We start from the raw sequence: 111,369 nt of genomic DNA, 5'->3' as shown, positions 1-111,369 counted from the left end.
TAGGGGTGCTGGCATACTCTAGCTGGAACCTACTCAGGGGAGATAGGCTGATATCCCCATTGCAGCATCATCGGGAGGTGGAATTTCTGAAGCCTGGAAGACAGAAACTTTACTCAAAGTTTAAATATATAAGATCGGAATACAAGTAACAGAATGACCATGACCAAGGGTCCTAGAAGGGGAAGAAACCATGTTAGGCTCCGATTTGCTGCCTTTACTATATTCCAGACATCTTGTGAAAATGGGCTTTATTTGAATTTGTGTAGCCACTGAGCTTTCTCGTAAATCTTTTTGCAAGACGTGACGGTCATCTCAGACTCATCTCGTGGTTTCTTTAAAAGTCCCATACTCCTGGGTTTCCTGCCCTACTTAACGGTGAGATAGATGGAATTCCCTTTCCTCTGTTATTCTGTAAATATATTGGTGTGCACAGGTTCCTTTCTTAGCTCTGTTACTATACTTCTCCTGGATAATCTCTACTACCTTGACTATAATTACCAATTTTGCTTATTATTCTTAAATCCACATTTCTAGAAATATCTCTCTCCTGAATTTCAGACAAAAAAAATCCTACTGTCTACTCTTTACCTCTTCCTATATATCCTAAGGGCTACTCAATATTAAAATGTCTAATATTGAGCTAATCGTATTTTCACTCCTTAGCCCCATAACCGTTTTTGCTTCTCCATCTAGCACCCCACTTCAGTGACAAAAATCCAAGTTTCACTTTTCCTGGTTCTCTCTCACCTGTTGGTCCAATCAATCACCAAAGCCTGACAATTCTGTATCCGAAAAGCCTCTGGCATCTATGTTTTTCAAAATTTATTGTCACTGTTTAGCACAGTAGTTAATAGTACCAGTTCAGTAGCTAGGCTTACTTCTTCCACTGTACATTAGCCAGCTGTGTGATCTTGGACAAGAAACCTCTCCAGTGCCTCAGTCCTCATTACACAAAATACGTCATTGTGCCTCCAACGTTGTCTTCAGTTCTGGCCGGAGGGGCGAAGCAGGCCCCATGATCTCTTAAGAGGAGAGAGTTTGATGTGTTTATGAGATAATTATCCTGCCATTATGGGGCCCTGCCTCTCCCCTAGAGAGACATAGGAAATAAAAAAAGCAGGATATAAGGTCGCGCTTAGGTGGTAAACGTGAACAGAGCCATCAACAGAGCTAGTCTATCGTTAGTCAGTGAGCTCGGCGGGAAACAAGTACCAGATCTTACAGAGCCAGAAAACTTAATCAATGAGACTAAAACAACCTGCACAATCACCAGGGGATGACAATCGACTGGCACAATTGTCTATCACTTTAAATCCTCTGAAACCTGAGCTTCTCAGTTATTACTGTCCTGCCAATTACTGTTCTGCAGGGCTTGTTGGGTCAGTATCATGACTAGGAGTGGTTCGATGGGAGAGTAGTGGATCCACGCTCCCTTTCTGCCAATCTCGATTGCAGCGCTGGGGGTTGTTGTCCTGCCAAGTCTGTAGCGCTCCAGGTCTTGACACGGAGAAGGACTTCAGGTTGTGGAAGAGTCCGCCACGTAGTGCACCTGTAAAGACAGTCAAGCACCCATGCCACAGAATACAAATATTGTTTAACAGCGGGATATCTCTGTGCATGCCTCAAGCCTCCAAGGTGTTATCAGGACCCAAAGTAATCAAGCCCTCCCACAAGTTATGGACGAGGGGACATCCATACATAAGCTCAAAAAGGCTTACCTTAAGCTTGGTTTGAAGTGCAATCTTAGCCCTGAACAGAGCCAAGGGAAGGGTCTTGGTCCATGTTAATTAGGTCTTCTTGCAAGGTTTGGCCAGGTGGGCTTCAATACTCTGATTCACCTTTTTCCTGCAATCTTCTCTCGGAACCTATTCCTGGTACTTGGTCCCCTCTGACACTGCCAAGAAGATCTTGTTGCCTCTTTTTTTGCAAGTGGTGGTCTTTAATACTGAGAAAGACCATACAGAGTGACAACAGGTGCAGAGTCAGCTGCTCACAAGACTCTAATAAATCAATATATTTACATTTAGGTTTTTTCTAGAAACCCAGGACAGTCCAGTCTGGGGCCATTCTTTCCTTTCTTCCTATTTCCTGCTTCCTTCTCTAGCTATTCTACTTCTTTTCTTCTCTGCCTTTTCCTTTTCTCCCTTTCCATTTTCTCTTCATTCTTTTTGCTTTCCACCCTTTTACTCTTCTAAGCCTCATCAGCTGTTTCTTCCCTGCCCGGCCTCTATTTTTGCAACTGTAATGAATGGGCCACATAAAGGTCTTCTGTAGCTTGCGGCAAGCTAGAATCAGTCACTACTACCGCGGTCACAGTTTTCGCCACCCGCTTGGCCTCTTAAGTCAGCCCTTTGGTGGCCTTGAGCCACTACTGTATCTTCTTCTCAGTGTCCTTTGCAGTGTACCACAGCCAGAGCAGTGCGGAATGACACCTCCTCAAGGAGTTATAAAATCTCTTGGCCATGTTTGATTTCTATACTACTCCAATTCGAAAGCTCCCTTTGCTTACAAAGTCTTGTGTATATGTAAAACTGACAACATTTACTCCGGATCTATATAAATGGTTACTCGCTTGGACTTGGCCGGCCACAAGGCCTGGATCACTGCCACCAACTTGTTTTTTGGGACCGAGGTTCCATTTGGAGAGCGTTTGCCTCGAGGACCTCAGTGTGGCTGACAACAGTGTAGCCCGCTCTCCATTGACCACCCTCGACGAATCTATTCCCACCTATGAAGACTCCTAAACCAGCAGCCACTAAAGGTTGATTATGTGGGTCTGGACAGCTGGCATGGACCAGGCCCGCCGTTCGAACACAGTCACAGTGGATGGAATCTCTCGAGGACAGAGTGGGGAGAGGGGTGGCCAGTTCTGGAGCGGCAACAGATTGGACCAATGCGCTGGGATTATCTACCAGAGAGGTCTGGTATTGATTTAGTTGGTGCTTGCTCTTTCTCTTGCGACACTTTTGTTGCCAGTGGCCCTGCTGCTCACAATATACACACTGGTTCTCTCAGCAGGGCCTGGGGCTGGGCCTCACTAGGGTCCACAGGTCTTTTCCTCCTAGAGGGCCTATACCATTTCCGTACTGTTGCTGTTGTTGCTCGTAGGGCAACCCAGCTCTCCCTGCCTTTGTCTTTCCTGTGGTTATAGACCTTGAATGCCAACTCGAGTAGGTGTTTGATACTCATAGTTACTCCCCCCTCTATTTTTCGAAGTTTGTTCCCAATGTCCGGGGCACACTGTCTTATAAAAATACTATTGACCATGTGAGCATTTGCTGGGTCCTCTGGATCTTGCTCAATATATTGTCTAAAGGCTCTATAAACTCTTTCGAGGAAAGCTGCAGGATCCTCATCTTTATCCTGGTTAATTTCATATACCTTTTTCCAATCTAAGATCTTCGGCACTCCACATCTAAGGTCCACTAAAAGACAGCTCACGTATCGGGTGAGCCTACTGTACTCCACTGTGCGATTATGGTCCCAGCAGAGGTCTTGAAGGGGAGAGATGTCATTGACTCCATCTTTGGCCAGCCGAGCATCAGGTTGCCTCTGGGCTTCCTCTTGGGCCCTGTCTAGAACCATATGCCTTTCTCCTGGGGGGAGGAAGGTGCTTAAGAGAGATTGACGGTTTGCCCAGGTGGGATCAAAAGAGTTAAAAATGGCAGTAAACGGTTCATACAATTTCCTTGGTTTCTCTTGACATCCTAAGGTGTTATTCTTCTAGTTAATCAGTTCCACTGTACTAAAGGGAACCTGGTCCCTATTCGCCTCTGGAGTTGTTTGGCAGAGGGGATACTGTCCAGGGGCTGGCCCTCCCTGTTGGCTCTGTTCTTGTTTTTTCACACCCAGGGCTACATTTTTCTTTCAATAGGCTGTCCCCTCCCTCATATGGAGAGATAGCCAGTGAAAATTCCGAGGACATTTGAATTGCCTTCCTCGGTTAATTTTCCACCCTTCCACCCCAGCACTGGTCTGGGAGGAGAGCCACATGCTCTGCTGGAGTTGTAAGGGCCGTTCATCACTAACCCTGGTGGCAGAGCAGTGGACTTTCTCTTTTTCCCATGATCACAACCGAATTTATCCCGGTCCTTTAACGTACGTCTTAAGGGTGAACACCTTGGAATGCTTATAGTATTATCCCTGTTTTTACACATACGCACTCTGGTGAAGAAGACACACGGACGGACAAAGAACACCAGTTCCAAATGCATTCAGACAGAAGGATGCCCCCCCCCAACCTAGAGGAGCGCCCACCAGACAAATAACACCAATGCAAAAACGACAAAACCTAAATCAAAACCAGAGCCAAAACCAAAACCCAAATCAGGACTTAACCAAAATCAATGACCATAAACTAAATTACCTGTTTTCTGCTGTCAGAGAGCAGTTATAGAGAGAAAGAAAGGGAAAGAAAAAGGAATGTTCCAAAAGAAAGATCATCGCTGATGGTGGGTAACTCCAGCGGGGCTTAAATACCCTCTGTCAACTACTAACTAACCTTGGGTGATCACAGATGGACAAACATCATTGCCGATGGCAGGGTGACCTCTGGAGTAATGAGGACAATCTTAGCAGGGCTTCAATCCCTCTTTATGGCTCAGACCTGGATATGTCTTCAACCTCCCCGATCATCACTGATGGTGGGTGACCTTGTTACCGCAAAACACGGATTCAAGCCACCTCCCACAAAGCCCATACTGAGACAGGGGTGAGTAAGTAGCAAGAGGGCTTTATTGTATACTACCATACAAGAGACAGAGGGGAATGGGCTCCTCCAAAATCTGTCTGTCAGAGACCGATCGGAGGGTTTTATAGGGTTAGGGCTTAGGCTTGAAGAATCTGGAGAGTGGCAGTTCTCCTTTGAGGGGGCATGTTGACCACATTTCAGACATGTTGACCTTCTGTGGGTATTCTTAGAAGTTCTCTGATGCCATCCAGGATTCGGTCACAAGATGGGCCCCCATTGTCTAGTTGTCTCATCCCAGATCTTACTGATCGTTGTTCTGGTTCTCCAAGAGGAACATAGGTTAATTTCAAACTTCATAGAAGCATGGAGAATGGGAAAGGAAAAGGAGGAAACAAACAACGAATCACAGAATCGCTGGGGTATGTAAAAGCTAACTATGCAAGCCATGCAGAAACAATGCTACAATACCCAGGATACTAGGTCCCTACAGTCTCTTTCTCACACTGCCTATTTCAGTCCCCCTTTTATTGGAAGTTTCTCAATCTCGGGAAACAGGGCGCCATTCTTTTCTGACTACTTCCTGCTGATTAGGGGTGTAGAATGGGGTGAGACACTTCTAATACCCATTAAGGGTGATACCTGGGGGGTATATTAGAGTGGAAGGCAGCTGCATCTTGGCAGATTAAATGATGGGCATCTCCACGATCTGATAAAGGGCTGCCTCAACTTACCAGAGCAAAGATTTTTCCAGCTTTAAGAGTGTTTGTAGTCCCTTTTGTTAAGATTTTTACAAAACAAGGAACACAGATGCATATTAAAATAATTACCATCCCTACAGTGGCTAAGGGAACCAACCAAGACCCCAGGGAGGGAAACAGGCTAGGAAATTAGCTCCACACAACCTCTGGCCTTGATGTAGGGTCTGTCTGTTTGGTAACTTTATGCATTGCTTCTAAACCTACCTCAAGCTCCCCTGAAATATTTATCCATGCACAGCAGGTTTTTTTTTTTATGACAGCCCAGACCCCTCCTGATTTTGCTAACAAAAAGTCCAGAACGATTTTATCATCTAAGACCACCTCCACCAGTGAGTTTAAGGAGGTCTGCTGGGCCTTCAGTGCGTTTTCAGTGCCCAAAGCCAATAAATGAATAGTGACAAATAAATTTTTAATAGCCATTTCCATATGGTACATCCCCAGACCTGGTACTGTTGTCTGTAGAAATCACCACCCAAGCCTGCTTTCTTCTAGAACAGGGTTATACCCTTCACCCCCTGTTTCTAGAGTCTAGGGGTTTACCGTGAATATTTCTCTCTTACTTCAGGCATGTTTGGAAACTGAATGGAGTGGTGGTTGGATGAATTTGCATCGGGAAAACCAAACACCCTAGGGTGCATTGTCCCACAAAATGGATTCCAGTGAGACATTGAACGGCCCAGGTCCAAGGCGAGTTCTCAGATGCAGGGATTTCACTGGTGGGGTACGGTTTTCCACCACATAGAAAGGTATACCCTGATGGGGCAAACAAGGATAGATCTTCATTTGGGGTATCAGGAATACTAGCATAAGATAGATCAAGTGTGGTGTAGTCGAAAATCCATTACAAGAAGAGAGAAGCTGGAAATCTCGATAAACCTGTTGGTCTATTTCTACTTGAGGGAGATACGATTTTAACTCTTATTTAGTCCCTGAAGTATGATTATAAAGTCCTGATAGTAGATAGCAGGGTACAGTAAAAGGATATTGTACGAGGCGAGCTCTAATCGGGGCCTTTGGGGCCCAATCTGTTAAAGTACAGTCAGGGATATCTCTACTATAATCAAAGACGGGGGCCACCATAGGGCTTAAAGGAGCCCCTGATTGAGGTAGGTGGTGACATACCCAACAGTTACTAAGATTTCCTCCCGTAGCTGCAGCATGAGATGTGGTAACCAAGCTGTTGGACGACTAATCCCACCCATTTGGAAGATGGGCTGGCTGTTTGTGTCCTGTGACAACTCTTTGAGTAACTCCTCCCCTAATAACTTCAACATCTTTTGGGAATCCCTTTTTAAACTTAACACAATAATAAGTCCCTATATCAGAGTCACATTTAAGACAATTATAGAGAAATCTCAGTTTCTTTGTTTCTTTGTGTCAGCCATTGGGAGAACTCTGGAAGACTCACTTTTGGGCTCCCAAACCACTGACTGCCCTCTTTCTGCAAATTCTTGGATCCACTTAATGGGACCTACCAGGGTCAAGGGGAGGTTACACATGGGAAGGTCTCCTACTTGTAAAGTTAAGGTTCCTCTGGACTGGAGAATCATAGCAGCTTGACCCGGTTTCTTGGAGGCAGTGTGATACCTCACCTGAAATAAAAGAAGAATGAAAGTTAAAATCATTTTGGAGTTTTTGTGAACTTATATTTTAAGCCTTGAGTAGGAGTGCAAGTATATGATGCTCCTGCACTTTGTTCCTCTTTTTCCAGAGCGGCTGTCTTCACTCTTATTTGATGTACCCAAGCCACCACTCCCGCCAAATTCAAGGATGAGTGAGTGGTCAGGAGAACTTCAAATGGTCCTTCCCACTTGGTGGACAGCTGGTCCTTTGGATGTTAGTTTTTCCAAACCTTCAACAGGACCTGATATCCTGGTTGAAACCTGTGGAGGGGCACATCAGAGGGGAAGTGTAGACGAGAAGAGGCATATTGATTAATGGTGTTTATGACAACTCCCAGAGAGCAGACCCAGTCTCTCTTTTCTACCTCAGACATCACAGAAGTGGGGAAAGTTGACCTTTTTAGGAATGACCTCCCATATATTAATTCATAATTTTTTTTTTTTTAACTTAAGCCCACTTCGAGGGGTCACCCGGATTCTAAGCAGGGCAATGGGTAAAACTTGTATCCAAGTGGAGCTTGTTTCTTGGCAAAGTTTTGCCAAGGTCCTTTTTAGGGTGTGGTTCATCCTCTCAGTCTTTCCTGTTGACTGTGGCCTCCAGGCAGAATGTAACTTTCAACTTATATCTAGGGCTTTACTGATCTCTTGAGTAATTTGTGCCAAACAAAGTCTCCCCCATTGTCAGTTTGAATTGAAAGTGGCAGGCCGAACAGAGGAATGATTTCTTTAAACAATATCTTGGTCACCTCTTCAGCTTGCTCAATCTGACAAGGAAAAGCCTCTACCCGTCCCGAATAAGTGTCTAACACTGTGAAATCTACTTGCCAATCTTTTCCCATGTTTGTTCCCCGGTGTTGGACTTCTGGTTCTGTCGGGTGTTGCACAGTCTTCTGATTATTCTTTGCACATAAATGACATCTTCTGGTGACTTCTCATACAGCTTTGAGGAGATTTGGCCCCGCAACCACTTGTTGAATCCATTCGAAACTAGTATGTCTCCCATGATGGGTTCCCTCATGTAAGGCTGATACCATACCACATACTTGGGCTTCTGGCAATAGCACTTTCCCTTTGGGGCTTATTAACCAGTCAGAATGTGAAACTGGGTGAAAACCCCACTCTTCACTTCTCTCTAAGTCTTGGGTGGTGGAGGTTGGTGCAGGAAGGTCAGCAGGGTCTAGATAAGGGATTAGGGTCATTTCCTTTCATATCTTACCTCTTTGCATTGCAGCCCTTTTAGCCTGTGTCAGCTTTCTGATTTCCCACAGCTTCAGGCAATTGCCCTTTATGGTGTCCAGGACAGTACACCACTGCCACTTGAAGGGGATCGTTGACTGCTTCCAGGAGTTCAAGAATCTCCAGCACATGTTTTATCTCTTTGTTGGCAGCAGTCAGAAGCCCCCTTTCCTTCCACAAGGCCCTGTGCAAGTGGAGAACCAGATGAACACATTTACTGTCAGTATACACAGTTATCTGCCTCCCTGCTCCCAGTCACAGAGCTCACCCAAGAGCTATAAGCTCAGTCTTCTGAGAAGAAGTCCCAGCAGGAAGTGGAGCTCCCTCTAAGACCTCAGTTTGGGTCACCACTGCGTATCCTGCCCTGTGATGCCCTTCATGTAGAAAGCTACAGCCATCTGTATACATTTCAATCTCTGAGTCAGGGGGACATCTGAGAGATCTGGTCTGCTAGGATAAACTTCTTCAATTATTTCCAGGCATTCATGTATGGGGTGTCTTCTGAAATGGGCAACAAAGTGGCAGGGTTCAGAGAGAAGCCTTCAGAACCGCATTTGGGTTATCTAACAAGATTGCCTGATATCGGCCTGCCGTGAGCCAGAAACACTTTTTGCTCCAAAAGGGGCAAAACCCTGTGTGGTGTGTTCACTGTAACTTTTTGTGCAAGAGTGAACTTCTCAGCTTCTTGTAACAGGTCACGGGTTGCAGCCACAGCTTGAAAACAAGGAGCCCATCCTCGAGCCACATTGTCCATCTGTTAGAAGAAATAAGCTACCGGACACCTGGCTAGTCCCAGAGTCTGAGTTAATATTCCCACAGCAATTCCCTGCATTTCATGTACAACTAGTTGGAAAGGCTATTGGAGGTCAGGCAGCCCCAGTGCTGGAGCCGTCATCAGTTTATACTTAATCTTTTCAAAGGTCTGTTGATGCTCTTTTGTCCATAACAAGGTCTCTTTTACTTCTCCTTTAAGAACCTCACATAAGGGTTCTGCCATAAGATGAAATCCCAGTATCCAGATTTGGCAAAATCCAGCCGTCCCAAGGAAACCTCAGCTGTCACTTAGAGGTTGGCCTCCCTCCGATCTTGAAGAAGGTCCCTGGGAGATTTAAAATCCCAGATATTTTACCTGTTGTTGTGAAATCTGGGCCTTTTTCTTGGACACCTGGTAACTGCACTTAGCCACGTGATTTAGGACAGAAATAGTGTTTTGATCAGAGCCTTCCTCAGTCTCACTTGCCACTAGGCTATCGTCCACGTATTGCAAGGCAAGACCCTTTTTTAATTTCAGTGCTCTTAGGTCCTTGGCCAGTACTTCTCCAAAAATGGTGGAGGAATTCCTGAATACCATGTAAGGTGTTTCTTAGTCCCCGTTTTAATGTCAGTCCATTCAAAAGCAAACAGAGGCTGAGACTCAGGGTGCAGGGGAATGCAAAAGAAAGCATCCTTTAAATCCTGTACTGAAAACCAGGCACATTGACTGGTACGGCAACCAGGAGAGTATACGGGCTTGGCACTACTGGGTAGATGTCTTCTAGTATTTGGTTGATTTTTCACAAGTCTTAAACAAACCCATATTCTTTTGTCCCTGGCTTCAACACCGTCAGGATAGGGATATATGGCGACCAGCAAAACTTTAAAAAAGTCCAATTTCTGAATACCAGTGCACCAACGGTGCAATTCCCTCCAAGCCTTCCTTAGGGAGGGGATACTGCCTCCAGTTTACGCTGAGTGCCGCAGGCTTCAGAGCGATTTTAACTGGGGCAGCTAATTTAGCTCCCCTGGGACTTCCTGGTGACCAGACCTCTGGATCGACTTTCTGTTGAATGTGGGGAGGGATGCCACTAGGTGTCACTGTTTCCTCACACAGTAGTGCTGCTTGTAGCGCACACGCAGCCCCGGGCGGAATCTGGACCAGTATGCAAGAGGGTCCGTAAGTGACCTAGGACCAAGCTTTTGACAGGAGGTCCCTCTCTAAGAGAGAAACCGAGCACTCTGGCATGTAAAGAAACTCATGATCTAATAATTCTTTCCAATTTCACAATTTATTGGTTGGAGGAAAGGACAGGTGGACAGCTTCCCAGAGATTCCTACCGCTGGTGCAGCGCGTGGACTGAAGGGAGACTCTGCCGTGTTTAAAACCGAGAAGGTTGCTCCCGTGTCTAAAATGAAGTCAATAGGATGCCCTCCCACCTTTAGGGTTACCTGAGGCTCAGGGTGGGAGATAGTCAGTGAGGGCTTAACTCCAGCCCCATCACTTCGAATCGTCCCCGGGTGAGGGCCTCTCCTGGTATGCTTGTAAGGTGGCTGACTGCGGCCAGTCCTTTCTAGCCTCGGGACATTCTCGTTTCCAGTGTCCACACTTTTTGCAGTAAGCACATTGATCTGATCCCAGGGGTGGCCTTGTCCTGTGTGCTGGGTCTCTCTCCCTTTTCACTCCCTGCCTCTTTTCTGAGCCTGAAGGGGATAAGGCAGTAGCCCTCAGGGCCGCCTTTTGCTTCATTTTTTGTTTCTGCTGCTTGGTCTCTGTTGTTATAGACCTTGAAGGCAATTTCAAGCAGCTGACCTATAGGCATACCCAGCCCACCCTCCAGCTTCTGCAGCTTTTTCCAAATGTCAGGGGCACTCTGGGAGATGAAGGTCATATTCAAAAGCCTGGAGTTATTGGGGTGCTTGGGTCCATGTCAGTATACTGGCGAAATGCATCTGTCACCCTCTCAAGGAAGGTGAAGAGGTCTTCTTTCTCTCCCTGAATGACTTCTCTGACTTTTTGTTAGCTTTTAGGCTTAGGGGCCCCATCCCTCGAATCCAACAATTAGGCAATCTCCTTACAGGTGAAGCCTGTTTTTCCCTACCTCACTGTTGTGGTCCCAGCCTGGATTCCAAGCAGGAATCACTTCTATTCCTGGGGGCTGGGTCTCACTGGTGGAATCTAGGTCATGTAACCTATCTGTTTCTTTCTGAGCTTGTTCTAACACCATACGGCATTCTTTTGATGTTAGCAAGGTGGTAAGGAGTCTGCCCAGGTAGGGCGGTGAGTAGAGAAAACAGGAAGAGTTCAGCCATTCAGTTTGGATCACTCCAGTAAGGAGGAGTACGACTCTGCCAGTTATATAAATCGGAAGTTGAGAACGGAGTATACACTAACATTGGTCTACGTGGCTGTCCTGGCGCAGCTACTGTGGCTGGAACTTCTCTTAGGGGGTATTGCCCTGCCTGGATTTCTGGGGTACCCTCACCAAAAACAGTACCCTGACTGGTACGAGAAGGGAAGACCATACCTGAAGTTGAATCTACACCATCTGCTCCCTCTGCTTCTTTTCCCTTTTCAACTCCTGGTGGGCTGGCTGCACTAGAATCAGGCTTGGCTACGCCAAGTGGGAGAAGGGGAGGCAGTGGGGGGGGGGGGCTTACTGCTCTCCTTTGGCCTGATCCTCTGGCTGAAGTGGTGCCGCCTCTGTATGGAGGAGGAGGATCCCAAGCAGTGACCGGGATATATCCTTCGGAAAGAGGGTCTTCAGTTGAGGAATCAGGAAGCACCTTGGATTTTTGCTTCCCCTGCAAAAGAACCCGGTTAGAGGGGTTTAGAGTTTGGTAAAGAGACATGAAAGCCTGGATGTAGGGGACTTCATCCCACTTCTTTTCTCTTTTACAGACCAGATCAAGTTGCAGAATCATGTTAAAGCCCAGAGACCCAAATTGCACCCATGGTTCCTGGTCTCCTAATTGACATTGAGGCCACACATTATTACATACAAATACCATCTTCTTCTTAGTTATGGATTCATAGCTATACCTTTTCCAATTTGCTAGAATACACCCTAAGGGGGACTTAGCAGGGGTGGATGAGCCTCCCCCCATATAGGCTGTTCTTTGTAAACACTTAGTGGTTACTGACAGCCAAATTCTTTCCTTCTTGGCCTGATGATGGTTAATTATATGGTCTACCTGGAAGTCCACATCTTCTCTAACTAAACTTAATTCAGCCAGAACCCCCCAATTCCTACCCTGGGTCCCCAACCTCCCCCCCAACACAGATATTTCTCTAAGACAACCTGGGCATGGTAGTCTGCTGGTGACCTATGGAACCAATTGTCACAATTAAAGAACTGGGACCAAAAATATTCATGAATCTGATCACAAGTTTTTTACAAATAAGGATTAACACGATGATGAAAACAATGCGAGATCTCCTAGTGTCACATGGATAATCACACTGATACGCACACAGATCACACATACACACACAGATAACACATATGCACACTCAGCTCCTTGGCCAGCCTCAAACTCACTCCTGGCAATCTCAACCTCCCAGACAATCCCTAGATGACAGAGGTAATCTTGACAGCCTTGGCAGTCTCATCCTCCCAGACATCTGTAGAATGACAGAGGTAATCTTGACATCCTTAAGCTCATTCACACAAAACCAAGACTGTAGAGTTACCACGAACCCCTTTTTGCAACCCTGTTCACGGGGTCAGTAATCTGAAGCACCACTCGCTCCAGAAACCAAGGGTTCAGGCTCCCTCTAAGCCTGCCATATCTGCCCGGGCCCTGCGTGCAACAGGGAGAAAAATCACAGACTCACCCCTTGGAGATTTTACCTAAGCCAATCTGGCTTTTACTCACCTCGTTCAGTGTGGTGCAGGACTGGCCAGTGGCCTCCCTGGAGGTGATGGGACCTCCTGCAGCTACTTTCCTGGGAGGGCTGTCAGCCAATCCCAGGCCCCACCCCAGGGCCGCCATGTCTCAAGTGGTGGGCCCCATGTTAGGCACCAAAATTTGTTATAGCAAAACACAGATTCGAGCCGCCTGCAGCAAAGCCAATACTGAGACAGGTGAGGTAAGCAGCAGGAGGGCTTTGTTGTATACCGGCATACAAGAGACAGAGGGGAATGGGCTCCTTCAAAATCTGTCTGTCTGTCAGAGACGGACGGGAGGTTTTATAGGGTTAGGGCTTAGGCTTGAAGAATCTGGAAAGTGGCATTTCTCCACTGAGGGGGCATGATGACCACATTTCAGACACGTTGACCTTCTGTGCATATTCTTAGAGGTCCTCTGATGCCATCCTGGTTTCAGTCACAAGATGGGCCCCCATTGTCTAGTTGTCTCATTCCAGATCTTATTGTTGTTCTGCTTCTCCAAGAGGAACATAGGTTAATTTTAAACTTCATAGAATCATGCAGAGTGGGAGAGGGAAAGGAGGAGACAAATGACAAATCACAAAATCACCAGCGTATGTAAAAGTTAACTCTGCAAGCCATGCAGAAACAATGCTACAACAACCAGGACGCTAGGCCCCTGCAATCTCTTTCTCACGCTGCCACCTTCAACCTGTTACTCTTGGTTTCAGATGGGGCGAGGACCCCCAGTTAGGCTGAGGACAGGTCCCAGGGGCCACGACCTCCACTTCCCTCGTTTTATAACTTTTGGGGTCAGGTCTTAGGACTGTGTTGTTGCCACCCTCTTTGTTGCCTTGCCTGAGGGGGGAATTTTACCTCCCCTCAGATGTGGAACAACCTGGTCCAGAGTGCTGTGCTTAAGCAATTTCTGAATTTCCTTGTGTGAACAGATTTCCGAATTTCCAATGACCAATTTACCTGAATTTAGAGGCCTTTTTCATCCAGTTTCCAGTTTCTGTTTCTGAGCTGAGGTGGGGACCTGGTGGACCTTGTCCTGGGGCAGGGATCACAGTGCCACCTGAAACTCCTTATGACCAAACGGGATCAGGACACAACTTAAGGGGTTGTAGGGGTTTGGGTACTCACAGCTCAGGTTTTGGAGTCCACGGGTCCTGGCGGAGTCACCAAAATCTGTAACCAAACGAGGGTTATTGCCTGTCTTATCTGCTGATTGAAATAAGATGGACGCCACACCACCAGCTGCAAGGGAAAACAGAAAGTGGACATTTACTGTTTGTGCAAACAAGGAACAATCTGGGGCCTAGCAGCCAAAAGACCATGCGCTCCCAGACCCAGAGGAGCTTGAAGCTTTTATGCTTTCTGGTCCCCAGGAGGTGGGATTGGTGTCCCATATCTGACACCACATCCCTCCCATGTGCATATTTGGAGATCCAGGTGCCGAGTCATTTGCAAAGGAAGGGAGCTTTCACTTTGCAAATGGGCTGGAGTGCAGCCATGTGCTGAAGAACATATTCCTCTCTGGCAAAGTTCAGGTCCGGGGTCAAGTTCGGGGCCACAGCTCTTCAGGTCCTGCATGTGCTTGGAGATCTTGGTTGGCACAAGCACGGGCTTTCAGCGCCAAATTCAAACCGCGGTTAGAGCCGCAGGACACTCAGGCCAAGCGCAGTTAGAAACCGTGGCTTGGCAGGCTGCAGGGGATGGGGGAAGCTGCAATGGAGCAGGGGAAGCCTTGAAAGTGGCTTCAATTCCCTGTCTAAGAGGCTCCTTTTAATCTTAAAAGGCATTTGGGGCTGAAGGTTTGGTCTTCTGTCTGGCCTAGAACTGGGCTCTAGCTGGAACATGCTTGGGGGAGATGGGGTGATATCCCTGTTATAGCATCATCTGTGGGTGGAATTTCTGAAGCCTGGAAGACACAAACTTTACTAAAATATTAAACAAACAGGGGCCAACCAAGAGCTGGAGAGAACCGCCATGAGGGGCTTTGTTATTAACTCAGAAATTATTACTTTTGACAGCTTGCCCAGCACCCCCTTACCCCCTCTCCCAAAAGGATGTATAGGAAGGGAGAAGGAGCTTTTCCTTTTTTCTTGTTTCTCAACAGTCACCAGTGGATTGCAATTTGGAGCGAGAGAGAGAGGTTACAGAAAGGTGGGAAATGAGTGTTGTTGCTTTCACTTACCTTTTGGTGAGGTCTTGATCACTGCGCAGTGGGGTTTTCTTAAACAGGTACTACAAGCTGTCCATTGGAGAGCATTCCCACTGATCAGTCTGTGGCCTGTGAGGCTCTTTTTCTTCAGGTTCTGGAGGCGGGGCTGCTTTAATCCTGGAGTAGTGGATCCAAGTTTTAACACTTGCTAGTTTAACAGAGGAATGAAGAATTCATTAGAAAAATTTCATAAGGGCCAACCCAGGTCTCTTGCAGGCTGCAGTTAGCCTCCCAGTGTTTTAGGAGGACTTGGTCACTCTGCTGGAAAGAACGGAGCTGAGTGTCAGAAGGGAAGGACAGGGCTTCCTAGCATATTGTGTCATCGATGATCAGACTGCCTGCAAAGCCTGTAGATAACCATGAATTGAGACTGCTGTAAATGGGGCTCCCAACCTGCATGCCTAAGGAAGGCTCTCACATGTAACATTTCAAAAGGGCTTAATTTAAGCCCATTTCTAGGGGCTATCCTTACCCTGAAGAGAGCTAGTAGCCGAGCCTTTACCCAGGGCAGGTGGGTTTCTTGGCATAGTTTAACGATGGCCATCTTTAAGGTATGGTTCATTTTTTCTACCTTTCCTGAAGATTGAGGCCTCCAAACTGCATGTAACTTCAACTTGATTTTCAGTGACGAGGAGATGGACTGAGTTATTTTGGCCACAAAAGCCGGCCCATTATCTGATTGTATGGAGGTAGGAAGTCCGAACTGTGGGATGATCTGTTCCAGCAAGGCTTTTGCCATCTCGCCAGCTTTCTCTGTCTTGCAGGAGAATGCCTCTGACCAATTAGTGAAAGTGTCTACTAAGTAAATACCTTAAACCCCCAGGGGCGGGGAGCATGATTGTAAAGACCATTTGTCAATCTTCTCCCGGATATTGCCCTCTATATTGTGTTCCCTGTAAGTGGGCAGCCGTAAGTGTCGTGGGTTGTTTCATGCACAAATCTCACACTGGCGGGCTATTTCCTGGATGACACGGGTCATTCAGGGTTCTGCCATGAAGGGTCCCACCCAGTCCAGAGTGGCTTCCACTCCCCAGTGGGTGCCCTCATGGAGGGCTTTAAAGATCACCCATAGTTGACCTTTGGGTACACAGGGTTTTAAAAACCTCAGGATTTTTATACCAGTGTCTTTCTAGAGTGAACCCCCATTCTTTTCTCATCCTCCAGAGTGTAAACGGGCTGGAGGTCTTTTAAGGGGCTCTTGGAAATAAGGGGACACATCTGGGTTTGTCTGTTTGAAGGCGAGCCCACCTGTCGTGTTGCCTGTTTAGTGGTCTGGTCAGCAAGGTTGTTATCCTGACCCTCTAGAGAGAGGTCCCTTTTTGATGTCCAGGACAGTGCAAAACTGCTACCTCCGCAGGCAGAAGTACTGCCCCTAAGAGTTCTTTTATTTGTTCCCCAGATTTGATTTCTTTGTTGTTAGCTGTTAACAGCCCTCTTTCTCACTAAATGGCGCCGTGTGCATGCACTACAGAAAAGACATAACCCGAATCAGTCCAAATCATGACCCTCTTACCTGTGGCAATAGTGCTATTATTTCTCCCTTTTGAGCCAGCATCCTGATGGGCTGGGGCTTGGCCTTGATTACTCCCAGAGTGGGTTTGGTTGTGATGCTCTATGAAGCTGCTGCCATCAGTAAATAATTCTAGGTCTGGAACCTCTAAGAGTTGGTCCTGTAGGTTGGGATGACTTGAGAAAACTTCTTTGGTGGTTTTGATGCATTTATGTTGTATGTCCCCATCTTGGAAACCCTGGTGGGGTAGTGGTTAAGTGCTACGGCTGCTAACCAAAGGGCCGGCAGTTCAAATCTGCCAGGTGCTCTTTGGAAACTCCATGGGGCAGTTCTACTCTGTCCTATAGAGTAGCTATGAGTCTGAATTGACTTGAGGGCACTGGGTTTGGTTTTTTGGTTTTGGTCCCCATGTAGTAACGGTGTGGGGAGAAGGGTGGCTGGATTTAAGGTGGTACATACCTTCAATGTGATCAAAGGTTGTCTAACAAGACAGCCTGATATCTGTCCATCTGGTTGGTAGTCAGCCAGCATCCTCCCTTTTGCTCCAGCAAGGCCAAGACAGCAAGAGGAGTGTACACCACCATCAGATGCTGCATAGTCAGCTTTTCTGTTTCTAAAATTAGATCACAAGTGGCTGCAACTGCCCTAAGGCAGGCAGGCAAGCCTTGGGCTAGTGTCTAATTGCCTTGGAAAATACCCTGTGGGTCTCTTCAGGGGTCCCAACATTTGTGTGAGGACCCCGGGAGGAACTTCTTGCCTTTCATGTACATAAAGCTCAAAGGGTTTAGTTAAGTTTGGAAGGCCAAGGGCTGGGGCCCATAGAAGGTGGGCTTTCAGTTCTCAGAGAGTCTGTTGGCACTGAGTCATCCATACAGAGGGATTGCTGTCAGCTCTCTTGTGGCCTCATACAGGGGCTTTGCAATTAGCCCAAAGTTAGGGATCCAAATCCAGCAGAAACCTGCCATTCCCCAAAACCCACAGCGTTGCCTCTTAGTTGAGGGGACCTGGGTTTGGCAAATGCCCTTTTTATGAGCTGGGAGTAGAGTTTTCTGCCCTTTTGAAAGGGAGAGGCCTAGGTACTGGACCTCTCAGCTCGAGACTTTCGGCCTTTTTCCTTGAGACCTCATATCCTGAGGCAGTTGGGTGATTCAAAGTCTCAACTGTATTTCTATCCACAGCCTCTTTACTGGTGCTGGCAATCAACAAGTCATCAACATATTGCAGCAGCACCCACTCCTCTAACGGAAACTGAGGTGGCATAGTGGTTAAGTGCTACGGGTGCTAATCAAAGGGTCGGCAGTTCAAATCCACCAGGCACTCCTTGGAAACTCTATGGGGCATTTCTACTCTGTTCTGTAGGGTCGCTATGAGTTGGAATCAACTCGATGGCACTGGGTTTGGTTTTTTTGGTTTGCAGATCTCTCCCCAGGATTTCCCCCAAGATGATGGGGTTATTCTTGAATGCTTGGGGAAGCACAGTCTAGGAATACTTGGATTTTTGCCCCATTTTATCTTCCCATTCAAATGCAAATATCTCTTGTGAGTCTTTTTTCAAGGGGAATGCAGTAAAAGGCATCTTTTAAGTCCAAAACATTGAACCATTTGCTGTTCCAAGGGAGGATGAACAGCAAAGTGTATGGGTTGGGGACCACTGGGTGGATGTCACTTATGATTTGGTTGATGGCTCTCAGATCCTGTACGAACTGGTATTCTCCAGTCGACTTCTTCACCAGGAGGATGGGAGTGTTGTAGGGAGATTACCACGATCAGATCAATCTGTGCTGTAGAAACTTGTTTACCATCCCTTGGAGCTCATCCTTAGCTTCTTGTCTGATTGGATACTGATGTAGACAAGGGGTGGGGCACCCTTTTTGAGCAGAATTCTAACTGGCTGGGCTGAGACTGCTTGTCCTTGTAGTCCATCTGCCCATACTTGGGAATCTACTAGTCTTTCCCAGTTTCTTCTGGAAGGGGGTTTCCTGTCTTAGGACTCTGGGGCATTAGCAAGAAGCACCTGTAAGGCCCATACCTATTCCAGGGGTATGCTCACCTCTACCATTGCAGAAGCAAATATCACCTGGGCCTGTAACTTAGGATATCTCACCTGAGCAAGGGGACAGGGCATTTCGGGCTATAGAGAAGCTCTAAACTAGATGGTGAGCCCCTACTTTGCAGATGAGGGGTTTCAGAAAATCCCTTTTTTCTGGTTGCCCTGTGACCCCTGCAACCTGAGTTGTTTCTTTAGATAAAGGAGCAGGAGCTTGGTTCAGGACTAAGTGGGTGGCTCCAGTGTCCAGCAAGAATTCAATTTTTCTCCCCCCCCCCACTTGTAGGGTTACCCGGGGTTCTTTGGGGAAATTTTACTGGCCCCTGGAGGGGGTCAGCTATGTTCCTCAGGCCCCGTCACTGTTGTCTTGGGTCTTGGCTCGCCATGTGACACTCCTTGTTTCATTGCCCCATACCTTTTTTGCTGGGGGCATTCTTGTTGCCAGTGGCCCCCTTGCTTACACCATGCACACTGGTTTGGGCCCAAAGGAGGTGGCCATCTGGCCCTCTGGGCCTCCTTGGCTGAGCTCTTGGTTTTCTTCCCCAGCATTGGGAGCCTTGGGGCTGCTCTACAAGTACAGGCCAGGTGAAGGCCGCTGCTGGGAATGCAGCTTGCCGTCTCATTTTCCAGTCTTCTTTCTGCTCCTGGTGATCCCTGTAGTTAAAAACCCGAAACACAATTTCTACCACCTGGGATATTGACATGCCTGGCCCCTCTTCTACCTTTTAGAGCTTCTTCCTGATGTCTGGAACACTCTGCCCAATGAAAACCACATTTATGATTCGCTGGTTCTCCTGTGGTTCTGGGTTCATATCCAAGTGCTGCTGGAAAGCCTGAAAAACTCTTTCAAGAAACTCAGAAGGACTTTCCTTAGGTTTTCGTACCACTTCATATATTTTAGAGAGATTTTTCTGTTTCAGAGACTCTTCTTTTAAACCTGTTAGCAGACTGTGTCAGTAGTGTCTTAGCCTGTTCTGTCCTAATTCTTGGTTGGGGTCCCAGTTGGGGTTTTGCCCTGGTACAGCTAAAAAGGCCTCTTGTTTAACAGGGTCCTGGAGATTTTTAGCATATTCTAGTCTTCTCAATACCATCATTCTCTCCTCAGCAGTCAGGAGAACCCCCATTAGGGCCTGACAGTCTGCCCCGGTGGGCTGATGAGTGTTAAAAATAGAGGAGAACATGTCATGCACCTTTTGAGGGTCATCTCTATAGGTAGGCAAATTGTTTTTCCAATTGAACAGGCTGAAGGTGGTGAAGGACACATGAATAAGATTGTACCCTCACAGCTGCCCCTCCTGTGTGCCTCCAACTGGCACCTGTCTCAATGAAACTGGCCTCCACTAGTTGAAGCTATGGTGGCTCCTGCCTGAAAGGTGCTCCACTCCTAGTGTGGGAAGGGGACAACATTCCCTTGGCTTGGACTTTACACTCTGACTCTCTGATCCCTGTTCCTAAATCGGCAGGGGATGTCTGGGGAACTGGGGAGTGGGGTATATGGGTTGATATGCAGGAGGGACTGAGGGTCCAAGATGAGATCCTCTCCTGGCTGTGTTAAGACGTGGGGGCTCTTCCTTTCTTCACGTTTTTGCTTTCCTCCCTTCTGGACCATAATCTTACGGCACTCCTGTAGACCCTTGTAATTACAGACAGTCGTGAAGGCTTGCACATAGGGCATCTCTTTCCACTTTTCTTTCCTTTTACAAAATAGGTCCAGCTGTAAAATAGTACTGTAAGCTATAGATCCAAAGCTGGGCCAAACCTCTTGGTTTAATCCTCTCAGATTAAAAAAAATTGCAATTCTTTAAAATACACCCCAAGGGTGAACACTCTGGAATGCTTTCTGTATTACCCATGTTCTTATACCTACACACTCGCGCAAAGACAAACGGACAAACAGTGCCAATATGAGAAGGACGTCCCCTAAACCAAAACCAAGACATTAAACAGAACCAAACCTTAAACGAAACCAAAACCTGAGCCAAAACCAAAATCGACAGCCCTAAACTAAATTACTCTTTTTCTAATGTTGGAGAGCAGAGATAGAAAGAAAGAAAGGGAAAAAGAAAAGGAGATGTTCCAAAAGAAAGACCATCGCCGATGGCAGGGCGAGCCCTGAGGGACTTAAATGCCCTTTTCCAAATTTACTAACAATCAATAACCAATTTCCAACCAACAATTACCAGTTTGCCAATAACCAATTCACTAATAGGGTGACCATACAGAAAGAAAGATTGTCATCAAAGGCAGGATGACCGCTGAGGGACTTAAATACCATTTCCCAATACTACAACCCTTGGTCACCGATGGGGCAAGGGACCCAAAGTAGGCTAAGGGTGGGTCCCAGGGGCTATCCCCCCCCACTCCCCTCATTTTGCAATACCTTCAGAGCCTGGTCTTAGGACTGCACTGTCACCATCCTCTTTGTTGCCTAGTTCCCCAGGGAGGACTGCACCTCCCTCCTCCTCCACGACCAGTGGAACAACCTGGTCCCGTGTGCTTACCTTACCTTAATTTAGGGGAGGGACTTGTACCCATTCTCCACCCAGTTTCCAGTTTCTGTTTCCAAGCAGAGGTGTGGACCCGGCAGACCTTGTTCTGGGGTAGGGATTACGGTGGCCACCTGAAACTCCTTACCAAACAAATGGGGTCGGCACATGCCTTGAAGAGTTGTGGGGGTCCTGATATTCATCTCCCAGGTTTCAGGGTCTGCGGGTCTCAGCGGAGTCACTGGAATTTTTAACTGAATGTGGGTTATTGTCATGTCCTATTAACTGATCGAAATAAACTGGACGCCACACCACCAGTTGCAAGGGAAACAGAAAGTGGAAATTTATTGTTTGTGCAAACATGTGTCTGTCAGTTTGTCGTACTGCGGGGGCATGTATGTTGCTGTGATGCTGGAAGCTATGCCACCAGTATTCAGATACCAGCAAGGTCATCCATGGAGGACAGGTTTCAGCTGAGCTTCCAGACTAAGGCAGAGTAGGAAGAAGGACCTGGCAATCTACTTCTGAAAAGAATTAGCCAGTGAAAACCTTATGAATAGCAGTGGAACATTGTCTGATATAGCACTGGAAGATGACCCCCAAGGTTGGAAGGCACTCAAAAGATGACTGGGGAAGAGCTGCTTCCTCAAAGTAGAGTTGACCTTAATGACATGGATGGAGTAAAGCTTTTGGGACCTTCATTTGCTGATGTGGCACGACTCAAAGTGAGAGAAACAGCCACAAACATCCATTAATAATTGGAACCTGGAATGTATGAAGTATGAATCTAGAAAAATTGGAAATTATCCAAAATGAAATGAAACACATAAACATCGATATCCTAGGCATTAGTGAGCTGAAATGGACTGGTATCGGCCATTTTGAATTGGACAATCATATAGTTTTATTTTATAGTCTACTATGCTAGGAATGACAACTCAAAGAGGAATGGTGTTGCATTCATCGTCAAAAACAATGTTTCAAGATCTATACTGAAGTACAATGCTGTCAGTGATAGGATAATATCCATAGGCCTACAAGGAAGACCAGTTAATACTACTATTATTCAAATTTACGCACCAACCAGTAGGGCCAAAGATGAAGAAATAGAAGATTTTTATCAGCTGCTGCAGTCTAAAATTGGTCGAACATGCAATCAAGATGCATTGATAATTACTAGTGATTTTAATGAGAAAGTTGGAAACAAAGAAGAAGGATCAGTAGTTGGAAAATGTGGCCTTTGTGATAGAAACAATGCCAGAGATCGAATGATAGAATTTTGCAAGACCAAGACTTCTTCATTGCAAATACCTTCTTTCACCAACATAAATGGCGACTGTGCACATGGACCTCGCCAGATGGAACACACAGAAATCAAATTGACTACATCTGTGGAAAGAAGCGATGTAAAAGCTCAATATCATCAGTCAGAACAAGCCCAGGGGCCGACTGTGGAACAGACCGCCAATTGCTCACATGCAAGTTCAAGCTGAAACTGAAGAAAATCAGAGCAAGTCCACGAGAGCCAAAATATGACCTTGAGTATATCCCATATGAATTTAGAGACCACCTGAAGAGTAGATTTGACGTATTGAACACTAGTGATGCAGACCAGAAGAGTTGTGGAGTGATGTCAAGGACATCATCCATGAAGAAAGCAAGAGGTCACCGAAAAGACAGGAAAGAAAGAAAAGACCAAGATGGATGTCAGAGGAGACTCTGAAACTTGCTCTCGAATGTCGAGCAGCTAAAGCAAAAGGAAGAATTGATGAAGTAAAAGAACTGAACAGAAGACTTCAAAGGGCGGCTCGAGAAGACAAAGTAAAGTACTATAATGACATGTGCAAAGAGCTGGAGATGGAAGACCAAAAGGGAAGAACATGCTCGGCGTTTCTCAAGCTGAAAGAACGGAAGAAAAAATTCAAGACTCGAGTTGCAATAGTGAAGGATTCTATGGGGAAAATATTAAACGACACAGGAAACATCAAAAGAAGACTTAAGGAATACACAGAGTCATTATACCAAAAAGAATTAGTTGATGTTCAACCATTTCAAGAGGTGGCATACGATCAGAAACTGATGGTACTGAAGGAAGAAGTCCAAGCTGCTCTGAAGACATTGGCGAAAAACAAGGCTCCAGGAATTGATGGAATATCAATTGAGAAGTTTCAACAAACAGAAGCAGCGCTGGAGGTGCTCACTCTTCTATGCCAAGAAATATGGAAGAGAGTTTCCTGGCCAACTGACTGGAAGAGATCCATATTTATGCCTATTCCCAAGAAAGGTGATCTAACTGAATGAGGGAATTATCAAAGAATGTCATTAATATCACACACACAAGTAAAATTTTGCTGAAGATCATTCAAAAGTGGTTGCAGCCATACAAGAACAAAGAACTGTTAGAAATTCAAGCTGGATTCAGAAGAGGGCATGGAATGAGGGATATCATTGCTGATGTTAGATGGATCCTGGCTGAAAGCAGAGAATATGAGACAAATGTTTACTGTGTTTTATTGACTATGCAAAGGCATTCAACTGTGTGGATCATAACAAGTTACGGATAACATTGGAAACAATGGGAATCCAGAATACTTACTTGTGCTCATGAGAAACCTGTACATAGATAAAGAGGCAGTTGTTTGAACAGAACGAGGGAATACTGCATGGTTTAATGTCAGGAAAGGTGTGTGTCAGGGTTGTATCCTTTCACCATACTTATTCAACCTGTATGCCGAGCACGTAATCAGAGAAGGTGGACTATGTAAAGAAGAACGTGGCATCAGATTGGAGGAAGACTCATTAATAACCTGCTATATGCACATGACACAACCTTATCTGCTGAAAGTGAAGAGGACTTGAAGCACTTACTGTTAAAAATCAAAGAATACAGACTTCAGTATGGATCACCTCAACATAAAGAAAACAAAAATCCTCACAACTGGATCAATAGACAACATCATGATATATCAAAAAATGATTGAAGTTGTCAAGTGTTTCATTTTACTTGGATCCACAATCAACACCCATAGAAGCAGCAGTCAAGAAATCAAATGATGCTTTGCATTGGGCAAAACTGCTGCAAAAGACCTCTTTAAAGTGTTCAAAAGCAAAGATGTCAATTTAAAGACTAAGGTGCACCTGACCCAAGCCATGGTGTTTTCAGTCACCTAATATGCATATGAAAGCTGGACAATGAATAAGGGAGACCAAAGAAGAATTGACACTTTTGAATTGTGATGTTGGCAAATAATATTGAATATACCATGGATTGCCAAAAGAATGAAATCTGTCTTGGAGGAAGTACAACCAGAATGCTTCTTAGAAGTAAGGATGTGAGACTATGTCTCACGTACTTTGGACATGTTATCAGGAGGAATCAGTCCCTGGAGAAGGACATCATGTTTCATAAAGTAGAGGGTCAGCGAAAAAGAGGAAGACCCTCAATGAGATGGGTTGACACAGTTACTGCAACAATGAGTTCAAACATACAATGATCATGAGGATGGCGCAGGACCAAACAGAGTTTTGTTCCATTTGTACATGGGTCACTGTGAGTCAGAGCTGACTGGATGGCACCTAATAACAACATATATATGTGTTGTCTTAGGCTGGGTTCTCTAGAGAAGAAAAACCAGTAAAGTGTATAAATATATACATAAAAAAACCAAGAAACCCGTTGCCGTCGAGTCGATTCTGACTCATAGCGACCCTATACGATAGAGTAGAACCCCCCCATGTGGTTTCCAAGGAGCCCCTGGTGGATTCAAACTGATGACCTTTTGGTTAGCAGCCATAGCTCTTAACCACTATGCTACCAGAGTTTCCAAATATATGCACAGAGAGATTTATATCAAGGAAATGGCTCGTGAGATTGTAGAGGCTGGAACGTCCCAATTCCCTCGTGGATCAGGATAGAAGCTTCTCTTGATTCATGTAGCCCCAGGGCCTGGCGAACCCAAGATTGGCAGTTTGAGGAGAGCAGAGCTCTTGGCCACAGGCTGTGAAGATCAACAGATTCAAAGACTGGCAGGCAAGACCGCAAGATACTCAAGTAGCTAACAGATACATGAGGAAATGCCTATGATCATTAGCCATTAGAGAAATGCAAATCAAAACTACAATGAGATTCCATCTCACTCCAACAAGGCTGGCATTAATCCAAAAAATACAAAATAATAAATGTTGGAGAGGTTGTGGAGAGATTGGAACACTTCTACACTGCTGAGGGGAATGTAAAATGGTACAACCACTTTGGAAATCGATTTGGCACTTCCTTAAAAAGCTAGAAATAGGGGGCGGAGCCAAGATGGCGGACTAGGCAGACGCTACCTCGGATCCCTCTTACAACAAAGACACGGAAAAACAAGTGAATCGATCACATACATAACAATCTATGAACCCTGAACAACAAACACAGATTTAGAGATGGAGAACGAACTAATACGGGGAAGCAGTGATTGTTTCCAGAGCCTGGAGCCAGCGTACCAGTGAGGTACGGCACAAGCACAGAGAGCTGCTCCACCCCCCTGAACTAACCCCAGGAGGGGGACCAGCCGGTTCTGCTGGCGGCGTGGGACGCAGCCGGTAAGAGAAGTCCCGGGAGGCAGTGACAGGTCTTGGAGCAGGAAGAACAGCGTCCCAGCCGGGGAACCATCCCGCCGGGATTTGGACTGGACTCAGCGGATTTTCTGGAAAAACTAGTTTCCCAGTGATGGCTCGGAGACAACAATCCATATCAAACCACTTAAAGAAGCAGACCATGACAGCTTCTCCAACCCCCCAAACAAAAGAATCAAAATCTTTCCCAAATGAAGATACAATCCTGGAATTATCAGATACAGAATATAAAAAACTAATTTACAGAATGCTTAAAGATATCACAAATGAAATTAGGATAACTGCAGAAAAAGCCAAGGAACACACTGATAAAACTGTTGAAGAACTCAAAAAGATTATTCAAGAACATACTGGAAAAATTAATAAGTTGCAAGAATCCATAGAGAGACAACATGTAGAAATCCAAAAGATTAACAATAAAATTACAGAATTAGACAACACACTAGGAAGTCAGAGGAGCAGACTCGAGCAATTAGAATGCAGACTGGGACATCTGGAGGACCAGGGAATCAACACCAACATAGCTGGAAAAAAATCAGATAAAAGAATTTAAAAAAATGAAGAAACCCTAAGAATTAGGTGGGACTCTATCAAGAAGGATAACCTGTGGGTGATTGGAGTCCCAGAACAGGGAGGGGGGACAGAAAACACAGAGAAAATAGTTGAAGAACTCCTGACACAAAACTTCCCTGACATCATGAAAGACGAAAGGATATCTATCCAAGATGCTCATCGAACCCCATTTAAGATTGATCCAAAAAGAAAAACACCAAGACATATTATCATCAAACTCACCAAAACCAAAGATAAAGAGAAAATTTTAAAAGCAGCCAGGGAGAAAAGAAAGGTTTCCTTCAAGGGAGAATCAATAAGAATAAGTTCAGACTACTCAGCAGAAACCATGCAGGCAAGAAGGGAATGGGATGACATATACAGAACACTGAAGGAGAAAAACTGCCAGCCAAGGATCATATATCCAGCAAAACTCTCTCTGAAATATGAAGGCGAAATTAAGATATTTACAGACAAACACAAGTTTAGAGAATTTGCAAAAACCAAACCAAAGCTTCAAGAAATACTAAAGGATATTGTTTGGTCAGAGAACCAATAATATCAGATATCAGCACAACACAAGGTCACAAAACAGAACATCCTGATATCAACTCAAATAGGGAAATCACAAAAACAAACAAATTAAGATTAATGAAAAAAAAAATACACATAACAGGGAATCATGGAAGTCAATAGGTAAAAGATCACAATAATCAAAAAGAGGGACTAAATACAGGAGGCATTGAACTGCCATATGGAGAGTGATACAAGGCGATATAGAACAATACAAGTTAGATTTTTACTTAGAAAAATAGGGGTAAATAATAAGGTAACCACAAAAAGGTATAACAACTCTATAACTCAAGATAAAAGCCAAGAAAAACGTAACGACTCAACTAACATAAAGTCAAACACTATGAAAATGAGGATCTCACAATTTACTAAGAAAAACGCCTCAGCACAAAAAAGTATGTGGAAAAATGAAATTGTCAACAACACACATAAAAAGGCATCAAAATGACAGCACTAAAAACTTATTTATCTATAATTACCCTGAATGTAAATGGACTAAATGCACCAATAAAGAGACAGAGAGTCACAGACTGGATAAAGAAACACGATCCGTCTATATGCTGCCTACAAGAGACACACCTTAGACTTAGAGACACAAACAAACTAAAACTCAAAGGATGGAAAAAAGTATATCAAGCAAACAATAAGCAAAAAAGAAGAGGAGTAGCAATATTAATTTCTGACAAAATAGACTTTAGACTTAAATCCACCACAAAGGATAAAGAAGGACACTATATAATGATAAAAGGGACAATTGATCAGGAAGACATAACCATATTAAATATATATGCACCCAATGACAGGGCTCCAAGATACATAAATCAAATTTTAACAGAACTGAAAAGTGAGATAGATACCTCCACAATTGTAGTAGGAGACGTCAACACACCACTTCCGGAGAAGGACAGGACATCCAGTAAGAAGCTCAATAGAGACACGGAAGATCTAATTACAACAATCAACCAACTTGACCTCATTGACTTATACAGAACTCTCCACCCAACTGCTGCAAAATATACTTTTTTTCTAGCGCACATGGAACATTCTCTAGAATAGACCACATATTAGGTCATAAAACAAACCTTTGCAGAGTCCAAAACATCGAAATATTACAAAGCATCTTCTCAGACCACAAGGCAATAAAACTAGAGATCAATAACAGAAAAACTTGGGAAAAGAAATCAAATACTTGGAAAATGAACAATACCCTCCTGAAAAAAGACTGGGTTATAGAAGACATCAAGGAGGGAATAAGGAAATTCATAGAAAGCAACGAGAATGAAAACACTTCCTATCAAAACCTCTGGGACACAGCAAAAGCAGTCCTCAGAGGCCAATTTATATCAATAAATGCACACATACAAAAAGAAGAAAGAACCAAAATCAGAGAACTGTTCCTACAATTTGAACAAATAGAAACTGAGCAACAAAAGAATCCATCAGGCACCAGAAGAAAACAAATAATAAAAATTAGAGCTGAACTAAATGAATTAGAGAACAGAAAAACAATTGAAAGAATTAACAAAGCTAAAAGCTGGTTCTTTGAAAAAATTAACAAAATTGATAAACCATTGGCTAGACTGACTAAAGAAGTACAGGAAAGGAAACAAATAACCCGAATAAGAAACGAGAAGGACCACATCACAACAGAACCAAATGAAATTAAAAGAATCATTTCAGATTATTATGAAAAATTGTACTCTAACAAATTTTCAAACCTAGAAGAAATGGATGAATTCCTGGAAAAACACTACCTACCTAAACTAACACATTCAGAAGTAGAACAACTAAATAGACCCATAACAAAAAAAGAGATTGAAATGGTAATCAAAAAACTCCCAACAAAAAAAAGCCCTGGCCCGGACGGCTTCACTGCAGAGTTCTACCAAACCTTCAGAGAAGAGTTAACACCACTACTTCTGAAGGTATTCCAAAGCATAGAAAATGACGGAATACTACCTAATTCATTCTATGAAGCCACCATCTCCCTGATACCAAAACCAGGTAAAGACATTACAAAAAAAGAAAATTATAGACCTATATCCCTCATGAACATAGATGCAAAAATCCTCAACAAAATTCTAGCCAATAGAATCCAACAACACATCAAAAAAGTAATTCACCCTGATCAAGTGGGATTTATACCAGGTATGCAAGGCTGGTTTAATATCAGAAAAACCATTAATGTAATCCATCACATAAATAAAACAAAAGACAAAAACCACATGATCTTATCAATTGATGCAGAAAAGGCATTTGGCAAAGTTCAACACCCATTCATGATTAAAACTCTCAGCAAAATAGGAATTGAAGGAAAATTCCTCAACATAATAAAGGGCATCTATGCAAAGCCAACAGCCAATATCACTCTAAATGGAGAGAACCTGAAAGCATTTCCCTTGAGAACGGGAACCAGACAAGGATGCCCTTTATCACTGCTCTTATTCAACATCGTGCTGGAAGTCCTAGCCAGGGCAATTAGGCTAGACAAAGAAATAAAAGGTATCGGATTGGCAAGGAAGAAGTAAAGTTATCACTATTTGCAGATGACATGATTATATACACAGAAAACCCTAAGGAATCCTCCAGAAAACTACTGAAACTAATAGAAGAGTTTGGCAGAGTCTCAGGTTATAAAATAAACATACAAAAATCACTTGGATTCCTCTACATCAACAAAAAGAACACCGAAGAGAAAATAATCAAATCAATACCATTCACAGTAGCCCCCAAGAAGATAAGATACTTAGGAATAAATCTTACGAAGGATGTAAAAGACCTATACAAAGAAAACTACAAAGCTCTACTACAAGAAATTCAAAAGGACATACTTAAGTGGAAAAACATACCTTGCTCATGGATAGGAAGACTTAACATAGTAAAAATGTCTATTCTACCAAAAGCCTTCTATACATTTAACGCACTTCTGATCCAAATTCCAATGTCATATTTTAAGGGGATAGAGAAACAAATCACCAATTTCATATGGAAGGGAAAGAAGCCCCGGATAAGCAAAGCACTACTGAAAGAGAAGAAGAAAGTGGGAGGCCTCACTTTACCTGACTTCAGAATCTATTATACAGCCACAGTAGTCAAAACAGCCTGGTACTGGTACAACAACAGGCACATAGACCAATGGAACAGAATTGAGAACCCAGACATAGATCCATCCACGTATGAGCAGCTGATATTTGACAAAGGACCAGTGTCAATTACTTGGGGAAAAGATAGTCTTTTTAACAAATGGTGCTGGCATAACTGGATATCCATTTGCAAAAAAATGAAACAGGACCCATACCTCACACCATGCACAAAAACTAACTCCAAGTGGATCAAAGACCTAAACATAAAGACTAAAACGATAAAGATCATGCAAGAAAAAATTGGGACAACCCTAGGAGCCCTAATACAAGGTATAAACAGAATACAAAACATTACCAAAAATGATGAAGAGAAACCCGATAACTGGGAGCTCCTAAAAATCAAACACCTATGCTCATCTAAAGACTTCACCAAAAGAATAAAAAGACCACCTACAGCCTGGGAAAGAATTTTCAGCTATGACATCTCCGACCAGCGCCTGATCTCTAAAATCTACATGATTCTGTCAAAACTCAACCACAAAAAGACAAACAACCCAATCAAGAAGTGGGCAAAGGATATGAACACACATTTCACTAAAGAAGATATTCAGGCAGCCAACAGATACATGAGAAAATGCTCTCGATCATTAGCCATTAGAGAAATGCAAATTAAAACTGCGATGAGATTCCATCTCACACCAGCAAGCCTGGCACTAATCCAAAAAACACAAAATAATAAATGCTGGAGAGGCTGTGGAGAGATTGGAACTCTCATACACTGCTGGTGGGAATGTAAAATGGTACAACCACTTTGGAAATCTATCTGGCGTTATCTTAAACAGTTAGAAATAGAACTACCATGCAACCCAGAAATCCCACTCCTCGGAATATACCCTAGAGATACAAGAGCCTTCATACAAACAGATATATGCACACCCATGTTTATTGCAGCTCTGTTTACAATAGCAAAAAGTTGGAAGCAACCAAGGTGTCCATCAACGGATGAATGGGTAAATAAATTGTGGTATATTCACACAATGGAATACTACGCATCGATAAAGAACAGTGACGAATCTCTGAAACATTTCATAACATGGAGGAACCTGGAAGGCATTATGCTGAGCGAAATGAGTCAGAGGCAAAAGGACAAGTATTGTATAAGACCACTATTATAAATCTTGAGAAATAGTAAACCTGAGAAGAACACATACTTTTGTGGTTATGAGGGGGGGAGGGAGGGAGGGTGGGAGAGGGTTTTTTATTGATTAATCAGTAGATAAGAACTGCTTTAGGTGAAGGGAAAGACAACACTCAATACATGGAAGGTCAGCTCAATTGGACTGGACCAAAAGCAAAGAAGTTTCCGGGATAAAATGAATGCATCAAAGGTCAGCGGAGCAAGCGCGGGGGTCTGGGGAACATGGTTTGCGGGGACTTCTAAGTCAATTGGCAAAATAATTCTATTATGAAATCATTCTGCATCCCACTTTGAAATGTGGCGTTGGGGTCTTAAATGCTAACAAGCGGCCATCTAAGATGCATCAATTGGTCTCAACCCACCTGGAGCAAAGGAAAATGAAGAACACCAAGGCCACAGGACAACTAAGAGCCCGAGAGACAGAAAGGGCCACATGAACCAGAGACCTACATCATCCTGAGACCAGAAGAACTAGTTGGTGCCCGGCCACAATCGATGACTGCCCTGACAGGGAGCACAGCAGAGGACCCCTGAGGGAGCAGGAGATCAGTGGGATACAGACCCCAAATTCTCATAAAAAGACCAAACTTAATGGTCTGACTGAGACTAGAGGAATCCCGGCGGCCATGGTCCCCAGACCTTCTGTTGGCATAGGACAGGAACCATCCCCGAAGACAACTCATCAGACATGAAAAGGACTGGTCAGTGGGTGGGAGAGAGAGGCTGATTAAGAGTGAGCTAATTATATCAGGTGGACACTTGAGATTGTATTGGCAACTCTTGTCTGGAGGGCGGATGGGAGGATAGAGAGAGAGGGAAGCCGGCAAAATTGTCAAGAAAGGAGAGCCTGAAAGGGCTGACTCAAGAGGGGGAGAGCAAGTGGGAGTAGGGAGTGAGATGTATGTAAACTTATATGTGACAGACTGATTGGATTTGTAAACGTTCACTTGAAGCTTAATAAATGGTATATATAAAAAAAAAAAGCTAGAAATAGAACTACCATATGATACAGCAATCCCACTCCTTGGAATATACCCTAGAGAAATAAGAGCCTTTACATGTACAGATATATGCACACCCATGTTCGTTGCAGCACTGTTTAGCAACCAAGGTGCCCATCATGGATGAAAGGATAAATAAAGTATGGTATATTCACACAATGAAATACTATGCATCAATTAAGAACAATGATGAATTCATGAAACATTTCATAACGTGGAGGAATCAGGAAGGCATTATGCTGAGTGAAATTAGTCATTTGCAAAAGGACAAATACTGTATGAGACAACTATTATAAGAACTCAAGAAATAGTTTAAACGGAGAAGAAAATATTCTTTGATGGTTACGAGAGTGGGGAGGGAGGAGGGAGAGGGGTATCCACTAATTAGATAGTAGACAAGAACTAGTTTAGGTGATGGGCAAGACAACACACAATACAGGGGAGGTCAGCAAAACTGGACTAAGACAAAAGCAAAGAAGTTTCCTGAATAAACTGATCACTTTGAAGCCCAGTGTAGCAGGGACAGGGGTTTGGGGACTGTGGCTTCAGGGGACATCTAGGTCAACTGGCATAATAAAATCTCTCAAGAAAATATTCTTCAGCCCACTTTGGAGAGTGGTGTCTGGAGTCTTAAATGCTAGCAAGCAGCCATCTAAGGCACATCAATTGGTCTCAACACACCTGGAGCAAAAGAGAACAAAGAACACCAAAGACACAAGGTAATTTTGAGCCCAAGAGACAGAAAGGGCCACATAAATCAGAGACTACATCAGCCTGAGACCAGAAGAACTAGATGGCGCCCAACTACAACTGATGACTGCCCTGAGAGGGAACACAACAGAGAATCCCTGAAGGAGCAGGAGCGCAGTGGGATGCAGACCTCAAATTCTCGTAAAAAGGCCAGACTTAATGGTCTGACTGAGACTAGAAGGACCCCAGAGGTCATGGTCCCCAGACCTCTGTTTGCCCAAGACAAGAACCATTCCCAAAGCCAACTCTTCAGACAGGGATTGGACTGGACTATAAGATAGAAAACGATACTGGCGAGTAGTAAGCTTCTTGGGTCAAGTAGACACATGAGGCTATGTGGGCAGCTCCTGTCTGGAGGAGAGATGAGAAGGCAGAGGGGGAGGCTGAATGGACACGGAAATACAAGGTGGAGAGAAGGAGTGTACGGTATCATTAGGGGGTGAGCAACTAGGAGTATATAGCAAAGTGTATATAAATCTTTTTATGAGAGATTGACTTGATTTGTAAACTTTCACTTAAAGCACAATAAAAATTAAAAAAAAAAAGAAAGACCAAACTTGCTGACCTGACAGAGACTGGAGAAACTCTGCGAGTATGGCCCCCAGCCACCCTTTCAGCTCAGTAATGAAGTTACTCCTGAGGTTTACCCTTCAGCCAAAGATTGGACAGGCCCATAAAACAAAACAAGACTAAAGAGGCACACCAGACCTGAGGCAAAGACTGGAAGGCAGGAGGGGACAGGAAAGCTGGTAATAGGGAACCCAAAGTTGAGAAGGGAGAGTGTTGACATGTCGTGGCATTGTTAACTAAAGTCATAAAACAATATGTGTAGTGTTTAATGAGAAACTAGTTTGTTCTGTAAACCTTCATTTAAAGTACAATAAAATAAATAAGTTCTCAAAATGGGGAAGTATTAACTTTTTTTTTTAATCTGGTAAAAGAATTACATGAGTTTTAAATATTTTTATTGTGTATATTTAAAACATTTAATAATATTTAGAGGCACATTCATAAAGGTAATAAGTTGTTTTCAATTATTAAATATGTCATTACAGTGTAGGCTTAAATTCTCCAGGATACAATGATACAAGTTATGCTTCATAAAAGCAATCCCATGCAGAAGTATATAGAGGAAGTCAGTATTCAAGCCAGATTTGTAAATATTAGGCCATTATTACCATGGGAAAAGCCCTTGAGGAAGTACCCCCATCTTCTCTTGGTATATTTTATCAAAGGCTTCACTCTGAGCCACCGTGAAATGGTTTTTCCAATCTCCAGTGATTCCTGTCAAGTATCACAAATAAGTTCAGGTCAGATTTGTAACTAGCATCTCAAGACCTCATTTGAACTTCTCCAACTGCCAGAGCCTACTAACATCTAGTACCTGCCTCACAATATTGTAAGGACTGAATAGACGTGACAAGAAATAACAACAGTAATAATAACAGGCATTTAGTAATACTTTCATGTTTTATGTCAGAATTTTTTTTTTTTTTTTTTTAAGGATATTACATGTATACCTCATTTGACACGCCCAACATCTTTTCAAGAAAGAGGCTGGTTTTTCTCCACATCACAAGCACACCTGGCTTGATCATACAGGTACAAATTGTGTTCTTGATCCTCAGTGTTGCCTCCAGACCAGCCTCTTTGCTTTTTACTCTCCACCTTTGAATCTCATAGCACCAACTACCAGGCTAATCCATTGTTGTGGTTTTCCACCATGCCTAGCTCAAATCCCCTCATTCAGTGAAGACTTTAGTTCATAACTCCCTGGAACACTCTTCATAGCAATTGTAATAAAAATTCTTGGTGATTTCAATTTCCAATTTACGATTCTTCTAATACTTTCATCTCTCTTCCTTGATTGTTACTCTTCTAATGACCATATACCCCACTCAACCAAAAGTTACATGCTTTATGTACTCATTACTCATTCTTCCTCCATGATCTGACATTCACATATTCCTTTCTCAGAATATTGGCTTCTATGCTTCCTGATCATTCACATCAGCACCTCAGTTTTTCCAATACTTCAATTCCACTGAGACTCCCAATCTATTGGTTCCACCTTTTGTCACTATCCTGCAGTCTCCTTGTGAATTTACTTCATTATCCAGATCAAAAGTCGGGATTGATTATTGTAATTACTCTCTTTCACTTTCAGCTCTCTTGCACCTTCTCACTGTGTAGAATGTATTTCATATTCTCCTGATTCAAGATAAATCCCACTTGAAACATGACAAGACATAATACAGACAAACCTGCTGACTAATCTTTCTTTAAAATTATGACCACTGACACTCAGTCATGATGCCATAAAGAGTATACCCACTTTTCTTGCTTTACCTTCAATAACTTCTCCCCATTTTATTTCTCAGCTGTTAACCTTGACTCAATTATATTGATACAATGGAATCAATTTGAGGATAAATTCCATAATTTCCTAGCAGTGTAGCCACCCATGTATCTGTACCTAAAGATTCAAATACTTCCCTTGTGCCATGTCTTCAGGGTATCAATAGAAGCAGGAGAGTTGTCTATTTCCCTCATGTCCTGAAATCAGAAAACTCTGTCTTACCTTTTCTCAATAATTTCCCTTTGCTGTGATCCATTATCTCATCTGGTACTAGGGAGAAATTGCTCATTTTATTATCTTTCATGACCTCGAAGGATACGTTCTTCAGGACCGAGTTGAGTTCATCTGAGCTCAGCTTCTTGCCCAAGAACTGGCTGATCCTCTCTATACTGGCCCTTATATCCTAGAATAAGAAACACAAGGGAGAGACAGGAAAAAAAAAAATACAACAGGAAAAAAAGAAAAACAAGCAGAGGAAGTGCAGGACAATGATGAGGTAGAGAAAAAATGGAAATGAAGCAGAAAGAGGATGAATTGTTTAGGCTGCTCTGAAAGGTGATAAACACTGTATAATCAAACGTTGGACAAAAAAGAAAACAGAGGTTAGTTGAAAGTAATGTAGAGGAAGAAATGAGATGACAATGTAATAATGATACCAAGATCAATATTGAACTCCTCTGTGCCTAAGTCCAAGTCTCTGTGGAAATAAGAGGGAATAGTCTCAAATTTTCAAGGACACAAGCTTATTAGAGATAAGAAATAAGAAATGCACCCCATGCAGATGGAACTCAATTCTCTGTATGATACTTGTGTTTAAGTCATGGCTGTACTATGTAGTACAACAGCACATCAAGTTTTACACAGCATGCTTATATATCGTCAGAAGCATTTACACATGTGCTGTCTGAGAATGAGAGAGGGGAGGGCATTTATAAGAGAAAGATCTTTAATGAAGTCCTTGTAATGTTACTGGACCAACACTCCAATTTGTTATTTAAACAAAATTTACTGAAGGAATCAACGGAGAGAGAGTACGCTGTTTAGTTTAGCTGTAATGGTACGCTCTGCCTTACAGGCAAATTAAAGAGATATTTAACAAGTAGAGTGAGTACAGACAAAAATTTCACATCAAAGCAATGGCAAGAAAAGAAGTGAGATTTACAAGGGTAGCAATTAACTGCGAAACCTTCTTGACATTAGTTTGTGGTCTAACACAAACCTCTTATACTTGATACAGTTTAACTAAGGCAATATCTCTAAAATGAAATGTATCAACAATTTTGACGTGAAAGTTTTGTGATATGCAAGTCAGTGATACATTTGCAGCTGAGCCAACTTAATTACAATCTTTGACTACAGAACTGATTGTTAGTTAGAAAAGTGTAAATAAACTCTGCTTTTATTTAGCTGAGAGAGAAGAGATAATGCCTGCGCTTGGTGGGAAATTTCTTAAGGTAGTTAAAACAACATGCTTATCTATCGGCTCTAACTTACTTGAACAATTCAATGAAGTTTTTTTTTTTAAGTCCAGTTGTGGAAACACTCTTAACCATAACAAGCAAAACGGAGCTTTGTTTTTCAAATGACAGCTTTAACAGAAGACCACTGATTATCAGGGCTGTAGAAGTAAAACCCTCAGTTTAATTTATGGATGGAGTACTTAATTTTAGTTCTGAAATTCCCCCAATGATACCTGCCAGCACCTCAGCACAGAGGCCAATGTAGGAGAGCTGTTGCTAAGAGAGCAGCAGCTGAGAGGGTTTAGTGAGCTGCTGTGTTGGCTATGAACTGGGCCAGTTACTGGCAGAGGGGCCCTTGGAACAAATTATTGAACCCTGTAAAGAAATAGAGTGCCCTGGGGGGAAAGGCTGGTGTTGGAAATTAGATTTTTGTGATATTGGATGGGGGAGAGTAAATTTTTTTCAAGAATGGGTACCTGATGCAGCTCCTCATATGAAATTACCAGGAAATTCTCTTTTCCTCTCATTGACATCCAGCCGTGAATATGGTCAAACCAAGATCCATATGGCACTGCAAGTGAAGTGGGGAAGAAAAGGTGATTGTATATGGTTTACTCTTGCATGCTCACTTTCTTGTATAATCTGACTCATTTTGTGTGTGTCTAAATATTTGAAGAATAAACAAGTGAGTTGTGCAGATTCTTTTCTTTTTATTTTATTTCCATGAATAATAATAAAGTTGCCATCGAGTTCATTGTGAGTAAGGGAAAACCCATGTGTGTCAGAGTAGAACTGTCCTCAATAGGGTTTTCTTTTTCATTTTTTCTGATTGTGTTGAAAATATACACATCCAAACATTTGCCAATACAACAATGTTGACGTGTATAATTCCGTGACACTGATTACATTCTTCAAGTTCTCAACCATTCTCACTATCCTTTTCCAAATTATTTCACCATCATTAATATAATCTAAGTGCTCCCTGGCAAAGACTCCCCTTTCCTTCTCCCTCCCACCCTTGGTAACCACCACAAATCTTTGGTTTCTATGTATTTACTTATTTCATATAAGTGAGATCATACAGTTTTTGTCTTTTTGCAACATAGTTATTTTACTCAACATTATGTTTCAAGGCTTATCTATGTTGTGGCAATCCATATGATTTTCAATGGCTGATCTTTTTCATTGTTGTTTGTTTCATTTTGTTTTTGGGAGTAGTTCACTAGGCTTTTCTTCTGAAGCCCTCAGAGTAGACCCAAACTTTTTGGTTAGCCACCAAGCGTGTTAATCATTTGCACAATCTAGGGATTCCAAAGGCAGTTAGTGTGGTGTTGATTCCTACTCACAGCACCTCATGTGTATCAGAGTAGAACTGTGCTCCACTGGGTTTTCTATGGGTAATTTTTTTTTTTTTTGGTACTTTTTAGATGAAGGTTTACAGAACAAACTAGTTTCTCATTAAACAGTACATATATTGTTTTATGACATTGGTTGACATGTCAACACTCTCCCTTCTCAACTTTTGGTTCCCTATTACCAGCTTTCCTGTCCCCTCCTGCCTTCTAGTCCTTGCCCCAGGGCTGGTGTGCCCCTTTAGTCTTGTTTTGTTTTATGGGCCTGTCCAATCTTTGGGTGAAGCGTGAACCTCAGGGGTGACTTAATTACTGAGCTGAAAGGGTGTCTGGGGACCATGCTCTCAGGGTTTCTCCAGTCTTGGTCAGGCTAGCAAATCCAGTCTTTCTTTCTTTTCTTTTTAATAATTTTTATTGTGCTTTAAATGAAAGTTTACAAATCAAGTAAGTCTCTCACATATAAACTTATGTACACCTTACTACATACTCCCACTTACTCTCCCCCTAATGAGTCAGCCCGCTCCCTCCTTCCAGTCTCTCCTTTCGTGACTGTTTTGCCAGTTTCTAACCCCCTCTAACCTCCCATCTCCCCTCTAGACAGGAGATGCCAACATAGTCTCAAGTGTCCACCTGATACAAGTACCTCACTCCTCATCAGAATCTCTCTCCAACCCATTGTCCAGTTCAATCCATATCTGATGAGTTGTCTTCGGGAATGGTTCCCGTCCTGGGCAAACAGAAGGTTTGGGGAACATGACCACTGGGATTCTTCTAGTCTCAGTCAGACCATTAAGTCTGGTCTTTTTGTGAGAATTTGGAGTCTGCATCCCACTGTTCTCCTGCTCCCTTAGGGATTCCCTGTTCTGTTCCCTGTCAGGGCAGTCATCGGTTGTGGCCGGGCACCATCTAGTTCTTCTGGTCTCAGGATGATGTAAGACTCTGGTTCATGTGGCCCTTTCTGTCTCTTGGGCTCATAGTTATCGTGTGACCTTGGTATTCTTCATTCTCCTTTGATCCAGGTGGGTTGAGACCAATTGGTGCATCTTAGATAGCTGCTTGTTAGCATTTAAGACCCCAGACGCCACATTTCAAAGTGGGATGCAGAATGTTTTCGTAATAGAATTATTTTGCCAATTGACTTAGAAGTCCCCTTAAACCATGGTCCCCAAACCCCCGCCCTTGCTCCGCTGACCTTTGAAGCATTCCGTTTATCCCGGAAACTTCTTTGCTTTTGGTCCAGTACAGTTGAGCCGACCTTCCCTGTATTGAGTATTGTCCTTCCCTTCACCTAAAGCAGTTCTTATCTACTAACTAATCAGTACATAACCCTCTCCCACCTTCCCTCCCTCCCCCCCTCATAACCACAAAAGTATGTGTTCTTCTCAGTTTATACTATTTCTCAAGATCTTATAATAGTGGTCTTATACAATATTTGTCCTTTTGCCTCTGACTCATTTCACTCAGCATAATGCCTTCCAGGTTCCTCCATGTTATGAAATGTTTCACAGATTTGTTACTGTTCTTTATCGATGCGTAGTATTCCATTGTGTGAATATACCACAATTTATTTAACCATTCATCCGTTGATGGACCCCTTGGTTGCTTCCAGCTTTTTGCTATTGTAAACAGAGCTGCAATAAACATGGGTGTGCATATATCTGTTCCTGTAAAGGCTCTTATTTCTCTAGGGTATATTCTGAGGAGTGGGATTTCTGGGTTGTATGGTAGTTCTATTTCTAACTTTTTAAGAAAACGCCAGATAGATTTCCAAAGTGGTTGTACCATTTTACATTCCCACCAGCAGTGTATAAGAGTTCTAGTCTCTCCGCAGCCTCTCCAACGTTTATTATTTTGTGTTTTTTGGATTAATGCCAGCCTTGTTGGAGTGTGATGGAGTCTCATCGTAGTTTTAATTTGCATTTCTCTAATGGCTAATGATCGAGAGCATTTTCTCATGTATCTGTTAGCTGCCTGAATATCTTCTTTAGTGAAGTGCGGGTTCATATGCTTTGCCCACTTTTTGTTTGGGTTGTTTGTCTTTTTGTGGTTGAGTTTTAACAGCATCACATAGATTTTAGAGACCAGGTGCTAGTCGGAGATGTCATAGCTGAAAATTCTTTCCTAATCTGTAGGTGGTCTTTTTACTCTTTTGGTGAAGTCTTTAGATGAGCATAGGTGTTTGATTTTTAGGAGCTCCCAGTTATCGGGTTTCTCTTCGTCATTTTTGGTAATGTTTTGTATTCTGTTTATGCCTTGTATTAGGGCTCCTAAGGTTGTCCCAATTTTTTCTTCCATGATCTTTATCGTTTTAGTCTTTATGTTTAGGTCTTTGATCCACTTGGAGTTAGTTTTTGTGCATGGTGTGAGGTATGGGTCCTGTTTCATTTTTTTGCAAATGGATATCCAGTTATGCCAGCACCATTTGTTAAAAAGACTGTCTTTTCCCCAATTAACTGACACTGGGCCTTTGTCAAATATCAGCTGCTCATATGTGGATGGATTTATATCTGGGTTCTCAATTCTGTTCCATTGGTCTATGTGCCTGTTGTTGTACCAGTACCAGGCTGTTTTGATTACTGTGGCTGTAAAATACGTTCTGAAATCAGGTAGAGTGAGGCCTCCCACTTTCTTCTTCTTTTTCAGTAATGCTTTACTTATGCAAGGCTTCTTTCTCTTCCATATGAAGTTGGTGATTTGTTTCTCCATCACATTAAAAAAAAGTCATTGGAATTTGGGTCGGAAGTGCATTGTATGTATAGATGGCTTTTGGTAGAATAGACATTTTTACTATGTTAAGTCTTCCTATCCATGAGCAAGGTGTTTTTCCACTTAAGTAGGTCCTTTTTAGTTTCTTGCACTAGCACTTTGTAGTTTTCTTTGTATAGGTCTTTCACATCTTTGGTAAGATTTATTCCTAAGTATTTTATCTTCTTGGGGGCTACTGTGAATGGTATTGATTTGGTGATTTCCTCTTCGATGTTCTTTTTGTTGATGTAGAGGAATCCAAGTGATTTTTGTATGTTTATCTTATACCCTGAGACTCTGCCAAACTCTTCTATCAGTTTCAGTAGTTTTCTGGAGGATTCCTTAGGGTTTTCTGTGTATAAGATCATGTCATCTGCAAATAGAGATAATTTTACTTCCTCCTTGCCAATCCGGATGCCCTTTATTTCTTTGTCTAGCCTAATTGCTCTGGCTAGGACCTCTAGCACAATGTTGAATAAGAGCGGTGATAAAGGGCATCCTTGTCTGGTTCCCGTTCTCAAGGGAAATGCTTTCAGGCTCTCTCCATTTAGAGTGATATTGGCTGTTGGCTTTGTATAGATGCCCTCTATTATGTTGAGGAATTTTCCTTCAATTCCTATTTTGCTGAGAGTTTTTATCATAAATGGGTATTGGACTTTGTCAAATGCCTTTTCTGCATCAATTGATAAGATCATGTGGTTTTTGTCTTTTGTTTCATTTATATGGTGGATTACGTTAATGGTTTTTCTAATATTGAACTAACCTTGCATACCTGGTATAAATCCCACTTGGTAGTGGTGGATTATTTTTTTGATATGTTGCTGAATTCTATTGGCTAGAATTTTGTTGAGGATTTTTGCATCTATGTTCATGAGGGATATAGGTCTGTAATTTTCTTTTTTTATGGTGTCTTTACCTGGTTTTGGATCAGGGATATGGTGGCTTCATAGAATGAGTTAAGTAGTATTCCATCATTTTCTATGCTTTGAAATACCTTTAGTAGTAGTGGTGTTAACTCTTCTCTGAAAGTTTGGTAGAACTCTGCAGTGAAGCTGTCTGGGCCAGGGCTTTTTTTGTTGGGAGTTTTTTGATTACCTTTTCAATATCCTTTTTTGTTGTGGGTCTATTTAGTTGTTCTACTTCTGATTGTGTTAGTTTAGGTAGGTAGTTTTTTTCTAGGAATTCATCCATTTCTTCTAGGTTTGCAAATTTGTTAGAGTACAATTTTTCATAATAATCTGATATGATTCTTTTAATTTCAGTTAGGTCTGTTGTGATATGGCCCATCTCATTTCTTATTCGGGTTATTTGTTTCCTTTCCTGTATTTCTTTAGTCAGTCTAGCCAATGGTTTATCAATTTTGTTAATTTTTTCAAAGAACCAGCTTTTGGCTTTGTTAATTCTTTCAATTGTTTTTCTGTTCTCTAATTCATTTAGTTCAGGTCTAATTTTTATTATTTGTTTTCTTCTGGTGCCTGATGGATTCTTTTGTTGCTCGCTTTCTATTTGTTCTAGTTGTAGGGACAGTTCTCTGATTTTGGCTTTTTCTTCTTTATGTGTGCATTTATCGATATACATTCACCTCTGAACACTGCTTTTGCTGTGTCCCAGAGGTTTTGATTGGAAGTGTTTTCATTCTCGTTGCGTTCTATGAATTTCTTTATTCCCTCCTTAATGTCTTCTACAACCCAGTCTTTTTTCAGCAGGGTATTGTTCAGTTTCCAAATATTTGATTTCTTTTCCCTGATTTTTCTGTTATTGATTTCTACTTTTATGGCCTTGTGGTCTGAGAAGATGCTTTGTAATATTGTGATGTTTTGGATTCTCCAAAGGTTTGTTTTATGACCTAATATGTGATCTATTCTAGAGAATGTTCCATGTACGCTAGAAAAAAAAGTATACTTTGCAGCTGTTGGGTGGAGTGCTCTGTGTAAGTCTATGAGGTCAAGTTGGTTGATCGTAGCAATTAGATCTTTCGTGTCTCTATTGAGCTTCTTACTGGAAGTCCTATCCTTCTCTGAAAGTGGTGTGTTGAAGTGTTCTACTATAATTTTGGAGGTGTCTATCTCGCTTTTCAATTCTGTTAAAATTTGTTTTATGTATCTTGCAGCCCTATCATTGGGTGCATAAATATTTAATATGGTTATATCTTCCTGGTCAATTGTCCATTTAATCATTATGTAGAGTCCTTCTTTATTCTTTGTCGTGGGTTTAATTTTAAAGTCTATTTTGTCAGAAATTAATATTGCCACTCCTGCTCTCTTTTGCTTGAAGTTTGCTTGATATATTTTTTTCCATCCTTTGAGTTTTAGTTTGTTTGTGTCTCTAAGTCTAAGATGTGTCTCTTGTAGGCAGCATATAGACGGATCATGTTTTTTATCCAGTCTGAGACTCTCTGTCTCTCCATTTACATTCAGCGTAATTATAGATAAGTATGAGTTTAGTGCTGTCATTCTGATGCCTTTTTGTGTGCGTTGTTGACAATTTCATTTTTCCACTTATTTTTTGTGCTGAAAAGTTTTCTTTCTAAAATATGTGTTCCTCATTTTCATAGTAGTTGAATTTATGTTTGCTGAGTCGTTATGTTTTTCTTGGTTTTTATTTTGAATTATGGAATTGTTAGACCTCTTTGAGGTTACCCTTAATATTTACCCCTATTTTTCTAAGTAAAAACCTAACTTGTATCATTCTGTATTGCCTTGTTTTCCTCTCCATACGGAAGATCTATGCCTCCTGTATTTACTCCCTCTTTTTGATTGTTGTAATCTTTTACATAATAACTTCAATGATTTCTTATTTTGAGCATTTTTTTTTTAATTAATCTTAATTCGTTTTTGTGATTTCCCTATTTGAGTTGATATCAGGATGTTCTGTTCTGTGACCTTGCGTTGTGTTGGTACCTGATATTATTGATTTTCTGACCAAAGAATTTCATTTAGTAATTCTTGTAGCTTTGGTTTGGTTTTTGCAAATTCTCTAAGCTTGCATTTGTCTGTAAATGTTTTAATTTCACCTTCATATTTGAGAGAGAGTTTTGCTGGATATATGATCCTTGGCTGGCAGTTTTTCTCCTTCAGTGCTCTGTATATGTCATCCCATTGCCTTCTTGCCTGCATGGTTTCTGCTGAGTAGTCTGAATTTATTCTTATTGATTCTCCTTTGTAGGCAACTTTTCTTTTATTCCTGGCTGCTTTTAAAATTTTTTCTTTACCTTTGGTTTTGGCAAGTTTGATGATAATATGTCTTGGTGATTTTCTTTTTGGATCAATCTTAAATGGGGTTCGATGAGCATCTTGGATAGATATCCTTTCGTCTTTCATGATGCCAGGGAAGTTTTCTGCCTGTGTATCTTCTACTATTCTCTCTGTATTTTCTGTTATACCTCCCTGTTCTGGAACTCCAATCACACGCAAGTTATTCTTCTTGATAGAGTCCCACATGATTCTTAGGGTTTCATTTTTTTTTAATTCTTTTATCTGATTTTTTTTCAGCTATATTCTTGTCAATTGCCCTATCCTCCAGCTCCCCCACTCTGCATTCCAATTCCTCGATTCTGCTCCTCTGACTTCCTATTGAGTTGTCTAATTCTACAATTTTACTGTTAATCTTTTGGATTTCTGAATGCTGTCTTTCTACGGATTCTTGCAGCTTATTAATTTTTCCACTATGTTCTTGAATAATCTTTTTGATTTCTTCAACTGCTTTATCAGTGTGTTCCTTGGCTTTTTCTGTAGCTTGCCTTATTTCATTTCTGAGGTCATCCCTGATATCTTGAAGCATTCTGTATATTAGTTTTTTTATATTCTGCATCTGGCAATTCCAGGATTGTATCTTCATTTGGGAAAGATTTTGATTCTTTAATCTGGGGAGTTGTAGAAGCAATCATGGTCTGCTTCTTTATGTGATTTGATATCCACTGCTGTCTCCGAGCCATCTATAAGATGTTGTAATGATTTATTTTATATTTGGTCTCTGAGTCTTATCTTGTTTTGTTTTGTTTCAGTATACCCAGATGGGGTACTAGATTGTGCTGTCTTGATTGTTGTAGCCCTTGACTCGCTTATGACCTATTATTGGGCTGTTACCGGATATATAGGCCTAAGAGTCCATTCACTATTCTTGAATAGAATCAGCTTAGGTGTTCTGATTTTGGGTCACCAAGTGTGTGGTGTAGAGTGTCACCTATTAACTTAGAGGAGTAGTGGTGATAGTTGTGTTCACCAGATTCTAGTAGCAGCAGGTGGTCACACTCCAGGGGGGCAGGATGCTGACAGCCTTCCCCCATGTGCCAGTGAGGTAGGTGTGTCTCTATTCCTAAAGCACTTTGGTGGGTGGGCTCTGCAGCTGTACCTTAGGCACCCAATGCATGTACCTCTAAAGATTGGTACGCATCGGTATCCTCAGACCCCTTTGGCAGGTGGCTAGGTGGTTTGGGTGGAGCTTCAGCCCTTGGTTCCCGCTCTGGATCAGTGAGGGCTCTGTTTAATAGTAGAGATATCAGACTTGGAAAACTTGTCTTTCCAGTGCTCGGCTAAAACAATTACAGTCAGATCTGTATTAGAATTGCCTTCGCATTATAATAGCCACCTTGTTCCCTGTAGGGATGAAAGCCAAAGAGTGTGGATCTCATATGCTTGGCTAGAACTGGTTCTGTATTTTTATTCCAGTTTTAGGGAAGTCAGGGAAGGATTTTTCTCCTTGGGTTGTTAGTAGCTGCTTTTCTCAAGCCAGGTGAATGGGTTAGGGAAAAAAAAAAAAAAAAACACAGAAGAGCACTTCACTCCCTGGCCCAGGAAATTCCAATGTTAATGAAGCCACCTGGGGCAGGAAGCAGAGGGGTCAGATAGATAGGAGAGAGTAGCCCAGCAATATAGACAAAGTCACTTATCTTGCTTGGTAATGACTGTTTTATCTGAGATTCCCAAGGGGCATGTAGCTTGTGTGCACTGGCTGGGTCAAGATTGCCCCCGAGGGTCAGGCCTGCATCCGTGCTTGTGCTGTTTCAGAAGCCGTGGTCAGCTCCTCTGCTCCTAGTCCAAAACCCAGTGCCAAGGTTTCCTGGCTGGGACACTGCACTCCAGGCTCCAAAACCAGTCACTGCTTCCCGGTGATTTCTCGTCCTGTCAGCCGTGTCATTTTGCTACCTGCGTGCGCTGGCTGGGTTCCCCCGAGGTTACTTCAGGGGGTTAGGGCTGCGTCCCATGCTTGTGCCATCTCAGGAAGCCGTGGTCATCTCCCCTGCACTTAATGCAAAGCCCGGTGCCAAGGTTTTCTGACTGGGATGCTGGCTCCAGGCTCCGAAAACAGTAGCTGCTTCCCCGTGGTTGCTCGTTCTCTTGTCAGCTATATCAGTGTGCAGCCTGCTTGCGCTGGTTGAGTCTCTACCAAGGTTACCCCAGGGATTTAGGGGTTAGGGCTGTGTCCCGTGCTTGCCCCATCTCAGTAGGCCGCAGTCAGCCCCACCACTCGGCACCAGGGAACCGCGAGGGCTCAAGGTGTGACTTGGAATGCCGGTTCCAGAAGTGGTCACTGCTTCAGGACGTGGCTTTTCGCTTCCCTGTCACTCAGGTAAACTCTTTAGATCTGTGTTTGATGGTCAGGGTTCATAGATTGTCATGTATGTGATTGATTCACTTGTTTTTCCGAGTCTTTATTGCAAGAGGGATCTGAGGTAGCTTCTACCTAGTCAGCCATCTTGGCCCTGCCTCAGAGCTATCTGGTCTTTGTTTTTGAGTTAGAATTTTGTTCTACATTTTTCTCCACCTCTGTCCGAGATCCTCTACTGTGATCTCTGTCAGAGCAGTCAGTGAGAGTAGCTGGGCACCATCTATTTGTACTGGCCTCAGCCTGGTGGAGGCCATGTTAGATGTGGTCCATTAGTCCCTTGGGCTAATCTTTCCTTTGTATCTTTAGTTTTCTTCATTATTCCATGCTCCCAGAGGGGTGAGACCAGTGGAGTATCATAGATGGCCGCTCACAGGCTTTTAAGACCCCAGACACTACTCACCAAAGTAGAATGTAGAACACTTTCTTTATTTTATGGGTAATTTTTTGAAGTAGATCGCCAGGACTTTCCTCTGCAGTGCCTCTTGGTAGACTTGAACCTCTAACCTTTTGAAAAGCACTGGGTGCTATGTAAGATAAAATATTTAAGGACAGTTTCCCACCTACATGGCAGGGAAATGAGATTTGGAAGTTAGAAGGGAATGAGTTAGCAAATTTAACGGCTAAATTTGAACTCAGTTGATCTGGGAGTCAACAATTTTGTTATTCCTACAAAGTAAAGTATTATAATGATATGTGCAAAGAGCTGGAGATGGAAAACCCAAAGGGAAGAACATGCTTGACGTTTCTCAAGCTGAAAGAACTGAAGAAAAAATTCAAGACTCGAGTTGCAATAGTGAAGGATTCTATGGGGAAAATATTAAACGACACAGGAAGCATCAAAAGAAGACTTAAAGAACACACAGAGTCATTATACCAAAAAGAATTAGTTGATGTTCAACCATTTCAAGAGGTGGCATACGATCAGGAACTGATGGTACTGAAGGAAGAAGTCCAAGCTGCTCTGAAGACATTGGCGAAAAACAAGGCTCCAGGAATTGATGGAATATCAATTGAGATGTTTCAACAAACAGAAGCAGCACTGGAGGTGCTCACTCTTCTATGCCAAGAAATATGGAAGAGAGTTTCCTGGCCAACTGACTGGAAGAGATCCATATTTATGCCTATTCCCAAGAAAGGTGATCCAACCAAAAGTGAAAATTATGGAACAATATCATTAATATCACACTCAAGCAAAATTCTGCTGAAGATCATTCAAAAATGGCTGCAGCAGTATATCAACAGGGAAATGCCAGAAATTTAGGCCAGTTTCAGAAGAGGATGTGGACCCAGGGATATCATTGCTGATATCAGGTGGATCCTAGCTGAAAGCAGAGAATACCAGAAGGATGTTTACCTGTGTTTTATTGACTATGCAAAGGCATTCGACTGTGTGGATCATAACAAACTATGGATAACACTGTGAAGAATGGGAATTCCAGAACATTGAATTGTGCTCATGAGGAATCTTTACATAGATTAAGAGGCAGTTGTTTGGACAGAACAAGGGGATACTGATTAGTTTGAAGTCAGGAAAGGTGTGCATCGGGGTTATATTCTTTCACCATACCTATTCAATCTGTATGCTGAGCAAATAATCCGAGAGGCTGGACTATTTGAAGAAGAACGGGGCATCAGGATTGGAGGAAGACTCATTAACAACCTGCGTTATTCAGATGACACAACCTTGCTTGCTGAAAGTGAAAAGGACTTGAAGCACTTACTAATGAAGATCAAAGATCGCAGCCTTCAGTATGGATTGCACCTCAACAGAAAGAAAACAAAAATCCTCACAACGACCAATGAGCAACATCATGATAAATGGAGAAAAGATTGAAGTTATCAAGCATTTCATTTTACTTGGATCCACAATCAACAGCCATGGAAGCAGCAGTCGAGAAATCAAAAGATGCATTGCATTGGGCAAATCTGCTGCAAAGGACCTTCTTGAAGTGTGGAAAAGCAAAGATGTCAACTTGAAGACCAAGGTGCACCTGACCCAAACCATGGTATTTTCAATCACATCATACGCATGTGAAAGATGGACAATGAATAAGGAAGACTGAAGAAGAATTGACACCTTTGAATTGTGGTGTTGGCAAAGAATATTGAATATACCATGGACTGCCAAAAGAATGAACAGATCTGTCTTAGAAGAAGTACAACCAGAATGCTCCTTAGAAGCAAGGATGGCAAGACTGCGTCTTACATACTTTGGACATGTTGTCAGGAGGGATCAATCCCTGGAGAAGGATATCATGCTTGGCAGAGTACAGGGTCAGCAGAAAAGAGCAAGACCCTCAACGAGGTGGATTGACACAGTGGCTGCAACAATGAGCTCAAGCATAACAATGATTACAAGGATGGCTCAGGACCAGGCAGTGTTTCGTTCTGTTGTGCATTTGGTTGCTATGAGTCGGAATCAACTCGAGAGCACCTAACAACACAAGTATACCACAAAGTCCTATAAGATGTCAGAGAACTGGATATTCTAACTTAAACTAAAACAGGAGTTTAAAAGTTTTATGTTGGTCAGTACAACCCTTTGAAAATAAGTATTTCTTATGGAAACACTGTTGCCAAACCTAAGGTACTTTTTAAAAAATGATCTTTTTTTTTTTTAGTTTAAATCCCAAGATCGCTAATCTAACGTGTGATACTATCCATGATCTTGACCAGGCAGATACTATTATCATCTATTCTTAAGCAACCCTCCCCAGCTGTTGCTGTTCCAATTTTTCTCTCCTGGTACAATTTCCCATGTTTGTCCCCCTATCTTTGTTAATTGGTAGTGTAATCTGCACACTCTTTTCCACATGTTCATTTTTTTCCTTACCAATGGATTTCAGAGACCACTCAGCATTCTTTCTTCTTCTTCTTCTTTTTAAAGGTAGATAGTATTTCAATATATGGCTATTGGACATTTGTTTCTTTCCTTGTTTTTCACTATTACAAATAAGGCTTCCTTGAACAGCCTGTAAATTTATTTTAAAAAATTTTTCCTCCTGCAGTTTTTTCAATGTAAAAGTTAGAATTACACATCAACTTGTAAGTGCTAATCTAATTTAGCTAAAATGTTCAAAATTACACTATATGGACTTGTACCATTTTTCTTCACACCAACAACATACGCGTACGCTTGTCTACACAATATTGTTTGCTTTAAATATTTTGAATGTTTGCCAAAGCATTTGTAGGGCCTGGTGCCTCAATGTAATTACCTCAGTGTAATTAAATCCACATCCCCCTTAATTTGAATGTGGCAGAGTACCTTTTGGTACTTTATCCTGATTATTTCAATGTTCACATCTGAATTTTGCTTAGAAAGAAGTTAGAAAGTGTAGAAGAAATAAGATTGTCAATTAATTGAAATGCTTTATGCAGTTGACGGGTATGTTAGGAGAGGAGTCATTATCACATTACCTGTGCTTTTGGTTATATTTTATGTTTCCCATAATAGAAACAAAAAGTTATTAGCTGGAAATGTTAAAAAGATTGAGGTTCACAAAGGTAGCTACTGAGTTTAGGTTGCAGGAACTGGCAAGATAGAACAGATCTACCAGTATTTAAATACTGACAGTTATACAAAGCCTGAGGCATTTCTTTTTTTCTGATTTCTCTTACCATATATATTTATTTTTATAAAAAAGCTTAAAAAAATTTTTTTTGAAAAAAATTTAGATTAACATGCAGGTATTATAAGAAAGAATACAGAGAGATTATGGTGCCCTTTCCTGAGTTTCTCACAATATTGTCATCTCAGTGAATGTTAGTATCCTAGTGTTTCAAAATTATACCGAATTTTCAAGAGTGTACAGCATGGAGATTGAGATCCTGTTGTTATATGGGCGGTGGTATGGATTTTATAAACTCTATGTTTGTAATGCTATGTGGCTGTTTAAACACTGAGATAATCAAACATGGAGATGTCCTGGTTGTGACATGAGATCCAGATCCCGTATTTTGAATGAGACTCACCATCGCCCTGGAGAAACCATTCATAGTATTGTTCAAAAAACTCTGGATTCTTGACGCATTTCAGTGCTCTGAAGAAATAATAACCAGAAGTAATAACATCTCTGGGATTTCTGAGTAAGTAAATAGCCTGAAGTAAAAAAAAAAAAAAATGAAAATGAATACATCCAACCCCTTGTTCCTAAAAAAAAAGAAGAAAGAGCCAATCCCCATTAAAGTGCTTGATTGCAATTAAGTCTTCTTCCATTCTTCATTCAACACACTTTATCTCAGGTACTCACTACATGGGGATGGTTGCACAACGTGATGAACACAATTGTTATTATTGTTAGGTGCCATTGAGTTGGTTCCAACTCATAGTGACCCTATGTACAACAGAATGAAACACTGTGCCATCCTCACAATCTTTGCTGTATTTGAGCCCATTGTTGCAGCAACTGTGTCAATCCATCTTGTTAAGGGTCTTCCTCTTTTTTGCTGATCTTCTACCTTACCAAGCTTGATGGCTTTCTCCAGGGAGTAGTCCCTTCGGATAACATGTCCCAAGTATGTGAGACAAAGTCTCTCACCATCCACACTTCCAAGGAGCACTCTTACTGTAGTCCTTCCAAGACAGACTTGTTCGTTCTTCTACCAGTCTGTGGTACCTTCGGTATTTTTCACCGACACCATAATTCAAAGGCATCAATTCTTCTTCAGTCTTACTTATTTCACATCCATATGAAGCAATTGAAAAAAATCATGGCTTGGGTCAGGCACACCTTATTCCTCAAAGTGAATTGTTTGCTTTTCAACACTTGAAAGAGATCTTTTGCAGTAAATTTGCCCAATGCAGTATGTTGTTTGATTTCTTTTCTTTTTTTAAATAATATTTTATTGATTTTTTTTGTTAAAGTTTATACAGCAAGTTAGATTCCATTTTGACAATTTCCACACAAATTGTTCAGTGACAATAGTTACATTTATCACAATATGTCAACATTCTCTTTAATTTTGTTCCATTTTTTCCCTTACGAGTACTCTAATTTCCCTGTCCCTTTATCTTCTCTCTCTTTTAAAATTTCTCATTCAATAATTTAAACACATATTGTTTTGTGACCTTGGTTGCAATTGCCACAATGTGGCAGCATGCTTCCCTTTCCCACCCCAGGCTTCCTGTGTCCATTTATCCAGTTCCTGTCTCTTCCTGCTTTCTTGTTCTGCTTTTGGCAGGAGATGGCCATTTGGTCTTGTATATTTGCTTGAATTAAGAAGTGTGTTCTTCATTTTTGTTATTTTTTGATTTATATGTCTGTCTAATCTTTGTCTGAAAAGTGGGCTTCAGGAATGGTTTCAGTTCTGCGTTAGTAAAGTGTCCAGGGACCATAGTTTTGGGGGTTCCTCCAGTCTCTGTTGGACCAGTAGTCTGGTCTTTTTGCATGAATTTGAATTCTGTCCTACATTTTTCTCTGCCTCTGTCTGGGACTCTGTGTTGTGGTCCCTGTCAGAGCTGTTGTTGGTGGTAACTGGGCACCATCTAGTTCCTCTGGGTTAAGGCTGATGGAGCCTCTGGTTCATGTGGTCCTTAATCCTTTGGTCTAATATTTTCCTTGTGTCTTTGATTTTCTTCATTCTCCTTTGTTCCAGGTGGGATGGGACGAATGGACGTACCTTAGACAGCCGCTGGCAAGTGAAGACCCCAGATGTTACTCATCAAAGTGGAAAGTAGGACATTTTCCTAATGCACTAAGTTTTGCCAATTAATCTAGATGTTCCCCGAGACTATGGTTCCTAAACCCCAGCTCCAGCTACTTGGTACCTCAAAGTGTTTGGATGTGTCTAGGAAATGTCTAGTTTTTGCTTTGGTCCAGTTGTGCTGAATTCCCTGACACTGAAGGGAATGTATTATCCTTCCCTTCACTGAAGTTGATGCTTGTCTACTGTCTAGTTAGTGACTTCCCTCATAACCATCCAAGAATGATTTTTTCTGTGTTTAAGCCTTTTCTTGAGTTCTTAGAATAGTAGTCTCATACGATATTTGTCTTTTCGTGACTGACTTATTCCATTCAGCATAATGCCCTCCAGATTCACCCATGTTGTGAGATGTTTCTCAGATTCATCATTGTTCTTTATCATTGCATAGTATTCTACTATATGTGCCATAATTTGTTTATTTCATCTGTTGATGGTCATTTAGGTTGTTTCAATTTTTTTGCTATTGTGGATGGTGCTCCAGTGAGCATGGGTGTATGTATGTCTTCGTGTGACGGTTCCTATTTCTCTAGGGCATATTCCTAGGAGTGGGATTGCTGGATCCTATGGTATTTCTATTTCTAGCTTTTTAAGGAGGCACCATATCATTTTCCAAAGTGGTTATACTGTTTTACATTCCCACCAGCAGTGGATAAGAGTTCCATTTTCCCTACAACCTCTCCAACATTTGTTATTTTGTGTTTTTTGGATTAGTGCCAGTACTATCAAGTGAGATGTTAGCTCAATGTACTTTCAATTTGTGTTTTTCTAATGGCTAATGATTTTTTTTTTTTAATGATTATGACCATTTCCTCATGTGTCTGTTAGCTGCCTGAATGTCTTTTTTTTTTTTTTAATTTTTATTGAGCTTCAAGTGAACGTTTACAAATCAAGTCAGTCTATCACCAATAAGCTTATATACACCTTACTCCGTACTCCCACTTGCTCTCCCCCTAAAGAGTCAGCCCTTCCAGTCTCTCCTTTCCTGACAATTTTGCCGGCTTCCAACCCTCTCTACCTTCCCATCCCCTCTCCAGACAGGAGATGCCAACACAGTCTCAAGTGTCCACCTGATACAAATAGCTCACTCTTCATCAGCATCTCTCTCCCACACACTGTCCAGTCCCTTTCATGTCTGATGAGTTATCTTTGGGAATGGTTCCTGTCCTGGGCCAACAGAAGGTTTGGGGACCATGACCGCCGGGATTCCTCTAGTCTCAGTCAGACCATTAAGTATGGTCTTTTTGTGAGAATTTGGGGTCTGCATTCCACTGATCTCCTGCTCCCTCAGGGGTTCTCTGTTGTGCTCCCTGTCAGGGCAGTCATCGGTTGTGGCCGGGCACCATCTAGTTCTTCTGGTCTCAGGATGATGTAAGACTCTGGTTCATGTGGCCCTTTCTGTCTCTTGGGCTCATAGTTATCATGTGACCTTGGTGTTCTTCATTCTCCTTTGATCCAGGTGGGTTGAGACCAATTGGCGCATCTTAGATGGCCGCTTGTTAGCATTTAAGACCCCAGATGCCACATTTCAAAGTGGGATGCAGAATGTTTTCATAATAGAATTATTTTGCCAATTGACTTAGAAGTCCCCTTAAACCATGGTCCCCAAACCCCCGCCCTTGCTCCGCTGACCTTTGAAGCATTCAGTTTATCCCGGAAACTTCTTTGCTTTTGGTCCAGTCCAGTTGAGCTGACCATCCATGTATTGAATATTCTCCTTCCCTTCACCTAAAGTAGTTCTTATCTACTAACTAGTCAGTAAAAAACCCTCTCCCACCCTCCCTCCCTCCCCCCCTCGTAACCACAAAAGTATGTGTTCTTCTCAGTTTATACTATTTCTCAAGATCTTATAATAGTGGTCTTATACAATATTTGTCCTTTTGCCTCTGACTCATTTCGCTCAGCATAATGCCTTCCAGGTTCCTCCATGTTATGAAATGTTTCAGAGATTCGTCACTGTTCTTTATCAATGCGTAGTATTCCATTGTGTGAATATACCACAATTTATTTACCCATTCATCCGTTGATGGACACCTTGGTTGCTTCCAACTTTTTGCTATTGTAAACAGAGCTGCAATAAACATGGGTGTGCATATATCTGTTTGTATGAAGGCTCTTGTATCTCTAGGGTATACTCCGAGGAGTGGGATTTCTGGGTTGTATGGTAGTTCTATTTCTAACTGTTTAAGATAATGCCAGATAGATTTCCAAAGTGGGTGTACCATTTTACATTCCCACCAGCAGTGTATGAGAGTTCCAATCTCTCCACAGCCTCTCCAACATTTATTATTTTGTATTTTTTGGATTAATGCCAGCCTTGCTGGTGTGAGATGGAATCTCATCGTAGTTTTAATTTGCATTTCTCTAATGGCTAATGATCGAGAGCATTTTGTCATGTACCTGTTGGCTGCCTGAATATCTTCTTTAGTGAAATGTGTGTTCATATCCTTTGCCCACTTTTTGATTGGGTTGTTTGTCTTTTTGTGGTTGAGTTTTGACAGAATCATGTAGATTTTAGAGATCAGGCACTGGTCGGAGATGTCATAGCTGAAAATTCTTTCCCAGTCTGTAGGTGGTCTTTTTACTCTTTTGGTGAAGTCTTTAGATGAGCATAGGTGTTTGATTTTTAGGAGCTCCCAGTTATCGGGTTTCTCTTCATCAGTTTTGGTAATGTTTTGTATTCTGTATATACCTTGTATTAGGGCTCCTAGGGTTGTCCCAATTTTTTCTTCCATGATCTTTATTGTTTTAGTCTTTATGTTTAGGTCTTTGATCCACTTGGAGTTAGTTTTTGTGCATGGTGTGAGGTATGAGTCCTGTTTCATTTTTTTGCAAATGGATATCCAGTTATGCCAGCACCATTTGTTAAAAAGGCTATCTTTTCCCCAATTAATTGACACTGGTCCTTTGTCAAATATCAGCTGCTCATACGTGGATGGATCTATTTCTGGGTTCTCAATTCTGTTCCATTGGTCTATGTGCCTGTTGTTGTACCAGTACCAGGCTGTTTTGACTACTGTGGCTGTATAATAGGTTCTGAAGTCAGGTAAGGTGAGGCCTCCCACTTTCTTCTTCTTTTTCAGTAGTGCTTTGCTTATCCGGGGCTTCTTTCCCTTCCATATGAAATTGGTGATTTGTTTCTCTATCCCCTTAAAATATGACACTGGAATTTGGATCGGAAGTGCGTTAAATGTATAGATGGCTTTTGGTAGAATAGACATTTTTACTGTGTTAAGTCTTCCTATCCATGAGCAGGGTATGTTTTTCCACTTAAGTATGTCCTTTTGAATTTCTTGTAGTAGAGCTTTGTAGTTTTCTTTGTATAGGTCTTTTACATCCTTGGTAAGATTTATTCCTAAGTATCTTATCTTCTTGGGGGCTACTGTGAATGGTATTGATTTGGTTATTTCCTCTTCGGTGTTCTTTTTGTTGATGTAGAGGAATCCAAGTGATTTTTGTATGTTTATTTTATAACCTGAGACTCTGCCAAACTCTTCTATTAGTTTCAGTAGTTTTCTGGAGGATTCCTTAGGGTTTTCTGTGTATATAATCATGTCATCTGCAAATAGAGATAATTTTACTTCCTCCTTGCCCATCCGGATACCTTTTATTTCTTTGTCTAGCCTAATTGCCCTGGCTAAGACTTCCAACACGATGTTGAATAAGAGCGGTGATAAAGGGCATCCTTGTCTGGTTCCCGTTCTCAAGGGAAATGCTTTCAGGTTCTCTCCATTTAGAGTGATATTGGCTGTTGGCTTTGCATAGATGCCCTTTATTATGTTGAGGAATTTTCCTTCAATTCCTATTTTGGTAAGAGTTTTTATCATGAATGGGTGTTGGACTTTGTCAAATGCCTTTTCTCCATCAATTGATAAGATCATGTGGTTTTTGTTTTTGTTTTATTTATGTGATGGATTACATTAATGGTTTTTCTGATATTAAACCAGCCTTGCATACCTGGTATAAATCCCACTTGATCAGGGTGACTTATTTTTTTGATGTGTTTTTGGATTCTATTGGCTAGAATTTTGTTGAGGATTTTTGCATCAATGTTCATGAGGGATATAGGTCTATAATTTTCTTTTTTTGTAATGTCTTTACCTGGTTTTGGTATCAGGGAGATGGTGGCTTCATAGAATGAGTTGGGTAATATTCCGTCATTTTCTATGCTTTGGAATACCTTTAGTAGTAGTAGTGTTAACTCTTCTCTGAAAGTTTGGTAGAACTCTGCAGTGAAGCTGTCCGGGCCAGGGCTTTTTTTTGTTGGGAGTTTTTTGATTACCGTTTCAATCTCTTTTTTTGTTATGGGTCTATTTAGTTGTTCTACTTCTGAATGTGTTAGTTTTGGTAGGTAGTGTTTTTCCAGGAATTCATCCATTTCTTCTAGGTTTTCAAATTTGTTAGAGTACAATTTTTCATAATAATCTGAAATGCTTCTTTTAATTTCATTTGGTTCTGTTGTGATGTGGTCCTTCTCGTTTCTTATTGGGGTTATTTGTTTCCTTTGCTGTATTTCTTTAGTCAGTCTAGCCAATGGTTTATCAATTTTGTTAATTTTTTCAAAGAACCAGCTTTTGGCTTTGTTAATTCTTTCAATTGTTTTTCTGTTCTCTAATTCATTTAGTTCAGCTCTAATTTTTATTCTTTGTTTTCTTCTGGTGCCTGATGGATTCTTTTGTTGCTCACTTTCTATTTGTTCAAGTTGTAGGGACAGTTCTCTGATTTTGGCTCTTTCTTCTTTTTGTATGTGTGCATTTATTGATATAAATTGGCCTCTGAGCACTGCTTTTGCTGTGTCCCAGAGGTTTTGATAGGAAGTATTTTCATTCTCGTTGCTTTCTATGAATTTCCTTATTCCCTCCTTGATGTCTTCTATAACCCAGTCTTTTTTCAGGAGGGTGTTGTTCATTTTCCAAGTATTTGATTTCTTTTCCCTCGTTTTTCTGTTATTGATCTCTAGTTTTATTGCCTTGTGGTCTGAGAAGATGCTTGGTAATATTTTGATGTTTTGGACTCTGCAAAGGTTTGTTTTATGACCTAATATGTGGTCTATTCTAGAGAATGTTCCATGTGCGCTAGAAAAAAAAGTATATTTTGCAGCAGTTGGGTGGAGAGTTCTGTATAAGTCAATGAGGTCAAGTTGGTTGATTGTTGTAATTAGATCTTCCGTGTCTCTATTGAGCTTCTTACTGGATGTCCTGTCCTTCTCCGAAAGTGGTGTGTTGAAGTCTCCTACTATAATTGTGGAGCTGTCTATCTCGCTTTTCAATTCTGTTAAAATTTGATTTATGTATCTTGCAGCCCTGTCATTGGGTGCATAAATATTTAATATGGTTATGTCTTCCTGATCAATTGTCCCTTTTATCATTATATAGTGTCCTTCTTTATCCTTTGTGGTGGATTTAAGTCTAAAGTCTATTTTGTCAGAAATTAATATTGCTACTCCTCTTCTTTTTTGCTTATTGTTTGCTTGATATACTTTTTTCCATCCTTTGAGTTTTAGTTTGTTTGTGTCTCTAAGTCTAAGGTGTGTCTCTTGTAGGCAGCATATAGATGGATCGTGTTTCTTTATCCAGTCTGTGACTCTCTGTCTCTTTATTGGTGCATTTAGTCCATTTACATTCAGGGTAATTATAGATAAATAAGTTTTTAGTGCTGTCATTTTGATTTCTTTTTATGTGTGTTGTTGACAATTTCATTTTTCCACATACTTTTTTGTGCTGAGGTATTTTTCTTAGTAAATTGTGAGATCCTCATTTTCATAGTGCTTGACTTTATGTTAGTTGAGTCGTTACGTTTTTCTTGGCTTTTATCTTGAGTTATAGAGTTGTTAGACCTTTTTGTGGTTACCTTATTATTTACCCCTATTTTTCTAAGTAAAAACCTGACTTGTATTGTTCTATATTGCCTTGTATCACTCTCCATATGGCAGTTCAATGCCTCCTGTATTTAGTCCCTCTTTTTGATTATTGTGATCTTTTACCTATTGACTTCCATGATTCCCTGTTATGTGTATTTTTTTTAAATTAATCTTAATTTGTTTGTTTTTGTGATTTCCCTATTTGAGTTGATATCAGGACGTTCTGTTTTGTGACCTTGTGTTGTGCTGATATCTGATATTATTGGTTCTCTGACCAAACAATATCCTTTAGTATTTCTTGTAGCTTTGGTTTGGTTTTTGCAAATTCTCTAAACTTGTGTTTGTCTGTAAATATCTTAATTTCGCCTTCATATTTCAGAGAGAGTTTTGCTGGATATATGATCTTTGGCTGGCAGTTTTTCTCCTTCAGTGTTCTGTATATGTCGTCCCATTCCCTTCTTGCCTGCATGGTTTCTGCTGAGTAGTCTGAACTTATTCTTATTGATTCTGCCTTGAAGGAAACCTTTCTTTTCTCCCTGGCTGCTTTTAAAATTTTCTGTTTATCTTTGGTTTTGGTGAGTTTGATGATAATATGTCTTGGTGTTTTTCTTTTTGGATCAATCTTAAATGGGGTTCGATGAGCATCTTGGATAGATATCCTTTCGTCTTTCATGATGTCCGGGAAGTTTTGTGTCAGGAGTTCTTCAACTATTTTCTCTGTGTTCTCTGTCCCCCCTCCCTGTTCTGGGACTCCAATCACCCACAGGTTATCCTTCTTGATAGAGTCCCACATAATTCTTAGGGTTTCTTCATTTTTTTAAATTCTTTTATCTGATTTTTTTTCAGCTATGTTGGTGTTGATTCCCTGGTCCTCCAGATGTCCCAGTCTGCATTCTAATTGCTCGAGTCTGCTCCTCTGACTTCCTAGTGCGTTGTCTAATTCTGTTATTTTATTGTTAATTTTTTGGATTTCTACATGTTGTCTCTCTATGGATTCTTGCAACTTATTAATTTTTCCACTATGTTCTTGAATAATCTTTTTGAGTTCTTCAACAGTTTTATCAGTGTGTTCCTTGGCTTTTTCTGCAGTTATCCTAATTTCATTTGTGATATCATTAAGCATTCTGTAAATTAGTTTTTTATATTCTGTATCTGATAATTCCAAGATTGTATCTTCATTTGGGAAAGATTTTGATTCTTTTGTTTGGGGGGTTGGAGAAGCTGTCATGGTCTGCTTCTTTAAGTGGTTTGATATGGATTGTTGTCTCCGAGCCATCACTGGGAAACTAGTTTTTCCAGAAAATCCGCTAAAAAAAAATGCAGTCAGATCCCTATCAGAGTTCTCCCTCTGGCTCAGGCTATTCAGATGTTAATGAAGCCGCCTGGGGAGGGTGGGGGAGGGAACAGAGAGATAGGAGAGTAGCACCTCAGAATATAGCCAGAGTTGCTTGTCTTGCTTGGAATGACTATTATATCTGAGATTCCCGCGGGGCGCGTCGCCTATGTGTGCTGGCTGTGTGGAGATTGCCCCCAGGGGGTCTGGCCCGCTGGAGTCACGGTCAGATCCTCCGCTTCCAGCCCCACGCCCAGCGTCAAGGCTCCCCTACTGGGACGGTGCACTCTCAACTCCAAAATCAGTCGTTGCCTCCCGGGGACTTCTCGTCCCTCCAGCCGCGTGGCCGTGCCGCCCCGGCGAACCCGTTGGGCCTCCTCCCGGGGTTAGCTTAGATGGGTGGAGCAGGTCCCCGTGCTTGTGCCGTGACCGAGTGTCCTGGCTGGGACGCTGTTCTCCCTGCTCCAATACCAGTCGCTGCCTCCCAGGGACTTCTCCTACCGGCTGCGTCCCACGCCGCCTGCGCGACCCGGCTGGGCCCCTTCCCGGGGTTAGTTCAGGGGGGTGGAGCAGCTCTCCGTGTTTATGCCGTACCTGCGTCCAGTCCAAATCCCTGCGGGACGGTTCCCCGGCTCGGACGCTGCTCTTTCTGCTCCAAGACCAGTCGCTGCCTCCCGGGGACTTCTCCTACTGGCTACGTCCCACGCCGCCCGTGGAACCGGCTGGTCCCCCTCCCGGGGTTAGTTCAGGGGGGTGGAGCAGCTCTCTGTGCTTGTGCCGTACCTGACTGGTACACTGGCTCCAGGCTCTGGAAACAATCGCTGCTTCCCCGTATTAGTTCGTTCTCCGTCTCTAAATCTGTGTTTGTTGTTCAGGGTTCGTAGATTGTTATGTATGTGATCGATTCACTTGTTTTTCCGTGTCTTTGTTGTAAGAGGGATCCGAGGTAGCGTCTGCCTAGTCCGCCATCTTGGATCCGCCTATCCTGTTTCATTTTTTTGCAAATGGATATCCAGTTATGCCAGCACCATTTGTTAAAAAGACTGTCTTTTCCCCAATTAACTGACACTGGGCCTTTGTCAAATATCAGCTGCTCATATGTAGATGGATTTATATCTGGGTTCTCAATTCTGTTCCACTGGTCTATGTGTCTGTTGTTGTACCAGTACCAGGCTGTTTTGACTACTGTGGCTGTAAAATACATTCTGAAATCAGGTAGAGTGAGGCCTCCCACTTTCTTCTTCTTTTTCAGTAATGCTTTACTTATCCAAGGCTTCTTTCTCTTCCATATGAAGTTGGTGATTTGTTTCTCCAACACATTAAAAAATGACATTGGAATTTGGATCGGAAGTGCATTGTATGTATAGATGGCTTTTGGTAGAATAGACATTTTTACTATGTTAAGTCTTCCTATCCATGAGCAAGGTATGTTTTTTCACTTAAGTAGGTCCTTTTTAGTTTCTTGTAGTAGTACTTTGTAGTTTTCTTTGTATAGGTCTTTTACATCTTTGGTAAGATTTATTCCTAAGTATTTTATCTTCTTGAGGGCTACTGTGAATGGTATTGATTTGGTGATTTCCTCTTCGATGTTCTTTTTGTTGATGTAGAGGAATCCAAGTGATTTTTGTATGTTTATCTTATACCCTGAGACTCTGCCAAACTCTTCTATCAGTTTCAGTAGTTTTCTGGAGGATTCCTTAGGGTTTTCTGTGTATAAGATCATGTCATCTGCAAATAGAGATAATTTTACGTCCTCCTTGTCATTCTGAATGCCGTTTATTTCTTTGTGTGGCCTAATTGCTCTGGCTAGAACCTCTAGCACCATGTTGAATAAGAGCGGTGATAAAGGGCATCCTTGTCTGGTTCCCGTTCTTAAGGGAAATGCTTTCAGGCTCTCTCCACTTAGAGTGATGTTCGCTGTTGGCTTTGTATAGATGCCCTTTATTATGTTGAGGAATTTTCCTTCAATTCCTATTTTGCTGAGAGTTTTTATCATAAACAGGTGTTGGACTTTGTCAAATGCCTTTTCTGCATCAATTGATAAGATCATGTGGTTTTTGTCTTTTGTTTTATTTATATGGTGGGTTACATTAATGGCTTTTCTAATATTAAACCAGCCTTGCATAAAAAAGTCATGGTGGATTATTTTTTTGATATGTTGCTGAATTCTGTTGACTAGAATTTTGTTGAGGATTTTTGCATCTATGTTCGTGAGGGATATAGGTCTGTAATTTTCTTTTTTTGTGATGTCTTTACCTGGTTTTGGTATCAGGGAAAGGGTAGCTTCATAGAATGAGTTAGGTAGTATTCCATCACTTTCTCTGCTTTTAAATAACTTTTAGTAGTAGTGGTGTTAACTTTTCTCTGAAAGTTTGGTAGAACTCTGCAGTAAAGCCATCCGGACCAGGGCTTTTTTTTGTTGGGAGTTTTTTGATTACCTTTTCAATCTCTTTTTTTGTTGTGGGTCTATTTAGTTCTTCTACTTCTGATTGTTTTAGTTTACGTAGGTCGTGTTTTTCCAGGAATTCATCCATTTCTTCTAGGTTTTCAAATTTGTTAGAGTACAAGTTTTCATAATAATCTGATATGATTCTTTTAATTTCAGTTGGGTCTGTTGTGATGTGGCCCATCTCTTTTCTTATTCGAGTTATTTGTTTCCTTTGCTGTATTTCTTTAGTCAGTCTGGCCAATGGTTTATCAATTTTGTTAATTTTTTCAAAGAACCAGCTTTTGGCTTTGTTAATTCTTTCAATTGTTTTTCTGTTCTCTAATTCATTTAGTTCAGGTCTAATTTTTATTATTTGTTTTCTTCTGGTGCCTGATGGATTCTTTTGTTGCTCACTTTCTATTTGCTCAAGTTTTAGGGACAGTTCTCTCATTTTGGCTCTTTCTTCTTTTTGTATGTGTGCATTTATCGATATAAATTGGCCTCTGAGCAGTGCTTTTGCTGTGTCCTAGAGGTTTTGATAGGAAGTATTTTCATTCTCGTTTCATTCTATGAATTTCTTTATTCCCTCCTTAATGTCTTCTATAACCCAGTGTTTTTTCAGCAGGATATTGTTCAGTTTCCAAGTATTTGATTTCTTTTCCCCATTTTTTCTGTTATTGATTTCCACTTCTATGGCCTTGTGGTCTGAGAAGATCCTTTGTAATATTTCGATGTTTTGGATTCTGCAAATGTTTGTTTTATGACTTAATATGTGGTCTAATCTAGAGAATGTTCCATGTGCACTAGGAAAAAAAGTATATTTTGCAGCAGTTGGGTGGAGAGTTCTGTATAAGTCAATGAGGTCAAGTTGGTTGATTGTAGCAACTAGGTCTTCTGTGTCTCTATTGAGCTTCTTACTGGATGTCCTGTCCTTCTCCGAAAGTGGTGTGTTGAAGTCTCCTACTATAATTGTGGAGGTGTCTATCTCACTTTTCAGTTCTGTTAAAATTTGGTTTATGTATCTTGCAGTCCTGTCATTGGGTGCATAAATATTTAATATGGTTATATCTTCCTGGTCAATTGTCCCTTTTATCATTATGTAGTGTCCTTCTTTATCCTTTGTGGTCGATTTAACTTTGAAGTCTATTTTGTCAGAAATTAATATTGCTACTCCTGCTTTTTTTTGCTTATTGTTTGCTTAATATATTTTTTTCCATCCTTTGAGTTTTAGTTAGTTTGTGTCTCTAAGTCTAAGGTGTGTCTCTTGTAGGTAGCATATAGACGGATCGTGTTTCTTTATCCAGTCTGAGACTCTTTGTCTCTTTATTGGTGCGTTTAGTCCATTTACATTCAGCGTAATTATAGATAAGTATGTGTTTAGTGTTGTCATTTTGATGCCTTTGTATGTGTGCTGTTGACAATTTCATTTTTCCACTCACTTTTTGTGCTGAGACTTTTTTTTTTGTAAACTGTATGTTCTTCCTTTTCATAGTATTTGACTTTATGTTTGCTGAGTCTTTACGTTTTTCTTGGTTTTTATTTTGAGTTATGGAGTTGTTATACCTCTTTGTGGTTACCTTAATATTTACCCCTATTTTTCTAAGTAAAAACCTAACGTGTATGGTCCTATATTGCCTTGTATCCCTCTCCATATGGCAGTTCTATGCCAGCTGTATTTAGTCCCTCTTTTTGATTACTGTGATCTTTTACATATTGAGTTCAGTGATTCCCTGTTTTGAGTGTTTTTTTTTTTTTTTTAATTAATCTTAATTTGTTTGTTTTTGTGATTTCCCTATTTGAGTTGATATCAGGATGTTCTGTTCTGTGACCTTGTGTTGTGCTGGTATCTGATGTTATTGGTTTTCTGATGAAACAATTTCCTTTAGTATTTCTTGTAGCTTTGGTTTGGTTTTTGCAAATTCTCTAAGCTTGCATTTATCTGTAAATATCTTAATTTCGCCTTCATATTTCAGAGAGAGTTTTGCTGGATATATGATCCTTGGCTGGCAGTTTTTCTCCTTCAGTGCTCTGTATACGTCATCCCATTGCCTTCTTGCCTGCATGGTTTCTGCTGAGTAGTGAACTTATTCTTATTGATTCTGCCTTGTAGGAGACCTTTCTTTTATCCCTGGCTGCTTTTAAAATTTTCTCTTTATTTTTGGTTTCGGCAAGTTTGATGACTATATGTCTTGGTGTTTTTCTTTTTGGATCAATCTTAAATGGGGTTCGATGAGCATCTTGGATAGATATCCTTTCGTCTTTCATGATATCAGGGAAGTTTTCTGCCAGCAGATCTTCAACTGTTCTCTCTGTGTTTTCTGTCCTCCCTCCCTGTTCTGGGACTCCAATCACACGCAAGTTATCCTTCTTGATAGAGTCCCACATGATTCTTAGGGTTTCTTCATTTTTTTTAAATTCTTTTATCTGATTTTTTTTCAGCTATATTGGTGTTAATTCCCTGGTCCTCCAGATTTCCCAGTCTGCATTCTCATTGCTTGAATCTGGTCCTCTGACTTCCTATTGCGTAGTCTAATTCTGTAATTTTGTTGTTAATCTTTTGGATTTCTGCATGCTGTCTCTCTATGGATTCTTGGAACTTATTAATTTTTCCACTATGTTCTTGAATAATCTTTTTGAGTTCTTCAACTGTTTTATCACTGTGTTCCTTGGCTTTTTCTGTAGCTTGCCTAATTTCATTTCTGAGGTCATCCCTGATGTCTTGAAGCATTCTGTAAATTAGTTTTTTATATTCTGTTTCTGGTAATTCCAGGATTGTATCTTCATTTGGGAAAGATTTTGATTCTTTAGTTTGGGGGGGTTGTAGAAGCAGTCATGGTCTGCTTCTTTATGTGGTTTGATATCGACTGCTGTCTCTGAGCCATCACTAAGATATTGTCATGATTTATTCTATATTTGCTCACTGAGTCTTATCTTGTTTTGTTTTCTTTCAATATACGTAGATGGGCTACTAGATTGCGCTGTCTTGATTGTTGTAGCCCTTTACTCACTTATGTTCCTATTACCAGCTGGTTTGGGCTTTTACCTGATATATATGCCTGAGTCTATTCACTATTCTTGAGTAGAATCTGATTTTGGGTCATCAAGTGTGTGATGTACACTGTCATCTGTCCACCTTGAGAAATAGTGGTGATAGTTGTGTGCACCAGATTCTAGTAGCAGCTGGGGTTCACACTCCGGGGGGGCAGGATGCTGACAGACTTCCCCCAAGTGTCAGTGAGGTAGGTGTGTCTCTATTCCTAAAGCACCTTGGTGGGAGGGCTCTGCAGCTGTACCTTAGGCCCCCAAAGCAAGTACCTCTACAGATTGGTAGGTGTCACCCTCCTTAGACCCCTAAGGCAGGAGGCTAGGTGGTCTGGGGGGAGCTTCAGCCCTCAGTTCCCTGTTGTGGGTCAGTGAGGGCTCTGTTGAGTACGCAGAGATATCAGACTTGGGAAACTTGTCTTTCCAGTAAATCCGCTAAAACAAATGCAGTCAGATCCCTATCAGAAATGCCTTTGCATTATAATAGCCACCTTATTCCCTGTAGGTATGAAAGCCCAAGACTGTGGATCACATATGCTTGGCTGGACCTGATTCTGTGTTTTTAGTCCAATTAGGGAAGGATTTTTGGTCCCTGGGTTTTTTGTGGTTGCTTCTCTCAGGCCAGAAGAATGGGTTAGTTAAAGACCAAAAAAAAAAAAAAAGGAAAAGAAAAACCGCAGCGCAGTTCTCCCTCTGGCTCAGGAAAAATTGCAATGTTAATGAAGCCGCCTGGGAAGGGGAGGGGAGGGTTCAGAAAAACAGAGAGAGTAGCACCCCGGAATATAGACAAAGTTACTTATCTTGCTTGGGATGACTGTTTTATCTGAGATTCCCGAGGGGCACGTCGCCTGTGTGCGCTGGCTGGGTAGAGATTGCCCCTGAGGGTCAGGCCCGCGTCCCCTGCTTGCGCTGTCTCAGAAGCCGCGGTTAGTTCCTCCTCTCCCAGTCCAAAGCCCAGCGTCAATGTTCCCCGGCTGGGACGCTGCACTCCCGGCTCCAAAAACAGTCACTGCCTCCCGGTGACTTCTACTCCTGTCAGCTGCATCGCTGTGCTGCCAGTGTGCACTGGCTGGGCTTCCCCCGTGGTCAGTTCAGGGGGCTGGGGCTATGCCACGTGTTTGCACCGTCACAGGATGCCCTGCTCAGCTCCCCTGCACCCAGTCCAAAGCCCGGCGCCAAGGTTTCCCGACTGGAACGCTGGCTCCAGGCTCCGAAAACGGTCGCTGCTTCCCTGTAGTTGTTCATTCTCGGTCTCTGTCACTCAGGTCAACTCTTGAAATCTGTGTTTGATGGTCAGGGTTCGTAGATTGTCACGTATGTGATCAATTCACTTGTTTTTCCGAGTCTTTGTTGCAAGAGGGATTCGAGGTAGCGTCTACCTAGTCAGCCATCTTGGCCCCCCACCCTGAATGTCTTCTTTGGCGAAGGGTCTGTTCATTCCTTTGCTCATTTTTTAATTGGATTATTTGTCTTTTTGTTGTTGAGGTGTTTCAGTGTCTTGTAAATTTTAGAGATTGGACCCTCGTCGGATATTTTGTAGCCAAAATTTTTCACAGTCTGTATATTCTGTTTTTACTCTTTTGGTGAAGGCTTTTGATGAGCATAAGTGTTTAATTTTTAGGCGCTTCCAGTTACCTAGTTTCCATTCTGATGTTTGTGCATTGTTAGTTATGGCTTTTATCCTATTTATGTCATGTATTAGGGCCCCTGGCATTGTCTGTATTTTTTCTTCTATGATCTTTATCATTTTAGGCTTTATATTTAGGTCTTTGATCCATTTTGATTTAATTTCTGTGTATGGTATGAGGTGTGGATCCTGTTTTATTTTTTATTACAGATGGACACCCAGTTATGCCAGCACCGTTTGTTAAAGAGACTGTTTTTTCCTCATGTAATGGACTTTGGTCCTCAGGGGTGGATTTAAACCTGGTTCTTGAATCTGTTCCATTCTTCTATGTGTCTGTTGTTGTACCAGTACCAAGCTTTTTTGACTACTGTGCCTGTATAATCAGTTCTAACATCAGGTGCTGTGAGGCCACCCACTTCGTTATTCTTCAGTAATGCTTTGCTTGTCCAGGGGCTCTTCCTTTTCTGTATAAAGTTGATGATTTGTTTCTTTATCTTGTCAAGAAAATACTGTGAGAATTTGGATAGGGATTGCATTGTATCTGTAGATCGTTTTGAGTAGAATGGATATTTTCACAATGTTGAGTCTTCGTATTCATGAGCATGGTATGTTTTCCACTTATGTATGTCTCTTTTGGTTTCTTGCAATAGTGTTTTGTAGTTTTCTTTGTATAGGTCTTTTACGTCTCTTGTTAGATTTATTCCTAAGTACTTTATATTCTTGGGGGCTATTGTAATTGATATTGATTTGGTGATTTCCTTTTCAAAGTTTTCTTTGTTAGCGTAGAAGAATCCTACTAATTTTTGTATGTTAGTCTTGCATCCAGATACTTTGCTGAAATATCCTATTAGTTTCAGTAACTTTCTTGTGGATTCTTTGGGGTTTTCTGTGTATAAGGTCATATCATCTGCAAATAGGGATAGTTTTACCTCTTCTTTACCAGGTTGGATGCACTTTATTTCTTTTTCTTGCCTTACTGCTCTAGCTAGGACATCCAGCACAATGTTGATTAAGAGTAGTGGTAAAGGGCATCATTATCTGGTTCCCATTGTCAGGGGGAATACTTTCAGCCTCTTTCCATTTAGAATGATATTGGCTGTTGGCTTTGTATAAATGTCCTTTATTATTCAGAGAAATTTCCCTTCTATTCCTATTGTGCTGAGAGTTTTTATTAGGAATGGGTGTTGGACTTTGCCAAGTGCCTTTTCTGCATCAATTGATAAGTTTGTGTGGTTCTTTTCTTTTATTTATGTGGTGGATTACATTGATTGATTTTCTAATGTTGAACTATCCTAGGATAACTGGTATGAATCCCACTTTGTCATGATGTTATTATTTTTTTGATATGTTGTCAAATTCTATTGGGTGGAATTTTGTTGAGAATTTTTGAGTCTATGTTCATGAGGGATATTGGTCTGTAGTTTTCTCTTTTTGTGGCTTTGGTATCAGGGTTATGATGGCTTCATAGAATGAGTTCAGGAGTCTTCTTTCCTTTTCTATGCTCTTCTATGGTGTTAGCTCTTCTCTGCAAGTTTTGTAGTATTCTCCAGTGAAGCCATCCAGGGGAGGGCTTTTTGTTGTTGTTGCTGAGAGTTTTTTGTTTTTTTTTTTTAATTATCTATTCAATTTCTTTTTTGTTATGGGTCTGTTTAGTTTTTCTACCTCAGTTTGTATTATTTAAGTAGGTAGTGTGTTTCTAGAAATTTGTCCATTTCCTCTAGGTTTTCAAATTTGTTGGAGTACAGCTTTTCATAGTATTCTGCTTTGATCCTTTTTTTTATTTGGGTCTGCTGTGGTATCACCTGTTTCATTTATTATTTGGGTTATTTGCTTCCTATTCTGTTTTTCTTTTGTCAGCTTTTCTAATGGTTTGTCAATTTTGTTGATCTTTTCAAAGAACCAACTTTTTGTCATGCTGATTCTCTCAACTATTTTTCTATTCTCTATTTCATTTATTTCTGCTCCAGTCTTTATTATTTTATTTCTTCTGGTGCCTGAGGGCTTTTTTCGCTGCTCTCTATTTGTTTGAGTTGTAGGTTAATGTTTTGATTTTGGTCCTTTCTTCTTTTTTGTGTGAGTGTTTATTGCTATAAATTTACCTTTAAGCCGTGCTTTTGCTGTGTCCCAAAAGTTTTGGTCAGATGTGTCTTCATTCCCATTTGACTCTATGAAATTTTTATTATATCCTTGATTTCTTCTATTACTCCATAGTTTTTAAGCAAGGGGTTGTTCAATTTCCATGTATTTTATTTTATTTTTTTCCCTTGCTGTTTATTTATTGATGTCTACTTGTATGGCATTTCTGATCAGAGAAGATGCTTTGTATTATTTTGATGTTTTGGATTTTGTTAGGGCTTCCTTTTTGGCCTAAAATGGAGCCTATTCTGGAGAATGGAAAAGGATATATACTTTGCTGCTGTTGGGTGGAGTGCTCTGTATATGTCTATGAGGTTGAGTCAGCTGATTGTAGCATTTAGATCTTCTATATCTTTATTGAGTTTCTTTCTAGATGTTCTGTCATTCACTGAAAGTGGTGTGTTGAAGTCTCCTGTTATTATTGTGGAGCTGTCTATTTCTCTTTTCAATACTGTTAGAGTTTGTTTTATGTATTTTGCAGCTCTGTCATTGGGTGCATATGTATGTATTACGGTTGTGTCCTCCTGGTGTATTGACACTTTAATCATTATATTGTGTCCTTATCCTTTATGGTGGATTTTGTTTCAAAGACTATTTTATCAGAGGTTAATATTGCCACTCCTGCTCTTTTTTTAGTTATTGTTTGCTTAATATATTTTTGCCCCATTCTTTGAATTTTAGTTTGTGTTTTTGTGTCTAAGATGTGTCTCTTGTAGACAGCATATAGAGGGATCTTTTTTTTTTTTAATCCATTTTACCACTCTCTGCGTCTTTCCTGGTGCATTTAGGTCACTTACATTCAATGTAATTATTGATAAGTATGTGTTTACTGCTGTCATTTTGATGGGTTTCTGTGTGTGTGTGTGTGTGTGTGTGTGTTGACAGTTTCTATGTTCCATTTAATTTTCTGTGCTGAGTTCTTTTTGTTTATGTATTTTCTTTTTATCTCTTTCATTATTGTTGATTTTGTGTTTGCTGAGTCTTTATGTTTTTCTTGTTTTTTATTTTGATAGGTAGGTTTGTAAGCTTCCTTTGTGGTTACCTTGAAATTTACCTTTATTTTTTTCAAAGTTTAAACCACCAGTCTTTTATTTCTTGATATCACCTTGAGTTCCTCTCCATCTGGATGTTCTATGGCTACATCGTTTAGTCCCTCTTTTTTGTTTTGATGTTGTTGCTGTTTACATATTGACATCTCTGGTTCCCTGTTTTCAGTCTTTTTGCTTTGTTTTGGTTTTGTGAATTCTTTATCTGGGTTGCTATCTGGTTGATCTGTCCTGTGTTTTGGACTTGGTTTGTTGTTTGATGTTGTTGACTCTCTAACTGAAGGACTGCATTTAATATTTCTTGTAATTTCGGTCTGTTTTTTACAAATTCCCTTAACTTCTGTTTACCTGGAAATGATCTAATTTTGCCATCATATTTAAGAGACAATTATGGTGGATATGTAACTCTTGGCTGGCAATTTTTTTTTTTTTCCTTCAAGGCTTTATATATGTCATTCCATTGCCTTCTTGCCTGCATGGTTTCTGATGAGTAATCTGAGTTTAGTCTTATTGGTTCTCCTTTGTAGGTGAGTCTTCATTTATCCTTAGCCACTCTCAGGATTCTTTCTTTGTCTTTGGTTTTGGCAAGTTTGATTACGATATGTCTTGGTGACTTTCTTTTACGGCCTATCCTATATGGAGTTCGTTGAGTTTCTTGGATAGATATCTTCTCGTCTTTCATGATATTAATTAAGTTTTCTGCCAGCAAATCTTCAACAATTCTTTCTGCATTTTCCATTATCCGCCCCATTCTGGTACTCTGATCATTCATAGGTTTTTCTTCTTGGTGGTATTCCACATAATTCTTAACCTTTCCTCATTTTTTTCCATTCTATTTTTTGATTTTTCCTCAAACAAAATGGTGTCAAGGGATTTATCTTCAGTCTCAGTAATTCTGACTTCCATTGTCTCAATTCTGCTCCTATGACTTTCTATTGAGTTGTCTAATTCTGAAATTTACTGGTAATCTTTTGGATTTCTAGTTACTGTCTCTGTATGGTTTCTAGTAGCCTACTTATTCTGTCATTTTGTTCTTGTGTTGTTTCCCTGAATTCTTCTAGTGCTTTATCTGTGTGTTCCTTGATTTGGTCTGAGTTTTTCCTAATCTCCTCCCTGATCTCTTGAAGAGCTCTGTATATTAGTGTTTCCAATTCTTTATCAGGTAGTTCCATTGCCTTATCTTCCTCCAGAAGTCTTTCTTATTCTTTATTTTGGTCCCTTGCTGGAGCCATCTTGTCCTGCTTCTTTATGTGATTTGATATTGACTGTTGCCTCCGAGGCATCAATAAGTTATTATATTCATTTATTGTGTTTTTGTTTACTGTGTTCTGTATTATTATTTGGTTTTGTTTTGATATGTCCAAGTAGGCTGGGTGTGTGTGCTACTTTGGTTTTTTGGCTTCATTGAAGCTCTTGCCTCCTGTCTCCAGGTGGTCAGAACAGCTAGTAGGTGTGTGAGCCAGAGAGTCCACTTATTGTTCTTGTGGGGGTGCAGTTGTTTGGGGCACAAGTGCCTGGGTCGTCAGTCACTGACTGTGTGGTGCTGAGACTCTCACTTACAGTCCTAGGCAGGCAGGGTTGCGTGGTGTTTGGAGGAGGCATGGTCTCTGGTTACAGTGGGGTGCGATATGTAGGGCAGTGCAGGGGGCTGTTGGCTGTCCCCACGTGCTTGGATGGAGAGTGTGTCCCTGTCCGCTAGAGCATTTACGGTGGGGTGGTGTAGTGCAACCAGTTCTTGGGCACCCAGTGCTATTGGCTGGATGTATTGGGAGGCACCACTCATTCTCAGGCCCTTGTGGTGGGCAACTAGATGGAGTGGGCAGTACTAATGGCCCTCAGCCCTCAGGCCCTTTAGTGTGGGTGGGTAAGGCCCATTCTTAGGGGATGAGGCGGTGAGGCGGTGTTGAATATCACAAATCTGAAGCTCTCATTTGGCTGCTGCAGGTGAAAATTGGCTTCCGGTGGATTTTTTGTCCAAATTATGCTAGTAAGTGTGTGCTGTATTGGATCTGCCAGCAAAGAATCTGGGTGGGTGGGGTGAAGGGTGATGTCGAAGGGCACTGCAAGTCCATAGGCCCCCTATACCAGTGGCTGGGCAAAGGGGCAAGCACCTACAGACCTGCCTTGAGCTCCAGCTTAGGGGGCTTGGTGTTGTAGAATGCCACAGGATTGGCCTCAAAGCAGGGGGCGGGGGAGGATTGTGAGGTGATGGGATTGAGCCTCAGCTGTGGAGCTATGGTGGTGCGAGAGGTTTTGTTACCAGCATGCACAATGGGTTGAGAGCTTGCGCTTAACTTTCTCAGGTTTTTTGGTTCTGGAGATGCCTGCAGATTTGCTGCTGCCTGGCTGCACCAGATGGCGTGGGTTTCATCTTGTGATGGCGCTGCTTGCCTTAGCCTGTGTGCACTGTGCAGATTCACCTAGCAGGATGCCAGTGATCCCACAATTCATAGTTTCCCATTTCCACTGTTTTTGAATTGTCTCTCCTTCCACCTGCCACTCAGTCTGATTCTTCAGCTTTGTCTTTGTTGATTAGTGTTTCTAGATTGTCCTATATATTCCATTCATTCCATTGGTTCTTCGGGTCTTTGTTGTAAGAAGGATGGCACAAAGTGTCTGACTATTCCATCATCTTGTTCCTGCCTCCTGTCATTTGATTTCTTGACTGCTGCTTTCCATGGGTGTTAATTGTGGATCCAAGTAAAATGAAATCATTTACAACTTCAATCTTTTCTCTGCACATCATGATGTTGCTTATTGGTCCAGTAGTGAGGATTTTTGTTCTCTATATGTTGTGGTGTAATCCATACTGAAGACTATAGCCTTTGATCTTCATCTGTAAATACTTCAAGTCCTCTTTACTTGCAACAAGAAGGTTGTGTCACCTGCATGTCGCAGGTTGTTAATGAGTCTCCCTCCAGTCCTGATGCTGCATTCCTCTTCAGATAGTCCAGCTTCTTGGATTGTTTGCTCAGCATACAGATTGAATAAGTATTGTAAAAGGATACAACCCCAACACATACCTTTCCTGATCTGAAATCACACAGTATCCCCTTGTTCTCTTCAAATGACTACCTCTTGGTCTACATACAGGTTTTGCATGAAAACAATCAAGTGTTCTGAAATTATCGTTTTTTACGATAGTATCCGTAATTTGTTATGATCCACATAGTTGAATGCCTTTGCATAGTCAGTAAAACACAAGTAAACATTTATCAGGTATTCTCCTCCGCTTTCAGCCAACATCCATCTGACATCAGCATGATATCCCTCATTTATGTCTTCTTCTGAATCTGGCCTAAATTTCTGGCAGTTCCCTGAAACCATTTTTGAATTATTTTCAGCAGAATTTTACTTGCATGTGATATTAATGATATTGTCCCATAATTTCTGCATTCTGTTGATCACCTTTCTTTGGAATGAGCACCTCAGTGCTGCATCCATTTATTGAAACATCTCAATTGGTATTCCACCAATTCCTACCCACCCAATCCTGGAGACCTGTTTTTCACCATTCCCTTCGTTGTGGCTTGAACTTCTTCCTTCATTACTATTGGTTCTTGATCACATGCTACCTCCTGAAATGGTTGAATGTCAACCAATTCTTTTTGGCACAGTGACTGTGTATTCCTATCATCTTCTTTTGATGCTTCTTGCATCCTTCAATATTTGGCCATAGAACTCTTCAAAATTGCAACTCAAGGCTTTAATTTTTTCTTCAGTTCTTTCAGTTTAAGAAATGCCAAGCATGTTCTTTCTTTTTGGTTTCCAACTCCATATCTTTGCATATGTCATTATATTACTTTGTCTTCTCGAGGTGCCCTTTTAAATCTTCTGTTCAGCTCTTTTATTTCATCATTTCTTTCATTCACTTTAACTGCTCTGCATTCAAGAGCAACTTTCAGAGTCTTCTCTGACATCTATTTTGGTCTTTCTTTTTAACGACCTTTTTCTTTCATCATGAATGATATTCTTCATGTCATCCCACAACTCATCTGGTATTTGGTCATTAGTGTTCATTGCTTCAAATCTATTTTTGAGATGGTTTCCAAATTCAGGTGGGATATACTTAAAGTCATACTTTGGGTTTTGTGGACATGTTTTAATTTTCTTCAGCTTCAACTTGCATATGAGCAATTGATGGTCTGTTCCACAGTTAGCCCTTGGTCTTGTTCTGGCTGATGATATTGAAGTTTTTCATCTGTTTCCACAGATGTAGTTGAATTCATTCCTGTATTTTCCATGCCGTAAAGTCCATTTATATAGTCATTGTTTATGTTTTTGAAAATAGCATTTGCAATGAATAAGTTGTTGGTCTTGCAAAATTCTATCATGCTGTCTCTGGCATCTTTTTTTTTTTTTTTTATCACCAAGACCTTATTTTCAAACTTAGACATCCTTCTTCTTTGTCTCTAACTTTTGCACTGTAATCACCAGTAATTATCAATGCATCTTGATCACATGTTTGATCAGTTTCAGATCGCAGAAGCTGGTAAAAATCTTCATTTTTTTTCATCTTTGGCAGTAGTGGTTTGTGCATAAGTTTGAATAATAGTTGTATTAACTGATCTTCCTTGTAGGTGTATGTATATTATCCTATCACTAATAGCGTTGTACTTCAGGATAGATCTTGAAGTGTTCTTTTTGACAATGAATGTGACATGATTTCTCTTCAATTTGTCATTCCTGGCATAGTAGACCTATGATTGTCTGATTGAAAAGGGCCAATACCAGTCCATTTCACCTCACTGATATCTAAGATATTGATGTTTATGTGTTCCATTGCATTTTTGATGACTTCTTATTTTCCTAGATTCATTCTTCATACATTCCACGTTCTGATTATTAATGGATGTTTGCAACTATTTATTTTCATTTGGAGTCATACCACATCAGTAAATGAAAGTCTTGAAAGTTTTACTCCATCCGTGTCATTAAAGTCAACTCTACTCTGAGGAGGCAGCTCTTCCCCAGTCGTATTTTGAGTGACTTTCAACCTGAGGGGCTCATCTTCTGCCACCATACCAATGTTCTGCTGCTATTTATAAGATTTTCACTGGCTAGCTTTTTTCAGATGTAGACAGTCAGGTCCTTTTTCCTAGTCTGTCGTAGTCTACAAGCTTTGTTGAAATCTGTCCACAAAGGTATTTGAAATACTGGTGGCATAGCTTCCAGCATCACAGCAACACACAAGCAGCCACAGTACAACAAACTGACATACACATAGTGGTCATTGAATTACACAGGTAAAAAACGTTCAAATGACAAAAATTTTGAAATATATATGTATCACAATAAAAATTAATAACTTAAGAGAAATTCATAATTATTACCTCAGGCACTCTAAGTGTCAGACCTTCCTATATAGCACCTGAAATTACACACCAGAGGCCTGTGAAGATGTTGACTGGAAAAGCAATAGTATATGTAGATGATATCATGATTAGGAAAGTGTATCTGGGTTTCAAATGTGAGCATCGAACACACGAATCCTTTGAATTGTAGGTGCTAATTTATAATTCAATTGCTTCCATCATGCATAATTCAATGTAAGGTACTTTTGCAGGGGTGCAGAGATATAATTAACTAATGAAGAATGAGTATCTGTGGAACAACATCAAAAAGATAATTTAGTATCTAATACTGTGGTTTAGAACAAGGTTTTCCCTTATGTTCACTTTCATGAATCACATTTTAACTCTGTTCCCAAAGCAAGGCATTCAAGACCAAGAAGTGGTCCATGGTGTCATTGCAATTATTAACTCACCTTAGCCTTGGAATTGAAGAATGACTTAGGAAATAATTGAATTGGGAGGTGTGAGGAATATATCCGTGGATCTTTCTGATTCTTTACACTTTTGTGTCCCTCTGTTATTTCTATCCATGGTGACCGATTGCAGGTTAAAACAGATTGGACCCAGTGGGGATCTCCCTTGGAGTGGATGAGACTGATGATCTCTATCATCCAATTGATTCCTGGGTAGAGAAGGAAAAGTCTTTCATGTACTTCATTCTTACTTTCAACAATGCTACAGCATTTAATTACTTCTTCATTCATGAAATACTTTTATTTGTCTTCCATGAGACCACACTCCTACTATTCTTACTCCTAATGCTAGATCTCCATGCAACTTCCTCATCTAATATTCAGCATCCGACCCCCTAATATATTTGTCATTTTTGACACATATGTAAATACTTTCTAGGATACTAGCTGGCAATGTAGAGGAGGAATAATCAAGTGGAAAGTTTCCATAGACATTCATAACTCCATCAGAAGAGTGAGCTGTACCATCTTTCATGCCAGTGTTTCCCCTGTGGACACAGTGAGTACAGATAGGGCTGGGAAGAGAAAGTGGATTCATTCTCAGGGAAGGAGACATGATTTTTGACATAAAAAAGCCAAACGTTAAATTTTCTCCTACTCAGTTGAAACTAGGGCTGACCATGTGACTAAATTTCTGAAAGTAGAGAAAACCTGCTGATAGGATTCAGCAGAGAAAATTTATCTCGTTCTGGTAAATGAAACTCCTACGGAGGAAAAAGTATTTTTATATGAAGCAATCTGCTTCCTATCTTTGAACTGTCTTGGAGGACTTAGAGCCCACAACTGCTTCAGCCTTCTGATACCATGATAAGTAACCCATACAATCAAAAATGCTAGTGGGAGCTAATGACATCACCACCCTATCTCTAGACATTTCATTTTAAGAGAAAAAAAAAAAAACACGTTTGTTTAAAATATGTTACTCATGTGCCCCATTACATGCAGCTGCCTACTTCTACACTACTGTATTGGGTTATTTACACTAGTCCTGACCAGGCCAGCAGTAGAACATAAAAAAAAAAAAAAAGAACATATAGCTTGCCCAAAATGTTCTTAAGAAAACACACCAAAGATATGATAGGCCAGAGTACACAAATGCTGTTCCTTAGTATTTACTTTTTTGTTTCTAGCTTAAATCCATTCACATTTCCCTACCTTTTATATTATATCAAGAAGAAAAAGAGGAAGACTCTCAAGGAGATGGATTGACACAGTGGTTGCAACAACGGACTCAAGCATAACAATAATTGTGAGGATGGTGCAGGACAGGGCAGTGTTTCGTTCTGTTGTACACAGGGTTGCTATGAATTAGAACTGACTCAACAGCAGCTAACAACAACAACAACAACGTATCAAAACTATGAAGTCTCTTAATATCTCTAATGTCAGTTCCAGTCGTTATGCTTTTCTTTCGACTCTTTCTGTCTTAATGTAGGGCACCAACTTTGACTTAGTTTTTCTGATCTGAAATTCCAGAAATATAGGTAGGTTTCTCTTTTCCTCAATATCTTCTCAAGTAGTTCTCAACCTCAGGCAATTGTGCCACCAAAGGGACATTTTTCTACTTCTGGAGAAGTTTTTGTTTGCTATGAATGGGATGAGTGTGTTCTACAGACTTCTAGTAGATAGAATCCAGGGATGTGGTTAAACATCCTACAATGCATAAAATAGCCTCCCAAAATAAAGGGTTATCAAGCCCAAAGTGTCAGTCAGTAGTAACAAAGCTGACAAACCCTGCTCTATTCAAAGACTAAATCCCTTTGAAGCTGCTTAACTATTGCTCAATATGATATAATTCTACCATTTCCTGTGTTATTCCTAGTCTTAATTATAGTCATTGCTTGTTCTAGTATGCTGATCTACCCATATCTTTTCTAATCTTATTCTACAAACCTGTTCCTTCAAAATACAGAAGACCTGGTAGTCTTTAAATGCATGTTTAATCATTCCTCCATTTAAATTCTTCCTGTGGATTTCCACTGCATTTGGTATATTTTCCTAATTCTTTAGCATAATTTATAGGTTACCCTTTAATTGATTATTTAAACATATCCAATCTCACTTCCTGCCACTCCTTACCCCCCCCCCACCACTCCATAAAGCAATTGTTGTTGTTAGATGCCCTTGCGTAGGTTCTGTCTCATAGCTACCCCTATGTACAATGAAACAACACACTGCCTGGTCCAGCACCATCCTCACAATCATTACTAAGTTTGGGTCCACTGATACAGCCACTGTGTCAATCCATCTCGTTGAGGGTCTTCTTCTTTTTCCATGATCCTCCACAGAGCAATTATCCATGTCTTTTCAAGTCCTTGAATATGCCCGAGTATCTTTCAACAAGAGACCTTACACATGTAACCCACCCTGCTCTGTTCCCTCTTCACCTTACACACTCACATTCACTGCAGACATCTCAGGGCACATGCTTTTTTAAATCCAGAGGTTATTCAGTAATTGGTCCTCTCTAACCAACCTTACATGAACACCAAAACGTAAAATATGATTCTCTCCTATAAGACCCCTCAAACTGTACAATACCCTATTTGTCACATCCCTTTGAATTATAATTGCCTGTCTTAATCCTTCTCTGAATAATGCTCCATTAGCACATCATTTTGGCAAATTTTTTTTTTTTTTTTTATTGTATATAAGTTCAAGGCATAGAGAAGGCACACAATCGGCAACATCATTCCACAATCTTTCTCAATTTCAGATCCTACGTCCTTACCTGATTTTGGGTAAGCAAGTGTAATGACATCTCTGTCCCTCACCACAAATTCATCCCGCAAGGATTTTAAGATTTCAGTACTGGTTCTGTTGTTGAGGAGAGGAATTCCCTCAAACCACAGATAATCAGTAGCCATCCCTAAGACACCTGTCAAGCTTGGCCTTGTTGTTCCAGTGTTAGCAGTATTAGAAGCAGATGGTTCTCTGTTCTGGTGCTGCTGGAGACACTTCTTTAAGAAATTTGATCTGAGTGCAAATGATAGATTGTACAGAACAATCCGAAGTTTGCTGAGATTTCCTTCCTGGTTCTCAGTTATAAAAACAGGGAGCATTAAAGGAATGGCTTTCTAGTCAATGGCAGTTAACTTAAGTAATCATTAGCCGACTCAGAGTACTTTTTAAGGTTACAAGATCAATAAACAAACAGAGGATTAATGAATGATGGGCATGCTTTCAAAGCAAAGGAATTTTGAAATTATGAATGTTAAAGTTGCCCTTTCACTCCCTGTCCTGTAGTTATCCTCATCTTCTGTGAACTTTTTCCTAGAACATTGACTTTTAATTGACTAAGTTTTGAATCCAAGAAAAAATGGGATTCCAATCATAGAAATAATTTAGATTAATATAATATTTAATCTGGAAAAAATGTGTAAACCATGTTCACAAACGTCCCGAGAATTTTGACTAATGTTTGCTGCTTATGAAGCTGGTAGAATTTTTAACATCCTCTAATGAGGACTAAAGAAACCCTGGTGGTGTAGTGGTTAAGCTCTATAGCTGCTAATCAAGAGGTTGGCAGTTTGAATCCACTAGGCGCTTCTTGGAAACTCTAAGGGCAGTTCTACTCTGTCCTACAGGGTTGCTATGAGTCAGAATCGACTCAATGGCAGTGGGTTTGTCTTTTTTTTTTTTTTTTAATGAGGGCTAATGTGTGCCTGACCCAAGTCATGGTGTTTTCAATCGGCTCATATGCATGTGAAAGCTGGACAATTAATAAGGAAGACAAAAGTAGAATTGACACCTTGTAATTTTGGCATTGGTGAAGAATATTAAATGTACCTTGGATTGCAAAAAGAATGAACAAATCTGTCTTGGACAAAGTACAACCAGAATGCTCCTCAGAGGCAAGGATGGCAAGAATACATCTCACATATTTTGGACAGGTTGTCAGGAGAGATCAGTCCCGGGAGAAGGACATCATGCTTGGTAAAATAGATGGTCAGCAGAACAGAGGAAGACCCTCAATGAGATGGACTGACATAGTGTCTGCAATGGTGGGCTCAAGCACAGCAACAATTGTGAGGATGGTGCAGGACCAGGCAGTGTTTTGTTCAGTGGTGCACGGGGTCGCTATGAGTCTGAACAGACTTGAGGGCACATAGCAACAACAACAACAATGTTAAATATTCTGGTACTCACTTACTTGCGTAACTTTTTTAACTCCAGCCATTTTCAGGTTCTTGGGTGCTGATTCACGGGGGTCAGCCTAGTTCACATAAGCCTGACACTGGCATGCTTCGAAACCAACAGTTTTATGTAATTATTTCTACATCAGAAGGACTGAATCCTTGGATCAAGCTAATAATTAACTGCAGAAATTTGAACACAAAGTTTTTTCACTCATTTTATAAGGCTTAACAGTAGATTAATTTTGTGTTTGTGTCAGTATTTATCATTGAAGAACAGAGTTTTTTAAAAAGTTGGTTTTGAAGAAGAAATAACCACATACTGTTATTATTAAGTGTTCATTTACTGAGGATAGGATATGACTATAATAGGCTCACTGTGTATGCCCAAAGGCTGGTCTTTGGGACTCATTTGGGCACTGAACGACCGTGTGCGTTGCCTGGTTGCTGGTGTGGACAATGGAAGTAACATGGCAATTGTAGCAAAGACAGAAATTACAATTAAATCCAATGTCTTACATTGAGGGAGCATTGTCTGATTAAGGCTTTTTTTTTTTTTCCTCCAATCACATAAGATGTTTCAGAACCATGTTGGTAAGGGTATAGAAGGCTTTGTAAGACCATACTCAGGGAATCTCACAAAAAAATGAGAGAGCTTTCTCTTGAGTAGGAAGTCATTTGCCATCAACTCAACTGCACAGAACTTGAAGAACTAGGGACTCATGGAGCACCACTCATCGGAAATGTCCAGGATTGATGCTTCTGGTATGGTCTATTTAAAACCGCCTTGGAGTTCATCACACCAAACTGAAAATTCTATACCACCTATGTGAGCAAATGCTTAAGTTAACTGACCAAATTGTATGGTGCAAAGCACTGTGTATGCAATACTTCATTTCCCATAAGGAAACGGAGACTCAGAAAGATTAATTGCTTTCCTTTAGCCACCCAGTCAATGAGTGGAGTATCTAGGGGAAATAATGGTTTAAAGTATGTCATGCTCTTTTTTATTAAGGGAATTTGTGGATCTTTCATCAATCCATAAGGAATTCAGGATTCCACTGAAATCACAGTGGAGGAATTCTAATGTGAACTAGGTGATCAGGGGCATGCTGCCTGAGGACTGATAGTTACATTGAGGATGAGAGTATGGGTTGAATTTGGCCCACTGACAGGGTGGGAAGGGACTGCTGCTTCCAGAAGGAGTAGCATGTGGGAAATCACTACTCTGTCTCCTCTTCATACCTTTCCTCACCCCTACAAATAATTTGAAAGTGAGTCACAGGAGTCTGACTTCAGAGTTTACCACTAGAGACTGGTCTTGGGCCAGGCGTTAAGTCCAATTTATGTCCAGAACCTACCTCTTTGTGCCCTGGTTGTATCCTGTTTGGATTACTGTCAAGGCACATGTAATGTTTTTTTATACATTTTACTGCCTTTGCCTGTGTGTGTGTTTTGAAGACATACACAACAAACCACCAATTCAACAATTTACACAGGTACAGTTCAGTGACATTGATTACATTCTTCGTTTTGTGCCATGAGTATCACACTCTTTATGTGAATCACTCCACCTCCATGAACATAAACTCAAAGCCTCCTAAGCAAAAACTTCCCCTTTCCCCACTCTTTCACCACATGTAACCACTAATAAATGGTTTTTGTGTGTTTAATGTGGCACAGTGGTTAAGAGCTAAGGCTACTTACCAAAGTGTTGGCAATTCAAATCCACCCGGCGCTCCTTGGAAACTGTATGGTGCAGTTCTACTCTGTCCTATCGGGTCACTATGAGTCGGAATTGACTTGACAGCAATGAGTGTGGTATATATATTTATTTATTAGTGAGATCATATGGTATTTATGCTTTTGCAACTTAATTATTTCTTCCCTCAGCATAGTGTTTTCAAGGTTCATCTACGTTGTGGCAATCATCAGTACTTCAGTTTCCTTTTACTAGCTCTTAAGACAGTTTATTGTTCTCATATATGTTCAACAACCACAGTGTGGAGTTTGGTGAAGCTATCATTTATAGCACTTGCCTCTTTCCATAGTTTAAATACTCCCATCACAGTAGATTTCGATCTACAAGTGTGACATCACTGTGTGGGGAGTTGGAAAGAGATGTGCATAACCATGCCATTATGTGCATTTCAACCATACAGATACAATGGACACAGAAATCCTCAGGAGAATGACTAAGTGTAAAATGATCAAAAAGAAAAATAACTAAACTGGTTGAAGCCGAGTGGATTCCAGGTGGTAGCACCCCTATAGGATAGAGTAGAACTGCCCCACAGAATTTCCAAGGAACTGCTGGTGGGTTTGAACTGCCAGCCTTTTGGTTAACAGCCAAGCTCTTAACCACTAGGCTACCAGGAAGTGGTAAATTTTGCATATTTAGTATCTTTGTTTTCATGCAGTTTATTTAGTCGTAAGTTTTTCTAATTTAATTTATAGGGATGACTATGTTTAAAAAACTTTGAAGTAGAGAGAAAAGCTGGCTCTTGGTTTCACCTTTGTGTGCTCAACTGTGTGTACAATTCTGGTTCATTTTATTTTTGTCATAAGGATTTAGAGCACACGAGTAAGTGGTGGAAATTATGTTCTATTTTGGCAACTACCACACCCCTCCTCTCAGACTGTAGCCAAGCTCTTTAAACAGGAGAGTATGCAATCTTCCTGGAAAGTCCATCCATTGCTGTTGTTGTTTCATCAATTACCTTATATTTCATTATTTCAAGGTAGATTTTTGTCAAAGGAATTCTGATACCTCCATATCTTATAATGGCCAATTATTCCCAATAATTAAAAAATCTATGAAATTGTAAATAAGTGAATTATCACCCACAAAGCAAGATACTAAGGAAATGATTAAATGTGCATGTGTAGGCTCAAGTCAATAGAAAATTATTCTACTCAAAAAGGTTTCATTTGTGTGTGGCGGCTGACATTTGCTGTTTTAAAATACTTAAAATTGTGGTTTAAATTCTTTTGAGTGGTTTTTCTATAATGCAAACTAATTAAGCAACTCAAGTGAAACACCCTTTCGGGTTACATATTTAATAAAGACTTAATTACTATGAACAGGTGTCAAAAGAAAATACAGAAACAAACAAAATCAACAAGTGCATAAGGAAATCAGCCACCATGAGTAAGATGCAGTAGATAAACATCACCATCATTTCAGCAAAGGTATCAGGATTTAGAGTTAAAGGATTTCGCATATAAAATTAGCATTTTAAAGATATTTAAAGGTATAAAAGATGGAATTAAAAGAAGGAAGGTGGAGTTTTTTTGGAGTGGAATCCCTTTCTCCTGTTCCCAACCCCAAAAAACCAAACCCACTGCCATTGAGTCGATTCCGACTCATAGCGACCCTATAGGACAGAGTAGAAGTGCCCAATAGAGTTTCCAAGGAGCACCTGGCAGATTCAAACTGCTGATCTCTTGGTTAGCAGCCATAGCACTTAACCATTATGCCACCAGGATTCCTCTCCTGTTCCCAGGTGCAGCAATTCCTCAGTCGGGTTATGCTGAAATTTATGGGTTTGGTAGCCAGAACAGAGCTGGAGATATTCCTGAGGGTGAGCATTGAATTGTGATGCACACTCCTCACATGGTTCCCCTGCTTAGTCTGCAAACCAGTGTCCTTTTAAGAAGGTGGAGGGATACACTTCTAAAGACCAAGGGAGCAAGAGGAATTTGACTCCTAAAGAATTACAACAACATCTACTAAAAAAAAAAAAAACGATCCTTAGTCCCAGGGACAACTCTTTCCTCATCAGGGACCAGAATTTGGCATAGGAACCCTGCCTAGATGGGAGATTGTGGTTTGTTTGAGTTACTTTCCCTCTTTCAATAAAGTGATGAGCCTGGAATTTAGGTCTGTCTGCACTGTGACTGCAGGAGATGAATGCTTCTATACCAAAACCCAGTGTCATATAGTCGATTCCGACTCATAGTGACCCTATAGGACAGAGTAGAACTGCCTCATAGAGTAGAACTGCCTCATAGGCGGATTCGAACTGCCAACCCTTTGGTTAGCAGCTGTAGCACTTCACCACTATGCCACCAGGTTTCTGAATGCTTCTATAAATGCCTCCAAATAGGTTCCTTGGCTATGTAGATAGTTAGTGGGAAGTTTTATCTTTCTGAAAGGATGTCTCTTATTTGGCTGAGTGCCATTTTGCAGTGAAGAGGGTAGCCATGAGCTGTTAGCAGCTCTCATTCACAGCAGTTGGAGTGCGGGACAGTTTTGGTGATCTGTGTCGGCAGTAAGAGCTTTTACTAAAGAAATGTGCACATTAAATAATAAGTAGCCCTTAACTGTGTGGAAACCCTGAAGGAAATGAAATTGGTGATGGTTACAGAGCAAGTGTTGTCCGTGGAGCTAGTTCCTCAGTTCGTACTTTTTAATAGAGATGTTCTCAAAATAGCAAAGTCTTCACTTTTTTTTTTTAATCTGGTAAAAAATTACATGGGCTTTAAATATTATTTTATTATGCATGATTAAAATATTATATAGCATTTTGAGGCTTGTTCATGAGGTTGATAAGGAACTAGGTTGTTTTCAATTATTGAATGTGTAATTTCATTGTAGGATTAAAGTCACCAGGACACAATGAAACGAATTATGTTTCATAAATGCAATCCCAGAAACATATAAACGAAGTCAGTATCCGTGCCAGATTTGAAAATATTAGGCCATTATTCCCATGGGAAAAACCCTTGAGGAAGTTCGCCCATCTTCTCTTGGTACGTTTTATTAAAGGCTTCACTCTGAGCCACTGTGAAATGATTTTTCCAATCCCCAGTGATTCCTGTCAAATACCAAAAGTAAAACCAGATCAGATTTGTAACTAGCATGTCAAGACCTCATTTGAACTTCTCCAATACCATAGCCTACTAATGTCTGGTACCTGCCTCACAATACTGTGAGGACTGAATAGATACGGCAGGCAACACCAACAATAATAATAACTAAATGACATTTAGTAATTCTTTATGTCAGACTGTTTATTTCTCTCTCTCTTTTTTCCTTTTTAAGGATTTTACATGTATACCTCTTTTAATACTCCAAAATCTTTTCAGGATAGGGGCTGTTTTTTCTCCAATTCACACTTACCCTGGTTTGCTCATACAGGTACAAATGGTAATCTTTCTCCTCACTGTTGCCTCCAGACCACCCTTTCTCTTTCCTTTTTACTCTCCACCTTTGAATCTCATAGCGCCCAACTACCAGGCTATCTCATTGTTGTAGCTTTCTATCATGGCTCAGGTCAAAACTCCTCATTCGAGGAAAATTTTAGCTCATAGTTCACTGGAACAGTCTTGATAACAAGTATAACAAAATTCTTGGCGATTTCAATTTCTGGGTTATGATTCTTCTAATACTCTGGTTCCTTGATCGTTTCTGTTCCAATGATCTTATACCCCACGTAGCCCAAAGTTACATGCTGTATCTTCTCATCACTCATTCTTCCTCCATGATCTGACTTTCACATATCCCGTTCTCAGAATATCAGCTTCTCCCCTTCCTGATGATTCACATGAGCACCTCAGTTTCTCCAATACTTCAACTCCACTGAGACCCCCAATCTATTGGTTCCACCTCGTTTTTTCCATGCTTCTTTCTCTTCATGAATTACTTTACTTCATTAACCAGGGTAAATGTTAAAATTGATTATTGTCATTACCATCTTGCACTTTATCAGCTCTCTTGTCCCTCTTCACTGTGTAGCATTTATTTCATATTATGCTAATTCAAGATAAACCCAACTTGAAACATGACATAATACAGACAAACCTGCTTACTGGTCTTTCTTTAAAATTATAACCACTGACACCAATCATAATGCCATAATGAGCATACCTATTTATCTTGCTTTAACTTCAATAACTTCTCCCCATTTTGTTTCTAAGCTGATAACCTTGACTCAGTTGTATTGATACAATGGAATCAATCTGAAGATAACTTCCACAATTTCCTAGCAGTGTAACCACCCATGTGTCTGTATCTGAAGATTCAAATACTTCCCTCCTGCCTTGTCTTCAGAGTATCTGTAGAAGTAGGTTAGTTGTCTGGCCCTTTCCTTCATGTTCTGAAATCAGAAAACTCTCTCTTACCTTTTCTCAATAATTTCCCTTTGCTGTGATCCATTATATCATCTGGTACTAGGGAGAAATTGCTCATTTTATTATCTTTCATGACCTCGAAGGATACGTTCTTCAGGACCGAGTTGAGTTCATCTGAGCTCAGCTTCTTGCCCAAGAACTGGCTGATCCTCTCTACACTGGCCCTTATGTCCTAGAATAAGAAACACAAAGGAGAGGACATGAAGAAAAATACAACAGGGAAAAAAGCACGACAAGCATAGGAAGAGCAGGGGAATGATGAAGTGGAGAAAAAAATGAAATAAAGCAGAAAGAAGATGAATTGTTTACGCTCCTCTGAAATGTGATGAACACTGAATAAAAGTACATTGTACAGAAAAGGAAATAAAGGTAAGTTGGAAGTAATGGAGAGGAAGAAACAAGATGACCGTATAGTAATGATGCCAAGATCAGTGTTGAACTCCTCTGTGCTTAAGTTCATGGAAATGTAGAAATAAGAGAGAATGGTCTTGAATTTTCAAGGACAATTTCCAGATGGACACACAAGGTTGTTAGAGATAAGAAATGCACCTCGGGTAGATGGAACTCAATTCTCGATATGATACTTGTCTTTCAGTCATGGCTGTATCATGTAATAACAATTTTTCATACCTTTCATTTGAACAGTACACCAAGTTTTACACAACATGCTTACATATTATCAGAAGCATCAGCACATGTGCCATCTGAGAATTAGAGAGAGGAGGGCATTTACAAGAGAAAGATCTTTAAGGCCAAGTAGACTGTTTAAATCCTGTGTGTGGTGCAATGAGTTCCTTTGTGTGGTCTTTTGTCATGGTTCTTTGAAAAAAAAAAACAGCTTAGGAGATGTTCCCCCTTAGCCCTGTGGTGCCCTAGGAGCCCCCTTTGCCCTAATTTTTAGAGAAGCAACTTGGGCAAAGGGGGTTAATAGGTTTTTTCTACCACAGAGGGTTTATTACTTTTGCCCAGGGGATTTCCCAAGTTGATTGACATTTCCTGAGTAAGCTAGGAAAAACTTGATGGTTTGATCCTTTTGTGTGGTAATTAACAAGACCTGAGTAAATAAACATCTCAGGCGTAAGGGAAAAGTAGTTGAACCCTGGGGTGGTGAGGGAGGCCCCACCTTGTAATGAATGAGGATTTTGATATATAAATGGCTGAAACACAGGATTGAGAAGACTCCTGGTTGAGAGAGAGATGCTGGCTAAGAGTGGACTGGCAGAGAAACAGAGCCACATGCGATTGAGTGGCCCCGTAATGGTACTCTGGCTTGAGCTGGGTCAATTAGCAGAGGTGAGGTCAATGGCAGAGAACCAGCAGCAGGGAGGCTTGACAAGGTAGAAACCTGAGAGCAGGGAGCAGCTAAGACAACTGAGCAAGTCACTAGGTTGGCTGTGAACTGGGCCAGTTAGCAGTGGAGAGGACTACAGTGGAGAGCTGCTGGTAGAATAACCTTAAGGGCAGAGGCTGACCAAGGGAAGTTGCTAGGGGAGAAGCAGCTGAGATAGCTTAGTGAGCTGATGCGCTGGCTATGAGCTGGGCCACTTACTGGCAAGAAGCCAATGGACCTTGCAACAAATTATCAAACCCTAGAGAAGCAGAGAATGCCAAGGCCCAGGGACATACGGTGTCAGAATTTATATTACTGTGATATGGGATGAGAGAGAGTAAAATTTTTTGGAAGAATGGATACCTGATGCAGTTCCTCATATGAAATTATCAGGAAATTCTCTTTTCCTCTCATTGACATCCAGCCGAGAGTATGGTCAAACCAAGATCCATATGGCACTGCAAGTGAATGGGGGAAGAAAAGGTGATTGTGTGGTTCACTCTTGTGCACTCGCTTGTGTAATCTGGCTCATTTTGTGTATGTCTAAATATTTGGGGAATAAACAAGTGAGTTGTGGAAATTCTCCCCTTTTTTTCTTATTTCCATGAAGAATTTAAAAAACAACAAACAAAAAATAAACAGCTTCCACTGAGTTCACTGTGTGTCAGGGAAAATCCATGTGTGACAGTGTAGAAGTGTGTTTTGATAGGGCTTTCTTTTTCTTCTTTTCTTATTGCTTTGAAAATATACACATGCAAACATTTGCCAATACAACAATTTCTACATGTGTAATTCAGTGACACTGATTACTTTCTTCAGGTTCTCAATTGTTCTCACTATTCTTTGCCAAATTATTTCATCATCATAAATATAATCTCAATGCCTCCTGAGCAAAAACTTTCATTTTGCCTCCTTTCTGCCCTTGGTAACTGCCACCAATCTTTGGTTTCTATATATTTGCTTATTTCATATAGATGAGTTGCTATAGAATTTGTCCTTTTGCCAGAGACTTATTTTGCTCAATATGACTCTTTTCAAGGCTCATCCATGTGGCATTTCATACGGTTTTCATGGAAAACCCTGTTTATGGAAACCCTGTTGCCAAACCTAAGGTACTCTTTAAAAATAATCTTTTTATTTGAAATCTAGGTTAAATCCCAGGATCTCTAATCTAATGTGTAATGCTATCCATGATCTTGACCCTGCAGATAATATTAGCGTCCATTCTTAACCAACCTTCCCCAGGTGTTGCTATGTTTCAACTTTTCTCTCCTTGTACAATATCCTGTGTTTGTCTCCTCCATCTTAGTTCAGTGGTATTATAGTCTGCACACTTTTTTCCACATATTTATTTTTTCCCTTAGCAATGGATTTCAGAGACTGCTCTTTAGTAGTACAGCAGCATTGTTTCCTTTTTTAATGTAGATAGTATTCCAACATATAGCTGGTGGACATTTAGTTCTTTTTCTGGTTTTTGTTATTAGAATTACAAATAAGTCTTCATTGAACAGTTTGCATGTTCATTTTTTATGCATTTTTGCTCCTGTATTTTTTTCCAGTACAAAAGTCAGAAATGTGTATCAACTTGTCTGAGATTAGTATTGCCACTTCTGCTCTTTTTTTGGTTACTGTTTGCTTGATATATATCTTTTTCCATCCCTTGATTTTTAATATACTTAGTCTTTGTGTCTAAATTGTGTCTCTTGTAGTCAGCATATTGATGAATCTTTTTTTCTTTTTTTTTTTATTCCATTCTGCCACTCTCTTTTCCTTTATGGGTGCATTTAAGCCATTTGAATCTAGTGTGATTATCAATAGGTATGAGTTTATTGCTATCACATTGTTATGCTTTTTTTGTGTGTGTCATGCTGACATTTTCTTTGTGCCTCTTACTGTGCTGTGCTGGGTTCCTTTTGTTTATGGATTTTATTTTCTTTTGTTGTTATAGATTTTGTGTTTACTGAGACTATGTTTTTCTTCTTTTTTATTATGATGGGTAGGTTTGTTAGCTTTCTTTGTGGTTACCTTGAAATTTCGCCTTATCTTACTAAGTTTGAAACATTCTTTTATTATTTGAGATCGCCTTGAAGTCCTCTCCATTTGAAAATTCTATACCTACCCTGTTTATTCCCCCTTTTATTGTTTTGTCATTGTTGTCATTTACAGATCGACGTCGGTTTCCCTGTTTTAAGTCTTTTAGCTTTGCTTTTTTTATTGAGAGTTCTTTACGTAGGTTGGTATCTGGCTGATGGTGTCTTGTTCCCAGACTGCAGTTGTTGTCTGATGTCCTTGGTTCTCTAACTGAAGAGCTCCCTTTAGTATTCCTTGTTAAGTTGGGTTTGGTTTTTCCAAATTCATGTATCAACTTTTAAGTGCTAATCTAATTTTACAGTTTTCAAAATTACCCTAAATGGACTCCTACTATTTTTTGTCCACACCAACAATGTACGAGTATGCCTGTCTACACAATATTGTGTGTTTTATACATTTTGATCGCTTGCTAAAGGATTTGTGAAACGTGGCGCCTCAATGAAATTACCTCAGTGTAACTAAATCTACATCCCCCTTAATTTGAACGTGGCGGAGTACTTTTTCATACTTTATCCTGATTATTTCAATGTTCATGTTTGAATTTTCCTTAGGAATAATACAGTTGACGGGATGGGATAAGTTGGAGGTGGTAGAAGAAATAAGACTGTAAATTAATTGAAATTTTGATGTAGTTGATGGGTATGTTAGGAGACAGGTCATTATGCCATTACTTTTTCTTTTGATAATATTTTATATCTTATATAACAAAAACTAAAAATTACCAGCTGAAAATGTTTAGAAGATTGAGGCTCAGAAAGGACAGATATTTAGTTTAAGTTGCAGGAGTTGGCAAAACTGAAATGTGCTGCTACCATTTAAGTACTGACAGTTATAAAAAGCCTGAGACAATTTTTTTCCTGATTTCTCTCACCATATGTTAGTCATTTATTTATATAAAACTACACGTTTTACTTTGAAATAAATTTAGATTTACGTGCAAGTGTAAGAAAGAATACAGACAGATTATGATGCCATATACTGAATTTTCCACAATGTTAGTGTCTTAAGTAACATTAGTGTTGTAGTGTCTCGAAATTTTACCGAGAGAATTTTCAAGACAACTGAGTGTGGAGATTGAGATCCTGTTGTTACATGTGAGGTGGTATGGATTTAACAAACCCTAGGTTTCTAAAGCGTTGTGGCTGTTTAAACACTGACAATCAAACATGGAGATGTTCTGGTTGCGACATGAGGTACAAGACCTCCACCATTCCATCCAGATCCCCTATCTTGAGTGAGACTCACCATTTCCCGGAAGAAAGCATTCAAAATATTCTTCAAATAACTCTGGATTCTGGACACATCTCAATGCTTTGTTGAAATAATAACCAGAAGTAATAACATCTCTGGGATTTCTGATTAAGTAAATAGCCTGAAATAAAAACAAATGATAATAATAATGAAAATAAATGCACCCAATCCCCTATTCTTAAATCTTGACAAATGGTAAAAAAGCCAATTCCCAGCAAATGCTTAACTGCAGTTTGGTCTTCTCCAATTCATTCACTTAACAAACTTTATCTCAAGTACTCATTATGTGGGGGTGTTTGCCCAACAGGGAGAACTCAATGTCAATGAGTTGTACATGTAAAAAATGCTCATATGGTAAAAGTTTTGTGATATATATATTTACCACAATAAGAATCAATAACTTAAGAGAAATTTACAATTATGTCCTCAAGGACTCTAAACATAAGAACCTTCCTTTGTAGTACCTGAAATTACACATCAGAGTCCTATGAAGAGGTTGACTGGGAAAGACACTGCACTTAGATGATATTATCATTGAAGAAGCACAACTGGGTTTCATATATGAGCACCACACCCACAAATCCTCTGAAATGTAGGTGCTAATTTATAATTCAATTGTTTCCACTACGAGGAAATCAATATAAAGTACTCTTTCAGGGGTGCAGAGATATAATTAACTAATGAAGAAAGGGAAGAAAGGCCTGAAGATCTACTTCAGAAAATTATCCAATGAAAACTTCACAGATCACAATAGAATATTGTCCAATATAGTGCTGGAAGGTGTGCCCCCTCGCATGGAAAGTCCTACACAATAGCTGCAACAATGGACTCAAACATACTAACAATCATGAAAATGGTGCAAGACAGGGCAAGGTTTTTTCTGTTATATAGGAGGTAGCCATGAGTTAGAGCCAACGTGACGGCAACTAACAACAAAAACAATGAGGAATGGGTATCTATGGAGCAACATCAAGGAGATAACCTAGTGTATAACATTCTGGAATGGAACGAGGTTTTCTCTTATGTTCACTTTCATGAATCACATTTTAGCTCTGTATGCAAAGGAAGGCATTCAAGACATAGAAGTTGTCAATTCTGTCGTTGCAATTATTAGCTCACCTTGGCCTTCGTATTGAAGAATGACTTGGGAAATAATTGAATTGGGAGGTGTGAGGAGTATATTCGTGGATCTTTCTGATTGTTGACACGTTCATACCCATCTATTGTTTCTATCCATGGTGAACGATCCCAGGTCAAAACGGATTGGACCCAGCAGGGATCTCCCTTGGAGTGGATGAGGCTAATGATCTCCACTAACCAATTGGTTCCTTGATGGAAAAGGAAAGACTTTGACATACTTCTTTCTGACTTTCAACCATTCCAGAGCATTTAATTACTTCTTCATTCATGAAATACTTTTTGTTTTCTATGAGAGCACACACCTAGTATTCTTGTTCCTAATGTTCAATCTCTATGCATCCTCCTCTTTAATATTCAACTCCCTAATCCTGTTTGGCATGTATGTAAAGACTCTCTAGAGTACTAGCTTGCAATGAAAAGGAGAATAAACAAGTGGAAAGCTTCCATAGACATTCACAACTCCACCAGAAGAATGAGCTCTACCATCTTCCATGCCAGTGTTCACCCCATTGACATAGTACCTTTAGATAGGGCTGGGAAAAAAAAAATGGATTCACTCTCAGGGGAGCAGACATTATTTTTTATATAAAGCTGCCAAATATTTTTTTTCCTACTCAATTGGAAGTAGGGCTGACCATGTGACAAGATTCCTGAAAGTAAGAGAGAAAACATACTGACAGGACCCAGGAGAGAAAACTTATCTTGTTCTTGGAAATATACTCGTACAGAAGAAAAATCAATTCCATAGGAATCTATCTGCTACCTGCCTTTGAATTATCTAGGAAGACTTACTCCCCACAAATTCTTTATCCTTTGGATCCAGGGTCCCTCTGCTGAGAAGCTCCTACACCAGTGGATGATTATGACAAGGACCTTCCCCCAGAGCTGACAAAGAGAGAACATCTTCTTTGGAGCTGAATTTGGACTACTAGCCTCCTAAACTGTGACAGAATAAATTTCTCTTTGTTAAAGCCATGCACTTGTATTTCTGTAATAGCAGCATTAGATAACAAAAACACCCATACAATTGGATATGCCATTCTGGAGACTGAATCATTGACCCTTAGAGCTAATGACATCAACATCCTTTCTCTAGATATTTCATTATAAAAGAGAAGAAAAGAAACAAAGAATATTTTTTAAAATATGTTACTCATGTGTCCAATTAAATGCAGCTGCCTACACATACACGATTGCATTGGTTTATTTACACTAGTCCTAACGAGGCCAGCAATAAAATGGAGGCCTGGTCCAAAGGGTTCTTAAGAAAGCACACCAAAAATATGATGGACCAGTATACAAATGTACTTTTGTAGTATTTACTTCTTTGTTTCTAGCTTAAATCCACTCACATTTCTCCACCTTTTATATTACACACCCAGCCAGTATATCAAAACTATAAAGTCTCTTAATCTCTGTAACGCCAGTTCCAATAGATATGCTTTTCTTCCAGCTCTTTCTGTCTCAATGTATGGCACCCAACATTCACCTAGTTTTCGTGGTCTGAAATCTCAGAAATATATGGAGGCTTCTCTCTTCCATAACATCTGATCAAGTAGTGCTCAACCTTAGGTAACTGTGCCATCAAAGGGACATTTTTCTATTTCTGGAGAATTTTTTTTTTTTTCCTTTTGGTCATCAATGGGGTAAGTGTGTGCTACAGGCATCTACTGAATAAAGTCTGGGATGTGGTTAAACATCCTGCAGTGTATAGAACAGACTCCTAAAATAAAGGATCATCAAGCCCAAAATGTCAGTAGTAATAACAAAGCTGAGAAACCCTGCACTATTCAGTCAAAGACCCCATCCCTTTGATACTGCCTACATATTGCTCAGTATGGCAGAATTCTAACGTTTCCTGTGTAATTTTTAGACCTAATCACAGTTATTGCTGGATGAGGTCTGAAGATCTAACATTATCTTTTCTACTCTTATTCTAGGCAATTATTCCTTCAACATATAGAGGCCCTTGTGATGTTTAAATGCATTTATCATCACTTCTCCATTTAAAACCTTCCTATGTATTTGCACTGTGTTTCCCTAATTGCTTAGCATGGTTTACAAGTCCACATGATTTACTATTAAAACGTCTCCAGTCTCATTTCCTGCCCCTCTCTACCCCCACATTCCACAAAGCAATTATCCATGTCTTCTCAGATCTTGGAATATACCTCAGTATCTTTCAATTCTAAACCTTTACACATGTAAACCACCGTGCCTGATCTCTCTTCACCTTACGCTCTCACATTCATTGTAGACATTTCGTGGTACATGCTTTTTTTCATTCAGATTTTTCAATAATCTGTCTCCTCTAAAGAATCCTACGTGAACACCAAATCATGCAATAGCATTCTCTCCTACAAGGCCCACAAAACTGTACAATACTGCATTTGTCACTTCTCCTTGAATTATAATTTCCTGTATTAATCCATCTCTATGACTCCATTAGGTCATGCTTTGGGGCAAAATAATATATGTGTGTGTGTGTATATATATATGTATATGTACATATATATATTCAAGTTTGAGGCATAGAAAAGGCACAGAATTAGTAACATCATTCCACAGTCTTTTTCAATTTCATATCCTGCTTCCTTACCTGATTTTGGATAAGAAAGTATGACGACATCTCCGTCCCTCACCACAAATTCATCGCACACTGATTTTAAGATTTCAGTACTGTGTACATTCTTCATGAAAGAAATTCCTTCAAACCTTAAATAATCAGTAGCCATCCCAAGAACTGCCTGCCAAGCTTGGCCTTATTTTTCCAGTGGTAACAGTCTCAGAAACAGTTGGCTCTCCTTTCTGGTGCTGCTGGAGATACTTCTTCAAGAAATCCAATCTGGGTGGATGTTATAGAGAGATTGTAAAGAACAGTCTGAAGTTTGCTGAGGTTTCCTTCCTGGTTCCCAGTTATAAAAATGGGGAGCTTTAAAGAAATGGCTTTCTAATTAAAAACGAGAGTTAGCTTGAGTAATCATTAGCTGACTCGGTACTTTCTGAGGTTACAAGATCAGTAAACAAGCAGAGGATTAATGAATGATAAATGTGCTGTCAAACAAAACAATTTTGAAATCATGAATGTAAACTTGTGCTCTCATTCCCTGTCCTGCAGTTATCTTCATTTTCTCTGGGAACTTTTTCCTAGGACACCAGCTTCTAATTGGCTATATTTTGAATCCACCACCTTCAGTGCTTTGTCTATAGCACGTGAAAAAATGGGATTCCAATCACTGAAATAAATTAGATTAATATAATATTTAATCTGGAAAAATGTGTGAGCCATATTCATAAATGTCCCGAGAAGTTTCCTTAATGCTTACTGTTGATGAAGCCGGTATAATTTTTAACATCCGCTTATGAGGACTAAGGGGCACCTGATGGAAGCCATGGTGCTTTCAATCACCTCATATGCACGCGAAAGCTGGAAAATGAATAAAGAAGACTGAAGAAAAATTGACGACTTCAAATTGTGGTGTTGGCGAAGATTGTTGAATGCAAAAAGAATGAACAAATCTGTCTTTGAAGAAGGACAACCATAATGCTCTTTAGAAGCATGGATGGTGAGACTACATCTCACATACTTTGAATATGTTATCAGGAGGGATGAGTCCCCTGAGAAGGACATCATGCTTGGTAAAGCACATGGTCAGTGTAAAAGAGGAAGACCCTCAATCAGATGGGCTGACGCAGTGGCTGCAATGGTGGGCTCAATTCAAGCACAGCAACAGTTGTGAGGATGGTGCAGGACTGGGCAGTGTTTTGTTTTGTTGTGCATGGGGTCTTTATGAGTCCGAAGTGACTCGATGGCACCTAACAACAACAATGTTAAATATTCTGCTATTCCTTTACTTCCGTAACTTTTCTAACTTCAACCATTTCCAGGTTCTTGGATGCTGATTTGTGGGGGTCAGCCTAGTTCACATAAGCCTAACTGACGCTGGCATGCTTCAAAAGCAACAGTTTTTTGTAATTATTTCTACATCAGAAGGACTTAATCCTTGGTTCAAGCTAACAATTAACTGCAGAAATTTGAACACATGGTTTTTTCACTCATTTTATAAGGCTTAATGTCTGGTTAATTTTGTGTTTGTGTCAGTATTTAACATTGAAGAACACAGTGCTTTAAAAAAAAAGTTGGTTTTGAAGGAGAAATAACCACATACTATTGTTTTTTTATTGTTATTAAGTGTTCATTTATTGAAGACATGACTAAAATAGGCTCACTGTGTATGCCCAGTATCTGGTCTTTGGGATTCAGTTTGGCACTGAATGTCCGTGTGTGTTGCCTGGTTGCTGGTGTGGACAATGGAAGTCACATGGCAATTGTAGCAAAGACAGAAATTAAAATTAAATATTTTATATTTAATTATATTGAGGGAGAATTGTCCGATTAAGGCTTTTTTTCCCCTCCAATCACATAAGATGTTTCAGAGCCATGTTGGTAAGGGTATAGAAGGCTTTGTAAGACCATACTCAGGGGATCTCACAAAAAATGAGAGAACTTCGTCTCGAACAGGAAGTCATTTGCCATCAACTCAGCTGCACAGAATTTGAAGAAACAGGGACTCATGGAGGACTACTCAGTGGAAATGTCCAGGATTGATGCTTCCAGTAGGTCTATTTAAAATCGCCTTGGAGTTCATCACACCAAAGTGAAAATTCTATACCATGTATGTGAGCATATGCTTATGTAGATTGATCAGGTTGTATGGTGCAAAGCACTGTGTATGCAACACTTCATTTTCTATAAGGAAACGGAGGATGAGAAAGGTTGTTTTCCTTTAGCCACCCAGTCAATGAGTGGAGTATTAAGGAGAAATGATGGCTTTAGAGTAGGTCATGCTCTTATTTACTAAAGGAATCTGTGGATCTCTCATCCATTGACAGGGAATTCAGGATCCCACTGAAATCACAGTGGAGGAATTCTAATGTGAACTAGGTGGTCCAGGAAGTACTGCCTGAGGCCTGATAGTTACATTGAGAATGACAGAGTGAGTTGAATTTGGCCCAGTTAAGAAAGCGAGGAAACAGGGACTGAGCCCCTAGGAAAGGAGCCCTGCAACACCTACAACTTGCAACTTACTTACAATACTACGTGTTTGGCTAATGACCTAAAACCCCCATCCTAGAATGTGCGATAAGGAAAGAAAAAAAATGTACTCCCTCATAATGTGTTTCTTAGAAGGACCTGCCCAATCTTGTCCTTGGTGCATGCGCAGACATCCGCAAGGTGATCAATGGATGACTTTTGCCTGATGAAAGTACCTGAGACAAGAATCGAACTGGCACTACAGGAGGGACTGCACAAGTGCTACACCCCATAATAAGTCCTGCTATGAATCCCAGAAGCCTCCGGGACAGGAGCCCTCTTAAAGCCATCTAAAAAACTGCTGCACGTGCACCATAGTTAACATATCCTTGCCCAGACGGGCCACTTGCCAGAAAACCCCACGTAAACCTATGAAAAAACATAAATCTTTTCCTGCTCAAAAACCTTTAAATCCCGTGCAAACCCTTTCTTCTGGGAGGTGGAGGTAAGCATTGCCTAGGCCCTCCTTGTCTCTGCTTGCAAGCCTCTTTTATTATTTTTTTTAAATAATTTTTATTGTGCTTTAAGTGAAAGTTTACAAATCAAGTCAGTCTGTCACATATAAGCTTATATACACCTTACTACATACTCCCATTTACTCTCCCCCTAACGAGTCAGCCCGCTCCCTTCTTCCAGTCTCTCCTTTCATGACCATTTTGCCAGTTTCTAACCCTCTCTACCCTCCCATCTCCCCTCCAGACAGGAGATGCCAATACAGTCTCAAGTGTTCACCTGATACAAGTAGCTCACTCTTCGTCAGCATCTCTCTCCAGGCCATTGTCCAGTCCCTTCCATGTCTGATGAGTAGTCTTTGGGAATGGTTCATGTCCTGGGCCAACAGAAGGTTTGGGGACCATGACCGCCGGGATTCCTCTAGTCTCAGTCAGACCATTAAGTCTGGTCTTTTTATGAGAATTTGGGGTCTGCATCCCACTGTTCTCCTGCTCCCTCAGGAGTTGTCTGTTGTGTTCCCTGTCAGGGCAGTCATCGGTTGTGGCCGGGCACCATCTAGTTCTTCTGGTCTCAGGATGATGTAAGTCTCTAGTTCATGTGGTGCAAGCCTCTTTTAATGAGAATTTGCTCACGTGGAAAATTCTCTGTGCCTTACCTGTTCATTCTTGACAAGTGAGAGTCAGGAACCTTATTTAATTAAAGGCTTAGAAGCACCATCAACAATTTGGCAAGCCAGGCAGGAGCCACGAGGGGACCCTCTGAGTCTTGTTCTCGGACCTGATGCAGTGTGGAGAGGAGAATTGTCTAATCCTGGTGGACGAACCAGCAGCTGCCCAGACTGATTTTTTTCTTATGTTTCTCCACCCAGCAAGGACTTCCCCCCTTATGCCTCATGGCCCGATCTTAGTTTTACTTTCCTCCCGAGCAAACATTCCTTTCTATTCTGTCTGTCTTTCCTTGGAAAGGAGAAACATAGTAATGAGGACTCAACAGATATCTGAGTGGCAGATTAAGTGTCACTTGCCTGCGTCAAGCCACCCAGGAGTCCTCCACAGACTGGTGTCTCATTCCGTGGTGGGCAGAGTCACTAGTGAAGGGTGAGGTGTCCCCAGTGTGACGGGTTTTCTGACCCCTGGGACCAAGCGGTGCCTTCTTTTTGATGCCAGGGAGGGAGTACAGAATTTCTGGTCAGCTGGTAGTACACTCTTGATGGGAACTACAGCCCGTTCCTTTGCTCCTCTTTCCTCTCCTCTCAAGCTGGGGTTTTGCCCAGTTAGTGGGTTTCTAATGCCCCATTATTTTTCCTCCCTGTGCCCCCGCTTATGGGGGCCTCAAGTTTGTGATTACCTTTGCAGGGTTTGGATTCTTAATTGTCACCCAGTTCAGTGCCATTATTGCATTTGTGATAGCAAGGAGGGACTCTTGGTGACTCTAGAGTTTGGGCAGGCGTATGAATGTGTAGTGGCCATCGTTTGTGTGTCTGGATATTGTCTGTCTCTAGATGGTGTACCCTGGTTCTGGGGAATGGACGTAGACGTCTCTATCTGTTTAGATTGAGAGATGGAAGTCCCTTTGTCTGGTATTGGGGATAAGAGGTATCTGGAAAATCGAAGTGGAGATTCAGATGTTTGTAATAATGTGTTAGAGCTCACTAAGATCATCCTCATTCCCCGTTTCCCTTTCTGGTTTGTCTGGCCCGAGTGCTCTGTTTGTCTGTTTGTCTTATGTGTGAATCTTATGTGTGACTGGGGCTGTCTGGGAGGTTGAGACTGCAAGATTATTTCAGTCATGTCTGTCTGTGTCTTATGCATAATTTCTGTGTGATACATAGAAATTAACTGGTGAAAAGAAATTCAGGCTAAATTAGAACATACTTATAGAGACTCCTGAGAATTTATTGACTGGGCTGTTTACTGAGCAATTGGTCATCTTTTTCTCTAGATGGGTTAAAGAAAAAAGATAATTTGGTCTTAAAGTAAAAGTAACAGTTCTAGAACAGTAAAATGGAAAGAAATTAGTTCTGTTTTGCCTTTCAAAAACGCCTGTCTGACTAAAGTTTAATGGCTGTTCCATTAGAATAAGATTCCTGAGTTGGAAACCAGGCCACACGGCTCTAGGGAAGAAGAAAAAGCTAAGGTTTGTGTTTTCAGGTCTTTGGTTAAATAACTAAAGTATTGTTTCTTGGTACCTTATGATAAACTTCTGACAAGTTTGAAAACCATCAGCTTTTTTTTTTAATGAACAAAGAGTGCTAAAAAGTTTTGTTTAACATGTTATAAATTACATGGAACAAGCTGTTAAAATCAAGAGAAGTGCCTGATTCTCTTTGGGATAAAATTTATATGTTAGTATTTCCTCTTCTGTTTTTGCCTGATACTAGGCAGCAAATGCATAATATTATATCATAATTTTATTTTTTTTGATTGCTAACTTGGTTGAAACTTTATTTTTTGAATCTAGCAGCATCAAAGCCAATGGATTAATTGAAGAATTCACATCATTTACCTATGCAGTTATTTTTATTACTATTCAGGTATTTAGAGACTTGATAATCTTGATATATTCTTAACATATCCTGACTATATATGGTAATATGTCTCAGGATTATTACCTGTTACATCTGAAGCTCCCTAAAAGTATGGTTAGTGCTTATTATTAGAAACATATATTTTTTAATTTTTATTGTGCTTTAAGTGAAAGTTTACAAATCAAGTCAGTCTCTCACACAAAAACTTATATACACCTTGCTACATTAACTCCCAATTGCTCTCCCCCTAATGAGACAGCCCGTTTCCTCCCTCCACTCTCTCTTTTCGTGTCCATATCGCCAACTTCTAACACCCTCTACGGCCTCATCTCTCCTCCAGGTAGGAGATGCCAAAATAGTCTCAAGTGTCCACCTGATCCAAGAAGCTCACTCCTCCCCAGCACCCCTGTCCAACCCATTGTCCAGTCCAATCCCTGTCTGAAGAGTTGGCTTTGGGAATGGTTCCTGTCCTGGGCCAACAGAAGGTCTGGGGGCCATGACCACCAGGGTCCTTCTAGTCTCAGTCAGACCATTAAAAAAATTAAGTCTGGTCTTTTTACGAGAATTTGGGGTCTGCATCCCACTGATCTCCTGCTCTCTCAGGGGTTCTTTGTTGTGTTCCCTGTCAGGGCCGTCATCGGTTGTAGCCAGACACAGTCTAGTTCTTCTGGTCTCAGGCTGATGCAGTCTCTGGTTTATGTGGCCCTTTCTGTCTGCTGGGCTCCTAATTACCTTCTGCCTTTGTGTTCTTCATTCTCCTTTGCTCCAGGTGGGTTGAAACCAATTGATGCATATTAGATGGCTGCTTGCTAGTGTTTAAGACTGCAGACGCCACTCTCCAAAGTGGGATGCAGAATGTTTTCTTAAAAGATTTTATTACGCCAGTTGACGTAGATATCCCCTGAAACCATGGTCCCCAAACCCCTGCCCCTGCTACGCTGGTCTTCGAGGCATTCAGTTTATTCAGGAAACTTCTTTACTTTTGGTTTAGTCCAGTTGTGCTGACCTCGCCTGTATTGTCTGTTGTCTTTCCCGTCACCTGAAGTTGTTCTTATCTACTATCTAATTAGTAAATACCCCTCTCCCACCCCCGCCTCGTAACCATCAAAGAATATTTTCTTCTCTGTTTAAACTATTTCTTGAGTCCTTATAATAGTGGTCTTATACAATATTTGTCCTTTTGCAACTGACTAATTTCGTTCAGCATAATGCCTTCCAGATTCCTCCATGTTATGAAATGTTTCACAGATTCATCACTGTTCTTTATCGATATGTAGTATTCCATTGTGTGAATATATCATAATTTATTTATCCATTCATCCATTGATGGGCACCTGGCTTGCTTCCATTTTTTGCTATTGTAAACAGTGCTGCGATGAACATGGGTGTGCATATATCTGTTCATGTAAAGGCTCTTATTTCTCTAGGATATATTCCAAGGAGTGGGATTGCTGGATCCTACGGTAGTTCTATTTCTAGCTTTTTAAGGAAGTGCCAAATCGATTTTCAAAGTGGTTGTACCATTTTACATTCCCATCAGCAATGTATAAGTGTACCAATCCCTCTGCGGCCTCTCCAGCATTTGTTCTTTTGTGTTTTTTGGATTAATGCCAGCCTTGTTGGAGTGAGATGAAATCTCATTGTAGTTTTGATTTGCATTTCCCTAATGGCCAATGATTGTATTTCCTCATGCATCTGTTAGCTACCTGAATGTCTTCTTTAGTGAAGTGCCTGTTCATATCTTTTGCCCATTTTTATTTGGGTAATTTGTCTTTTTATACTCGAGTTTTTGCAGTATCATGTAGATTTTAGAGATCAGGTGCTGATCAGAAATGTCATAGCTAAAAACTTTTTCCCAGTCTGTAGGTAATCTTTTTACTCTTTTGGTGAAGTCTTTGGGTGAGCATAGGTGCTGGGTTTTTAAGAGCTCCCAGTTATCCAGTTTTTCTTCTGCATTGTTAGTAATGTTTTGTATATTGTTTACGTCATGTATTAGGGCTCTTAACGTTGTCCCTATTTTTTCTTCCTTGATCTTTATCATTTTAGATTTTATATTTAGGTCTTTGATCCATTTTGAGCTTGTTTTTGTGCATGGAGTGAGATATGGGTCTTGTTTCATTTTTTTGCAGATGGATATCTAGTTATGCCAGCACCATTTGTTAAAAAGACTGTCTTTTCCCGCATTTAACTGTTTTGGTGTCTTTGTCAAATACCAACTGCTCATATGTGGTTGGATTTATGTTTGGATTCTCAATTCTCTTCCATTGGTCCATGTATCTGTTGTTGCACCAGTACCAGGCTGTTTTGACTACTGTGGCAGTATAATAGGTTCTAAAATCAGGTAAAGTAAGGCCTCCCACTTTGTTCTTCTTTTTCAGTAATGCCTTATTTATCTGGGGCCTCTTTCCCTTCCATATGAAGTTGGTGATTTGTTTCTCCATCTCATTAAAAAATGTCCTTGGAATTTGGATCAGAATTGCATTAAATCTATAGATTGCTTTGGGTGGAATAGACATTTTTATAATGTTAAGTATTCCTATCCATGAGCAAGTTATGGTTTTCCACTTATGTAGGTCTCTTTTGGTTTCCCGCAGAAGTGTTTTGTAGTTTTCTTTGTATAAGTCTTTTACATTTCTGGTAAGATGTATTCCTAAGTATTTTACCTTCTTGGGGGCTACTGTAAATGGTATTGATTTGGTGATTTCCTTTTCGGTGTTCTTTTTGTTGGTGTAGAGGAATCCAACTGATTTTTGTATCTTGTATCCCGATACTCTGCTGAACTCTTCTATCAGTTTCAGTAGTTTTCCTGAGGATTCCTTAGGGTTTTCTGTGTATAAGATCATGTCATCTGCAAATAGAGATACTTTTACTTCTTCCTTGCCAATCTGGATGCCCTTTATTTCTTTATCTAGCCTAATTGCTCTGGCTAGGACCTCCAGCACAATGTTGAATAAGAGCAGTGATAAAGGGCATCCTTGACTGGTTCCCGATCTCAAGGGGAATGCTTTCAGGCTCTCTCCATAGAGGATGATGTTGGTTGTTGGCTTCGTATAAATGTCCCTTATCATGCTGAGGAATTTTCCTTCTATTCCTATTTTGCTGAGAGTTTTAATCATGAATGGGTGTTGAACTTTGTCAAATGCCTTTTCTGCATCAATTGATAAAATCATACGATTCTTGTGTTTTGTTTTATTTATGTGGTGGATTACATTAATTGTTTTTGTTATGTTGAACCATCCCTGCGTACCTGGTATGAATCCCACTTGGTCATGGTGAATTATTTTTTTGATATGTTGTTGAATTATTGGCTAGAATTTTGTTGAGGATTTTTGCATATAAGTTTATTAGGGATGTAAGTCTGTAATTTTCTTTTTTTTGGTGTCTTTACCTGGTTGTGGTATCAGAGATATGCTGGCTTCATAGAATGAGCTTGGCAGTATTTCGTCCTTTTCTGTGCTCTGAAATACCTTTAGTAGTAGTGATGTTAACTCCTCTCTGAAAGTTTGGTAAAACTGTTCAGTGAAACTGTCCAGGCCAGAGCTTTTTTTGTTGTTGTTGTTGGGAGTTTTTCGATTACCTTTTCAGTCTCTTCTTTTGTTATGGGTCTCTTTAGTTGTTCTACCTCTGTTTGTGTTAGTTTAGGTAGGTAGTGTTTTTCTAGGAATTCATCCATTTCTTCTAGGTTTTCAAATTTGTTACAGTACATTTTTTCATAGTAATCAATATGATTCTTTTAAGTTCAGTTGGGTCTGTTGTAATATTTGGGTTATTTGCTTCCTCTCCTGTTTTTCTTTTGTCACTTTGGCCAATGGTTTACCCATTTTGTTGATTTTTTCAAAGAACCTGCTTTTGGTCTTGTTAATTCTTTCAATTGTTTTTCTGTTTTCTATTTCATTTAGTTCTGCTCTAATTTTTATTATTTGTTTTTTCTGGTGCCTGAGGGATTCTTTTATTGCTCTCTTTCTATTTGTTCAAGTTATAGGGATAATTCTTTGATTTTGGCCCTTTCTTCTTTTTGGATGTGTGCATTTATTGATATAAACTGACCTCTGAGCACTGCTTTCACTGTGTCCCAAAGGTTCTGATAGGAAGTGTTTTCATTCTTGTTGGATTCTATGAATTTCTTTATTCCATCCTTAATGTCTTCTATAATCCAGTCTTTTTTGAGCAGTTTTTTGTTCAGTTTCCAAGTGTTTGATTTCTTTTCCCTGCTTTTTCTGTTGTTGATTTCCACCTTTATGGTCTTGTGGTCAGAGAAGATGCTTTGTAATATTTCAATGTTTTGGATTCTGCAAAGGCTTGCTTTATGACCTAATATGTGGTCTATTCTAGAGAATGTTCCACGTGCCCTAGAAAAGAAAGTATACGTGGCTGCTGTTGGGTAGAGTGTTCTGTATATGTCTGTGAGGTCAAGTTGGTTGATTGTGGCATTTAGATCTTCCGTCTCTTTATTGAGCTTCTTTATTGATGTTCTGTCCTTCACCGAAAGTGGTGTATTGAAGTCTCCTAGGGTTACTGGGTTAGTATAATTGTGGTGCTGTCTGTTGCACTTTTCAGTGCTGTTCGAGTTTGTTTTATGTATCTTGCAGCCCTGTCGTTGGGTGCATAAATATTTAATATGGTTATATCCTTCTGGTATATTGTCCCTTTAGTCATTCTTTAGTGTCCTTCCTTATCCTTTGTGATGGATTTAACTTTAAAGTCTATTTTGTCAGAAATTAATATTGCCACTCCTGCTCTTTTTTGATTGTTGTTTGCTTGGTGTATTTTTTTTCATCTTTTGAGTTTTAGTTTGTTTGTGTCTCTAAGTCTATGCTGTGTGTCTTGTAGGCGGCATATACATGGATGGTGTTTTTTAACCCATTCTGCCACTCTGTGTCTCTTTATTGGTGCATTTAGTCCATTTACATTCAGCATAATTATGGCTAGGTGTGCACCATGAATTTAGTGCTGTCATTTTGAAGTTTTTTTTGTGTGTGTTGTCGAAAGTTTCTTTTTCCCACTTTATTTTATGTGCTGAGTAGATTATCTCTATATATTGTTCTTTGCTCATATTTGTTGTTGTTGATATCGTTTCTGCTGAGTCTCTATTTTTTTTTCTTGTATTTTATTTTGATGTGTAGGATAGTTTGTCTCCCTTGTGGTTACCTTATCATTTACCCCTATTTTTCTAAATTTAAACCTAAATTTTATTTCTTTGTATCACCTTCTCTTCCTCTCCATATGGAAGACCTGTGACTACCCCTTTATTGTTTTAATGTTGTCTTCTTTTACACAATAACATCACTTTTACCCTGTTTGGAGTGTTTTTTTTTATCTTGATTCATTTTTTTGATTTCCCTCTCTGGGTTGACTTCTGATTTCTCTGCCCAGTGTTCTAGTCTTGGGCTGATACCTGATATTATTGATTTTCTAAGCAAAGAACTCCTTTTAGTGTTTCTTGTAGTTTTGGTTTGGTTTTTACAAATTCCCTAAACTTCTGTTTACCTGGAAATGCCCTAATTTCACCTTCATATTTGGGAGACAGTTTTGTTGGATATATGATTCTTGGCTGGCTATTTTTTTCTTCAATTTTTAATATAAGTCATCCCATTGCCTTCTTGCCTGCATGGTTTCTGCTGAGTAGTCCGAGTTTATTCTTATTGGCTCTCTTTTGTAGGTAAATTTTCATTTATCCCTAGCTGCTCTTAAAATTCTCTCTTTATCTTTAGTTTTGGCAAGTTTGATTATAATATGTCTTGGTTACTTTCTTTTAACATCTTCCTTAGTGTAGTTTGATGAGCATCTTGGATAGATATCTTTCACGATATTAGGGAAGTTTTCTGCCAACAAATCTTCAACAATTCTCTCTGTATTTTCTGTTATTCCTCCCTGCTCTGATACTCCAATCATTCATAGTTATTTCTCTTGATAAAATCCCACATGATTCTTAAGGTTTCTTCATTTTTTTTTTAATTCTTTTATCTGATTTTTCTTGCAATATAGTAGCGCCAAGTGCTTTATCTTCAAGTTCAGAAATTCTGCCTTCTACTTGCTCAATTCTGCTCCTCTTTCTATGAACTTGTCTACTTTTGTAATTTTATTGTTAATCTTCTGAATTTCTTATTGCTGTCTGTGGATTTTTCCAGCTTATTACATTTTTCATTATGTTCCTGAATAATCTTTTTAATTTCTTCAATTGCTTTATCTGTATGTCCTTTGGCTTGTTCTAAGTATTGCCTGATTTCCTTCCTGATGTCTTAAAGGGTTCTTTTTATTAATCTTTTGTATTCTGCCTCTGGTAATTCCAGGAAGGCACTCTCATCCAGAAGATCCCTTGATTCTTTGTTTTGAGAGCTTGTGGAGGTGATCATGGTCTGTTTCTTTATGTGACTTCATATTGACTGTTGTCTCCAAGCCATCTATAAGTTATTGTATTAGTTTATTTTATGTTTGCTTACTGTGTCATAGCTTCTTGCTTTGTTTTGTTTTCATATGCCCAGATGGGTTGCTTGAGTGAGCTAACTTGACTATTTTTGCCTTTGGAGCTCGGACGTCCTGTCACTAGCTGGCTAGAGCTGTTTTCAGATATATCAGTCTAGGAGTCCATTCACTTGTAGGAATTCAGCTCATGTGTCCAGGTAGCTGATAATCAAGTGTGTGGTACAGGCTCTGTCCTACAGTCTTAGAGGGGCAGTGGTACTGGTATCTGGTTGCAGCAGTGGGTCACACTCTGAACAAGGCAGGGGGCTGAGAATCATCCCTCACGTGTCTCTGAAAAAGCATGTCCCTGTTCCCTAGAGTGTACAGGTGGGTGGGTTCTGCAGATGGGCCAATGGCACCCAATGTTTTTGGTTAAGGACTGGGAGGTACCAGTTACCTTTGGACCTCTGTCGTGGGTGGCTGGGTGACCTGAGTGGAGCTACCAGTCCTTAGGCCCCTGATGTGGGTAGGTGAGGATCCTGTTTAATAGGCAAAGCAATGTCAAACATCAAACACCCACCTCCCCGCAACACAGCTGAATGGTTGGAGTCTGCCAACAAGGGCCTATTCTCCTGAAATAGGCCCACACAGGTCTATGCAGGGGGGAATGTACTCGAAGTCCATGGACCGTTTATGCCTGGACAGGAGCCGCTTTTCTCCTGAGCTCCTCCTGTTAGTGGAGCTGGCAAATTATCTTTTCCTCCAATTGCAAATTTATTCCTCCTCCAAGGCTGGGAGGATGGCTCTAGGTGCTCAACAGGGCCTATCTCAGACCCAGGGAAGTCAGCTGCTGAAGCCAGCTTGGGAGTGAGGGTGGAGAGTTGCTGTAAAATATATGCAAGTACTTAGCTTTTTCGAGGAGCGCCGTTCTTCTCTGGTTCCGGAGGTGTGAGTAGGCTCTGTAGCTGGCTGCTTCTCCCTGAGGAAACTGTGGCCAAATGCTAGTACCAGCCTGTTGCCGCCACTCCTGTTCCCAGTAATGGTGCCTGAGGGCTCCCCGCGATTCAGGTCTGGTAACTCCTCTCCACTTCTGAACTGTCTCTTCCTCCCCCTGCCCCTCAGTTCATTTTCTAAGCTTGCCTTTGTGTTCAGGGCTCCTAGCTTGTCAGAAATATACTCGTTTCACTTGTTTTTTTGGGTCTTTGTTGTAAAGAGGATTTGCCAGAAGCGTCTGTCCATTCTGCCATCTTGGCTCCGCCTCCTCATCTATTAGAAATATTTTTATCTAAAATTTTTTAACTGATTTCATTTGGCCTTTATGTTATGCTTGTAATTTATTTCCATCAGGTCCTTCACTATTAAGAATTTTGTTTATAAATTAATTCATGGCCATATTAACTTTTGTCACCTACAGGCCAGTTTTTACTTTTCTGATTTTCTGAAAACAGCTGGCCAGAATACCTCAAGAAAAAAGATGGACTATATTGGACGTATGAAAGGGACTGTGACTAAACTCAATCAAGATTTCCAGAACTCTTATGCAGATGCTGATGTGTTTATAGGCTGTGGTTGATCCAGAATCATTTGGAACAGAAATTAACTACATAAGACTGAGTAAATGAAATGATACTATGGGTTTTACGTAAAAATACTGCTGGTATTTTTAAGACTTTCTGAAAATAAGAAGTGCTTTAAGGTCCTAATTTCTGGAGTTGAGAAACCATTTTCCTTCTAAATTATCTAACTAATGAGTTTAGTTATTTTAACTCTTGAATTAGAAGTTCCTGTTGGTAAAAAGCTTAACAAAGCTATAAATATCATAACCAGAAAAGTGTCTAAAATTTGAACTGTGATTTTACAAATTAGAATAACATTAGATTTCCTATAGTTCTCTCAAGAAATAGTTTGTCCTTAGTAGATAAACGTTGTTGTATTTATATTAATATACAGTCTGAGGTCTTAGAGAATGTAGTTGCTGCGGAGGCACATGAAAAGCAGTTACTGATGTTGTTTACGCATAAACAAATGCCTCATGAGATTTGTTTTCTTGATTCAAAGACCTTAGGGTCATTTTTTCATTGGTTATTTCAGACAACTGGCCTAACATTATTTGTTAGTGTTTCTATTTTACCTCCTGATTTGCTATATGGTACCTTCGATCTTAAAAACCAGATAGTGTCCAATTACCATTTATTGAACATTTTTGATCAAAAGATTCTATAACAAGATCATGATCCAAAGGAAGGAACCATAAAAGAATTATAATTCTCCTGAAACCCAGATTTTTGCCTTTCACAGAGGCTGGGGCAACCCACACAGACCATTGCCTTTGGGCGTCCTTTGGAACCTTGAGCTTTGAGAAAAACTGATTCCTGAAGCCACTTTGAGTCAAACAATTGTCCAGAGAAACTAGCAAGACCATTTTTGCTCTGGGCATTGTGCTTTTTTTGAAGAATTCAGTCTATTTTGAGAAGCTGCCTCCAAAGATTGGACTGAGAGTTATGTTTAGGGTAAATCAGTAATCGCTTTAATCAGTCTTCAAGACAATGTTGTATAAAATACCTGTGTGATGTTTGTAACCAAACTCTCGCCCGCTTGCTATGCAGAAAATTATGTACCTTAAATCAGGTTCTCAAAAGAGATTGACCTCATGACTCAGACTCCATTTTGTCTTAGATTCCACTTCTGCTTTTGAGACAGTGATCCATGACTGGTAATAGGTAAACCTTACCCTTGGGAAGAACACTTAGTATCTTTTAGACAGACTGACTGGAGACCTTCAACAGGAAAAGTACATCCTGTATTATCTTGCTAATCATGTATTCTTTAATAGAAACTTGTTTGCCACATGTAAATTTTTCTATACCTTCTGTTTTCTCTAGACAAATTTTGAGTGCCCTTTATAGATATACATTTTTGTGCGGTAGACCCAACTATATAAGTTTAGATGATCCCTTTCCAACTGACAGTGAATTTACTTGGGCAATCTCTCATTTAGATTCCTAGAGAATGTGTGGACAGTAAATTACCTTTTTAATATTTACTATGAATATCTAAAGATAATCCTTTGGGAACTTTAGGATTATCTTTAGATATTCATAGTAAATATTAAAAAGGTAATTGTAAATTTGTTACCCACCGTCAAACAAGAGTCGGAAGAAATCCCATTAATCCAACACTCAGGGTATGGTTGGTAACTTAAATTCCTATTTATGGCATAGTTAAATTACAGAAATCTTTAAGAAATTTACCAATCACTATAAAACTAAAAAAAAAAACAACTTTGTTTTAGTTTTATGTGACTAGAGGCACAACTGGGGTTCATGTGCCATTTTCGGTCTCAGGCTTAAGCCAGTGCAAAGAAAAGTTAGGGAGTGTGTCAGAAGACCCTGAGAGATTTCAGGATGAGTTCATGAAACCCAGTTTGAATTTTAGCTTGACTTGGGGAGATACGATGGTCATTTTAACTCATTGTTGTAATACGGATGAAAGACTAAGATCCTGGCTAAGGCTAGAGAACAGGCAGATGATGCTAACTGCCCACAACCAACATATGTTATTTTTAGACCAGGAGGGAAAGCAGCCCCTGATGTGGAGCTGAATTGAGATTACAATGGGGGTGGTAAAGAAGAGCCCGACATTTAGCCAGACATTTAGCTGCATGTGTCATAGGCAGGATGCAGAAGTGTGTAGCCAAGCCTGTTAATTATGATAGGGTGAAAGAAATTACCCAGACAGCAGAGGAGAGCCCAGTGGTCTTCCTTATCAGGCTGACTGAGGTTTTTAAGAAATATACTAACACTGACCCTGAGAGCCCAGAAAGAAAGACTTTGCTAGCTATGCATTTTATTACCCAGTCTGCAATAGATATTAGAAGAAAGCTGCAAAAGATACAAGCAGGACCCCAGACTCCACTCTCACGACTGGCTGAGGAAGCCTTTAAAGTCTATAACAGCAGAGACCTGGCAGCGGAGGATAAAATGAAGAAAAGTGCCTGAATGTTGGCAATAGCACCTCAGGTCCCAACTCGAGGTAACCATACAGGATCCCGAAGATCAAGGCCTCCATGAAAATTTCCTCATCAGCTGGTGAGTATTGAGCCAGACCAATGTGGGTATTACAAAAAGAGAGGCCACTGGAAGGCAGAGTGTCCTGAGCATCCTAAAACAGGGTGCCCAGTTGACTTTCCCCAGAGGCCAGTCCAGGCAGGCCCTCCTGAAGAGGCCCAGAGGTCTGCTCAGCTCCAGGCCAGAAGACCATTGCTATTTCTGCAGCGGAGCCTTGGGTTACTCTCAACGTGGGAGGTAAGAAGATTGAATGTTTGCTAGATATGGAAGCTGCCTTCTCTGTTTTAACCCAAAATCCACGCCCACTCTCCAATCATGACTGTACAATCATTGGGGTTGATGGGAAGCCTAAGATAAGGAACTTTACTTTTCCCCTCTCCTGTGAAGTGGGCCGGAGAAATTTATCCCACTCTTTCTTGTATGCCCCGCATGCCCCATTCCCTTGTTAGAGAGGGATTTATTAACTAAGCTAAGGGCAACAGTAAATGAATAAGGATGCAGGGTTTCCAACGCATTCCTGAAAGTGAAACTGCCAGTCCTTACAAAATTTAGACCAGATAGAGATTTCCACTCTGCTAGGCAGGCCAACAATCCAGTGTCAACTTGAAGAAGTTACAGAAGAAGAGGCCCCCGCCCTTACACCCTTATAAAGAATTATGAGTTTGAAATCTCTCAGGGGGAATGAGATAGGGAAGACACAGGGACTGAACCCCTGGGCAAGGCGCCCTGCAAAACCTGCAGCTTGCAGCTTACTTACAGTACTATGTGTTTGGCTACTGACATAAAACTCCTGACCTGGAACATGCAATAAGGAAAGAACAAACAATGTACTCCCTTGTGAGCTGTTTTTCAGAAGGACCAGCTGGATCTGGTCACTGGAGCATGCGCGGACATCTGCAAGGTGACCGATGGATGACTTCTGCCTGATGCAAGTACCCAGGACAAGAATTGAACTGGCATCATATTTTACTAATTCAAGATAAACTCAAAAAAACAAAAACAAAATAAAAACAAAACAACAACAACAGCAAAAAAAGATAAACTCAACTTGAAACATGACAGGATACAATATAGACAAGCCTGCTCACTGGTCTTTCTTTAAAATTATTACCACTGGCACCAATCATGATGCCATAATGAGCATGAATCAGGTTGCTCAGCCATATCTTGAACAAAACCTGTGCCATTTTCCTTTCTCTAACCTGTCTCTGTCTCCAAGTATGATTTTGCTGTTATTTCCCC

At 40.5% G+C, this 111,369-nt stretch overlaps 1 protein-coding gene across 1 annotated transcript; it reads right to left on the bottom strand.

The window, feature by feature from the left end:
• Positions 1-33,709: 33,709 nt before the first annotated feature.
• LOC100655424 (sulfotransferase 2A1-like) lies at positions 33,710-78,367 on the bottom strand. Its single transcript, XM_010587046.3, has 6 exons — positions 78,232-78,367; positions 75,441-75,649; positions 50,474-50,600; positions 37,271-37,365; positions 35,557-35,737; positions 33,710-34,259 (listed from the first exon to the last, which is right to left on the bottom strand). Exons 1-6 carry the CDS (start codon positions 78,365-78,367, stop codon positions 34,150-34,152), a joined length of 858 nt encoding a protein of 285 aa, XP_010585348.3. The 3' UTR covers positions 33,710-34,149.
• Positions 78,368-111,369: the final 33,002 nt, after the last annotated feature.

Source organism: Loxodonta africana, chromosome 11 (assembly GCF_030014295.1).
Source record: "Loxodonta africana isolate mLoxAfr1 chromosome 11, mLoxAfr1.hap2, whole genome shotgun sequence".
In the NCBI taxonomy this organism is placed as follows: Eukaryota; Metazoa; Chordata; class Mammalia; order Proboscidea; family Elephantidae; genus Loxodonta; species Loxodonta africana.
The sequence above is the reverse complement of the archived record's forward strand: the minus strand, read 5'-3'. Positions and strand labels throughout refer to the sequence as shown.

Coding starts and splice junctions, on each gene's coding strand:
- LOC100655424 (XM_010587046.3), bottom strand. CDS start 78,367: ATGGCTACTGATTATCTGTGGTTTGAGGGAATTCCTCTCCTCAACAAC. Junction 50,601..75,440: donor TCTTCAATTCCAAGGCTAAG/GTGAGTTAATAA, acceptor TTTTTACTTCAG/GCTATTTACTTACTCAGAAA. Junction 37,366..50,473: donor ATGGTTTCTCCAGGGCGATG/GTGAGTCTCATT, acceptor CTTCACTTGCAG/TGCCATATGGATCTTGGTTT.